General features: G+C 43.6%; 1 protein-coding gene across 1 annotated transcript; it reads right to left on the bottom strand.

Annotated features, from left to right (window-relative positions):
- Nucleotides 1–37,454: 37,454 nt before the first annotated feature.
- On the bottom strand, nt 37,455–98,345 carry LOC135506976 (vascular endothelial growth factor C-like). Its single transcript, XM_064926418.1, has 7 exons — nt 97,744–98,345; nt 73,128–73,347; nt 72,639–72,829; nt 60,643–60,782; nt 51,668–51,780; nt 41,953–42,343; nt 37,455–38,766 (listed from the first exon to the last, which is right to left on the bottom strand). The coding sequence occupies exons 1-7, from the start codon at nt 97,870–97,872 to the stop codon at nt 38,655–38,657; spliced, it is 1,296 nt and encodes a 431-aa protein (XP_064782490.1). The 5' UTR covers nt 97,873–98,345; the 3' UTR covers nt 37,455–38,654.
- Between the last annotated feature and the right edge of the window lie 13,937 nt (nt 98,346–112,282).

Below are 112,282 nucleotides of genomic sequence, written 5' to 3'. Positions count from 1 at the left end.
GAAAAACATCCATTGTATGACACAATAGGAACAGAAAAGCCCAAGGTTGTTGACACAGCAGCCACAAGTTGAAGGGGAAATGTAATTATAGCTAGCAAGATATTTGTATTCAAGAGACTGATTTGAATCTTGGAAAATAACTTGGAAAATAACAAATTCATATGAGTTGTTCTTAGACCATATGTGATATGTAGGGTAACCAAACAAGAGTTGGGGAAATTCAGCTGCGTATAGCAGAGCGCCCTGCTATTTAGACGAAGGGTGTTTAGTGAAGAGTTGTACAGGTTATTAAACCCAAAGTGACTTACACTTTAAGACAAGAGGAAAGCTCACCAGGGTAGCAGGGAATGTCCTAAACTAAGGCCTAGGTTCAATCAGATCATGCGTTAACAAGCGATAGCTGATGTTTAGGCAGTGTTGGAGGTGGAACTGGGTTGGAGCTGTCAAATTGGTGAGCAGCCTCTTGTGCAGTGTCACGAAGCCACACCCGCCCCACGAGAGTTAGAAGTTCAGAACGAGAAAGTGTAGGCTATATAGAAATAATTACGCTCAAAATGAAAAATGATTAAACGAAATGAGAATTTATATAATTCTAATCGAGGTGTAGGTCACATTCCAGTGTTCGAATTTGTAAACAAGGCTGCATGGGATTTATGTTAATGCGACTGTGCAGCCAATGGATATGTCTGCTTTCGGTATAATGCCACGAGCTGCTGGTGGATTTGACAGCCTTAAGGAACAGTTCAAACCTCCAAAACGGGAGGGTTGTGTTTAAAAAAAAAAATGGCCACGTGTTCAAATCAAATGTATTTGTCACATACACATGGTTAGCAGATGTTAATGCAAGTGTAGCGAAATGCTTGTGCTTCTAGTTCCGACCATGCAGTAATATCTAACAAGTAATATAACCTAACAATTTCACAACAACTACCTTATACACACAAGTGTAAAGGAACGAATACGAATATGTACATACAAATATATAAATGAGTGATGGCCGAACGGCATAGGCAAGATGAAGTAGATGGTACATCCTTCCTGTTTGGCCCTATTCGGTGTCCTGTGTGAATCTAAGTGCATTCTCTAATTCTCTCCTCTCTCTCGGAGGACCTGAGCCCTATGACCATGCACCAGGACTACCTGACATGATGACTCCTTGCTGTCCCCAGTCCACCTGGCCGTGCTGCTGCTCCAGTTTCAACTGTTCTGCCTTATTATTATTCGACCATGCTGGTCATTTATGAACATTTGAACATCTTGGCCATGTTCTGTTATAATCTCCACCCGGCACAGCCAGAAGAGGACTGGCCACCCCACATAGCCTGGTTCCTCTCTAGGTTTCTTCCTAGGTTTTGGCCTTTCTAGCGAGTTTTTCCTAACCACCGTGCTTCTACACCTGCATTGCTTGCTGTTTGGGGTTTTAGGCTGGGTTTCTGTACAGCACTTTGAGATATCAGCTGATGTACGAAGGGCTATATAAATAAATTTGATTTGTATAGAGTACAGTATATACATATGAGATGAGTAATGTAGGGTATGAGAACATTATATAAAGTGGCATTGTTTAAAGTGGCTAGTGATACATTTAATTACATCAAGATGGCAAGTACAGTAGATGGTATAGCATACAGTATATACATATGAGATGAGTAATGTAGGGTAAGAAAACATTATATAATATAAAGTGACTAGTGATAAATTGATTACATCAATTTTTCCATTATTAAAGTGGCTGGAGTTGAGTCAGTATGTTGGCAGCAGCCACTCAATGTTAGTGATGGCTGTTTAACAGTCTGATGGCCTTGAGATAGAATTTGTTTTTCAGTCTCTCGGTCCCCGCTTTGATGCACCTGTACTGACCTCGCCTTCTGGATGTTAGCGGGGTGAAAAGGCAATGGCTCGGGTGGTTGTTGTCCTTGATGATCTTTGTGGCCTTCCTGTGACATCGGGTGGTGTAGGTGTCCTGGAGGGCAGGTAGTTTGCACCCGGTGATGCGTTGTGCAGAACTTACTACCCTCTGGAGAGCCTTCCGGTTATGGACGGAGCAGCTGCCGTACCAGGCGGTGAAACAGCCCGACAGGATGCTCTCGATTGTGCATCTGTAAAAGAGTGTTTTTGGTGATAAGCCGAATTTCTTCAGACTCCTGAGGTTGAAGAGGCGCTGCTGCGCCTTCTTCACCATGCTGTCTGTATGAGTGGACCATTTCAGTTTGTCCGTGATGTGTACACCGAGGAACTTAAAACTGTCCACCCTCTCCACTACTGTCCCGTCAATGTAGATAGGGGGGTGCTCCCTCTGCTGTTTCCTGAAGTACACGATCATCTCCTTTGTCTTGTTGACATTGAGTGTGAGGTTATTTTCCTGACACCACACTCCGAGGGCCCTCACCTCCCTGTAGGCCGTCTCGTCGTTGTTGGTAATCAAGCCTACCACTCTAGTGTCGTCTGCAAACTTGATGATTGAGTTGGAGGCATGCATGGCCACGCAGTCATGGGTGAACAGGGAGTACAGGAGAGGGCTGAGAACGCACCCTTGTGGGTACTCAGTGTTGAGGATCAGCCGGCTGGAGATGTTGTTACCTACCCTCACCACCTGGGGCGGCCCGGCAGGAAGTCCAGGACCCATTTGCACAGGGCGGGTTTAAGACCCAGGTTCTCGAGCTTAATGACGAGTTTGGAGGGTACTATCATGTTAAATGCTGAGCTGTAATCGATGAACAGCATTCTTACATATGTATTCCTCTTGTCCAGATGGATAAGGCAGTGTGATGACGATTGCGTTGTCTGTGGACCTATTAGGGCGGTAAGCAAATTGGAGAGGGTCTAGGGTGTCAGGTAGGGTGGTGGTGATATGGTCCTTAACTAGTCTCTCAAAGCACTTCATGATGACGGAAGTGAGTGCTACAGGGCGGTAGTCATTTAGCTCAGTTACCTTAGCTTTCTTAGGAACAGGAACAATGGTGGCCCTTTTGAAGCATGTGGGGACAACAGACTGGGATAAGGATTGATTGAATATGTCTGTAAACACACCAGCAAGCTGGTCTGCGCATGCTCTGAGGACGCGGCTGGGGATGCCGTCTGGGCCTGCAGCCTTGCGAGGGTTAACACGTTTAAATGTTTTACTCACGTTGGCGACAGTGAAGTAGAGCCCACAGGTTTTGGTAGCGGGCCGTGTCAGTGGCACTGTATTGTCCTCAAAGCGAGGAAAAAAGTATTTCTGGGAGCAAGGCATCGGAACTGCGACGGGGCTGGTTTTTCTTTTGTAGTCCATGATTTACTGTAGACCCTGCCACATACCTCTCGTGTCTGAGCCGTTGAATTGCAACTCCACTTTGTCTCTGTACTGACCTCTAGCTTGTCTGATTGCCTTGCGGAGGGATAGCTACACTGTTTGTATTCGGTCATGTTTCCGGTCACCTTGTCCTGATTAAAAGCAGTGGTTCGCAAGTTCAGTTTTGCGTGAATGCTGCCATCAATCCACGGTTTCTGGTTGGGGAATGTTTTAATAGACGCTGTGGGTACAACATCACCGATGCACTTGTTAATAAACTTGCACACCAAATCAGCGTATTCCTCAATGTTGTTGTTTGCCGCAATGCGGAACACATCCCAGTCCACGTGATCGAAGCAATCTTGAAGCGTGGAATCCGATTGGTCGGACCAGCATTGGTCCGGGAGGTTCTTGTTTTAGTTTCTGTCTGGCTGGGAGCAACAAAATGGAGTCGTGGTCAGCTTTTCCGAAGGGAGGGCGGGGGAGTGCCTAATATGTGTCGCTGGAGTTAGAATAACAGTGGTCTAGGGTTTTTCCAGCCTTGGTAGCACAATTGATATGCTGATAGAATTTGGGGAGCCTTGTTTTCAGATTAGCCTTGTTAAAATCCCCGGCTACAATAAATGCAGCCTCAGGATGTGGTTTCCAGTTTACAGAGTCCAATGAAGTTCTTTCAGGGCCGTCAATGTGTCTGCTTGGGGGGGGGGGGGGAATATACACGACTGTGATTATAATCGAAGAGAATTCTCTTGGTAGAAAATGCAGTCGGCATTTGATTGTAAGGAATTCTAAGTCAGGTGAACAAAAGGACTTGAGTTCCTGTATGTTGTTATGATCACACCACGTCTTGTTAATCATAAGGCATACACCTCCGCCCGTCTTCTTACCAGAGAGATGCTTGTTTCTGTCGGCGCGATGTGTGAAGAAACCAGGTGGCTGTACTGACTCAGATAACTTGTCTCGAGTGAGCCATGTTTCCGTGAAACAAAGAACGTTACAGTCTCGGATGTCTCTCTGGAATGCTACCCTTGCTCGGATTTCGTCAACCTTGTTGTCAAGAGACTGAACAATGGTGAGTAGTATGCTCGGGAGTGGTGCGCGATGTGCCCGTCTACGGAGCCTGACCAGAAGAACGCTCCGTCTGCCCCTTCTTCTACGGCGTCGTTGTTTTGGGTCACCGGCTGGGATCCGATCCATTGTCCTGGGTGGTAGGCCAAACAGAGGATCTGCTTCGGGAAAGTCGTATTCCTGGTTGTAATGTTGGTGAGTTGACGTTGCTCTTATATCCACTTGTTCCTCCCGACTGTATGTAATAAAACCTACGATTACCTGAGTTAACAATGTAAGAAATAACACATAAAAAAATAAAAAAATACTGCATAGCTTCCTAGGAACGCGAAGCGAGGCGGCCATCTCTGTCGGCGCCAGAAGTACAAGAACATGGGAGGGTTGTGCATTTTTTTCATGGTTTACATTGGCTCTTTTGCAGGTTTTACTATATAATTTCATCCATCCTAGCCACATTTCCTCATCTGCTTGCATGCGCCTCCACTATATCAAGAGGTTTTTGTACTTCCCTTATGCACTATGCTTTTCCACAAGCTAACTTTTACTAAGAGGGCAGAAGAAAACCTATTCCCCCTCAGGAGATTTGGCATGAGTCCTCAGATCCTCAAAAGGTTCTACAGCTGCACCATTGAGAGCATCCTGACTGGGTGCATCACTGCCTGGTATGGCAACTGCTTGGGCCTCCAACCGCAAGGCACTGCAGAGGGTAATGTGAACGGCCCAGTGCATCACTGGGGCCGAGTTTCCTGCCATCCAGGACCTCTATACCAGGTGGTGTCAGAGGAAGGCACTGAAAATTGTCACAGACTCCAGCCACCCTAGTCATAGACTGTTCTCTCTGCTATCGCACGGCAAGCGGTACCAGAGCACCAAGTCTAGGTCCAAGAGGCTTCTAAACAACTTCTACCCCAAAGCCATAAGACTCCTGAACAACTAATCAAATGGCTACTCAGATTATTTGCATTGCCCCTCTCCCCCTCTTTTACACTGCTGCTACTCTGTTATTATCATCTATGCATAGTCACTTTAATATCTCTACCTTCATGTACATATTACCTCAACTAACCGATGCCCCTGCACATTGACTCTGTACCGTTACCCCCTGTACAGTTGACATCGGAAGTTTACATACACTTAGGTTGGAGTCATTAAAACTCGTTTTTCAACCACTCGACAAATGTCTTGTTTGCAAACTATAGTTTTTGCAAGTTGGTTAGGACATCTACTTTGTGCCTGACACAAGTCATTTTTCCAACAACTGTTTACAGACAGATTATTTCACTTATAATTCACTGTATCACAATTCCAATGGGTCAGAAGTTTACATACACAAAGTTGACTGTGCCTTTAAACAGCTTGGAAAATTCCAGAAAATGATGTCATGGCTTTAGAAGCTTCTGATAGGCTAATTGACATAATTTGAGTCAATTTGAGGTGTACCTGTGGATGTATTTCAAGGCCTACCTTCACACTCAGTGCCTCTTTGCTTGACATCATGGGAAAATAAAAATAAATCATTCAAGACCTCAGAAAAAAATTGTAGACCTCCACAAGTCTGGTTCATCCTTGGGAGCAATTTTCAAATGACTGAAGATACCACGTTCATCTGTACAAACAATAGTACACAACTATAAACACCATGGTACCACACAGCCGTCATACAGCTCTGGAAGGAGACATGTTCTGTCTCCTAGAGATTAGCGTACTTTGGTGCGAAAACTGCAAATCAATCCCAGAACAACAGCAAAGGACCTTGTGAAGATGCTGGAGGAAACAGGTACAAAAGTATCTATATCCACAGTAAAAACAAGTCCTATATCGACATAACCTGAAAGGCAACTCAGCAAGGAAGAAGCCACTGCTCCAAAACCGTCATAAAAAAGCCAGACTATGGTTTGCAACTGCACATGGGGACAAAGATCGTATTTTCTGGTCTGATGAAACAAAAATAGAACTGTTTGGCCATAATGACCATCGTTATATTTGGAGGAAAAAGGGGGAGGCTTGCAAGCCGAAGAACACCATCCCAACCGTGAAGCATGGGGGTGGCATCAAGTTGTGGGGGTGCTTTGCTGCAGGAGGGACTCGTGCACTTCACAAAATAGATGGCATCATGAGGGGAAAAAATTATGTGGATATATTGAAGCAACATCTCAAGACATCAGTCAGGAAGGTAAAGCTTGGTCGCAAATGGGTCCAAATGGACAATGACCCCAAGCATACTTCCAAAGTTGTGGCAAAATGGCTTAAGGACACCAAAGTCAAGGTATTGGAGTGGCCATCACAAAGCCCTGACGTCAATCCTGTAGAAAATGTGTGGGCAGAACTGGAAAAGCATGTGCGAGCAAAGAGGCCTACAAACCTGATTCAGTTACACCAGCTCTGTCAGGAGGAATGGGACAAAATTCCCCCAACTTATTGTGGGAAGCTTGTGGAAGGCTCCCCGAAATGTTTCACCCAAGTTAAACAATTTAAGGCAATGCTACCAAATTCAAATGGAGTGTATGTAAACGTCTGACCCACTGGGAATGTGATGAAAAAAATAACAGCTGAAATAAATCATTTGCTCTACTATTATTCTGACATTTCACATTTTTTAAATAAAGTGGTAATCCTAACTGACCTAAGACAGGGAATTTTTACTAGGATTAAATGTCAGGAATTGTGAAAAACTGAGTTCAAATGTATTTGGCTAAGGTGTATGTAAACTTCCGACTTCAACTGTATATAGTCTCGCTATTGTTATTTTACTGCTGCTCTTTAATTACTTGTTACTTTTATTTCTTATTCTTATTCTTCCGTATTTTTAAAAACTCCATTGTTGGTTAGGGGCTGGTAAGTAAGCATTCACCTGTGTATTCAGCATTTCACTGTATTCGGCGCATGTGACTAAGATAATTTTATTTTGATTATATCCTTGTTTTGTCTGTATGTCTGTATTGGTATCTACTATGTCATTGTATAGGTATTTATGTAAAAAATAAATAAATAGGGACCAGAATGGAAATAAGTCCATGATTTTATTGTGCAATCCCGATCACTTTGAAAAATCTTTGTACTGTGCGTATATACAATGTCTTTGGAAAGTTTTCGATCCCCTGACCTTTCCCACATATGTTATGTTTCATTCTTTCTTCCTCCCATCAACCTACACACAACACCCAATAATGAAAAAGCAAAATCAGGTTCACATTAGTTTTGCTGAAATATCACATTTACAGTACCAGTCTAAAGTTTGGACACACCTACTCATTCAAGGGTTTTTCTTTATTTTTACTATCTTCTTACATTGCAGAATAATAGTGAAGACATCAAAACTATGAAATAACACATATGGAATCATGTAGTAAAAGAAAAGTGTTAAACAAATCAAAATATGTTTTATATTTGAAATTCTTCAAAGTAGCCAGCCTTTGCCTTGATGACAGCTTTTGCACACTTGGCATTCTCTCAACCAGTTTATGAGGTAGTCACCTGGAATGCATTTCAACTAACAGGTGTGCCTTGTTCAACGTTAATTTGTGGAATTTCTTTCCATCTTAATGCATTTGAGACAATCAGTTGTGTTGTGACAAGGTAGGGGTGGTATACAGAAGATAGCCATAATTGGTAAAAGATCAAGTCCATATTATGGCAAGAACAGCTCAAATAAGCGAAGAGAAACGACAGTCCATCATTACATTACTTTTGACTGGTACTGTACATAAGTATTCAGACCCTTTCCTCAGTACTTTGTTGAAGCACCTTTGGCAGTGATTACAGCCTTGAGTCTTCTTTGGTATGACACTACAAGCTTGGCACTCCTGTATTTGGGGAGTTTCTCCCATTCTTCTCTGCAGATCCTCTCAAGCTCTGTTTTGGGGAGCGTCGCTGTAAAGCTATTTCATGTCTCTCCAGAGATGTTCGACTGGGTTCAAGTCTGGCTGGCCACTCAAGGACATTCAGAGACTTGTCCCAAAGCCACTTCTGTGTTGTCTTGGCTGTGTGCTTAGGGTTGTTGTCCTGTTGGAAGGTGAGCCTTTGCACAAGTCTTAGGTCCTGGGTGCTCTGGAGCAGGTTTTCATCAAGGATCTCTCTGTACTTTGCTCTGTTCATCTTTCCCTCGATCCTGACTAGTCTCCCAGTCCCTGCCACTGAAAAACATCCCCACACCATGATGCTGCCACCATCATGCTTCACCGTAGGTACAGTGCCAGGTTTCCTCCAGACATGACGTTTGGCATTTAGGCCAAAGAGTTCAATCTTGGTTTCATCAGACCAAATAATCTTGTTTCTCATTGTCTGAGAGTCATTTAACTGCTTTTTTGGCAAACTCCAAGTGGGCTGTCACGTGCCTTTTACCGAGGAGTGGCTTTAGTCTGGCCACTCTACCATAAAGGTCTGATTTATGGAGTGCTGCAGAGATGGTTGTCCTTCTCTACAGAGGAACTCTGGAGCTCTGTCAGAGTGGCCATCGGGTTCTTGGTCACTTCCCTGACCAAACCCTTTTCCACTGATCTCTCAGTTTGGCCAGGTGGCCAGCTCTTAGGTAGAGTCTTGGGGGTTCCAAACTTCCCCATTCCCATTTAAGAATGATGGAGGCCACTGTGTTCTTGGGAACCTTCAATGCTGTATCCATCCCCAGATCTGTGCCTCCACAGAATCCTGTCTCGGAGCTCGACAGTTCCTTCAACCTCTTGGCTTGGTTTTTGCTCTGACATGCACTGTCAAATCAAATCAAATCAAATTGTATTTGTCACATGCACCGAATACACAGGTGTAGACCTTACTGTGAAATGCTTACTTACAATCCCTTATTCAACAATGCAGTTCAATAAATAAAGTTAATAAAATATTTACTAAATAAACTGAAGTTAAAAAAATGTAATAAATGCAAAAGTAACACAATAAATGTATATAACAATAACGAGGCTATATACAGGGGTTACTGAGTCAATGTGTAGGGGTACAGGTTAATCGAGGTCATTTGTAAAGTGACTATGCATATATAATTAGCAGCGAGTTGCAGCTCTGTGAAAACAAAAAGGTGGTGGGTGTGGGGTTTCAATGTAAATAGTCCCGTTGGTCGTTTGATTAGTTTAGTTATTCAGCAGTCTTATGGGTTGGGGGTAGAAGCTGTTAAGGTGTCTTTTGGTCCTAGACTTGATGCTTCGGTACCTCTTGCTGTGCGATAGCAGAGAGAACAGTCTATGACTTGGGTGAATGGAGTCTTTGCCAATTTCTTTGGGCCTTCCTCTGACACCGCCTAGTATATAGGTCCTGGATGTCAGGAAGCTTGGTCCCAGTGATGTACTGGGCCGTACACACTACCCTCTGTAGCACCTTCTGGTCAGATGCCGAGTAGGTGTTGCAGCTGTAAAACCTTTTGAGGATCTAGGGACCTATGCCAAATCTTTTCAGTCTCCTGAGGGGGAAAGGTGTTGTCGTGCCCTCTTCACAATTGTCTTGCTGTGCTTAGACCATGATAGTTTGTTGGTGGACACCAAGGAACTTGAAACTCTCTACCCGCTCCACTTCAAATCAAATCAAATGTATTTATATAGCCCTTCGTACATAAGCTGATATCTCAAAGTGCTGTACAGAAACCCAGCCTAAAACCCCAAACAGCAAGCAATGCAAGTGTAGAAGCACGGTGGCTAGGGAAAACTCCCTGGAAAGGTCAAAACCTAGGAAGAAACCTAGAGAGGAACCAGGCTATGTGGGGTGGCCAGTCCTCTTCTGGCTGTGCCGGGTGGAGATTATAACAGAACATGGCCAAGATGTTCAAATGTTCATAAATGACCAGCATGGTCCAATAATGATAAGGCAGAACAGTTGAAACTGGAGCAGCAGCACGGCCAGGTGGACTGGGGACAGCAAGGAGTCATTATGTCAGGTAGTCCTGAGGCATAGTTCTATGGCTCAGGTCCTCCGAGAGAGAGAAAGAAAGAGAGAAAGAGAGAATTAGAGAGAGCACACGTAAATTCACTCAGGACACCAAATAGGACAGGAGAAGTACTCCAGATATAACAAACTGACCCTAGCCCCCCGACACATAAACAACTGCAGCATAAATACTGGAGGCTGAGACAGGAGGGGTCAGGAGACACTGTGGCCCCATCCGAGGACACCCCCGTACAGGGCCAAACAGGAATGATATAACCCCACTCACTTTGCCAAACACAGCCCCCGCACAACTAGAGGGATATCTTCAACCACCAACTTACCATCCTGAGACAAGGCCGAGTATAGCCCACAAAGATCTCCGCCACGGCACAACCCAAGGGGGGGGGGCGCCAACCCAGACAGGAAGATCACATCAGTGACTCAACCCACTCAAGTGACGCACCCCTCTCAGGGACGGCATGAAAGAGCCCCAGTAAGCCAGTGACTCAGCCCCTGTAATAGGGTTAGAGGCAGAGAATCCCAGTGGAAAGAGGGGAACCGGCCAGGCAGAGACAGCAAGGGCGGTTCGTTGCTCCAGAGCCTTTCCGTTTACCTTCCCACTCCTGGGCCAGACTACACTCAATCATATGACCCACTGAAGAGATTAGTCTTCAGTAAAGACTTAAAGGTTGAGACCGAGTTTGCGTCTCTTACATGGGTAGGCAGACCGTTCCATAAAAATGAAGCTCTATAGGAGAAAGCCCTGCCTCCAGCTGTTTGCTTAGAAATTCTAGGGACAATTAGGAGGCCTGCGTCTTGTGACCGTAGCGTACATGTAGGTATGTACGGCAGGACCAAATCAGAGAGATAGGTAGGAGCAAGCCCATGTAATGCTTTGTAGGTTAGCAGTAAAACCTTGAAATCAGCCCTTACCTTGACAGGAATCCAGTGTAGGGAGGCTAGCACTGGAGTAATATGATCTCATTTTTTGGTTCTAGTCAGGATTCTAGCAGCCGTATGTAGCACTAACTGTCACACCCTGACCATAGTTTATTTGTATGTTTCTATGTTTTGGTTGATCAGGGTGTGATCTGAGTGGGCATTCTATGTTGGATGTCTTGTTTGTCTATTTCTATGTCTGGCCTGATATGGTTCTCAATCAGAGGCAGGTGTTAGTCATTGTCTCTGATTGGGAACCATATTTAGGTAGCCTGGGTTTCAGTGTGTGTTTGTGGGTGATTGTTCCTGTCTCTGTGTTTGTTGCACCAGATAGGGCTGTTTCGGTTTTCCACGTTTGTTGTTTTGTATTGTTCGTGTTTCATCTTCATTAAAGATGTATCTAACTAACCACACTGCATTTTGGTCCGATCCTTGTTCCACCTCTTCATCAGAGGAGGAGTTAGAAGAAACCCGTTACAGAATCACCCACCACAACAGGACCAAGCGGCGTGGTAACAGGCAACAGCGGCAGCAGGAGCAACAAAGAGAGGAAAGGACATGGGAACAGAATCTGGACTACACTACGTGGGAAGAAATAGACAGGTGGGCGGCCGACCCAGGAGGAGTGCCCGAGCCCGCCTGGGATTCGCTGGAGCAGTGCGAAGAGGGGTATAGAAAAATTGAGTTGTTGAAGCAAGCACAGCGGCGCGATAGGAAGCCCGGGAGTCAGCCCCAAAAATTTCTTGGGGGGAGGCTCACAGGGAGTTTGGCGACGCTAGGTAGGAGACCTACGCCAACTTCCTGTGGTTACCGGAGGGCTAGAGAGACCGGGCAGGCACCGTGTTATGCTGTGGTGCGCACGGTGTCTCCAGTGCGGGTGCATAGCCCGGTGCGTTCTATTCCAGCACCGCGTATCGGCTGGGCTAGATTGAGCGTCGAGCCAAATGACATGAAGCCGGCTCTACGCATCTGGTCCCCAGTGCGTCTCCTTGGGCCAGCTTACATGGCACCAGCCTTACGCTCGGGATCCCCGTTTCGCCTGCATAGCCCAGTGCGGGCTATTCCACCATGCCGCACTGGCAGAGCAACCGGGAGTATTCAACCAGGCAAGGTTGGGCAGGCTCGGTGCTCAAGAGCTCCCGTGCGCCTGCACGGTCCGGTCCACCCAGTACCACCTCCACACCCCAGCCCTCCGGTGGCAGCTCCCCGCACCAGGCTTCCTGTGCGTGTCCTCGGCTCAGTACCACCAGTGCCAGCACGACGCATCAGGCCTACTGTGCGCCTCGCCTCTCCAGCGCTGCCGGAGCCTTCCGCCTCTACAGCGTTGCCGGAGTCTCCTGCCCGTTTAGCGCAGCCAGAGCTGCCAGTCTGCATGGAGCAGCCAGAGCTATCAGTCTGCATAGAGCAGCCAGAGCTGTCAGTCTGCATGGAGCAGCCAGAGCTGTCAGTCTGCATGGAGCAGCCGGAGTTGTCAGTCTGCATGGAGCTGCCAGTCTGCATGGAGCTGTCAGTCTGCATGGAGCTGCCAGTCTGCATGGAGCTGCCAGTCTGCATGGAGCTGCCAGTCTGCATGGAGCTGCCAGTCTGCAAGGAGCTGTCAGTCTGCAAGGAGCTGTCAGTCTGCAAGGAGCTGTCAGTCCGCAAGGAGCTGCCAGTCTGCAAGGAGCTGCCAGAGCTGCTAGTCTGCATGGAGCAGCCAGAGCTGCCAGTCTGCAAGAAGCCGCCAGAGCTGCCAGTCAGCATGGAGCAGCCAGATCCACCAGTCAGCCAGACTCTTCCAGATCTGCCAGTCAGCCAGACTCTTCCAGATCTGCCAGTCAGCCAGACTCTTCCAGATCTGCCAGTCAACCAGTCTCTTCCAGATCCGCCAGTCAACCAGACTCTTCCAGATCCGCCAGTCAGCCAGGATCTGCCAGAACCGCCAGCCAGCCAGGATCTGCCGGATCCAACTACCTGCCTGAGCTTCCTCAGTGCTGAGCTTCCTCTCAGTGCTGGGCTTCCTCTCAGTCCCGAGCTTCCTCTCAGTCCCGAGCTTCCTCTCAGTCCCGAGCTTCCCCTCAGTCCCGAGCTACTCCTCAGTCCCGAGCTGCCTCAGTCACGAGCTGCCCCTCAGTTCAGTGGGGCTCTGGGTGAGGACTACTAGGCCATGGTCGGCGGCGAGGGTGGACTATCATAGGACGCGAGGAGGAGGGATTAAGACATTAATAGAGTGGGGTCCACGTCCCGCGCCGGAGCCGCCACCATGGACAGACGCCCACCCGGACCCTCCCCTATTGTTTTGATGTGCGTCCGGGAGTCCGCACCTTAGGGGGGGGGTTCTGTCACACCCTGGTCGTAATATATTGTGTTTGTCTTCATTTATTTGGACAGGCCAGGGTGTGACATGGGTTTTTTGTGGTGTGTTTTGTCTTGGGGGTGTCTAGCATAGTCTATGGCTGCCTGACGCGGTTGATGATTATCGTTATCTCTGATTGGGAACCATATTTTGGCAGCCATATTCTTTGAGTATTTCGTGGGTGATTGTTCCTGTCCCTGTGTTTGTGTTCACCAGATAGGCTGTATTTATTTTCGTGTTCCGTTTGTTGTTTTTGTATTGTTCGTTTTTTCGTCGTCATTAAACATTTTGGTCCGCTTCTCCTTCGACAGACGAGGACCGTTACACCTGCATGCTGTAACAGTCAGGGAGAGTGAGCTCGACCGTGGTCGCTGGTGAACCCTCAACCATCTGGCCCATAGCCCTGCATGCAGTAACATGCAGGTAGAGTGAGTTCGACCGTGGTCGCTGGCGAACCATCAACCATCTGGCCCACAGCCCTGCATGCTGTAACAGGGAGAGTGAGCTCGACTGTGGTCGCTGGTGAACCCTCAACCATCTGGCCCATAGCTCTGCATGCTGTAACAGGTAGAGTGAGTTCGACCGTGGTCGCTGGCGAACCCTCAACCCTCTGGCCCATAGCTCTGCATGCTGTAACAGGTAGAGTGAGTTCGACCGTGGTCGCTGGCGAACCCTCAACCATTTGGCCCATAGCCCTGCATGCTATAACAGGGAGAGTGAGCTCGACCGTGGTCGCTGGTGAACCCTCAACCATCTGGCCCATAGCCCTGCATGCTATAACAGGGAGAGTGAGCTCGACCGTGGTCGCTGGTGAACCCTCAACCATCTGGCCCATAGCCCTGCATGCTATAACAGGGAGAGTGAGCTCGACCGTGGTCGCTGGTGAACCTTCAAACATCTGGCCCATAGCCCTGCATGCTGAAGTGGCAAAGGCAATATCCAGTAGCTACAGTTATTGTTATTTGTGGTCGTAAACATTATTTAGAGATAATGAGGAGGGAGGGTGTGATTTTTTTTTTACAGTACAAGGGGGGAATCTTGTGAAAATATTTTATACGTTGTCGAGGGGGCAGGTACATTTTTATAATGACACCTTGAGTTTGACCAATCCATTTCGAACTCTCTCTAAAAGAGTCCCACCTCTAACACCGCCAAAACAACCTTTATGCAGATGTCAGCTAAAGCGGATCTGATTGAATAGAACCCCATGTGTTTATTTAGGACAGAAGTAGAAACACGAATGGGTAAAATAATTTAGGCGATAACTCTCACATTAGCAGAATGCGTCTTCACTGTGTGTGATGAGAAAACCGTTCAGCAGCTTTTAATTTATACGGGAAGTCACTGATAACCTTTTCACACTATTTTGCCGAACTGGACTGTGCTGATTTTTTAAAACATTATCCTATCTACCATCTATAGTGAATACTTTAACTGTACAGCTCAGTAGTGTGAGAAGAGTACATAAAAGGTATCTCTGTCATGTTGTGACACAGAGCAGAAGTACCAGAGTGGATCCACTTCACACAACCTCTTTCTTCAGAAGCACCGCACAGGGGCTTCTGTAATCACTCAAGGGCAAACCTAAGGCACGATCAGCATGTATTAAGTAACCCTGGGAACTCCCCCTGTCAGAGACACAGAGCGCGGGAGAGCGACGTTATCCACCTGTCTGGCAAACAGGGAGGGAACCTGTTTTAGAGGGAGAAAGATGTGTGTATCAGGAGCGTGTGTGTGTGTGTGTGTATCAGGAGCGTGTGTGTGTGTGTGTGTGTGTGTGTGTGTGTGTGTGTATCAGGAGCGTGTGTGTGTGTGTGTGTGTATATCAGGAGCGTGTGTGTGTGTGTGTGTGTGTATCAGGAGCGTGTGTGTGTGTGTGTGTGTGTGTATCAGGAGCGTGTGTGTGTGTGTGTGTGTATCAGGAGCGCGTGTGTGTGTGTGTGTGTGTGTGTGTGTGTGTGTGTGTGTGTGTGTGTATCAGGAGAGTTTGTGAGTGTGTATGCACGCATCACTGTAAGTCGCTTAGGATAAAAGCGTCTGCTAAACGGCATATATTATTATTATTATTATGTCATTTTTATATTATATTATTGTGTCAGGAGTGTGTGTGTGTCGGGAGTGTGTGTGTAAGCTAAGGCCTGAGAGATACCCTGGAGCCTTGAAGTCACAGTCACACCCCACCAAGTAGAGGCCAGTTGTGTTGTGGCCATGGGCTATCTCATCCAAAATCTGCATGTTTCAGTAATAGTGGGACACCCTTCTGGTTACACACCAGTAAACAAAGAAAATAGGCGGACAGTTCAGGGTTGTCCTTTTCCAAAATTACAACGAGAGCTTGGATCATAGAAGTGTGATGTTGCTGACAGGGCATAGCCAAATAGGAGAACACAGTCATGCATAGTAGTATGAAAGAAGAATAGTGAAGGAATTAGGATCTTCTAGACTCTTGCCCTGGATCCACACGTTAACAACATTGTCGAATCTTAATGTGACAGGTCAAATAAGGGTTAGATAGACATTGATGAATGGACTTTTTAAAGACATTTCAAAAGACAAAGAGATTGATTACGAGCAGGTTTGTATTTTCGACAAAGTTTCTGGAAAGTTTTAACAGCAGAGCCTCATGATAATTTAAATTCACCCTCCCCCTCACAAACTTCCAGGAAGAAAAACAACATTCATCTTATTCCCAAGCCTTAAATCTCTGAGAGAGAGAGAGCAGAGAGAGAGAAAGGGAGAGAGAGAAAGGGAGAGAGAGAGGGAAAGAGAGAAAGGGAGAGAAAGAGAGAGAGAATCACACTAGGTCATCAGGCAGATGGTCACAATTACATGGCACCTTCATGGCATCCATATCACAATGCACACGAGACATGGGAGGTCAAAGTTCAGCCTGCCTGCTGCTATTATTGTACCTTTCAAGTGTAGTGTTGCTAATGCTTTGTGTGAGGCACAACTCCCAGTCGCTGCACGATAGCCCAATGAGATTTTCCAGAGTCTGGGTAGGGGAAGGTTGAAAGAGCTGCTACATTGGAATATTCAAGATTTGGAAAGGAAATGGGTCTTTCAGAGGCATGTGGGGGAGATAAAAATGATTCAGGTGGGACGATGGTTTGGTGTGCCAGTGACTAACAGGTTACTATAATTCCCTTAGTGTGGAGTGAGCTAATGAGCCAACAAGCAAAGTGAATTCATACACATTGCAACCACCACATGACCAAAATCAAATTGAATTTCCTCTCCTGTTAAATAAAATATGCTTGTGAGAGCATTCAGATGTTGTTCATTGGAAATTCAATCCCTGTGGAAATACAATCCCCTTTAAGAAAAAACGACTTCACGGGGAATATGCTGATCCTACTGGGAAAAAACCCTTACTGTAATTCCCCTTTGTCATACCTGATATCATGTGATGCCTTGTTTAGCTACTTTTCAGTCAGGTTTGAAGAATGCAGGGGGTAATTCTGAGGCAGACAGATTCTCCTAGCTACCCCCTCATTCACCTGTGGCGAGCGCTGTTCCTCTCTGGCAGCCTCTGTATCTTTGGCCCTAGTTATGATGACATTCTGGCTCTTCTCCTAGTGTCTGGGAGGCACAGCCCACATAGACTCAGCCTCCTTGGTGAATTATTTCTCCTGTCAGGGTCGGGGGTCAATTCCATTTAATTTCCAGTCAATTCAGGGAGCATACTGAAATTGCAATTCCAATTCTCTTTTACGCAATTCAAAGACGAACATTTAGAATTAGAATTGGAATTTGGTTTACTTTCTGAATTGACTGCAACTGAAATGGAATTGGCCCCCAACGCTGACTTATCTGCCCCAACCCCGTAGAAACATAATATTGTTATGAATGGAAGTTGTTTAGGGCATAGGTCGACATTCCCTCTACACTTACTCTACACACATCACAACCCTGGAAGGCAGCAGCAACTGGGCCAGGTGAGTGATAAGCAGGTGATTGCTCACAGGTAATCATTGTGGACAGGTGGATTTAAGTAGCCTTCCTGCGGTTGTTTGCTACATTTTTTGCGATAGTATGCATTTTTCACGTCTTTCCATTGTTAGTTTGTGTCATTATCCTCAACATTAATGATCTGCTTGGGTTGGCTGACGACCGAGTCAAGACAGAGCTCGCCCTGGATCCTGGTAAGAATGCTGTCACCTCGGCATGTGTATCTAACAGAATGAGTGACAGTGAGAGAGGAACACTGTGTGCTAATGTGTGTATGAATATAGAAACCAAGATATTATAGTTTAGTTTAGTTTATTAGGATCGCCGTTAGCTATTGTACACGCAGCAGCTACTCTTCCTGGGGTCCTCATAAAACGTACAAATACACGATAATGTACAGAACAATAATAGACTAGAACAACATAAGGTATTACATTCAATTCCAAATAAACACATTTTTACTCCAAGAGTCAACAAAAATACTATTTATACACTATTCATACAGTGCCTTGCGAAAGTATTCGGCCCCTTGAACTTTGCGACCTTTTGCCACATTTCAGGCTTTAAACATAAAGATATACAACTGTATTTTTTTGTGAAGAATCAACAACAAGTGGGACACAATCATGAAGTGGAACGACATTTATTGGATATTTCAAACTTTTTTAACAAATCAAAAACTGAAAAACTGGGCATGCAAAATTATTCAGCCCCCTTAAGTTAATACTTTGTAGCGCCACCTTTTGCTGCGATTACAGCTGTAAGTCGCTTGGGGTATGTCTCTATCAGTTTTGCACATCGAGAGACTGAAATTTTTTCCCATTCCTCCTTGCAAAACAGCTCGAGCTCAGTGAGGTTGGATGGAGAGCATTTGTGAACAGCAGTTTTCAGTTCTTTCCACAGATTCTCGATTGGATTCAGGTCTGGACTTTGACTTGGCCATTCTAACACCTGGATATGTTTATTTTTGAACCATTCCATTGTAGATTTTGCTTTATGTTTTGGACCATTGTCTTGTTGGAAGACAAATCTCCGTCCCAGTCTCAGGTCTTTTGCAGACTCCATCAGGTTTTCTTCCATAATGGTCCTGTATTTGGCTCCATCCATCTTCCCATCAATTTTAACCATCTTCCCTGTCCCTGCTGAAGAAAAGCAGGCCCAAACCATGATGCTGCCACCACCATGTTTGACAGTGGGTATGGTGTGTTCAGGGTGATGAGCTGTGTTGCTTTTACGCCAAACATAACGTTTTGCATTGTTGCCAAAAAGTTCAATTTTGGTTTCATCTGACCAGAGCACCTTCTTCCACATGTTTGGTGTGTCTCCGAGGTGGCTTGTGGCAAACTTTAAACGACACTTTTTATGGATATCTTTAAGAAATGGCTTTCTTCTTGCCACTCTTTCATAAAGGACAGATTTGTGCAATATACGACTGATTGTTGTTCTATGGACAGTCTCCCACCTCAGCTGTAGATCTCTGCAGTTCATCCAGAGTGATCATGGGCCTCTTGGCTGCATCTCTGATCAGTCTTCTCCTTGTATGAGCTGAAAGTTTAGAGGGACGGCCAGGTCTTGGTAGATTTGCAGTGGTCTGATACTCCTTCCATTTCAATATTATCGCTTGCACAGTGCTCCTTGGGATGTTTAAAGCTTGGGAAATCTTTTTGTATCCAAATCCGGCTTTAAACTTCTTCACAACAGTATCTCGGACCTGCCTGGTGTGTTCCTTGTTCTTCATGATGTTCTCTGCGCTTTTAACGGACCTCTGAGACTATCACAGTGCACAGTGCAGGTGCATTTATACGGAGACTTGATTACACACAGGTGGATTGTATTTATCATCATTAGTCATTTAGGTCAACATTGGATCATTCAGAGATCCTCACTGAACTTCTGGAGAGAGTTTGCTGCACTGAAAGTAAAGGGGCTGAATAATTTTGCACGCCCAATTTTTCAGTTTTTGATTTGTTAAAAAAGTTTGAAATATCCAATAAATGTCGTTCCACTTCATGATTGTGTCCCACTTGTTGTTGATTCTTCACAAAAAAATACAGTTTTATATCTTTATGTTTGAAGCCTGACATGTGGCAAAAGGTCGCAAAGTTCAAGGGGGCCGAATACTTTCGCAAGGCACTGTATATACATATTTGTATTCCTATATAAAACACAGTAAAATTAGATATTTGTAAAGAGGAGAGGCGCTGTGATACACAATGTTTTTTATCCCAGAAAATGCTTGACTGAGTAACCTCTGGTGGCAGATTATTCCACGAGGACATGGCTGTATACGTAACTTAGCAACGCATTGTCTGTCTTTGGTTTGGGTACCATGAAGAAACCCATAGTGGTGTGTCTGGTGGGGTATGTATGTCTGTTTGAAGTGTACGCAAATAGATGATACAAGTGGTTAGGCATTTTCAACACAAATGTTTCTTGTTAAAACATACTATAAGATTAGTCCATTTCTCCTCAACCCTCAACCATAAAATAATATTTTGTATTTACATTTGAGTCATTTAGCCGACACTCTTATCCAGAGCTACTTACAGTTACTGCATGCATCTTAAGATACTGTAGCTAGGTGGGACAACCACATATCACAGACTATCATGTTGTTAGGTCTGTGTGTGTTAGTCATAATGCTCCATTGTTCTTGTCCTGATCCAATGCCACCCAGAGCCCAGGGTGGCACAGTTGGCATTCCAAGCACAAAGCCAAGACATATTTTGCCAATGGTTGGCAGTGACCAGTACCTCCAGAATGCTACAGCATTGTATGATCCGATCCCCAAAGTCCAAACACAAAGAATAACCCTGGTGATAAAATGTGTAATTCCAAATAGGCTGTGAGGCCACTGCTATTGTACCTACTGTAAATCCCCTAGCATTGAAGTAAGAACTGCTGGAAAACAAAGCCACAGGAGTTGTTGCTGTTGTTTTGCTCTTACCACCAGTCCCTGTGCATTCTCCTGGAAATAACCCCAATGCCACTCATTGTGTCATTGTGTCATTGTGTCATGTGTGACTCTTTGTGGATGACGTCATTCTAGAGTCATTTCTAGAATTCATCTCTTTTTTCACTCTCTCAGATATTTCCTCATTCTGTCTTCCCTGTCGCCAAAATGTAACACACACCTACATGGCTGTATACGTAACTTAGCAACGCATTGTCTGTTTTTGGTTTGGGTACCGTGCAGAAACCCATAGTGGTGTGTCTGGTGGGGTATGTATGTCTGTTTGAAGTGTACGCAAATAGATTAAACAAGTGGTTAGGCATTTTCAACACAAATGTTTCTTGTTAAAAAATACTATAAGATTAGTCCATTTCTCCTCAACCCTCAACCATAAAATAATATTTGTATTTACATTTGAGTCATTTAGCCGACGCTCTTATCCAGAGCTACTTACAGTTACTGCATTCATCTTAAGATACTGTAGCTAGGTTGGTTGAATGACTGTCTGACTGACTGACTGACTGACTGACTGGCTGACTGGCTGGCCGACTGGTTGACTAACTGACATGCATGACAGACAGTATGTGGACTGTCAACAGCAACAACTCCTGTGGCTTTGTTTTCCAGCAGTTATTACTTCAATAGAGTCAATACAGTCAGTCAGTCAGTCAATCCCTAGGTCTGTTCCGTGGACTGAATGGAGGCATAGGTGGCTGACGTAGACCACAGGAGATTGGTGGCTCCTTAACTGGGGAGGACGGGCTCGTGGTAATGGCTGGAGCGGAATCAGTGGAACGGTATCAAATACATCAAACACATGGTTTCCATGTGCTTTATGCCAGTCCATTTGCTCTGTTCCACCCATTATTATGAGCCGTCCTCCCCTTATCAGCCTCCACTGTTTGTGGACATCAAAGCACTTAGAGTAGGAATACCAGAGTAAAACCATTTGTCACATGGCATTTAGAATTTGTTTTCTGCATTCCTTGCGCAGCAACACATTTCATACTGCACCACACGTTCACATTAAAGCCATACATGTAGGCCTATCCACACATTGTGAATTATGTTATCTCTTCAATATGAGTGATTGAATGAGCTTTGCATTTGTTCCCCTCAAATCAAACACATGTAAATGCACACGTTCTCCCCAGTCCACATCCTGTCTGTCATGTATGTCTCTTTCTCTCTCCTCCACTCCTTGTTTTGTTACCAGTGTTTTTCCTTATCAGTTGACCTCTGTTGTGTGGTACCAGGAACCCAGACATCCAGTTGTAGGCGTTGGGATTCATTTGCGTCCTGGCAGCTGCCCTCTATTTCTGTTCTGTTACATGGAGATGTTAATTATCTAGCACAACAATGGACCAGGTTCATTTCCAGCAAGTCAGCCGGCCAGCCTACCAGTCAGTCAGTCAGTCAGTCAGTCAGTCAGTCAGTCAACCATTCAGCCATTCAGCCAGTCAGTCAACCGGCCAGCCAGTCAGTCAGTAATTCAACTAGCCAGACAGCCATTCAGCCAGTCAATCAGTCAGCCAGTCAGTCAGTCAGTCAGTCAACCAGCAAGTCAGCCTGCCAGCCTACCAGTCAGTCAGTCAGTCAGTCAGTCAACCATTCAGCCATTCAGCCAGTCAGCCAGCCAGCCAGTCAGTCAGTAATTCAACTAGCCAGCCAGCCATTCAGCCAGTCAATCAGTCAGCCAGTCAGTCAGTCAACCAGCCAGCCAGCCAGCCAGTCAGTCAGTCAATTAGCTTGCCAGCATCAAATTCAGTCAGTCAGTCAATCAGCCAGCCAGCATTAAAGGCAGGCAGCACTGAGATTGTTTCCCCCTCCACCCACCTGAAGACACCCACCATAGTGGGGTAGTGGTGTGAGGAGGGTATCCTTGGCTTGAGTTTTACAGCCAACTTTACTCAGTAAAGTGAAGTAGACCAGGAACCCAGACATCCAGTTGTAGGCGTTGGGACTCATTTCCGTCTTGGCAGCCGCCCCATGTTTCTGTTCTGTTACATGGATATGTTAATAACCTAACACAACAATGGGCCAAGTTCATTTCCAGCAAGTTAGTCAGTCAGTCGGCCATTCAGCCAGTCAATCAGTCAGTTCTTCAGCCAGTCAGCCAGTCAACCAGCCAGCCAGCCAGCCAGCCAGTCAGTCATTCAACCAACCAACCAACCAGCCAGACAGCCAGCCAGCCAGCCAGCCAGCCAGCCATTCAGCCAGTCAGCTGGTCAATCAGTCAGCCAGTCAGTCAGTCAGTCAACCAGCCAGTCAGCCCATCAGTCTGTCAGTCAATCAACTGGCTTGCCAGCTTCAAATTCAGTCACATTCAGCCAGCCAGCCAGCATTAAAGGCAGGCAGCACTGAGATTGTTTCCCCCTCCACCCACCTGAAGACACCCACCATAGTGGGGTAGTGGTGTGAGGAGGGTATCCTTGGCTTGAGTTTTACAGCCAACTTTACTCAGTAATGTGAAGTAGACCCCTTGCGTGTTATTAAACCACCACAAAGGTTAACAGGAAATTAGGCCGGATGTACAAAGTGGTATGATGGGCCGGTGCTCACATTGTAAAGTCCTGATGGAGATATCAGGTTAAGTAGAGAGCAGTAGACCCACATGCCATCTCTGTATTAGCAAGGCTTATATTGACGACCCCTTTTCTTAGTTAGTAGACTACCTGCGCGAGGCCTCTGTCTGGAACCTGTGTGATGTTTATTAACAATGGCACAGAGGAATGTTTTTAAATCATTATTAAATCAGTATTTCATTTAGAACAATTAAAATACATGGTTTTCCATTTCAAGCTTATACTACATCGTTTTTTCAAGGATTGTGTTTTCCCCACCTCCAGTCCATTAGACAGACTGTGCCAAAATAACTTTAGTGCCAGCAACATTCACAAACCTGGGCTACATTCCAAATTGCACCCTATTCCCTATATAATGCACTACGTTTGACCAGGTCTCAAAGGGCTTCTGGTCAAAAGTAGTGAACTATGTAGGGAAAGGGGTTCCATTTGGCAGGGTTCTCTTGTCCAATTTTAATATCTTCCTGTTAAGGGCTTCTAAAAGCACTTTAAATATCCAGTATCAAATGAATTTGTACCATTATGACTGTGATATTTACACAAATGATTGAATTATGATGTGAACATAATTGAAACCTCTATCTTTAAGTGTGTTTCATATAAAACAATATTTCTCAAACACAATTGTATTTACTTTGTATTATATCTCATTCAGCTTTTGATGATTTTCTTGGCGTTTCTGCTGTGGACACGGGTAACAAACCGTAGTTTGTTTTGGCGAGGCGACAAATAGTTCTAGTTTTGAACCGACAGGTTTGAGTTTGTATTCCTCAGTCACTCAGTACTTTATGGAGCTACAAGTAACTGAAATAACATAAAAACAAGTCAACATTTGCTTGTTTAACACACTAAACAGATGCATGCAGGGCAACGACTGGCTTCTGAACGCAAAGGCTTTGTGAGGTCTGTGAATGTATACCCCTCCACCCTTACACCCACCCTCTCCATTGTTGTCCACTGAGTCAAAGACACACCCCGTTCCTAGCACAGAGACACACACCTATAATGGGAATCTACACCCCCCACACCCCCACCCCTTCACAGAGGTCATAAGTCATCCACAATTTCAATAGCAGGAAGAGCGCATCATAGTAAATAATGGGCACAATGATGTAATATACGGTGTAAACGCTTCGACTGTGCCATGAACACTTATCTGACCATCAGTAAGACCAAGGCAGTTGACACGGTTTCCTTCCCTTGGCGGAGGATATTGATCATCGTTTTAAGAACCTTTTTCAGTGGTTGAGGCGTTTGTTGTTGTCAAACCGTATCCAAGGGGACAACCCAGACAACAACCTATATTCCAAAGACATCCTGTGAAGTTAGATGTATTCATTGGTTTCAGGATGTGGGTTGGTTATTTGCAATGGTGGTTATCTCACGTTTGAAAAGATTTGCTTTGTTTTATATATTATCATTTTAATTTGAGACTGGTGTATTTTTCTTCAGGACCTCTGTGTAACCTACAAGGTGCTTGCAAAATATTGAAGTTGAGAATTTAAATGAAAAGCAAAACATCTGGATTGGCCAAACTTCATTTTCAGCAAATTATACAAATCATCAAATATATTATTTTTGGTGATGCAGACTAATTTTGCAACTCTTCTGTGGCAAAGGTCTTACTGTCAAACAGCGAAACTAAGAATGCTGGTTTTACAATTATGGACAATAAGGTTTGATGCTGTACTGCCCTTTCTAGTTTGAAATTCAATGCTGCGACAAAAGTTTGAATAGCACTGAAAAACAAACTGCAGGCTTTACTGGTAACTAAGAGGACTTGGAGACTTGTCTCTAAACTCAATGTCTCATGGGATTTGTATTTGTGTTCCATAGAGAAAGTAGGACGTCTGTCTCTTGGCTGTAGAGAGAGAGACCTGTGAAACATAAAGGAACATGGATGATTTGTATAACAAACCTGTCACAATTTCCTCCAAAACGCTGACAAAGCTTGGGCGGTGTGTTCCCCTTGATTAGAATGGATGGCCCTCTTCTGCAGTGTGGAAAGGAGCAAAGTGAGGAAAATATGAAGAGGAAGCACAGATGTAGCATCTTAATTAGAGAACTTTCCTACAATGAAGGAAATGTAAAACTTGTAGTATATTTGAGGTTTAAATTGGCTTCTGAAGTTTATAATTCTCACTTTGAAATGTCAGACTTGATTTTACCTTACAAAGGTCAAATCAACCCCTACCAAAAAATGTCCATGAATAATAATCCACATAAATAATTCACATTTCCTGTTGCTGCAGGATAACTTTCCTGCTATATAGCAAACTGGCTCAAATTAAGGTCCTCCATCCGTATGGAAGCTTAGACCAAGGTGTGTGTTAGGATTTAGACTAGGAATGGAAATCCGACCTATGCCTGTGGCATACACAAAGTAGTCAAAGGTAACTCAGTTAGATAGTTGGAGCCAGTTAGCCGCACCAAGCTTGTGCCAAGCTAGTCTTCGTCTCTTGAGCTGGAAGTTCAAATTCTCACACAGCCCAGCAGTATTTTTTTGGGTGTTGCAGTTTGCGGCCGTGATGAACACATAAACGCGTGTGTGTCTCCCCGTGGCGATATTGGCACGCCGAGGCCGACTCAGGCTTTCATGGTTTGCAGAAGGAGTGTGAGAATTACATTTTAAACGCTGTAGCGAATCAGTCTTCAACATAGTGGACATCTCCACAATTCCCAACGAAAATACATTGACACCCTTGCCTGTAACTTAATAGGGTGCTCATGAACCTCTTATAAATTCACCATTGCTTAAGCTTACCATGAACCTTAGAAGGAGAGACATAGTACAACTCATGTTTGTTTAAAAAAAGCAAGTTAAAGGATTTTGTCCTTTTCAAAAACAGCATACCAACAAGTGTCTGTGACAATTAAGCAATTCTAAAACGTGAGAAAATCCATCAAACACAAAAGCCTTTCCTTTCTAGGTAGCATTCCGTGTTTATGGCTTAAATTGTACTTACTAGTTAATGGGGGGATTGCCATTGATTCTGTTTGAATTTCATTCCAAGTGTAAAAAAGATCATCCTTGATGGGGTACAGAGAGGGCCAAAAAAGGAGCGTCAGTGTTGTGGACAGATGGAAGCTATCAGATTGATGTGGAAACGCTGGGTCATAACTCAGCTAGAGAGGACTACGATGCACCCCTACGTCTACAAGCGCTTGAGTTATGGAATGAGTAGAAAACAAAGGGAAAATATTCACTTTTTTTTTTTTACTTTGAGAACTTTTTTTTCGTCCTAATATGGGTGCCAGTGAATTTTGTATGCATGTAGTTGAAATAAAATGATTGGAGGACATGTTTATCTGGGACTGTGGGTGGCAATTACGGTTCAAATCAAGCGCAACTGATACACGGAGCTAAGCCCCAATCTCTAGACGTTACTGATATAATGGAAGAACTATACTGTCACGACTTCTGCCGAAGTCGGTTCCTCTCCTTGTTCAGGCGGTGTTCGGCGGTCGCCGTCACCGGCCTTCTAGCCATCACAGATCGATTTTTCATGTTCCATTTGTTTTGTCTTGTTTTCACACTCACCTGGTTTCAATTCCCTAATTACATGTTGTATATTTTCCCTCTGTTTTCCCACATGTCCATGTCGGGAATTGTTCATTGTATGTATGGGTGCCAAGTATGTTATGGTGTGCGACAGCTTTTTACCCACTTTCTTTATTTCGTGTTGGTTTTCGGAGTTTGTAAGCATTCATTAAATAACCGTTTATACCAATTTATACCAATTTCGATCTCCTGCGCCTGAATTCTCTGCCACCAGCACACACCCCATTACATATACAATAGAACCTACTACTATATAGGCTTTCTTTATGGATAGGATTAGGATTCATATATTCTAATTGGTGCCCATTCTTTGGATGAATTGTTGCTATATCAGAGGTTTTTTTTTCTCAGTCTTAGTAGTAGTATTGGAAAAAGCTGGATCCTCACTAGTTCCTCACTGTAGTCAGGCAGGCACACTGCTGGAGTTGACCTAGAGGTCAGGGGTCAGGGATCCATTGCTGAGAAGGTCATCTCAGTTAGCATCACCAGTGTGTGGCCTATGAGAACGTAGAGCTACAAACCACCCATAAACACAGGGGAGTCTGTTGGGTATAACTCTGTCTGCATGATCTATTGACCACTTGAGAATATGGTCAGATGGCTTTACACCTTGAGAGGAAGTAATCATAGCTGAGTGGACAGAATCATAGCTGAGTGGACAGAAGATTTTTGGATTTGATGAAAGATGTATGTTTTGGAAGAAAACTGAACGTTTGCTGTGATTATCTAGCCGTGCCACAAATACACTTTCTAGTCATCTTTTTTAAGTGCCCTGTGCTGTTTCTCTCCCCTATGAAAGCAATAGTTGATTAAATTCATAACCACAATTGTTTTACACTGACACAAACGAGAATTGCAAGTGAAAATAAAAACATGTTCAGTTCCAACTTTGTCTGCTTAACTTGTGTTACTTACATTATACCAACATGGGTCTCCAGTGACTTTAGTGCCTGTGAGAAACAGTAGTGCCTGTGTCTCAGTAGTAAGGCTGGAACAGAATAACGTCTCTGTCTCTATTCTCTTCTAGTTGGTCTAAACAATCAGTGGTTTTCCTCAGCTGTCTCTTGGAGCCATTTACGTTGAGGAGCAACATTTAAATGGACAGAAACTCTGAGAAAACGGTTTGCCTGTAGTGCAACCGAGGTTCTGCCTCCTCCCCCCGGAAGTCTTGTTTAAAAAGCTATCCATGGTGTAAAATACTAAACAGATGTAGTGTATTGTTTCTATGGTGGAAACGTAGCAGTACACACAGTGAATATTGGACCAGTAACGATGCATTTCAATACTCATCCTTTACCCCGCTACTAATTGCTAAGCAGTGACAAGACATCTTTTTGATTCCACTTATGCTTTCCAATGAAAAATGTCTGTTTTTCAGTTTACAAAGCAATAGCGAGATCGAATGTATTTAAGTGACGGGTATTCCAAGAAGATGAAGAAAGTCTCATTTGAAAAATGTCCAAAATATATTATATTGTTATCATGAAAAGCTCCAAGTCTATAAAAGAAAAATGTATAAGATTAAAACAACCAATTACAGCCAAATCAAACAATCCAACAGTTGGGAAAAACATGTCAAGACAGGGCAGAAGAACTACTGTTACACAAAATTAGATTAATATTCCGTTTACTTTTTCTTTTACTTGTTTCAACAGTGTTCTTTGTGCCTTGTGGGTTGAATTTGGTGCTGCCCCTCTTCGTCTTGATGTGACTAGTGTTTTTGTTTGCTTTGTAACCCGACTATTGGCTCAAGCTTGGCGTGGACCATCAACTCTCTGTCTCTGTCCATTCCTCACATGCTGGACCTTTCCTTCTCAGCATAACAACACATCCCTGTGGGTTTTAGAGAGACTAGCATGACTAGTCCGTTACTCAGTCAACCAGTCACCCAAACAGTGTCCCTAATCAAGGTCCTTGAATACCCCTCTGTTGGTTTTACTAGCCATCTCTGATTTGGTTTCTCTGTCTCGACTCTGTTTCTGAGGGACTCACGTCTGGCATCAATCACTGTTATTAGTCTATAATACTACTAAATTAACAGTAATTATCCATTTCAGACAGCGGATTCTAGAGATAGATGGAGCAAAAAACAGCGCACCAACTGTCGGTCAAGGGTCTAAATTGTCAGGGCGAATTGTGCAGTTTCAGTTTCTGGTAAGTCTTTTCACAGTGAAACTGTGAGTCATAATTTACTGCAGGTTTTAAATGTCATAATCACATGACCGAGTTACCAAAGGAAACTGTGCCTCTGAGATTTTAACAACCAAGTTGACCTGAAGATAAGGCAAACGTCAAGCAAATTGAGAATTCTGCATATGACACATACAGCATACAGCATACAACATACAACATCCAGATTCACCAGGCACATCCTGTAGGAATGGACCCCGAGCGGTACACTTTCTGAGGTCCGGTAATCCGAGAATGTGTGCTGGTGGGAGGGAGTGTGTTGCAATTATTGACTTCTTCTCTTTGCAGGTGGACGTATGGACGTTTTCATTGCAGAGAGAAAAACACACCCAGTCTCCCACTTGGTAATTTCCACATCCTCCCTTTCTTGCCTTTAGATCCATTTTTCATTAATACTTAATGGTTTCCCTTTCCCACAGCCTAAATAAACACTAACCATTAGAAAAACCTTATGTTCACCCTAGCTGGCCTCAACACACACACACACACACACACACACACACACACACACACACACACACACACACACACACACACACACACACACACACACACACACACACACACACACACACCCTCTGATCGGGCTCAAGGTACTCTGACTCTCAGGGCGTTGGAACTCTCCCACAAGGTTCTCTCTTCATTTGATTTGACTTGTACCTGTTGGCGTTCAACATATATCTTTTTTCTCAATTGATTTCAATCCAAGTTATTTCATTACTGTCAGATATATGGTATTGTAAAAAGGCAGGGGATGGGAGAATATGTTGTTTTTGTTATGAGGTGTGTGAGAAAAAAGGATGGGGGTTGAAGTTCTACAGCAGTATGTCCATGCGGTCATAGCTTTCTTTCGCCTGGGAACCTCTTGGTAGGCGATTGTAGCTGGTATAGACTGGTACATTTCTCCTGTTGATTGTTGAGCGGGTGTAGAAGAAAAGGACTGTGGTCAGAGTACTAAGGCAGGAAGAGGGTGAGGTGCAGAGACATATGTAGTCAGACCAATGGGGGGTGGAGGAAATTTTGGCCTGACCTAGGATCAGATCGAGATCATAATAAATAAGATTATATGGAAAGCAAGGACCTGATCCTAAATCAGCACTCCTACGCTATTAGAATAGAGGCCCTGGACTATTCAACAGAGGAGAGAAAGAGGAGAAGTGAGGGCCGGGCATTGTTCCTCATAACGTACAATTCATTTCAATTCCAAACTCTTTCTATAAGATCCCTGTGGATATTGCTGACTAATTGTGGTAGGCCCAGATCCACATGAAATGTACCCTTTCATACAATAATAACACAAAAGTCCCATTCTGATCCAAATTCCAAACACTATCAGCTTGAGAGAGATCAATATTACAGCAACCTTATGAGTCGTTTATGTCACTCATTTTCTAAAGGAAGAACGTGAACCATAAAACAATAGCAGAGCTACACATCCCAGCCAGATCCATAAACCTACGGAGAGACAGAGGATACGTCCCAAAGGGAATTCTATTTCCTAGGTAGTGCACTATGCGCCCTGGTCAAAAGTAGTGCACTATATAGGAAATAGGGTGCTATTTGGTACGCACCCATAGAGAACAATGGTCTTTTCCAACACGTCACATAACAGCCAAACACTAACATGATTTATGAGTTCTGAGAAGACAGAAAGACACAGAGTCTGTTTCCCATACCTGTCACTCAGTCTATATCTGATTCCAAGTACATGTCACTGGGATACACGTTCACACCAGCGCATTGTAGTGGACAATACCAAATGGCAGGATTGTTGTTGTAACTGGAATGCAGTCAATGTGGCTAATGTTTTGTGTGTGTGTGTGTGTGTGTGTGTGTGTGTGTGTGTGTGTGTGTGTGTGTGTGTGTGTGTGTGTGTGTGTGTGTGTGTGTGTGTGTGTGTGTGTGTGTGTGTGTGTGTGTGTGTGTGTTGTAGACATTAGGATAATCCTACAGAAAAAGAAAATATAAGGAGAGACCACAGAGTTTGGACTGAGGTGAAAGCCAGACCTCTCTGGTGGGCTGAGGGGGAGGTGTGTTCCCTAATCAGATGTGAAAATAAGCTTCACCTCAACAGCTGTTTTAAAGGCAAACAGTACAGACAACAGACCCCTCAGATGCCATAATAACTCCATAACCATAATCCAGTTTGTGTTTAACGGTAATCTGAGAATGAGTTACTTAAGAAGTAAATCATCATGGATATATGTGTGAACATCAACTCTCGTACAGTATGTTACTGGCTACGGGCCGTACAGTTTTGACAGTGTTCCATTTGGCCTCAGTAATGCACCAGAGGTTAGTTATCAGTGCGTTACAAAGATGAATAATCGTTTTTAGGATCATTTCTAGTTGATTGTCGAATTAAAATGAATTTTGAGGAACACATCCCCTTATGACCAAAAGTCTTTTTGGTTGAATTATTTGCTGGCTATCGATGTAGCCTGTAACTATTGGCAGACTAACATTACATTCTGAAACCTTAGACAGGTGGAAGATCTGCCAGTGACTGATAGAAGTGGGAACAGAAGAAGTACAAGGTGTAAGACCCATAAGGTAGACTTAACCTTACCTAAAGCTCAGCAGTTCCTCTGTCCGTACCTTCCTGTGAAAGAGGGAACCACTATTCCAGTAGCCCCTCGAGTTAAAACCTTCTACAAGGTTCTGTTGCTATATAACAAACGACAATTTGGTAGTATTACACCACACCTGACCAACATGACGTACAGTTGAAGTTTACATACACTTAGGTTGGAGTCATTAAAACTCGTTTTTCCAACCACTCCACACAATTCTTGTGAACAAACTATAGTTTTGGCAAGTCGGTTAGGACATCTACTTTGTGCATAACACAATCACATTTTCCAACAATTGTTTACAGACAGATTATTTCACTTATAATTCACAGTATCACAATTCCAGTGGGTCAGAAGTTTACATACACTAAGTTGACTGTGCCTTTAAACAGCTTGGAAAATTTCAGAAAATTATGTAATGACTTTAGAAGCTTCTGATAGGCTAATTGACATAATTTGAGTCAAAAGGAGGTGTACCTGTGGATGTATTTCAAGGCATACCTTCAAACTCAGTGCCTCTTTGCTTAACATCATGATAAAATCAAAAGAAATCAGCAAAGACCTCACCAAAAAATTGTAGACCTCCACAAGTCTGGTTCATCCTTGGGAGCAATTTCCAAACGCCTGACAGTACCACGTTCATCTGTACAAACAATACTTTTGGGAGAAATGTCCTCTGGTCTGATGAAACAAAAATAGAACAAAAAAATCCCTGACTTCAATCCCATTGAAAATGTGTGGGCAGAACTGAAAAAGTGTGTGCGAGCAAGGAGGCCTACAAACCTGACTCAGTTACACCAGCTCTGTCAGGAGGAATGGGCCAAAAATCACCCAACTTATTGTGGGAAGCTTGTGGAAGGCTACCTGAAACGTTTGACCCAAGTTAAACAATTTAAAGGCAATGCTACCAAATACTAATTGAGTGTATGTAAACTTCTTACCCACTGGGAATGTGATGAAAGAAATAAAAGCTGAAATAAATCATTCTCTCTACTATTATTCTCACATTTCACATTCTTAAAATAAAGTGGTGATCCTAACTGACCTAAGACGGAATTTTTACTCGGATTAAATGTCAGGAATTGTGAAAAACTGAGTTTAAATGTATTTGGCAAAGGTGTATGTAAACTTCTGACTTCAACTGTATATAGTATTAAAAACTGCGTGGTTCGAGCCCTGAGCGCTGATTGGCTGACAGCCGTGGTATATCAGACCGCATACTACGGGTATGACAAAACATGTATTTTTACTGCTCTAATTACGTTGGTAACCAGTTTATAATAGCAATAAGGCACCTCAAGGGTTTGTGGTATATGGCCAATATACCACGGCTATGGGCTGTATCCAGACACTCCTCGTTGCGTCGCACATAAAACAGCCCTTAGCCGTGGTATATTGGCCATATATCACAAACTCTGAGGTGCCCTATTGCTATTATAAACTGTTTACCAACATAAACCGAGCAGTAAAAATGTATGTTTTGTCATACTGTGGTGTACGGTCTGATATACTACGGCTGTCAGCCAATCAGCATTCAGGGCTGGAACCACACCGTTTATGTATAGTAGTGCACCACAGTGCACCACACCTGACAGCCATGTACCATACATTACACTGGATTAGTGAGAGTGGCTAAATAGAGCAACAATAAATAACATGACGAACACAGGCCTTGTTCACCACAGGAGTCCTGGCCCTGGGACTAACAGCAGACAGACACAGAACACATAACTCAACCCAGATGTAGCCAGGTCACTCAGGTATCTTATAACTACTATGCAGCCTGACAATGAGACTGGAATTGTTTCATAATGATTTTAGGCCATGAGCACTGCACTCAGACCACACTCCACACAGACCACACACAGAGAGAGACCTCGATGTAGACGGTGTCACATATCGCATGCTTGTATAAATGTTATTTGTTTTTTAGACTACCCCGAGATTTTTTATTCTCAATGTAATCTAATTCATATCAATGTATGTTTCCTATACGATTATAGAAAAAAATATATATATATTTTTACCACAGTCTTAGTAAATGTTATACCTAAACACACCGTGTTCAATGTCTGGAACTGTAGAACAAATTGACTAAACAAGACCCTGGTTTGTTTAGACGGCTGTCTGTTCCATTCTGCAAAGTGTTTTTGTTTCCCGCTCGGCGGAACACACCAATACCAAACAAAGGCCTGATCCCGTTCCCGTGGCGACCCACTTTAATACAGTGGAATGTAAACTTTAATCGTTGACCTCAAAAGTCAAAGAAGGGTTAAATCAGTGAGACAATGTTTTCTTTCTTTCCTCTGTTGATGCGATGGCTGTTTCTGGTTTTCTGTCTGTTTCACGGTCCACAGTCACACATGTTCTGTCCGACACCTTCTGAGGTGAACCAATGGGAAAACCATTTGGACGGAATTCAGTGACAGAGCGTGTTCTACCATGTCATTGGAAAGCCCTGTTTCTGGAAAAGAAGGAACTTACTTTGAACATACAGACATACTTTGAACAGACATACATACAGTACCAGTCAAACGTTTGGACACACCTCCTCATTCGAGGGTTTTTCTTTATTTTCTATTTTCTACATTGTAGAATACTAGTGAAGACATCAAAACTATGAAATAACACATATGAAATCATATAGTAAACAAAAAAGTGTTAAACACATAACATTCTGATTTCATATTTTTCAAAGGAGCCACCCTTTGCCTTGATCACAGCTTTGCATACTCTTGGCATTCTCTCAACCAGCATCTGGATTAAGATAACAAGTCCGGATAAAGATAGAGTCTTGATTAATATAAAGACTTTGGATACAGATACAAAGTCTGGGTGGAAGATAAAGAGTTTGGATAGAAGTTAAAGAGTCTGGATAAATATAAAGTCTGGGTGGAAGATAAAGAGTCTGGATAAAGATAAAGTCTGGGTGGAAGATAAAGAGTTTGGATAGAAGTTAAAGAGTCTGGATAATATAAAAAGTCTGGATAAAGATAATGAGTCTGGATGGAAGATAACGAGTCTGGTTGGAAGATAAAGAGTCTGGATAAAGATAAAGTCTGGGTGGAAGATAAAGAGTCTGGTTGGAAGATAAAGAGTCTGGATAAAGATAAAGTCTGGGTGGAAGACAAAGAGTCTGGGTGGAAGATAAAGAGTCTGGATAAAGATAACGTCTGGGTGGAAGACAAAGAGTCTGGGTGGAAGATAAAGAGTCTGGCTGGAAGATAAAGAGTCTAGTTGGACGATAAAGAGTCTGGTTGGAAGACAAAGAGTCTGGGTGGAAGACAAAGAGTCTGGATGGAAGATAAAGAGTCTGGCTGGAAGATAAAGAGTCTGGGTGGAAGATAAAGAGTCTGGTTGGAAGATAAAAAGTCGGGATAAAGATAAAGTCTGGGTGGAAGATAAAGAGTTTGGATAGACATTAAAGAGTCTGGATAAATATAAAAAGTCTGGATAAAGATAATGAGTCTGGATGGAAGATAACGAGTCTGGATAAAGATAAAGTCTGGGTGGAAGATAAAGAGTCTGGTTGGAAGATAAAAAGTCGGGATAAAGATAAAGTCTGGGTGGAAGATAAAGAGTTTGGATAGACATTAAAGAGTCTGGATAAATATAAAAAGTCTGGATAAAGATAATGAGTCTGGATGGAAGATAACGAGTCTGGATAAAGATAAAGTCTGGGTGGAAGACAAAGAGTCTGGGTGGAAGATAAAGAGTCTGGATAAAGATAAAGTCTGGGTGGAAGACAAAGAGTCTGGCTGGAAGATAAAGAGTCTGGTTGGAAGATAAAAAGTCGGGATAAAGATAAAGTCTGGGTGGAAGTTAAAGTCTGGGTGGAAGTTAAAGAGTTTGGATAGAAATTAAAGAGTCTGGATAAATATAAAAAGTCTGGGTGGAAGATAAAGAGTCTGGATAAAGATAAAGTCTGGGTGGAAGTTAAAGTCTGGGTGGAAGTTAAAGAGTTTGGATAGAAATTAAAGAGTCTGGATAAATATAAAAAGTCTGGATAAAGATAATGAGTCTGGATGGAAGATAACGAGTCAGGATAAAGATAAAGTCTGGGTGGAAGACAAAGAGTCTGGGTGGAAGATAAAGAGTCTGGGTGGAGGATAAAGAGTCTGGGTGGAAGATAAAGAGTCTGGATAAATATAAAGTCTGGGTGGAAGACAAAGAGTCTGGGTGGAAGATAAAGAGTCTGGATAAATATAAAGTCTGGGTGGAAGACAAAGAGTCTGGCTGGAAGATAAAGAGTCTGGTTGGAAGATAAAGAGTCTGGTTGGAAGATAAAGAGTCTGGCTGGAGGATAAAGAGTCTGGTTGGAAGATTAAGAGTCTGGTTGGAAGATAAAGAGTCTGGGTGGAAGACAAAGAGTCTGGATGGAAGATAAAGAGTCGGGATAAAGATAAAGTCTGGGTGGAAGATAAAGAGTCTGGCTGGAAGATAAAGAGTCTGGGTGGAAGATAAAGAGTCTGGATAAAGATAAAGTCTGGGTGGAAGATAAAGAGTCTGGGTGGAAAATAAAGAGTCTGGCTGGAAGATAAAGAGTCTGGGTGGAAGATAAAGAGTCTGGATAAAGATAAAGTCTGGGTGGAAGATAAAGGGTTTGGATAGAAGTTAAAGAGTCTGGATAAATATAAAAAGTCTGGATAAAGATAATGAGTCTGGATGGAAGATAACAAGTCTGGATAAAGATAAAGTCTGGGTGGAAGATAAAGAGTCTGGGTGGAAGATAAAGAGTCTGGATAAAGATAAAGTCTTGGTGGATGATAAAGGGTTTGGATAGAAGTTAAAGAGTCTGGAGAAATATAAAAAGTCTGGATAAAGATAATGAGTCTGGATGGAAGATAACAAGTCTGGATAAAGATAAAGTCTGGGTGGAAGATAAAGAGTCTGGGTGGAAAATAAAGAGTCTGGCTGGAAGATAAAGAGTCTGGGTGGAAGATAAAGAGTCTGGGTGGAAGATAAAGAGTCTGGGTGGAAGATAAAGAGTCTGGGTGGAAGATAAAGAGTCTGGGTGGAAGATAAAGAGTCTGGGTGGAAGGTAGAGAGTCTGGATTAGGATAAAGAGTCTGAATTACGATAAAGACTCTGGGTGGAAGATAAAGAGTTTGGGTGGAAGATAAAGAGTCTGGATTAAGATAAAGTCTGGCTGGAAGATAAAGAGTCTGCGTGGAAGATAAAGAGTCTGGGTGGAAAATAAAGAGTCTGGATGGAAGATAAAGAGTCTGGGTGGAAGGTAGAGAGTATGGATAAAGTGTAACAGGGAGTGAATAGTTGGAGGTAATGGAGGTAAAGTGCTCCAGATGTTTTACACTGGTGAAGTGAACAATGGTGAGGGTTGGGGGTTCAAGAGGACAAGGGCCCACCTGGTGTGTAAATAAGAAAGAGGTGGAGCTCTGTTTAACTGGGGAGACCAGCAGTAAGCCCCATTCTACCTCTCACCCCTCCCCTCCCAATGGAACTATGAATGTATGGCATTATTGGGGGGCTATGTATTTTGAAATACTTTATAACTTAATTAGCGGTACCTCTAGTAGTGAGGCAGGCCCAAAAGGGAATGTCAAGGAATATGGCATGCACACGCACATGCACACACACACACACACACACACACACACACACACACACACACACACACACACACACACACACACACACACACACACACACACACACACACACACACACACACACACACACACACACACACACACACAGGAACAGACGCACAGCAACAAAAAAACATACACGTCACACTAACACTGAAACATTGGCGTGGGACAAGAGCAGCAAATGATTTACTATATTTACAGTGCTCAGATGAAAAGTGTGCGTGAATATCAGGTGGACCCAGGCCAGTTCCAAAGCTCATAAATACACATTTATTAAGTGCCATCTGTGGTCTTTCACGTACCAACCCGGTGGCTAGCTTGCATATCCATGTCAAGATTAAAGCGTTCCAACTCTCCAGTTGAAATAAGCCAAAACCCACAGTCCATCTATCTTGCCTTCTTTCATTGCCCTTCCGCCCAAACACTTTTCTGCATCCAATTCTAGTTTCTCTGCACACAAGACAAAAGACAGGACAAGTAAAAAGGAAGTATTTGCTTCCACATAATCTTTCAACAGTCAGTTACATCAGTCCAAACACTGAACTCAGAATAGCTGTGCGTCTTGCGAAATTGGTGATTTATTTTCCAGTAGAAAAACATAGGAACAATACAAATGCAGTTGACGTAGAAAATGACCATGACATACTTCAACACTATAACAAGAACTCGACCTGCTCTTGTTTAAACCCATACGGAGTGAGCACCTTAGAAACATCTTAGTAACCAATTGTCCTTAGACCGTTGTCTCTTTCATGGTAGACTTTGAAACATTCATTCACTTGTCCAATGAGTTTTGGTCAGACGATTAGGAGCATTCTCATACTGGTCTTCATACTGCTGTACTGTAGATTGGATAAACTTGTCCATTTGGCTGATTAGGGTTTTCTATAGTAGTTGTATTCATTCATCGACAAGGCAGGATACATGTATTAGTTCACCGTATCCCTTCCTTGGAGGTCTCCTACTGGTGACTTACATTCATAGGATATCCTCATCATGTCATAAAATGGGCCAAACCTGGGAAAACTTGTGGCCCCATCATCATGATCCTAGAACTGAGAGTCCAATGTTAGTATTGCTGGTGAGGTGGTTTGACCAAAGATAAAAGTGATATATAGTATATTTTCAAGTATCTAACATAAATGTGTATGCTGTGGATGGCAGTTCAGAAATGACATGCTATTTTGCGTTAATTCATAATGGAAATTCATATGAAGTTTTCTGTTGTGTAAATATAGCCTGCCTTATGATCATAATTGTAAGATACGTGTGTACATTAGTTATTTACAATCAGTAACTCCAATTCAATATGATAAACTAGATTAGAAATAAGTTAACAATATACAACTTTAATTTTAAAGAGGCATCGCATGATACACACATATTGATCACAGTGTATTTTCTTGGAAAGATTGAAATGGCAATAAACAAAGAGGTGGCAAACATTTAGTGGCAATAAATTATATCATCAATATCTGACATACGAATAACAAACAAATACAAAATTGCTCCCCATCCTTCAGTCTTTTCATTAGATCCTCTCATGATATTTGGGGTTCACATCAATATGTCCATAATATGTCCCAAGTGCCACTTTATAATTCCAAAGTAGCCCACAAACTCGGTGTCCTTTCAACCATTTCCCGACCTAGGTCCAGGCTAGGTACTTCTCCACACGATTGCGGCTAGCATAATAGATTCTAATCGTTATAATCGGTTAGCAGGTCAGCTGCAGAATGTGAACTCAAAGTTAATCCTGTCTTCTCCAGTATGTTGGTACGCACCGGCAGACCTCCTCACTGAAGTCAAAACCTGATGCACAACGCCGATTCCTCCGCACGTCACAAGGTGGTCCGTAGCAACTACAGTAGGGGAAGACAAAGACCATTCATGTTAAAGGAACATTTTAAAACAATTCATCATCTCCAGCACCACCCCAACATCAACATCAATTCCCCAACCTATGGGAAAATGTTGTGTTTCTATGTTTTGTAGTAAAAAAAGGAAGATGTGTTTCCAATGACATCATCGTCCAATTAGATGACTATTAGTAGACAATTAGTTGGCAAATAGTAGGCAATGCTGATAGTTGGTTAAAAATCACATGATGCACACCGAAGATGTCATTGAAAACACTTACGTCCCTCTATATTTTTTACTACAAAACACAGAAATGCGCCATTTTCAGACATGTTAATGTTGGAGTGGTGCTGGAGAGGATGAATATGAATTTGCATTTTTTGTAAATTTCCCTTTAAATCATGTAATGTGCAGGAGTTTTAACAATATGTATAAAGATACATTTTAATGACTCAATTCTGGCATACTCTGTCTTTTAATAACATAAGTCCCTCAGGTGTCTGACAAAAACTCCCTCAGTTGGGGTCGAAATCAATAACACACAGTTTCTTCGGGAAATTCACCTTTTCTAGTAAGTTTGGTATCAAATAAAAACAGGAATAAACAAAAACGGATTCTCTTCTATCGGCCGTGTTCCCGACATTGGATCCTTATTGCAGATGGATAGTCATAAATCATATTAACGTGGGGCTACAAGGGGTCACCGTAGTTGGTTGTGGGTTGTTCCTTCGGGCAGGGGGAACTAGCAGTTAACTTACAGCAGTGAGGCAGTGAAACCTTTTATTTGCCAGTGAAATATGTTGTACTGTAACCGATGAACACCAAGCCCTTAACGAGGGCTCATATTGACTAACTGGGTATAGTTTATCACCCTGGCACTGGTTTAAGACCACAGGAGCAGAACTGGCAGCGTAACCTGAGTGAGATCACTGGTAAATGGGCAGCCCTTATTCCAGTGTTTTTATCGCAGTGTAATGTGCAGGACTGCAAGTTCATTTACAACCCTGGGCGGATTTGTATTCACAGGACTTCTCTCAATGCAGACTTCTAAAAATAATACAGTTGTCAGCTTTGAAATTAAAATGATTTATGTCCAATTTGTGTGTGAGGGCATCTGGAAAATGAACATGTATGACTACCAGTCATGCAATGTCATGTCACCAACATATATACACTAAATTGCCAAAGGTATGTGGACACTTGCTCATCGAACATCTCATTTCAAAGTCATGGGCATTAATATGGAGTTGATCCTCCCTTTGCTGCTATAACAGCCTCCACTCTTCTGGGAAGGCTTTCCACAAGATGTTGGACCATTGCGTGGACTTGCTTCCATTCAGCCACAAGAGCATTAGTGAGGTCGGGCACTGATGTTGGGCCTGGTTAAGTCTGGTTCACAGTCGTCGTTCCAATACATCCAAAAGGTCTTCGATGGGGTTGAGGTCAGGGCTCTGTGTAGGCCAGTCAAGTTCTTCCACACTGATCTCAACAAACCATTTCTGTATGGACCTCGCTTTATGCACTGGGGCATTGTCATGCTGAAACAGTAAAGGGCCTTCCCAAAACTGTTGCCACAAAGTTGGAGGCACAGAATTGTCTAGAAAGTCATTGTATGCTGTAGCGTTAAGATTTCCCTTCACCGAAACAAAAGGGCCTAGCCCAAATCATGAAAAACAGCCCCAGACCATTATTCCTCCTCCACCAAACTTTACAGTTGGCACTATTCCATTCGGACAGGCAGCCTTTTCCTGGAATCCACCAAACCCAGATTCATCCGTAGGACTGCTAGATGGTGAAGTGTGATTCATCACTCCAGAGAACACGTTTCCAGTCCTCCATAGGCGGCGAGTCTTACACCACTCCAGCCGAAGCCTGGCATGGTGATCTTAGGCTTGTGTGCAGCTGCTCGGACATTGAAACACATTTCATGAAGCTCCCGACGAACAGTTCTTGTGCTGACATTGCTTCCAGAGGCAGTTTTGAACTCGGTAGTGAGGGTTGCAACCAGGGACAGATGATTTTTACTCGGTAAACGCTTCACCACTTATACGGTCCTGTTCTGTGAGCTTATGTGGCCTACCACTTTGCTTCTAGATGTTTCCATTGCACAATAACAGCACTTACAGTTGACCGGGGCAGAAATTTGACGAACTGACTTGTTGGAAAGGTGGCATCCTATGACGGTGCCACGTTGAAGGTCACTGAGCTCTTAAGTACGGGCCATTCTACTGACAATGTTTGTCTATGGAGATTACATGGCTGTGTGTTAAATTTTATACACATGCCAGCAACAAGTGTGGCTGAGATAGCCGAATCCACAAATTTGAAGGGGCGTCCACATACTTTTGGCCATGTAGTCTATATAGTATAGCAGTTCATATGAGTTTCCCTGTGTGCAAATAGACATGTTTTTGAGTCCTCAATTGTAGTCATCAGTTAACATAATTCATATATTCCAGTGGTTTGCTGACATAATAACTCTTCACGTTCTATTTGAGCCCGTCATTCTAGTTTTGTTGGCGTCAGTGATAGAACACGCCACAGCTCTAGATGTGCGGCCGCATACATTCTCTCCGTTACCCAGAGTCTGGAAGCATGGCTCTGCTACACACCAGCTGGAGAGGGTTAGTCTTACACAGGCCATGTCATTTTAGGGTTTGGCAAACACAGCTGTGGTACAGCCTTGTGGCTTCGCGGCATGGATCTAATAGGACTTCTACCTAGGCTTCGTCCCAAATGGCACCCTGTTCCCTATTTAGTGCACTACTTTGGCCAAGAGCCCTATGCCCTAGTCTCGTCTCCAGTAGAGTACTGGGTTCAACTGGAACTGGAATGCCATTAATAAGTCAGGAACGCTCCAAACCACACTCTCCTCTAAGTCACTTAGTCTCTTCTTTCCACATTGCTCAACGGAGGAGATGTTCCATCCCCCCCCTTCAGTCCTTCGTCTTGACTGGCTACCTGAATTACCAATGACTATGCTAATGTATATGGTCTGCTATGGAAATATGCTCTGAAAAGACCAGAAAAGGCTGTCCCGGTAGCAATTTGGAATGTCATCATCACCCCTATCCTCCATTCTTTACCTTTCCCCATGTCGTCCTCCTCCTCCTTTTCAACAATCCTTCTCATCCATCCTTAATCCATCATCACCATCACCATCACCATCATCATCAAGCTGTATTTACCTGCAGGTGGCCTGGTGGAACCTTTTGCCTTTCAGGAAGCACCTGTTGGGTGACTCGTTGCACTCGCAGGCACACTTGGTGCGGTTGAGTGGCTGGTGCTTGGGGCACGTCCTGGCGCAGGAGCACTGGCACGTGTCTTTATTGAAAAGCTGGTGCGGCCTACAGGACGATGGGAGCTTCTTACACACACACTGGCACGTGTCTTTATTGAAAAGCTGGTGTGGCCCACAGGACGATGGGAGCGTCTTACACACACACTGGCACGTGTTCTTATCCAGGTAGCGGTGGATTCCGCATGCGCCCGAGGCCCGGAGCTGTCGCCTGCAAACACACTGGCACGTCTCCTCGTCCAACTCCTTATCTGACCCGCAGACATCCGCTTCAAACGAGTCTAGAGAGATACAGGGGAGGAGATTAGATTGGAATTATACTGAACAAAAATATAAACACAACATGCAACCATTTCAAAGATTTTACTGAGTTACTGTTCATAGGAAATTAGTCAACTGAAATGAATTCATTAGGCCCTGATCTATGGATATCAGGTGACTGTTGGTCACAGACCTTTAAAAAAAAGGTGTGGATCAGAAAACCAGTCAGTATCTGGTGTGACCACCGTTTGCCTCATGCAGAGCAAACCATCTCCTTCACATAGAGTTGATCAGGCTGTTGATTGTGGCCTGTGGAATGTTGTCCCATTCCTCTCCAATGGCTGTGAGAAGTTGCTGGTAATTCGGCGGGAACTGGAACACGCTGTCGTACACGTCGATCCACAGCATCTCAAACATGCTCAATGGGTGACATGTCCGGTGAGTAGACACATTTTCAGCTTCCAGGAATTGTGTACAGATCAGGCTGAAACATGAGGTGATGGCGGTGGATGAATGGAATGACAATGGGCCTCAGGAAATCATCACGGTATCTCTGTGCATTCAAATTGCCATTGATAAAATGCAATTGCGTTCGTTGTCCGTAGCTTATGCCTGCCCATACCATAACCCAACAGAGTGCCCCAATGCCATAGGGCACTCTGTTCACAACGTTGACATGAGCAACGACATCATACACGTGGTCTGCGGTTGTGAGGTCGGTTGGATGTACTGCCAAATTCTCTAAAACGACATTGGAGGTGGCTTATTGTAGAGAAATGAACATTCAATTATCTGGCAACAGCTCTAGTTTACATTCCTGCAGTCAGAACCTGAGACATCTATGGCATTGTGTTGTGTGACAAAACTGCACATTTTAGAGTGACCTTCTACAGCTTGTTGACATGCCACACCTGTCAAGTGGATGGATTATCTTGGCAATGAGAAATACTCACTAACATGGAAATAAACAAATTTGTGCAAAGAAATATGAGAGAAATAAGCTTTTTATGCATAATATTATGGAACATTTTTGGGATCTTTTATTTCAGCTCATGAATCATGGGACATGTTGCACTTATATTTTTGTTCAGTGTACATTACAAAACGTTATTGCCCATTTGGTTTGCACAAAATATAAAATTGGCTTTGGCACTCTTGGCATTGAAAGGATAAAAACAGACATAAAAACATACATTAAAAGCATAAAAACATACATATTACACACATTTAGCATTTCCATGTCAGTTCACCATATTCTTATTGAGAGACCAAGGTTAGTTATATTTCCATTCAGTCAATTCAGGAGGCGCTTCCTGAATCGGAATGGAATTGACCCCAACCCAGGAAGAGGCAGGATGTGATCTGATCTGAACACATGTAGGTGTTCTAAAAACAGATGTGTATTATATCCCTGGTTGCTATCATTTGTGAGTTGTCAGCACTTGTTAACAGATTGTGAAATGTTCTATTTTCGGCTAGTCGTCTGTGTGGAGACGTTAATGTTGTAACCCCCTGGATCGGATGGTATGGAACACTTTTCTCAAGAGCTTACAGATGTAGGATCTTAATTTGATCATCCTCTTGTTGCAGGAAATTTCCTGTACAGCAGGAAATGCAAACTCGTAATGTATTCAAGGTTTTAAAAGCTTCTAAAGTTTGTAATTCCCACTTAAAAATGTCCGACTTGATTTGCCCTAACTAAAAATGTATCAACCTCTATATTTGCTGTTGCTGCAGGATTATTTTCCTGCTGTGAGAAACTGGTCAAATTTAGATCCTGTATCTGTACATAAGAAGAACATACCAGTATTCTGCAGACTTGAAAGCTAGAGATGTTGTTTGACATCACAGCAGCAAACTATTGGAGATAGATTGAATAGAATGAGCATTCCTGCCCTAAATTCCTCACAATATATTTTCCCCCCAGTGGAGCAAACAGATGTTTTCTTTACAACACGGGCGAATAAACGAATGGGATATTTTCCAGAGAGAGAGAGAGATTTGGCCGCAGTCAGGAACTAAATTCCTATCGTTTCTGTGTTTATGTGTTTGCTGATGAACAGACCCAGATTGCGATGGCAACGCGTGGAGTTGTTTACCACAGCGAGGTTTTCTAACCCTAACACATTAATGGACTGTTTGCTTGCATATGGGGCTGTTGTGGTGCTTCAGACAAAGAGAAAAATACATTTCCACTTTGAACAAACTATCAATTCATAATTCATGAGCCTTTAGTGATTGATGCTATTCAATAACACATCCGATAATTGGTTAAGTATCCCTTATGGGGTATGCTTGAATATGCATAATGTTGCACTGTGGTTTATCATGAATCATGAATCAATGTCAGTTGTCAATTATTGAGTTGCATTTACAGTAAATCATTCATCAAGTTTGGCTTGATTTGGAACGGTCCCACAACTTCGCAATCTGAAAATAATCACATTTTCAGTGGCATCCAAGTCAACTTTTTTCTTTTAACAGTTTTTCACAGAAGATTGACACTGTGCCCGCTGACGTCGACCGCAATTAACGATGTGTCGACGGTGTCTCTGTGATCGTCAGGGAGGTAGTGTACTGTAGTTAATGGAGCTAGAAAGGTCTCTCACGGATCTCCAGCTCCTCTGTCTTGTGTAGAGATCATTATAAGCCAATGTTCTGCTTATCTGAAGAGATAAGACAGAGAGACAGGAGGGAGTAAGGATCTAGCTGCCATCCAAACTCTGGTTGATTTGCAGAGGGAGTCACCCATAACTACCATTACTTATGTGACTTATGAGATCACCACAAACCTTGAGACGTGGTAGAAAAAAAATAAAACGTTCATTACCTCTTCGGACACGCTCTCTCTTCTCTTTCTTTCTCTCGCTCTACCTTACTCTCACTCTCATTTTCTCTCACTCTCATTCAATCACTCACTCTCTTTATGCAAGAGGATGTAACCGCAGAGAAATAGGAGAGAAAGCCCTATATTAGTCATTAGTGACAACCCTGATGCAGTCGAACCAATGAAAAACAAAACCCAGGTCTTACTACCTCACCTCCCTCTGTGAATGATACCGAATGATGGTTAAATCCGGACGGACATTAACCACGGCACAATGACGTATCTGTCTCCCTTAAATCAAAGTCCTAATCTCCAATAGGAGTAATGACCCCAACTGTATATTAAACATGCGCTATAACTGTCCAGCTCTAGGGTTTTGATGTCTGTTCCTCTGAAGACTTCAGTTGGTGTTTCATACTGACCTGGGGAGTCTCTGACTGCATAGCGGAGGCATTCTATTCCATGGTTGAGTCTCAAATGTGGCCATTTAGGATAAACCGTCCCTGTGAGCGGAGTAGAGCAGAGCACGCACCTCTAAGCTTCTAGATCTACCTCTGATTGGGCCTGTCGAAGTTGGTTAGTGTGAAGAGGAAACACAAATCAGCTCTGCTGCTCTCATATGACTATTGCTATCAAGTCCTCCCGTTGAATTATTCGTCTGTAATGTGGAAGATATAGGCCTAGCTAAATGTTTCTTTGGGTTCCATCAAATTGTAGAACATGGCAATTGGGTTGAATGATATTCAATGAGAAATTCAATGAATTGTCAGCCAGTAAATGTCATCGTATGACTGGACAATAAACCTACAGATGATCCATACCTTCTTTAATCTGGTAACTGCATGAGAAAGCTATGCTTTGATCATAAAGTCAATATCAGCTGATGAAAAAGGGTGATCCCCATTAAACCAAATCTTGATGGCTTGATGTTCCCAAATTACCCAGACACTTTTTAATATGAGTAAGTAAACTTTGAAGCCAAGGTCTGTTAAGAGAGATTAACTTTCATGCAACAACAGAGTTGTTTGATTGGCTTCCTGCTTTCAGTGCTTCATAAACATTTTGTGGCTGGGGTAGAGTGGCGCGAGCTATGGGTTTCGTCCCAAAGGGCACCCTATTCCCTACATAGTCCACTATGGGTCCTAGTCAAAAGTAGTGCACTATAAAGGGAATAGGGTTGCATTTGGGACAAAGCCATGGAATCCAGAGCTCTGGGATTCTTTCTGAATTCTTCTGTCTCTCATTTGTTCTCTCTACTGCGTAGCCACGTCTACTGAAAAACAACTGGCATGTTGTGTTTTCATAGTGACAACTCACTGGGCGCTTTCAACATCTGCCTTAGAGAAAAAGTGGACTCGGGTTGTAAATAGTGTATGGGGATCACGGGTACGTTCTCGCGTCACATTGAGTGGAGTGGAATGAGTTGTTCTCTTGTTGGTGAGTTGTTGAAGAGACTCAAGTGCTGGTCTGTGTCTCTGTGAGGATTTTGAGGGCTGTTGTAAAAAACCAAGAGCACATTGTCCTTCTCTGTGTCCGTTTTTGTTTCTTTATGATACTCTAGCATGTCGCTTCACTCTGTCACAGTCTTGTAAGAGGCCATTAAAAGACAGTTCAATCATGCACAACACATTCTCTTGACTCCACATTTCAATCCATACCACAACTAGGACACCCTCAGAACAGCATAAGCATATCTTAGTAATATTGAACTCAAAGAGAAACATAATTCACCACATTAAGAGGTAATTCAGTCTAATAAGCAGTAATTCAGACAAATAAGCAGTAGCTAATTCAGTCTAATAAGCAGTAGCTAATTCAGTCTAATACGCAGTAATTCAGCCTAATAAGCAGTAGCTAATTCAGTCTAATAAGCAGTAGCTAATTCAGTCTAATAAGCAGTAATTCAGCCTAATAAGCAGTAGCTAATTCAGCCTAATAAGCGGTAATTCAGTCTTATACGCAGTAGCTAATTCAGTCTGATAAGCAGTAATTCAGCCTAATAAGCAGTAGCTAATTCAGTCTAATAAGCAGTAGCTAATTCAGTCTAATACGCAGTAGCTAATTTAGTCTAATACGCAGTAGCTAATTTAGTCTAATAAGCAGTAATTCAGCCTAATAAGCAGTAGCTAATTCAGTCTAATAAGAGGTAATTCAGTCTCATAAGAGGTAATTCAGTCTTTATTTATTTATTTTTTATTTCACCTTTATTTAACCAGGTAGGCAAGTTGAGAACAAGTTCTCATTTACAACTGCGACCTGGCCAGGATAAAGCAAAGCAATGACACAGAGTTACACATGGAGTAAAACAAACATACAGTCAATAATACAGTATAAACAAGTCTATATACGATGTGAGCAAATGAGGTGAGATAAGGGAGGTAAAGGCAAAAAAGGCCATGGTGGCAAAGTAAATACAATATAGCAAGTAAAACACTGGAATGGTAGATTTGCAATGGAAGAATGTGCAAAGTAGAAATAAAAATAATGGGGTGCAAAGGAGCAAAATAAATAAATAAATTAAATACAGTAGGGAAAGAGGTAGTTATTTGGGCTAAAATATAGGTGGGCTATGTACAGGTGCAGTAATCTGTGAGCTGCTCTGACAGTTGGTGATTAAAGCTAGTGAGGGAGATAAGTGTTTCCAGTTTCAGAGATTTTTGTAGTTTGTTCCAGTCATTGGCAGCAGAGAACTGGAAGGAGAGGCGGCCAAAGAAAGAATTGGTTTTGGGGGTGACTAGAGACATATACCTGCTGGAGCGTGTGTTACAGTCCAATACGCAGTAGCTAATTCAGTCTGATAAACGCTAATTCAGTCTAATAAGCAGTAGCTAATTCAGTCTAATAAGAGGTATTTCAGTCTAATACGCAGTAGCTAATTCAGTCTGATAAGAGGTATTTCAGTCTAATAAGCAGTAGCTAATTCAGTCTAATACGCAGTAGCTAATTCAGTCTAATAAGAGGTAATTCAGTCTCATAAGCAGTAGCTAATTCAGTCTAATAAGAGGTAATTCAGTCTCATAAGCAGTAGCTAATTCAGTCTAATAAGAGGTAATTCAGTCTAATACGCAGTAGCTAATTCAGTCTGATAAGAGGTAATTCAGTCTAATAAGCAGTAGCTAATTCAGTCTAATAAGCAGTAGCTAATTCAGTCTAATAAGAGGTATTTCAGTCTAATAAGCAGTAGCTAATTCAGTCTAATAAGCAGTAGCTAATTCAGTCTGATAAGAGGTATTTCAGTCTAATAAGCAGTAGCTAATTCAGTCTAATAAGCAGTAGCTAATTCAGTCTAATAAGAGGTATTTCAGTCTAATATGCAGTAGCTAATTCAGTCTAATAAGCAGTAGCTAATTCAGTCTGATAAACGGTAATTCAGTCTCATAAGCAGTAGCTAATTCAGTCTAATAAGAGGTATTTCAGTCTAATAAGCAGTAGCTAATTCAGTCTGATAAGAGGTATTTCAGTCTAATAAGCAGTAGCTAATTCAGTCTAATAAGCAGTAGCTAATTCAGTCTAATAAGAGGTATTTCAGTCTAATAAGCAGTAGCTAATTCAGTCTAATAAGCAGTAGCTAATTCAGTCTGATAAGAGGTATTTCAGTCTAATAAGCAGTAGCTAATTCAGTCTAATAAGCAGTAGCTAATTCAGTCTAATAAGAGGTATTTCAGTCTAATATGCAGTAGCTAATTCAGTCTAATAAGCAGTAGCTAATTCAGTCTAATAAGAGGTATTTCAGTCTCATAAGCAGTAGCTAATTCAGTCTAATAAGAGGTAATTCAGTCTCATAAGCAGTAGCTAATTCAGTCTGATAAGAGGTAATTCAGTCTCATAAGCAGTAGCTAATTCAGTCTGATAAGAGGTAATTCAGTCTCATAAGCAGTAGCTAATTCAGTCTGATAAGAGGTATTTCAGTCTAATAAGCAGTAGCTAATTCAGTCTAATACGCAGTAGCTAATTCAGTCTAATAAGAGGTAATTCAGTCTCATAAGCAGTAGCTAATTCAGTCTAATAAGAGGTAATTCAGTCTCATAAGCAGTAGCTAATTCAGTCTAATAAGAGGTAATTCAGTCTAATACGCAGTAGCTAATTCAGTCTGATAAGAGGTAATTCAGTCTAATACGCAGTAGCTAATTCAGTCTGATAAGAGGTATTTCAGTCTAATAAGCAGTAGCTAATTCAGTCTAATAAGCAGTAGCTAATTCAGTCTAATAAGAGGTATTTCAGTCTAATACGCAGTAGCTAATTCAGTCTGATAAGAGGTATTTCAGTCTAATACGCAGTAGCTATTTCAGTCTGATAAACGGTATTTCAGTCTAATAAGCAGTAGCTAATTCAGTCTAATAACCAGTAGCTAATTCAGTCTGATAAGAGGTATTTCAGTCTAATACGCAGTAGCTAATTCAGTCTGATAAGAGGTATTTCAGTCTAATACGCAGTAGCTAATTCAGTCTGATAAGAGGTATTTCAGTCTAATACGCAGTAGCTAATTCAGTCTGATAAGAGGTATTTCAGTCTAATACGCAGTAGCTATTTCAGTCTGATAAACGGTATTTCAGTCTAATAAGCAGTAGCTAATTCAGTCTGATAAGAGGTATTTCAGTCTAATACGCAGTAGCTAATTCAGTCTGATAAGAGGTATTTCAGTCTAATACGCAGTAGCTAATTCAGTCTGATAAGAGGTATTTCAGTCTAATACGCAGTAGCTAATTCAGTCTGATAAGAGGTATTTCAGTCTAATACGCAGTAGCTAATTCAGTCTGATAAGAGGTAATTCAGTCTAATACGCAGTAGCTAATTCAGTCTGATAAGAGGTATTTCAGTCTTTATTTATTTATTTTTTATTTCACCTTTATTTAACCAGGTAGGCAAGTTGAGAACAAGTTCTCATTTACAACTGCGACCTGGCCAGGATAAAGCAAAGCAATGACACAGAGTTACACATGGAGTAAAACAAACATACAGTCAATAATACAGTATTAACAAGTCTATATACGATGTGAGCAAATGAGGTGAGATAAGGGAGGTAAAGGCAAAAAAGGCCATGGTGGCAAAGTAAATACAATATAGCAAGTAAAACACTGGAATGGTAGATTTGCAATGGAAGAATGTGCAAAGTAGAAATAAAAATAATGGGGTGCAAAGGAGCAAAATAAATAAATTAATTAAATACAGTAGGGAAAGAGGTAGTTATTTGGGCTAAAATATAGGTGGGCTATGTACAGGTGCAGTAATCTGTGAGCTGCTCTGACAGTTGGTGCTTAAAGCTAGTGAGGGAGATAAGTGTTTCCAGTTTCAGAGATTTTTGCAGTTTGTTCCAGTCATTGGCAGCAGAGAACTGGAAGGAGAGGCGGCCAAAGAAAGAATTGGTTTTGGGGGTGACTAGAGACATATACCTGCTGGAGCGTGTGTTACAGTCCAATACGCAGTAGCTAATTCAGTCTGATAAACGCTAATTCAGTCTAATAAGCAGTAGCTAATTCAGTCTAATAAGAGGTATTTCAGTCTAATACGCAGTAGCTAATTCAGTCTGATAAGAGGTATTTCAGTCTAATACGCAGTAGCTAATTCAGTCTGATAAGAGGTATTTCAGTCTAATAAGCAGTAGCTATTTCAGTCTGATAAACGGTAATTCAGTCTAATACGCAGTAGCTAATTCAGTCTAATAAGAGGTAATTCAGTCTAATAAGCAGTAGCTAATTCAGTCTAATAAGAGGTAATTCAGTCTAATAAGCAGTAGCTAATTCAGTCTAATAAGAGGTAATTCAGTCTAATAAGCAGTAGCTAATTCAGTCTAATAAGAGGTAATTCAGTCTAATAAGCAGTGGCTAATTCAGTCTGATAAACGATATTTCAGTCTAATAAGTGGTAGTTAATTCAGTCTAATAAGAGGTAATTCAGTCTAATAAGCAGTAGCTAATTCAGTCTAATAAGAGGTAATTCAGTCTAATAAGCAGTAGCTAATTCAGTCTAATAAGAGGTAATTCAGTCTAATAAGCAGTGGCTAATTCAGTCTGATAAACGATATTTCAGTCTAATAAGTGGTAGTTAATTCAGTCTGATAAGCGATATTTCAGTCTAATAAGAGGTAATTCAGTCTAATAACCAGTAGCTCATTCAGTCTAATAAGCTGTATTTCAGACTAATAAACTGTAATTCAGTCTAATAACAGGTAATTCAGTCTAATAAGCAGTAGCTAATTCAGTCTAATAAGCAGCAATTCAGTCTAATAAATGGTAGCTAATTCAGTCAAAAAAGCGATAATTCAGTCTAATAAGCGGTAATTCAGTCTAATTAGCTGTAGTTCAGTCTAATAAGCGGTAGCTAATTCAGTCTAATAAGCAGTAATTCAGTTTAATTAGCTGTAATTCAGTCTAATAAGCGGTAGCTAATTCAGTCTAATAAGTGGTAATTCAGTCTAATAAGCAGTAATTCAGTCTAATAAGTGGTAATTCAGTCTAATAAGCGGTAATTCAGTTGTGCAACAAGTGCAGTATCAGCATCAGTACGAGGGCCTACTCACCCGAGTGTTGTATCTGGGGCGGGGGAGGGGTGTCACGTTGCACCGCCATACATCTGCACAACCGGTTGCTCCAGCTGTGGTTCTTTGGGCAGGTTTTATTGGCTACCAGACATCTGTAAGGGGAAAACAGTTATTAGCATTAGAAGAGGAGGAAACCGACAGACAGAGGTTGTTGACCAGAGCCATATGGGCCCTGGTCAAAAGTAGTGCACTATATAGGAAATAGGGTGCCATTTGGGTGCCAGTAGCTGGAGAGGGATTTCCTCACTTCATCGACATTCATTAACCTGGCCCAAACGACACTAAGCTATGTAGCATTTGATGTTGTTTTGGTTGTTGGATGAAATGTGACAGGGCTGGACTGATAGGGCTGTTTAAGGGTTTTCAGCACATCTATCTTAGAGTGAGAGTGAGTAAGCCAATTGGGTCTGATGAAATGAAACATTTCTTCCCCCTTAAAGATAAGAGGGATGCTGATTGGCTGAGTTTAGACAAACAACCATCAAAGAGAGAGGACTCTCGGGAAGACATCAATGGACAGCAATGGAAAAAAAGTCAGAAGAATATATTTGGTAGCCTAGTAAACATTGGTTAGCATTGGTAAGACCCTTCACTTTAGCTTAGAGCTGTATTCATCTCTTCTTGAGCTTCCTTCCACTCCACATAGTAATACTTTAGAACGTAGCACTTCAATCGCCCTTGGATCTGTCAACGAGGATGATCATTTAGGGGGAGGAAAGTGAAAAGGATCAAAACCGGAGACACTGTCTGTCGCTCTAACTCGAAGCACATGGTGAGGCTGGCACACACACCACATGGTTCTGACTCTCTCTCTCTCTCTCTCTCTCCATACTCACACACTTTCCATTGGCTTTCCATTGACAAAACACATTCGACAAATGCCTGACCATCGTGGACAGCGTGTTTCACACGCACATCTGACACTTGCCAGACCAATATGGGTCTATTTCGTTTTTGACATTTCTGATATCATCCACTTAGGAGCCCAGTGCTTTGCTTTTTCTCATACTGTTACACATTAGGCTAGACCACTGCTGAGAATCCAGTTGAAATCACATACTGGCAACCAACCCACACGGACTTTATCAGAGCCAGTGTCATGCTGCATCCATCTGCCTTGTTGCTCTGAGACAAACGCGCGGCTCGTGCTACAGTGCAACCGCTGGCCAGTGGAAGCACGGCCGCATTCCAAGGTAAACTTGATTCTGGCTGCTTTAACTGCTGTGAAAGAAAAAGGACAGCTCTCAGCAGGGTGGAGTTGTGGAGTGAAATGTTTGCACTATCGAAGATGCATTTAAAACACGTCAACTCTATATAAGCTTCATGTGGAGAAGGACTGTTGTTATGCGACATCTAATCCACATGAATGCAACAGCAGTAGAATTGCAAGAGCTTGGACACAAAAATAAAATGGCAGTATATCCAGTTAAAATGTATTGAAGTGAATTGGTATTTACACTGAACATACTGAGGAGTAGTTCTGTCTGTTTTACAGCCCTTTTGTGGGGAAAAACTCATTCTGATTGGCTGCACCCATGGCTGCGCCCCTGCCCCGTCATGTGAAATCCATAGATTACGGACGAATGCATTTATTTCAATTGATTAATTTACTTATAGGAACTGCATTGCAAAGAGAACAACATTAGTTCCATTCGGCCTCTGAAGAGAGAGCCAACAAATAGCACTTAGCGCCTCTGTGAGGGATCGTTGTTGTCATCCTTTCAAGAGGGTGGAGAATATGAATGGAGCAGGTGGGAACGGTAAAGAAAACAAGTGTATCAAACGAATGATTGCGTTTACTTTCCGGTGTGCTACACACAAGGGTGGGTGCTGTGCTAGAGCTGAGGTTTCCGCAGTAGCTCCTGGAACTCACACTTGAAGCTTCATGTGTTTAGGTGCAAAAAATGCTAACAAACTCTACTACCCTCAGCATGGAACATTCCTAAACAGTTTGATAAAGCTGCGTTCGACGCACACTTGCGTAACTAGCCACTGTACTGTGAGTGCATGCAGGTCTAAGGCTTCATTCGGCGTGCAGTACAACTGTGTAAAGTGTCACGGTGCATTCAGCTGATCAGTGCAGTTGAAAAGGCATCCGTAAGGGCAAACCCACTGTTAAAAAACTGGCCCCTGGTTCAGTAATATATCCTTTTTTTATAACTCTGTCCTGAGGAAATGCCAACCATACACAAGCTGTGCGAGAGGCAAACTAACGGCTTGACAGTGGAACTTAAACGTTTTTTCTCCATGAAAATGTAGACCATTTGTTTCTTCATGGAAGTGAAAAAGCAGGTCTTACCCTTCTCTGGTAGTGATTTATGACTCTCCCCTCCATCTCAACCTCCGTCTCCCCCTCAGTCTCTACATCCGTTTCCCCCTCCGTCTCCCCCTCTGCTCTGGCAGTTTGATTTAAATGATCCAGTCATGGCAGGCAGCTCAACGAACGACCAGGGCATCACCCCCAATATCACCCAAATATCAGACCTGATCTGTAAAATATCACCCCAAAATCAAACCTGATCTCTAATATATCACCCCAATATCAGATCTGATCTCAAATATACTGTTACACCCCAATATCAGACCTGATCTCTAATATATCACCCCAATATCAGCCCCAGCAGGCAGGGGTGCAGGGGTTCAGCCTCAAGCTGACTGAGTCCACTATAAGGGACAGGAGGACCCAGACCCATGCCCCGCTCCAAGCCGCCAATCCCTGCCCCGAGAAGCACCCCCTCACCTTTGCACCGAGCCCCACTGAGAAAGTGGACATGTGTTACTGCTAAGGAGGGCATTGGGGTGAGTAAGCGGGATGGGCGGGCAATTTTATTATGGAAATCCCCACAATAGCAACATTTGTCAGGCCTTTTTTAGGTCAGAACCTCTGAAACTCCAAAAACATATCTGAGACAATCCACAATTGGTGTGCTAATCACAGTAAGCATCCATATGCTTGAAAGCAGGGGCACTACTTTCGTTTTAGAAGTGGGGGGGACATAATTCATTACATTTTTTTTATCCAGTCAGACAAAAACTCCAAACAGCTTACCCGACCGTTCGGTGGCATCCGCATGGCCCTAAAGCACACAGTTGCCTTGTTTTGTATCACATTCCAATGATAAAACTGTGGGGGACAAAAATGCAATTTCAGAACATGTCCCCCTGTCCCCCGTCCCCAGTGAAAGTTGTGCCCCTGCTTGAAAGTGAAGAGTGAGCTGAGTCGACCTGATAATAAATTACAGTTAGTGGTTAGAGCACTTCAGAAAAAATAAACTGTTTTGAATTCACAAAAGCATTCGTTTCAAATGCAACAATGGAAACAGATGTTGGCTAAATTAAAGTTTTGTGTTGATTATCTACGGAAAACAACAACATATCCTTTTGACTATTTATTTGAAATAAAAGCTGCCATGAAACGGCTCAGTGGCAGCTCTACACGTTTGAGGGACTGTCAATGTGCTTCTGATTACCATACACGCAGTGGCTTAAGCAGACACCACATTCCAAAGGGCTGAAAACATAACGAAAATCACCCTCCTGACATGTTTGTGGCTTTGTGGGAAGACATGTAATCCGATTAACAACACGTGCACTGTGCACCTTTCGTAACACACAACAGACGTGTCCGTTTCGACAGCCAAGGTGTCACCCCCCTTGATAATACATAGGTTGGGGTAATCCCAGGAACATGTTAGTTCTACTTCAGCCGGGAAACTTTGCTGCATGTGATTTGATTAATATAGTACAACTACTGTCTATAATTCATATCAAGATGGGATTTGTATGTGGTATGTGCAGACCTCTGGTATGTGTTGTTTTGATTCATATAGCAAATCAAATACTGTCTATATTTCCTATGAGAAATGGATTGGTGTGTTCAGGGCCTCCTCTGGAATGTGATGAATTTGAAATGAATAATAACTGTGTGCATACAATAGAAGGTAGACTATGTGTTGGCGGGCTATCAACCTGATTTAGTAGCTTTTCTTATGTTAAATTGATCTGGTGATATAGAGCATCACTGTACATGATGTGATATTTTATAGTTCTGCAGTCTTGGCGGTACCTGCTGCATTGTCCTTTCCTGCTCCAATTTATGGCACAGGTCTACCGAGTACGTACATCAGCATTCCATATGCCAAACGTCCTCTTCTTGAATAGGTTCCCCATGAAATGTCCATCTGTAAAACTAGCTACGCATCTGTTGCAAAAAGCCTTAATCTTTCAGAGTAGAAAGACTAGCTTCACTCAACATTTTACCCACACAAACTGTACAAGCTCAAGCAAAGATATGCATCTTTTAAAATTGGAGGAACGACTCTTCAGCAGCACATCTGTGTTGCGTCTCTTGACATCAAGCGTTTTATTGGCACTGAGTTTTTTCCCCCACTGACTGACGGACAGCCGCACGCCAGGATCAACATCATCTTAGATAACGGATGGGATGCCCTTTGAGCGCCTCCTCGCTCCTCTCGCTCGGGTAACGGCTAACTGTTTATCCTGCGGTATCCCAGAGAGAGATTTTATTTTCATTACGCCTGTGGGTAACTCCCAAATTCTCCATCCCAAATAACAAGCAAGTGAGCGTGAAACTCTTAGCCAACTTTTCGTAATTAATTACCAGTTTTTTCACCTCACACACACTCTATTATTTGACATTTGAGGAATTGGGATGACCTTACACTCTCAAGTTGAAAGCATTTCTCTTCATTCTGAAGAGTAGCTCATAGCTCTAATGGTTTATTATGTCCAGTATGTGTGAGGGCAGAGAGCTCCTTCTTTGGCACTTAGCCCTGGGTCTTGATAAGTAACATTAGACCACAGACAACTATATGATCACGAGATGATGCCATTCAGACAACAGCATTCTCCGTAGGTTTTGATACGTGTCTATTTATATGACGACAGAACTGGACGACCATTCCGTAGCATCTCCTCGTGATTGTTCTACTGATATCAATAGGTGAGATCCTTACACATGTTGAGAGACCTGTGCTTGTAATGGTCTGTGTGTCCTGAGCATTCACAACAGTTAAGAGTAAAGGTAAATGGAAAAGAACCGCAGAGAAACAGACCAGAGAAAGATCAGAGCTCTACTACTGGACTACTAATCTCTACTAATCCGCAGACCAAACTAATCAATTATTATATGCCCTCACAGCTTAATTTGGTCCTATTTCTGTGATCCAGAATAATTCTGGGGATGGATTGGTCTAGACTAGACTCCATTAGGTCACTTTTAGATGTTGTATACAGCTTTAATGCCTCTATATCCGCAATCATAACATAAAATGTTGCTGCTATGTAACCATACCCCCACTAGAGCTACAGGCAGAAAGGAATGGTGGACAGAGACACCCCTTAGTGTCAAGGCAAAGAAGAAAAACACAAGGGATTTGTCCCAAATGGCACCCTATTCCCTATATAGGGCACTACTTTTGATTAGAGCCAAATGGGCCCTGGTCAAAAGTAGTGCACTATAAAGGAAAAGGGTGCATACTAGCAGAACAAAGTTCTGCTCGCCTTAGGAACGTATCTGCTTTTTCTTACGCGAAGCGCTGAGCGAAGCCTGGCTATGTATGAGAGAGAGAGAGAGCAGTTTACTCGCCGAGGGATGATGCGTTTTCCCCTTCCCCTCCTGTAAAATATCACATAATAATAAACTGGTCTGCTGACTCTCTCTGGAAGGATAGTTCTGACAACTCCAGGACCAACTCAGGGTCTTAGGGGACGAACACTGATCATTTGTCAACTTCATTCCCTCTGAAATAAGACCTTTATTCCATCATTTGATATGTGGTGATGTCACAGCCAGATAAGTCATAACATCATAGGCATCCTGAATATGGACTCTCAGCCTTATTTGACTTAATCCTTATTTTACCAGGTAAATTGACTGAGAACACATTCTTATTTACAGCAATGACATAAAGAGGACCAGGCATTTCAATTAGTCACGTCAGGTAGGATTCGTCAGGTAATGCAATCCTGCTACATCAGGTAATGCTATCCATTAATCACACATGAATAAACTTTTCCATACCAAAAACACCTACATTGTAATTCATTGTGCTTCAACCTATCCTATTGATTGGCCCCAATGACACGGCTTGTGCAAAACAGCCTTGTCGCATGGCTCATATCCTGCCATAGATCTTTCAGCCAGGTAGTCACGACCTGGACCTCTGGTCTCCATCCCAAATTGCACCCTATTCCATATGGGCCCTGGTCAAAAGTAGAGCACTATAAAAGGAATAGGGTACCATTTGTAAAGCAGCCCTGGATCTGTCTGTAGCAGGTCTCTCATCTGGGATCGATCTGCAGCTCTCGCTTGGCAATACTGTCCTCCCTGGTCGGTCACAACAACACCACAGCTTTAGGACATGGAGAATATTAGGGCTTACAGATCAATGGTGTTCCAATTGCCATTGCATTGCTAGAAGAGAGTTTTTCACCTTGGGGAATGAGTCATTTCTCGGCATGCCGGCGCATGTCAAGAATGGACGAAAGGCTAATCCTTCAGTCTGTGGGGTTGACACAAGGGCAATAAACATTTACACTATTCGCACTGTAACAGCGCAATGCCGAGCAGAAATAGAGAGCAAGATCCCTTGTTAGTATACAAAGCGCATGTATGAGACTTACAGAGATTTACAATTGATCTAAACATTGTGTCATATTAGAGACTATGAATTGACAGTACATGACATGACAAGGCCAGTGAACACGTCGGTTGGTGTTGAGTTTCTTATTTCGGTTTGAAATGAGCCATTCAATTTTGGGGCGAGGAGTTATTCCTGAACACGTAAACTGAAACAGGTCAAACTCTGGGCCCTTGTTGAGTATACCTAGGCTCCAGAGTTATACATTGGGCCTGAGTTTTTAGCTATGAGCTCATTGTCTATAGTATATTCTAAGTGTTTATGGAGTGTTGCTCTTAAGCCTGTTTGCTTGCCTTGTGCAGCCCTGGTCTTGCTCTCCTCTCCCTGGGGTGTTGACAGGCCGTCCCCACCCTGCTGCTCCTTATATCACCACTGTTACTGCTACTGTAAGTGCTACTGCTACTGTTAGTGCTACTGCTACTACTAGTACTACAGCTACTACTACTGCTACTGCTTCCACTACTACTACTGCTATTACTACTGCTACTACTACTGCTACTGCTACTGCTACTGCTACTACTACTACTACTACTGCTATTACTACTGCTACTAGTAGTGCTACTGCTACTAGTAGTGCTACTGCTAGGGCTACTGCTACTAATACTGCTACTGCTTCTACTACTGTTACTCCTACTGCTACTGCTATTACTACTGATATTACTAGTGCTACTGCTACTACTAGTGCTACTGCTAGTGTTACTGCTACTGCTACTACTACTGCTACTACTACTACTAGTGATACTGCTAATACTAATGCTACTGCTACTACTGCTACTACTACTACTGCTACTACTACTACTACTACTACTACTACTGCTACGACTACTACTGCTACTACTACTGCTACTACTACTGCTACTACTACTACTACTACTGCTACTACTACTGATACTACAACTGATACTACTAGTGCTACTGCTACAACTACTGCTACTGCTATTACTACTGATAATACTAGTGCTACTGCTACTGTTACTGCTATTGTTTCTACTACTGCTACTGCTACTACTGCTGCTACTGCTACTGCTACTGCTACTGCTACTACTACTACTACTGCTACTACTACTGCTACTACTACTACTACTACTGCTACTACTGCTACTACTACTTCTACTACTGCTACTACTGCTACTACTACTACTACTGCTACTACTACTACTACTGCTACTACTACTACAGCTACTACTACTACTCCTACTACTACTATTGCTACTACTACTGCTACTACTACTACTACTACTGCTACTACTACTACTATTGCTACTGCTTGGTGGGTGGAAAACCTCTAGATACATGTACCCTACTGTAGAAGAAGGACTGCTCTAAGTCTGGTGGAGGCTCTGGAAACAATATTGTCTCCCGACTTGTTCTGATTTAGCCTGATTTACTGCAGGAGTAGCAGCATCTCATCTTTACATCAACCAAGTGGGTGCTGCACAGGTGTGTGTATGATGGAGGAAATGACACTAACTCTAATTATGTAAAAGTGATTTCAGGTCTGGTGACAGAAACGCAATCCTTTAAACTGTCCTCATTCCACGTAGTGACTATGGACTCAGTCCATAATGCTCCACAGTGCACTGCCCTGCCTAAATGGAAAGTTAATCACGGTTCACTGCTGGGATTTCCTGTAGTAGCACCTCTTATATCAACACACTGACAGGAAGCCTTCACAGCACAGGAACAATAGGTGTCCACACTAAATTGGCCAATATGAACCTCTATATCCGTTCAAGGGAAAATACTGATGCTGTACAACATAAGGCAACCTCCCACTGTATCCAAAACACACACAACCCTTTCACCACATATTCTCCCAATAAAGAGAACCAGAATCCAGGAACTGACTGGAAAAACTGAGCGAGTTTGTTGGAACTGGGGACTTTTGGTTAGCATGCTGACAGCGGAGACGCTAAGTTTCTTGGTGCGGGAACGAGCTCTTTGCAGGCTTAAATACATCCGCAACATCTTGCAAACTGTTCTTGAAGTGTATTTCCTGTCCTGTGGTGGACAATGCCTCCTTCTCACTTTCTGGGCATTTGGAAAAGTACCTGTGACAGATATCTGCTAGAACGCTTTTAGCAGTTAATTCAACGGACCCAATGTACTGGATCTAAAAACACAAGGCATAGACTGGATTAGGAATCCAGAAAAAGGCACTAGAAGAGGCCTATATAAGAAGATACTTTACAGAACTACTCCTACTATCACTATTACCCCTAACTCCTACTGGGGTAGGAGCAGATCAACATAGCTATGTTAGAGGACTGGATTAAGAAAAGGAACACTTACTCTGGTAGAGATCGTCGTATGATGGAGTGTACTTGTCTGTAGGCATCCAGTTTGGACAGACAATTGCACACGGTGTGGTTGGCAAAGCTGATAGTCACTAGGTTGTTATTTGTACTGCTGGAAACTGTGATTTCAAACAGCTAGGAGAAACAGAGAGAGAAAATGAGTCAAGTAACAGATAGTAGGACTTTTAGACAGTTTTCTGTAGTCAACATAATGGTGAAACCGACAATGAATAGTGGTTTTTAGACATTTATGAGAGAAAAAAACAACAATTATCAAGCAACTGACATAGATAACCGTACTTTGTAGGACCTGTATTTGTCTAGTTGATGTCACGGCGCAACCAAAGTTGATGATCAACCTTTTGCCACAGTTTCTTTGCAGCATTCTAGTCAGAACCATTTGAGGGTTGAAGATTAAATCTAAAAACAACCAGATAAGTGAGGCTAAGAATGGGGCATGTTGTGCAACTCTAAATTTGCAGACCCCTGACACACAACCACACTGTGTATAAACTCTCTAATCACAACTACAGACAACATTGAAGTGGACGGGATAGCAGCCATGAAAGAGGGAATGAGGCAAGGGAGCTTGTTGTTATTAGTGTTGGCAGGAGCTTTCTGTATCACGCCTTGATCAATTGAACACTATTCATTGAGGTTACTCAATGTCCTATGTCCTAGTCCTAGGGCCGCATAGGGAGGAATGGAGTAGACTCAAGCAGTGATTGAGAGAGTGAGTCTCTGAATGACCATTGGCCCCCAAAGCATGAATAGCAAACAAACGTCTCTGTGACTTGAATCCAGACTTTTCTTCCCTTCAACGTTTCAAGTCAGTCCACATTCACTCAAAAAAAATAACAGGCCACTCAATGAGGACTATAGTCCTTTAGGATGATTAAAACTGACCTAAGTAATCACCCCGATCCTCCACCTGGCAGACATGTTACCAACGCAGCCCAGTCTGATTAGTTTCAGCACCTTGGCATGGGCTTTGGCGGAGCCTTTAAGAAAGCGGTAAAACCTGACAAATGCCCCCGCAATAAACACTGCAACCCTTATCCCAATACATTGATGAGATTGGGAATGGTTTATACGTGAGGGGAATACCCGGGAATACCAAAAATACTGTAATAACGGGATGATCTGACCCCCATGCCCTAACATCGCCCCAGAAAGTCCTCCCTGGTGACAGGGAGGGGTGCTTCCTTACCTTCCCCTACCCGTCCTTCCTTCACATCCACACCCGGCTCCTTACAGCCGTGCATACGCACTTACACTGCATCACACATCCCCCCCACCATTCAAAAGACAACACACGAACCCCTCGTTAGGCTGGCAATGTACATGAGAGAAATTCCTTAAGGCGTCTTGATGTACTGTACCTAACAATGGGCTCTACTCACATCTGGGGAAAGGAAGTGAGCACTACCAAAGAGCTGTCTTAAAGAACACTCCCACTGTACCCACTGAATAGTTAATTGAGGGCAGAGGAAAGAAATGCTTAAAATCAACTATCCGTAAAATCAACTAGCGATGCTCAAATGAAATAAAATAAAATGTTATTGGTCACTTGGTTAGCAGATGTTAATGCGAGTGTAGCGAACTGCTTTGTTTCCAGTACCTACCGTGCAGTAATATCTAACAAGTAATCTAACACATTTCACAAAGACTACCTTATACACACAAATGTAAAGGGATGAATGAGAATATGTACACTTGAAGTCGGAAGTTTACATACACCTTAGCCAAATACATTTAAACTCAGTTTTTCACAATTCCTGACATTTAATCCTAGTAAAAATGTCCCTGTCTTGGGTCAGTTAGGATCACCACTTTATTTTAAGAGTGTGAAATGTCAGAATAAGAGTAGAGAGAATGATTTATTTCAGGTTTAATTTCTTTCATCACATTCCCAGTTGGTCAGAAATGTACATACACTCAATTAGTATTTGGTAGCATTGCCTTTAAATTGTTAAACTTGGGTCAAACGTTTCAGGTAGCCTTCACACAAGCTTCCCACAATAAGTTGGGTGAATTTTGGCCCAATCCTCCTGACAGAGCTGGTGTAACTGACTCAGGTTTGTAGGCCTCCTTGCTCGCACACGCTTTTAAAGTTTTGACCAACAAATTTTCTATAGGAAGGGTGTCAGGGCTTTGTGATGGCCACTCCAATACTTTAACTTTGTTGTCCTTAAGCCATTTTGTCACAACTTTGGGTCTATGCTTCGGGTCATTGTCCATTTGGAAGAGCCATTTGTGACCAAGCTTTAACTTCCTGACTGATGTCCTGAGATGTTGCTTCAGTATATCCACATAATTGTTCTTCTTCTCATGATGCTATCTATTTGTGAAGTGCACCAGTCCCTCCTGCAGCAAAGCACCCCCCCATCATGATGCTGCCACCCCCGTACTTCACAGTTGGGATGGTGTTCTTCAGCTTGCAAGCCTCCCCCTTTTTCCTCCAAACATAACGATGATCATTATGGCCAAACAGTTCTATTTTTGTTTCATCAGACCAGAGGACATTTCTCCAAAAAGTACGATCTTTGTCCCCATGTGCAGTTGCAAACCGTAGTCTGGCTTTTTTATGGCGGTTTTGGAGCAGTGGCTTCTTCCTCGCTGAGTTGCCTTTCAGGTTATGTCGATATAGGACTTGTTTTACTGTGGATGTAGATACTTTTGTACCTGTTTCATCCAGCATCTTCACAAGGTCCTTTGCTGTTGTTCTGGGATTGATTTGCACTTTTCACACCAAAGTACGTTCATCTCTAAGAGACAGAACGTGTCTCCTTCCTGAGCGGTATGATGGCTGCGTGGTCCCATGGTGTTTACACTTGCATACTATTGTTTGTACAGGTGAACGTGGTACCTTCAGGCGTTTGGAAATTGCTCCCAAGGATGAACCAGACTTGTGGACGTCTACAATTGTTTTCTGAGGTCTTGAATGATTTCTTTTGATTTTTCCATGATGTCAAGCAAAGAGGCACTGAGTTTGAAGCTAGGCCTTGAAATACATCCACAGGTACACCTCCAATGGACTCAAATTATGTCAATTAGCCTATCAGAAGCTTATAAAGCCATGACATAATTTTCTGGAATTTTCCAAGCTGTTTGAAGGCACAGTCAACTTAGTGTATGTAAACTTCTGACCCACTGGAATTATGATGCAGTGAATTATAAGTGAAATAATCTGTCTGTAATCAATTGTTGGAAAAAGTACTTGTGTCATGCACAAAGTAGATTTCCTAACCGACTTGCCAAAACTATAGAAATTTGTGGAGTGTTTGAAAAATAAGTTTTTATGACTCCAACCTAAGTGTATGTAAACCTCCAACTGTACATATAAATATATAGAGGAGTAATGACCTTGCAGCATAGGCAAGATACAGTAGATGTTATAGAATACAGTATATACAGTGCCTTGCGAAAGTATTCGGCCCCCTTGAACTTTGCAACCTTTTGCCACATTTCAGGCTTCAAACATAAAGATATAAAACTGTATTTTTTTGTGAAGAATCAACAACAAGTGGGACACAATCATGAAGTGGAACGACATTTATTGGATATTTCAAACTTTTTTAACAAATCAAAAACTGAAAAATTGGGCGTGCAAAATTATTCAGCCCCTTTACTTTCAGTGCAGCAAACTGTCTCCAGAAGTTCAGTGAGGATCTCTGAATGATCCAATGTTGACCTAAATGACTAATGATGATAAATACAATCCACCTGTGTGTAATCAAGTCTCCGTATAAATGCACCTGCACTGTGATAGTCTCAGAGGTCCATTAAAAGTGCAGAGAGCATCATGAAGAACAAGGAACACACCAGGCAGGTCCGAGATACTGTTGTGATCAAATTGTCCTGAGTCTGCACAACTCTGCCTGGACCTAGGATCAAGAGAGACGCTCAAGTGTTTTAGTACTATATCTCTTGACACAATGATGAAAATAATCATGGCCTCTAAACCTTCAAGCTGCATACTGGACCCTATTCCAACTAAACTACTGAAAGAGCTGCTTCCTGTGCTTGGCCCTCCTATGTTGAACATAATAAATGGATCTCTATCCACCGGATGTGTACCAAACTCACTAAAAGTGGCAGTAATAAAGCCTCTCTTGAAAAAGCCAAACCTTGACCCAGAAAATATAAAAAAACTATCGGCCTATATTGAATCTTCCATTCCTCTCAAAAATCTTAGAAAAGGCTGTTGCGCAGCAACTCACTGCCTTCCTGAAGACGAACAATGTATACAAAATGCTTCAGTCTGGTTTTAGACCCCATCATAGCACTGAGACGGCACTTGTGAAGGTGGTAATGACATTTTAATGGCATCGGACCGAGGCTCTGCATCTGTCCTCGTGCTCCTAGACCTTAGTGCTGCTTTTGATACCATCGATCACCACATTCTTTTGGAGAGATTGGAAACCCAAATTGGTCTACACGGACAAGTTCTGGCCTGGTTTAGATCTTATCTGTCGGAAAGATATCAGTTTGTCTCTGTGAATGGTTTGTCCTCTGACAAATCAACTGTAAATTTCGGTGTTCCTCAAGGTTCCGTTTTAGGACCACTATTGTTTTCACTATATATTTTACCTCTTGGGGATGTTATTCGAAAACATAATGTTAATTTTCACTGCTATGCGGATGACACACAGCTGTACATTTCAATGAAACATGGTGAAGCCCCAAAATTGCCCTTGCTAGAAGCATGTGTTTCAGACATAAGGAAGTGGATGGCTGCAAACGTTCTACTTTTAAACTCGGACAAATCAGAGATGCTTGTTCTAGGTCCCAAGAAACAAAGAGATCTTCTGTTGAATCTGACAATTAATCTTAATGGTTGTACAGTCGTCTCAAATAAAACTGTGAAGGACCTCGGCGTTACTCTGGACCCTGATCTCTCTTTTGAAGAACATATCAAGACCATTTCAAGGACAGCTTTTTTCCATCTACGTAACATTGCAAAAATCAGAAACTTTTTGTCCAAAAATGATGCAGAAAAATTTATCCATGCTTTTGTCACTTCTAGGTTAGACTACTGCAATGCTCTACTTTCCGGCAACCCAGATAAAGCACTAAATAAACTTCTAGAATCCTGACTAGAACCAAAAAAATTGATCATATTACTCCAGTGCTAGCCTCCCTACACTGGCTTCCTGTCAAAGCAAGGGCTGATTTCAAGGTTTTACTGCTAACCTACAAAGCATTACATGGGCTTGCTCCTACCTATCTCTCTGATTTGGTCCTGCCGTACATACCTACACGTACGCTACGGTCACAAGACGCAGGCCTCCTAATTGTCCCTAGAATTTCTAAGCAAACAGCTGGAGGCAGGGCTTTCTCCTATAGAGCTCCATTTTTATGGAACGGTCTGCCTACCCATGTCAGAGACGCAAACTCGGTCTCAACATTTAAGTCTTTACTGAAGACTCATCTCTTCAGTGGGTCATATGATTGAGTGTAGTCTGGCCCAGGAGTGGGAAGGTGAACGGAAAGGCTCTGGAGCAACGAACCACCCTTGCTGTCTCTGCCTGGCCGGTTCCCCTCTTTCCACTGGGATCCTCTGCCTCTAACCCTATTACAGGGGCTGAGTCACTGGCTTACTGGGGCTCTCTCATGCCGTCCCTGGAGGGGGTGTGTCACCTGAGTGGGTTGATTCACTGATGTGGTCATCCTGTCTGGGTTGGCACCCCCCCTTGGGTTGTGCCATGGCGGAGATCTTTGCGGGCTATACTCAGCTTTGTCTCAGGATGGTAAGTAGGTGGTTGAAGATATCCCTCTAGTGGTGTGGGGGCTGTGCTTTGGCAAAGTGGGTGGGGTTATATCCTTCCTGTTTGGCCCTGTCTGGGGGTGTCCTCGGATGGGGCCACAGTGTCTCCTGACCCCTCCTGTCTCAGCCTCCAGTATTTATGCTGCAGTAGTTTATGTGTCGGGGGGCTGGGGTCAGTTTGTTATATCTGGAGTACTTCTCCTGTCCAATTCGGTGTCCTGTGTGAATCTAAGTGTGCGTTCTCTAATTCTCTCCTTCTCTCTCTCGGAGGACCTGAGCCCTAGGACCATGCCCCAGGACTACCTGACATGATGACTCCTTGCTGTCCCCAGTCCACCTGGCCGTGCTGCTGCTCCAGTTTCAACTGTTCTACCTTATTATTATTCGACCATGATGGTCATTTATGAACATTTGAACATCTTGGCCATGTTCTGTTATAATCTCCACCCGGCACAGCCGGAAGAGGACTGGCCACCCCACATATGCTCTCTCTAATTCTCTTTCTTTCTCTCTCTCGGAGGACCTGAGCCCTAGGACCATGCCCCAGGGGACTACCTGACATGATGACTTCTTGCTGTCCCCAGTCCACCTGGCCGTGCTGCTGCTCCAGTTTCAACTGTTCTGCCTTATTATTATTCGACCATGCTGGTCATTTATGAACATTTGAACATCTTGGCCATGTTCTGTTATAATCTCTACCCGGCACAGCCAGAAGAGGACTGGCCACCCTACATAGCCTGGTTCCTCTCTAGGTTTCTTCCTAGGTTTTGGCCTTTCTAGGGAGTTTTTCCTAACCACCGTGCTTCTACACCTGCATTGCTTGCTGTTTGGGGTTTTAGGCTGGGTTTCTGTACAGCACTTTGAGATATCAGCTGATGTACGAAGGGCTATATAAATAAATTTGATTTGATTTGATTTGTGAAGAAGTTTAAAGCCGGATTTGGATACAAAAAGATTTCCCAAGCTTTAAACATCCCAATGAGCACTGTGCAAGAGATAATATTGAAATGGAAGGAGTATCAGACCACTGCAAATCTACCAAGACCTGGCCGTCCCTCTAAACTTTCAGCTCATACAAAGAGAAGACTGATCAGAGATGCAGCCAAGAGGCCCATGATCACTCTGGATGAACTGCAGAGATCTACAGCTGAGGTGGGAGACTCTGTCCATAGGACAACAATCAGTCGTATATTGCACAAATCTGGCCTTTATGGAAGAGTGGCAAGAAGAAAGCCATTTCTTAAAGATATCCATAAAAAGTGTTGTTTAAAGTTTGCCACAAGCCACCTGGGAGACACACCAAACATGTGGAAGAAGGTGCTCTGGTCAGATGAAACCAAAATTGAACTTTTTGGCAACAATGCAAAACGTTATGTTTGGCGTAAAAGCAACACAGTTCATCACCCTGAACACACCATCCCCACTGTCAAACATGGTGGTGGCAGCATCATGGTTTGGGCCTGCTTTTCTTCAGCAGAGACAGGGAAGATGGTTAGAATTGATGGGAAGATGGATGGAGCCAAATACAGGACCATTCTGGAAGAAAACCTGATGGAGTCTGCAAAAGACCTGAGACTGGGATGGAGATTTGTCTTCCAACAAGACAATGATCCAAAACATAAAGCAAAATCTACAATGGAATGGTTCAAACATAAACATATCCAGGTGTTAGAATGGCCAAGTCAAAGTCCAGACCTGAATCCAATCAAGAATCTGTGGAAAGAACTGAAAACTGCTGTTCACAAATGCTCTCCATCCAACCTCACTGAGCTCGAGCTGTTTTGCAAGGAGGAATGGGAAAAAATTTCAGTCTCTCGATGTGCAAAACTAATAGAGACATACCCCAAGCGACTTACAGCTGTAATCGCAGCAAAAGGTGGCGCTACAAAGTATTAACTTAAGGGAGCTGAATCATTTTGCACGCCCAATTTTTCAGTTTTTGATTTGTTAAAAAAGTTTGAAATATCCAATAAATGTCGTTCCACTTCATGATTGTGTCCCACTTGTTGTTGATTCTTCACAAAAAAATAGTTTTATATCTTTATGTTTGAAGCCTGAAATGTGGCAAAAGGTCGCAAAGTTCAAGGGGGGCGAATACTTTCGCAAGGCACTGTACATATGAGATGGATAATGTAGGATATATAGACAATATTAAAGTGCCGTTGTTTAAAGTGACTAGTGATACATTTATTAAATCAATTAATTACATTTATAAAAGTGGCAAGAGATTTGAGTCTGTATGTTGGCAGCAGCCACTCTATGTTAGTGATGGCTGTTTAACAGTCTGATGGCCTTGGGATCGAAGCTGTTTTTCAGTCCCAGCTTTGATGCACCTGTACTGACCTCGCCTTCTGGATGACAGCGGGGTGAGCAGGCAGTGGCTCGGGTGGTTGTTGTCATTGATGATCTTTTTGGCCTTTCTGTGACATCGGGTGCTGTAGGTGTCCTGGAGGGCAGGTAGTTTGCCCTCGGTGATGCGTTGTGCAGACCGCACTACCCTCTGGAGAGCCTTGCGGTTGTGGGCGGAGCAGTTGCCATACCAGGAGGTGATACAGCCCGACAGGACAGGATGCTATCGATTGTACATCTGTAAAAGTTTGTGAGTGTTTTCGATGACAAGCCAAATTTATTCAGCCTCCTGAGGTTGAAGGGCGCTGTTGCACCTTCTTCACCACACTGTCTGTATGGGTGGACCATTTCAGTTTATCTGTGACGTGTACACTGAGGAACTTGAAACTTTCCACCTTCTCTACTACTGTCCTGTCAATGTGGATGGGGGGGTGCTGCCTCTGCTGTTTCCTGAAGTCCACGATCATCTCCTTTGTTTTGTTAACGTTGAGTGAGAGGTTATTTTCCTGACATCACACTACAAGGGCCCTCACCTCTTCCTGTAGGCCGTCTCGTCGTTGTTTGTAATCAAGCCTACCACTGTAGTGTCGTCTGCAAACTTGATGATTGAGTTGGAAGCGTGCATGGCTACGCAGTCATGGGTGAACAGGGAGTACAGGAGAGGGCTGAGCATGCATCGTTGTGGGGCCCCAGTGTTGAGGATTAGCAGGCTGGCGATGTTGTTTCCTACCCTCACCATCTGGGGGTGGCTCGTCAGAAAGTCCAGGACCCAGTTGCACATGGCGGGGTCGAGACCCAGGGTCTCGAGCTTAATGATGAGTTTGGAGGGTACTATGGTGTTAAATGCTGAGCTGTCGTCAATGAACAGCATTCTTACATACAGTAGGTATTCCTCTTGTCCAGATGGGATAAGGCAGTGTGCAGTCTGATGGCGATTGTGTCGTCTGTGGAACTATTGGGGCGGTAAGTAATTTGGAGTGGATCTAGGGTATCAGGTATGGTGGAGGTGATATGATCCTTGACTAGTCTCTCAAAGCACTTCATGATGACAGAAGTGAGTGCTTCAGGGCGATAGTCATTTAGTTCAGTTACCTTAGCTTTCTTGGGAACAGGAACAGGTGGCCATCTTGGAGCATGTGGGCACAGCAGACTGGGATAGGGATTGATTGTATATGTCCGTAAACACACCAGCTAGCTGGTCTGAGGGTGCGGCTATGGATGCCGTCTGGGTCGGCAGCTTTGCGAGGGTTAACACGTTTAAATGTTTTACTCACGTCGGCCACGGTGAAGGAGAGCCCACAGGCTTTGATAGTGGGCCATGTCAGTGGCACTGTATTGTCCTCAAAGCGAGCAAAGAAGTTGTTTAATTTGTCTGGGAGCAAGACGTCGATGTCCGCGACGAGGCTGGTTTTCTTTTTGTAATCCGTGATTGACTGTAGACCCTGCCACATACGTCTCGTGTCTGAGCCGTTGAATTGCGACTACTTTGTTTCTATACTGACGCTTTGCTTGTTTGATTGCCTTGCAGAGGGAATAGCTACACTGTTTGTATTTGATCACGTTTCAAGTCGCCTTGCCATGATTTAATGCGGTGGTTCGCGCTTTCAGTTTTTTTCCGAATGCTGCCATCAATCCACGGTTTCTGGTTAGAGAAGGTTTTAATAGTCACAGTGGGTACAACATCACGCTTGAGATTTTCTGGGCTAACAATGTAAGAAATAATACATTAAAAAACTATTTACTGCATAGTTTCCTAAGGACCTGAAGCAAGGAGACCATCTCTGTCGGCGCCATGATACTGCAGGTCACGTAAAGTAAAAGTCAGGTAAACTGTTTATTAATTAAGTTAATCTTAACTATTCAGCGAGTTCATCTGTCTGACTGCCGGACCTGTCAAACACATGAGTTGGTGGGCATAAAATAAGGTGGGCATAAAATAAGGTGGGCATAAAATTTGAGGTATCTAGAGAGACCTTTGATTGGCCATTAGTTCTGGTAGTGGAAATCAATCAAACAGTAGGCCTACAGACCAACCCACCTGTCCACAGACAAATCCGCCTGGCTACAGACAAACCCGCCTGGATACAGACTAACCCGCCTGGCCACAGACCAACCCGCCTGGCCACAGACCAGCCTGCCTGGCTACAGACCGACAGATAATCCAAAGGTTGAGGGTGATGTCAGGGGGAGTAGACACAACAAGCTAGCCTTTCTCTGGGGATACCCAGTAGTAACATGAGTCAGTGGTTTAAGATATGAGTCTCCAAGTAAGCCTATCAAAGAGTCATGGGAGCTGTAGTTGGGCTTGAAATCAATCAAATCTGTATGGACAGAATAGCATGGAAAATACATGCTTCAAATTTCAATCTGAATCCAATCAAACTTAGTTTGTATCCAACCGCCAATGTTTAACAAGTAGTTACGTTACCAAACACATGTCGGCTATATTACTTAGCTGTGTTATTGAACTGCAGGTTTCAATTTCATTCTTGGTGCCCTGCATCTTGCTAATGAGAGCTATGTAGAAATATAGAACCCTTTGGATGGAGAACATATGTTTTATCTGCATAGATCAGTGCACACCAGCACTCAACTGAATTGTACAGACGGGTCCTAATCTAACATCTATGCTCCCCCAGTGTCTCCTTGAATGTTGACACATACTTATTCTCTGACGCAAACACAGCATAAACAGAGACATCAGTTACTGTACCACACAGAGCAGAACCCCCCCCCCCCCTCCCCACAGCAGATCACATCTCAGGGTCTTATGAGTGTAGTTCACTGGCCATAAAAAAACACTACACTGTTGATTTGCACGGAAACAATTGCTCAACTATTACGGTATTTTTTTCTGAACCCCTAAAATAGAGAATCAAATATATTGATGGTCCATGTTAATACTATACAAACAAAATGTGTTAGGGCAGAAAATATTATAGGAAATGCCCTTAGGTTCCCAGGGGTGACCAGGATTAAGTCACGTAGGTCATTGAGCTACACTTACAGAGGCTGTGGTAAGTCTCCATAGCAACCTTAGCAGTCTAACAACAGTTGAAATGTTATGGCCTTGACCAGGAGGACTCAGACTCAAACCCCTGACTGTGAGCGTGTCGTGCTTTAAATCACACAGACTCAGAACAGCCAGGCTGGGATCAGCCCACCCAAAATAAGTGGACAATTAAAAGAGGCCTAGCCGCTAATAACTCCAACACACACAACCTCGCGGAAGACACCCTGCCTGCCGTTTACCCCCTGAATCAAGGTGAGACACTGAGAATGAACTCCTTACTGCCCTCAGTCTAGTAGAGAAAAACTAAGCGCAGGCTTTAAAGAAGCTATAAGCACATCAGAGTACATCCAATACGTCATTGGAATTTCCACAGATCACACTCAGTAAAAACAATGCGTTGTTTTGGCATTTTCATGCAAATCAACTAAACCATTTCTAAATCATATGAAGCAAGGCTTTAACCCAACTCCAGTCCTCAGGGGCCTGTGTGTCTAACAGTTTTCAGGTCTTGCCATTCAACGAGTAAAATGATGATCTGTGAGTGATCTGTGGTCAATTAATGACTTTGATTGATTGATTAAGCCCCTGGGGACAAAGCAAACCTGATGATACTGTGGCCTGTGAGGACTGGATTTGAGTACCGCCGCTGTTTTAAGAACCCCACTCCAACATACTAGCCAACAGACACACGCACACTCGCACACACACACACACACACACACACACACACACACACACACACACACACACACACACACACACACACACACACACACACACACACACCCACACCCACACCCACACCCATACCACAGTCCACCCCTCCCTCTTGCGGTCCCCCAGGCTGTGTGTAACTCACCGTCTTGCTGATGTAGGAGGTGCTGATGTTCAAACACTGATGCGCCTCGCTGTTGCAGCAGCCCCCACATCTGTAGACAGACACGCAGGGTGGTTTATAGAAGGTGTTTGTAGCCGCCCCAAACTCTTTCCCCACATCTAAACAAACTTCTCGTGGCATGCACTGGGTCTTTTTCCACTCTGACTCAATACCTGTTGGATGCACGTTGAGAGAATCAGACAGGAAGACCAGAGCATTAAAATGACATCATCATTCGACAAACCATGTATTGTATTGCACTTCCTGTATTGACGTCAGTCAAGGTAAATGGCCAATCAAATGTCTTTTCTTTTTTAGGTGATATAAATTTGTTTGCTAAAACTTAGCACTGATCTAATTGTTTGTTATAGTCAAGTGCTACTATCCTACAAGGTCAGTTGGTCAACACCCAACAAATCTAGACAGGCCAAACAGTGACAGAAACAGCCTCTCCTGAAAACAGACACTTACTTTTCAGTGTGTCAGGGTTGAAGGGAGCACCAGCGTAGGCCGGCAGTTCGCTGCGCGACCGCGTTTCCGTGGCTGTGTGTTCCCCTCTCAGGGGGAAGCGTGCGCCCCGCTTCGACCGACAACTGAGCACTCTGTAGTAGTTAGGGTACACTATCCTCATCAGTTCCTCAACACTGGCCACGGAGCGCAGCTGCTGCTCAAGGTCTGGCTCCGACGGCTCCTGGATGGAAAGAACAGAGAGACCCTATAAGGACTGATGTACTGGTACCGTTATCACACATTAAGGACTGGGGAGAAGACATGAAGGTTTTTTGGTTCGAGGAGACCTTCCACAATAGTGTGGTGAATGATACAGACAGGGCTCACGAGGAACTGTATTACCAGAGTCAACTCATTCCGAGACAATACTATGATTCTGATGAATTGACTTAGATCTTATTGTTATTTGGAGGAGGAAGAGTGTTTAGAAAGGAATCTCATGGTGATGGTTTTGGCTCACGGACATAGACATGTCACTAACCCGCTAGAAAGTGCAATACATGCTTGTTTAGCCATATTGAGCCTTTTCATTGGTTGATATAGTTTGGGTTCTGCAGTGTGCTGGTCTTTTGGATTAAACCATTTCAATTGCATTGGTAAAGCATTTCCTGTTGGCCAATAAAGATGCAGTGGAATCAGGTGATATGCATTTTACATACAGTAACAGAGTGACTTACTGGAGCAGCTAGGGTTAAGAACCTTTCTAAAGGGCACATCGACAGATGCTTCACCTAATTGGCTCAGGGATTCGAACCAGCAACGTTTCAGGTACTGGCCCAATGCTCTTAACCGCTAGGCTACCTGCCACACCGTATGTAAGCTCTTTGAACAATCAGCCACTCATTCATTCACGGACTCATTCATTCACGGACTGCCTTTGTAGGCTCCTGTACTTGTTGATCTGCCATGAATCAGTTCAATCGACGAACTGTGTTAGTTTTACTATTCATTCCAAAACATAATTCTCATTCAATGCTGAGAATCCCTTTGTATTGCGCCGCCTTTATCAGTTGTATCAAACCACAGACCAGTATTGAAATGAAAAAATAAATAAAAATGATAACCGCAAATAGGTGCGATGAAAAAATCCTTTTACGTACGGGCTAAGACAATTATTAAAATACACCAACACATATCGGTTACGCCTTCGGGGTGTCTACACAGTGGAGAGGCAGGCCAATACTGTCTGAACGGGTAGGGAGGCGCTACTATAGCTAATGACCTGTTCTCCTTCAACACTACAACCAACCCCTGGAAGACATCTGTATCCGAATCGTCTAGGACACCTTCAGCACCCGGTCGTCCCTCACCGGCCAAACCATTGACAGGCTGCTTACTCAGTAAGCCGATCAGGGTGTTAAACGCGGCCCGGGAGTTGAGATCTTGAGCTGAAGCAGCGTCCGCAGCGAGAATGTTTCATCGTGCAGCCGTGCCTCCCCCTCTCACGTAACCCTCCCTCCACCCCCCACTCCTTGGGGGATACGAGTTTGCAAAGTGTGAAAACATGAGCACGGTCTAACAGAGTGTACAGGAGTCGCAGATGAAAAGTGATACTGCTGCCTGGAACATTCCAGGAAACATGCCCAGTGACCCTCATGAGTCATGACTGATCACCCCCGATGATAACCGAAAAAGAGAGAGAAATAAAGAGAAAACCTCCCTCCCTCACATTCGTCTCCCTTCAAGGTGTCAAAAAGCGAAAGTAAAAAAAAAAAAGGGGAGGATAAATGTTTTTTAAATTTCGGACAGACTCTATCTGGGTAATTCATCATAGTTTATTATCAAAGACCGAGCTGGGATTATTAAATAGACATTACATTTTATTCTGTGCTGACAACCATGGATATGTAAGGTTCTTGACTCTATTTTTTATTTTTTAGCTTTATTTTACTAGGCAAGTCAGTTAAGAACAAATTCTTATTTTCAATGATGTCCTAGGAACAGTGGGTTAACTGCCTGTTCAGGGGCAGAATGACAGATTTGTACCTTGTCAGCTCGGGGATTTCGGTTACTAGTCCAACGCTCTAACCACTAGGCTACCCTGCCGCCCTGGCAGAACATGTCTCTTAAATGCTTGGCTTGGAGAACATGATAAATTATAAATACACATGACTATGTTTGCCCTAAAGCTTGTGGGATGTTGAGTGTTTTAAAACAAGTTGACAGGGTAGGCAAATTCAACAAAGACATGAACCATTATGTTTTCCCTAGTTGAGTTGTTTCCAGAGAAGGTTACTTAATAATATGTTGATTTGTCTAGTTCATCTTGTCTTCGAAGATGAGCCATGCGCTGTTTGCAAACATTTCACCCAAACGATAAGGAAGGGGGTTGAACTGAAAGGGGACGTGCTTTGCAGTTCGCAGACAATTGACAGATTATAAACATACTGGTTGTATTATTCAGTCCAGGGAATGCTTGTTGGACTCTGATACCCTCCAAGGACACTGGTTCAAGCCTTTGCTTTGACATCAAATGTCATGACTTAATAAACAAGGCAGAGCAGATAACGGGATGGAACAGCAGTTCCCATCTTTTACTCCTGTATCGCCAACAGTTAACTGACAATACGACCTCAGCTTGACCTTTCTATCAGGTTAAAGTGGAACCTTAGAGTCATTCATATATTGGAATCTATAGTGCACCGCCTGTACAGCAGGAGGTGCTCAACTCTGGTCCTCTAGACATGGACCATCTCTCTCCCGAGCACTGCGTCCTCAACAAAGTATCAGTTGAAGAGGTAGAATTCAATTCCTTGTACGAAGCGGCCATTTTCCCCTTGATTTATTCAGGAAACTCAAACACCAGAGAAAGCCTGAACAAGACTATTGTATTAGACTCCTTTCATGTGTTAGTTGACAATGGTTCTAGAGATAACACGCAATGGTCTGTATCCTACCAGAAACAATAGACACTGTGTGTGTGTGTGTGTGTGTGTGTGTGTGTGTGTGTGTGTGTGTGTGTGTGTGTGTGTGTGTGTGTGTGTGTGTGTGTGTGTGTGTGTGTGTGTGTGTGTGTGTGTTTGTGTGTGTGTGTGTGTGTGTGTGTGTGTGTGTGTGTGTGTGTGTGTGTGTGTGTGTGTGTGTGTGTGTGTGTGTGTGTGTGTGTGTGTGTGTGTGTGTGCGTGTGCGTGTGTGTTTGTAAGCTTATTCACACCTTGGTCCACCCTCACGTTCTTTCGCTAGGGAAAGAGGCATCTGACGTCTTAAATCAATTTTAAGTAAGACAAAGGCAAACAATGAACAAACGCATCTCCAACTAAACATTCCGTTTAACTAGAAATATAACCTATTGTTGTTTTACTATTGACTTGCGAGCACAGAGTACAGAAGACCAATATGGAAACACAGAGTAAGGATCCACAGTGGAATGCATCCACCAGGCAGTAGACACTTGACAGTATAGTATAGCAGAAAGGCAGAACATCCGATAGGTAGCCCTTTCCTGCAGTCAAATGACTTAGTGGCCTCATGGGTGGACTGTTATTATTATTTTTCATAATTAATACACTTTTGTTTTTAAATCACGCCAATAATTCCGGTGTTTCTATGTCAAACAGTTGTGTTATATTTCAGTCTATTTTGATGTATATAAAGTATATTATTGTGATGCAAACTCAAAATGTAATACGTTTCAAGTCTATATCTGACATGGTACAGGTGTCTTCTTTTTCTAAGCCCATAACCAATGTGTGTGAGGTGTATAATTTTGTTTCAAAGTAGATTTGTTTAAGACGACCAAGAAACACTGTGTGACCTTGATTTAGCCCACTGCAGTAAAAAGCTTAAAATGAATCATGTCCACCACTTTCATTTGTTCCATGCAGTTTAGAACTCTGCCAAGCAATCCCACTGATGACACTTACATTAACTACTTCTGACTAGGGTTCATGCGGTGAAAGTTGGAAGTCACAGGATATGAATGACCGCGCGGACAGACATACAGTCCAGATAAAAGAATGTTCAAAATGTAACACATAAAACCTCAGCCAAAGTTCATTTTTTGTCAGTCCTGGTCTTCATCCAAAATGGCACAGTATACCCTTCATAGTGCAGTAAAGTAGTGCACTACATAGGGAATAGGGTGCCATTTTGGACAAATCTCTGCTGTTAGTGGAATGCACTGCCACGGGCACAGGAAGGTGAATGTATGACTGAGGGATGGTCATGGAACAGTATTGCCACACTACAAGCAGGCACAGGAAATCCTCCTGACCACTATGACAGTAATAACATGCCAGTGTGGTTTAATCATCAGCATGTGTGGTTCCAATTACCAAGCAAACATAAAAGCTGTTGTCTTTGCACTTGAATGGCCTCTTAACAGTATTGCAAATTGAACTGACTTTCAATTGTTCAATTGACACCATTAGGAGGGAGTGGCGAGGGCCAGGGGTTTTCCCTGACCATGTGATCTGACCAGGAAAAACTCCAGTCCCTGGTTGCATAGATTACAACCAGGGCTGTGAGATTCCCCTAGTCAGGGAAAATGGACAATTAAACAATGTCAAGATGGAATCATATGCGTGGGAGTTACTTTCTGTAACGAACAGGAGAAACCTGTGGCCGAAGTGATGGCCTCAGTACTGAGTTACTGGAAGGCTGCTACATCCTATACTGTACAGTACGGCTCTAGGTATTTCCTATGATGACAGGTATAAACCACAACCTGAGCCTGGGCTGGACGGTGAAGGAGCAGTGTGTGTGCTTCCTCTGACTAAGCAGAGCAGAGCAGGTTTATGGGTACCAGGCAAGCCCCCGTCCCCCCTCCCCTCTAAGATCCAAGATCCAGCAGCCCAAAACGATCATCTCAATCTGAGCCTGGAATTCCTCTCTTCCCTTCACCTGCAGGGCCAGGGATTAATCAGTGTTGCCAGGAATCAACTAGAATCTACCTCTTCAAATATATTCCCATGAATGTATTGCCATGGGGAGTATATGATACTGTATGGTCCATTTGTATCTGTTTTACACTGCCTAAAGACGGAGCCTGATGTCATGTTCTGCATTAGAGTGACATTTAGTGAGCAAACCGCCTGACAAGATTTTTCCATTCCCAAAAGTGATGTCATAATCAATAAAAACAGTCAAAATATTGCCAAAGTCAGACAGTGACTCATCGATATTGCAAAAAATAGTGAATTACAGATTTCCTAATATGTCCAAACCGGATAATCTAATGATATGAGTCATATGGAAAGTAAAATAACCGATTGAAAATGGTTCCCTTAAGAACAAACAAGCATCCTGGTTTGGAAAAGAAATGCTATAGTGACAATAGGTAATAGGTCTGATAGTTACTCAACAAATTATTCTGTAATTTTTTTAAATGTAACCTAAATTTAGCTAGGCAAATCAGTTAAGAACAAATGCTTATTTACAATGATGTATTTGATGTCAACGGAGTGACAGGAAAACCTCAAACTATTCCTGTCCTTAACTTGTGATAGTAACTTACTCTGTTAATTAACTCCATCCAACAATTTAAAACTGAATAGTTTTCGACTTCCCAAATAAAAGTATTTTTATTTGAAACCAAACAAAAAAAATTGTATTCCCTGTTGTACATCAGGACAAAACTCACGAAACAGATCCTTTAAAACCAAGGCATATCCTCTTTGGGTCAAGTCAGATCCAACATTCAGTCATCTGTAGTTTGATCTGACGACATTATGTTATAGCCCCAGATGTGAAACCACTAAATATTCAAACCAAAACAGATCCATGACGAACCATAATATCTCTGATGTCTACATATCATCCACGGTCTGTACATGAGGAGGAACCATTACTGCTAAATGGGGATAAGAGATTATGGAATGGCATGTAGCCAGAGGCAAGGTGGAACAGAAGGCTGCTAAAGCAGGATATGGTCTTTTTCTCCATAGCCTGATCCCACTACTAGCTACCTGCACAAACACAGGAATTACACGTGTAGCATCTGTTACAGCCATTACTTTGATCCATATTTATTAGACCCTCAGGACCAGGCATAGAGACAGAGAACAGGTTGTAATGGACCTAGAACAGGCCTAGCTACAGTAGGACAGGACAGGCTTAGAGACATAGAACAGGTTGTAATGGACCTAGAACAGGCCTAGCTACAGTAGGACAGGACAGGCTTAGAGACAGAGAACAGGATGTAATGGACTTAGAACAGGCCTAGCTACAGTAGGACAGGACAGGCATAGAGACAAAGAACAGGTTGTAATGGACCTAGAACAGGCCTAGCTACAGTAGGACAGGACAGGCTTAGAGACATAGAACAGGTTGTAATGGACCTAGAACAGGCCTAGCTACAGTAGGACAGGACAGGCTTAGAGACAAAGAACAGGTTGTAATGGACCTAGAACAGGCCTAGCTACAGTAGGACAGGACAGGCATAGAGACAAAGAACAGGTTGTAATGGACCTAGAACAGGCCTAGCTACAGTAGGACAGGACAGGCTTAGAGACATAGAACAGGTTGTAATGAACCTAGAACAGGCCTAGCTACAGTAGGACAGGACAGGCTTAGAGACAGAGAACAGGTTGTAATGGACCTAGAACAGGCCTAGCTACAGTAGGACAGGACAGGCTTAGAGACAAAGAACAGGTTGTAATGGACCTAGAACAGGCCTAGCTACAGTAGGACAGGACAGGCTTAGAGACAGAGAACAGGATGTAATGGACCTAGAACAGGCCTAGCTAGTGTAGGACAGGACAGGCTTAGAGACAGAGAACAGGTTGTAATGGACCTAGAACAGGCCTAGCTACAGTAGGACAGGACAGGCTTAGAGACAGAGAACAGGATATAATGGACCTAGAACAGGCCTAGATAGTGTAGGACAGGACAGGCTTAGAGACAAAGAACAGGTTGTAATGGACCTAGATCAGGCCTAGCTACAGTAGGACAGGACAGGCATAGAGACAAAGAACAGGTTGTAATGGACCTAGAACAGGCCTAGCTACAGTAGGACAGGACAGGCTTAGAGACCAAGAACAGGTTGTTTTTTAAATTTATTTTAATTTCACCTTTATTTAACCTGGTAGGCTAGTTGAGAACAAGTTCTCATTTGCAACTGCGACCTGGCCAAGATAAAGCATAGCAGTGTGAACAGACAACACAGAGTTACACATTGAGTAAACAATAAACAAGTCAATAACACAGTAGAAAAAAAGGGTCTATATACATTGTGTGCAAAAGGCATGAGGAGGTAGGCGAATAATTACAATTTTGCAGATTAACACTGGAGTGATAAATGATCAGATGGTCATGTACAGGTAGAGATATTGATGTGCAAAAGAGCAGAAAAGTAAATAAATAAAAACAGTATGGAGATGAGGTAGGTATAATTGGGTGGGCTATTTACCGATAAGACTATGTACAGCTGCAGCGATCGGTTAGCTGCTCAGATAGCAGATGTTTGAAGTTGGTGAGGGAGATAAAAGTCTAAAACTTCAGCAATTTCTGCAATTCGTTCCAGTCACAGGCAGCAGAAAACTGGAACGAAAGGCGGCCAAATGAGGTGTTGGCTTTAGGGATGATCAGTGAGATACACCTGCTGGAGCGCGTGCTACGGGTGGGTGTTGCCATCGTGACCAGGGAACTGAGAAAAGGCGGAGCTTTACCTAGCATGGACTTGTAGATGACCTGGAACCAGTGGGTCTGGCGACGAATATGGAGCGAGGGCCAGCCGACTAGAGCATACAAGTCGCAGTGGTGGGTGGTATAAGGTGCTTTAGTGACAAAGCGGATGGCACTGTGATAAACTGCATCCAGTTTGCTGAGTAGAGTGTTGGAAGCTATTTTGTAGATGACGTCGCCGAAGTCGAGGATCGGTAGGATAGTCAGTTTTACTAGGGTAAGTTTGGCGGCATGAGTGAAGGAGGCTTTGTTGCGGAATAGAAAGCCGATTCTGGATTTGATTTTCGATTGGAGATGTTTGACATGAGTCTGGAAGGAGAGTTTACAGTCAAGCCAGACACCTAGGTACTTGTAATGGACCTAGAACAGGCCTAGCTAGTGTAGGACAGGACAGGCTTAGAGACAAAGAACAGGTTGTAATGGACCTAGAACAGGCCTAGCTACCGTAGGACAGGACAGGCTTAGAGACAAAGAACAGGTTGTAATGGACTTAGAACAGGCCTAGCTAGTGTAGGACAGGACAGGCATAGAGACCAAGAACAGGTTGTAATGGACCTAGAACAAGCCTAGCTAGTGTAGGACAGGATAAGCTTAGAGACAGAGAACAGGTTGTAATGGACCTAGAACAGGCCTAGCTAGTGTAGGACAGGACAGGCTTAGAGACAAAGAACAGGTTGTAATGGACCTAGAACAGGCCTAGCTACAGTAGGACAGGACAGGCTTAGAGACAAAGAACAGGTTGTAATGGACTTAGAACAGGCCAAGCTAGTGTAGGACAGGACAGGCTTAGAGAACACTGTACTGAGGAAACGGACCGAGCCAGAACCATATTCATATATCTGCATATACAGTTGAAGTTGGAAGTTTACATACACTTAGGTTGGAGTCTTTAAAACTTGTTTTTCAACGACTCCACAAATTTCTTGTTAACAAACTATAGTCTTGGCAAGTCGGTTAGGACATCTACTTTGTGCATAACACAAAATAAGTAATTTTTCCAAAAATTGTTTACAGACAGATTATTTCATTTATAATTAACTGCATCACAATTCCAGTGGGTCAGAGGTTTACATACACTAAGTTGACTGTGCCTTTAAACAGCTTGGAAAATTCCAGAAAAAATATGTCATGGCGTTAGAAGCTTCTGATAGGCTAATTGACATAATTTGAGTCCACTGGAGGTGTACCTGTGGATGTATTTCAAGGCCTACCTTCAAAACCAGTGCCTCATTGCATGACATCATGAGAAAATACAAATAAATCAACCTCAGAAAAACAATTGTAGACCTCCACAAGTCTGGTACATCCTTCGGGAGCAGTTTCCAAACGCCTGAAGGTACCACGTTCATCTGTACAAACAATAGTATGCAAGTATAAACACCATGGGACCAAGCAGCCATCATACCACTCAGGAAGGAGACGCGTTCTGTCTCCTTGAGATAAACATACTTTGGTGTGAAAAGTGCAAATCAATCCCAGAACAACAGCAAAGGACCTTGTGAAGATGCTGGAGGAAACAGGTACAAAAGTATCTGTATTCACAGTAAAACGAGTCCCTTATTGACATAAATTGAAAGGCCGCTCAGCAAGGAAGAAGCCACAGCACCAAAACCACCATAGAAAAAGCCGTACTACGGTTTGCAACTGACAGGCCTACAAACCTGAGTCAGTTACACCAGCTATGTCAGGAGGAATGGGCCAAAATTCACCCAACTTATTGTGAGAAGCTTTTGGTAGGCTACCCAAAACGTTTGAACCAAGTTAAAAAAAAATGTAAAGGCAATGCTACCAAATACTAATTGAGTGTTCGTAAACTTCTAACCCACTGGGAATGTGATGAAAGAAATAAAAGCTAAAATAAATAATTCTTTCTACTATTATTCTGACATTTCACATTCTTAAAATAAAGTAGTGATCCTACCTGACCTAAGACAGGGCATTTTTATTGAGATTAAATGTCAGGAATTGTGAAAAAAACGGGAGTTTAAATGTATTTGGCTAAGGTGTATGTAAACTTCCGACTTCAACTGTATACCACTCCGGATGTACCTACAGTAAGACAGGACAGGTTTAGAGAGCACTACACTGGGGGAGCTGACCTAGCTACAGTAAGACAGGACAAACACTAGACTCCACTGATGTAGCTACAGTAAGACAGGACAGGTTTAGAGCACTGCACTGGGGGAGCTGATCTAGCTACAATAAGACAGGACAGGTTTAGAGAGCACTGCACTGGGGGAGCTGATCTAGCTACAATAAGACAAGACAGGTTTAGAGAGCACTGCACTGGGGGAGCTGATCTAGCTACAGTAAGACAGGACAGTTTTAGAGAACACTGCACTGGGGGAGCTGATCTAGCTACAATAAGACAAGACAGGTTTAGAGAGCACTGCACTGGGGGAGCTGATGTAGCTACAGTAAGACAGGACAGTTTTAGAGAACACTGCACTGGGGGAGCTGATCTAGCTACAATAAGACAAGACAGGTTTAGAGAGCACTGCACTGGGGGAGCTGACTTACTGTAGCAACTCCACTGACCTTGCTATACAGCACAAACACCAGACTCCACTGACCTAGCTATAGTAAGACAGGACAAACACCAGACTCCACTGACCTAGCTATAGTAAGACAGGACAAACACCAGACTCCACTGACCTAGCTATAGTAAGACAGGACAAACACCAGACTCCACTGACCTAGCTATAGTAAGACAGGACAAACACCAGACTCCACTGACCTAGCTATAGTAAGACAGGACAAACACCAGACTCCACTGACCTAGCTATAGTAAGACAGGACAAACACCAGACTCCACTGACCTAGCTATAGTAAGACAGGACAAACACCAGACTCAACTGACCTAGCTATAGTAAGACAGGACAAACACCAGACTCCACTGACCTAGCTATAGTAAGACAGGACAAACACCAGACTCCACTGACCTAGCTATAGTAAGACAGGACAAACACCAGACTCCACTGACCTAGCTATAGTAAGTCTGGACAAACACCAGACTCCACTGAACTAGCTACAGTAAGACAGGACAAACACCAGACTCTACTGACCTAGGTACACAGCACAAACACCAGACTCCACTGACCTAGCTACAGTAAGACAGGACAAACACCAGACTCTACTGACCTAGGTACACAGCACAAACACCAGACTCCACTGAACTAGCTATAGTAAGACAGGACAAACACCAGACTCTACTGACCTTGCTACACAGCACAAACACCAGACTCCACTGAACTAGCTATAGTAAGACAGGACAAACACCAGACTCCACTGACCTAGCTACACAGCACAAACACCAGACTCCACTGAACTAGCTATAGTAAGACAGGACAAACACCAGACTCCACTGACCTAGCTACACAGCACAAACAGCAGACTCCACTGACCTAGCTATAGTAAGACAGGACAAACACCAGACTCTACTGACCTTGCTACACAGCACAAACACCAGACTCCACTGACCTAGCTATAGTAAGACAGGACAAACACCAGACTCCACTGACCTCGCTACACAGCACAAACACCAGACTCTACTGACCTAGCTACACAGCACAAACAGCAGACTCCACTGACCTAGCTACACAGCACAAACACCAGACTCCACTGACCTAGCTATAGTAAGACAGGACAAACACCAGACTCTACTGACCTTGCTACACAGCACAAACACCAGACTCCACTGACCTAGCTACACAGCACAAACACCAGACTCCACTGAACTAGCTATAGTAAGACAGGACAAACACCAGACTCTACTGACCTTGCTACACAGCACAAACACCAGACTCCACTGACCTAGCTATAGTAAGACAGGACAAACACCAGACTCCACTGACCTCGCTACACAGCACAAACACCAGACTCTACTGACCTAGCTACACAGCACAAACAGCAGACTCCACTGACCTAGCTACACAGCACAAACACCAGACTCCACTGACCTAGCTATAGTAAGACAGGACAAACACCAGACTCCACTGACCTAGCTACACAGCACAAACACCAGACTCTACTGACCTAGCTATAGTAAGACAGGACAAACACCAGACTCCACTGACCTAGCTACACAGCACAAACACCAGACTCCACTGACCTAGCTATAGTAAGACAGGACAAACACCAGACTCCACTGACCTAGCTATAGTAAGACAGGACAAACACCAGACTCCACTGACCTAGCTATAGTAAGACAGGACAAACACCAGACTCCACTGACCTTGCTATAGTAAGACAGGACAAACACCAGACTCCACTGACCTTGCTATAGTAAGACAGGACAAACACCAGACTCCACTGACCTAGCTATAGTAAGACAGGACAAACACCAGACTACACTGACCTAGCTATAGTAAGACAGGACAAACACCAGACTCCACTGACCTAGCTATAGTAAGACAGGACAAACACCAGACTCCACTGACCTAGCTATAGTAAGACAGGACAAACACCAGACTCCACTGACCTTGCTATAGTAAGACAGGACAAACACCAGACTCCACTGACCTAGCTATAGATAGACAGGACAAACACCAGACTACACTGACCTAGCTATAGTAAGACAGGACAAACACCAGACTCCACTGACCTAGCTATAGTAAGACAGGACAAACACCAGACTCCACTGACCTAGCTACACAGCACAAACACCAGCTCTGGATGGCTGAGCAGACTCCCACAACAATATAGATGGAAGGAGTTGGAAGGGGAAGAGAGGGCCCCATGCACCGCCATGCCTCTATCCATCTGGTATGCAGGGTAAGCCACTTTCAGGGATATCTGTCCTATTCTACTGATATGGACCCGAAATGAACTGAGATACAAATCATCATGTAGGGACCGCTCAGCAGACCAGAACCCAGACAGACCGCAGGTTTCATTTGAATAATGCTATTCATCACTAATCATTTCCTGGGCTGCTTCTCAAACGGCACCTACTCCCTTTTTAGTGCACTACTTTTGACCAGAGCCTTATGGGAACTCTGTCATCCCTGGGTGATAGGGTGCCATTTGGGATGCAGACCTGGCGTGATTGAAATGTCTCCCGGTAGGTAGGAAGACTCCAACAATTCCTCATGTACATCACGCTACAGCTCATCCCAAGGCCAGCATCATTCCACCCTCCTTCTTCCACTCTCTCTCACCCACTTGCCTTCTTCCTTGGGGGAATGGCTTTGCCATTCCTAGCGCTAGAGCTGCTATAGTCATTAGATGTAAAACTGGCACTGTGCAAAGTCTGAGCAAATCAAATATCATAGTCAGTGTTAATGTACATAGTATAGGATTAGCCTTGAAAACCCCAATAAACTATTATTGAGTAATTGCCCAGATACAATCAGCTTTGCAAAAGAACTTGGAGGAAAAGGGATTTTGAACACTGATCTTGTAATCCTCAACTGGCTTCCATTTTGTCACCCTCCCTCTTTGACAGATTCGTTTCGCAGATATCTGACAGACATGAGGGATGTGTTTTTAGTGGGATTAGACATGTTTATCTTTGAATGGCAGCTTGCTTTAGGGTTTCTGCGGAGCAATAAAGCAATCAGCTCAGCCTATTTATCTGGCTCTATAGGACCACCGGGAACTAGAGCCTGATGTAGCATAGCCCACCTTCTGAGCTCCCCTTCCAGGGTGTTCTGCCTGGACGACTTTACATCCCCACACATCAGCCTCCAGCCTCCACTGGGTTAGCTAGCCTGCACTGGGTTAGCTAGCCTGCACTGGGTTAGCAAGCCTCCACTGGGTTAGCCAGCCTGCACTGGGTTAGCTAGCCTCCACTGGGTTAGCTAGCCTGCACTGGGTTAGCTAGCCTGCACTGGGTTAGCTAGCCTCCACTGGGTTAGCTAGCCTGCACTGGGTTAGCTAGCCTGCACTGGGTTAGCTAGCCTCCACTGGGTTAGCTAGCCTGCACTGGGTTAGCTAGCCTGCACTGGGTTAGCTGAAATGCACAAAAAACTACTTTTGATGTACATTTGACAAAAGCTAGATCCATTCAAGCCATGAGCCCAACACTGGTCTACCAATGCATGCTGAGTCTTTCCAATTTAATCTCAACTTTCAAATACTGCAGCAGGTTGAAGGGCGAGGGAAAACCTCAAAGTATAGGACAGGAGAAAACGTGTATCTTACATGCTGTTCTATGCTAATTGTCCTCGTTGGAGTCTGAGAGTTAACCTGTTGGTTTCTCTTGAAAGGGCAGGTCCTGTATGTGCAAATCCTTGAGATACACTTGAATAACTTGAATTTCGTGTATTGTCAAGAGAGAATTGTGTGAAAATTTGAACTACACTCACAGATGTCTAATTGTAATTGTTTTCACAGAGCAGTTGGAAGCGCTAAGCTGATACAGTACAGAGGGAGCCCGCTCCCCAGAGCTCATCGCTTTTAGCGGTATTGGCCGCGAGGGCATTACATCACGACTTGTTGTTTTAGCGCTTGGAGTGCTGCGGTTGCACGCTGGCAGTCGTGGTGTAAGCTGACTTAGGAGCGCAGAGCCGTGTGTGTGTTGTTGTGTGTGTGCTTGCGTTTATGTGTGTGCGCTCATTTGTGAGTACGGGTGTGTCACTGTCGTAACTTCAGACCAGGCATGCAGCTCACACTCCTCTTCTAAACAAACGTCTTGCCTCAGTGAGTTCTCGATTAATCAAAGACTTCTAAGCTAACCTGTTGTCTCCAAACCAGTTTACAGATAGTCTATATGCACACTCTGCTACTCCTGATGAGGAGACCACCTATCTAGCCCTCTTGTTTAGTCACGGTGTCAGTGCATTCAGAGTTACTGGGGCCCCTAAACATGTACCCATGACAAACAGGGAAGCTTGTGAGGACCCTTTGCTTTCTGAGTGGTATGACAAACAGAACAATAGAGATTAGTCAAACAGAACAGTTGATTGTGAAACTTGTAACAAAAGTCAATCAAATTGGTGTACCCACTGAAATTATCACTATGGAGGACTTCGTATGTCACATGTACCATGACAGGCTTAGGTTATAAGGCAGTAGACAGAGAAATTATTGGTTGAATTCCATTTCGAAAGTAATACTGCCACAATCAAGAGATACTATCTAATATGACCCTGGGTCTTCTCCAGTCGACCGGTAAAGCTTTTCCCTCTGACTGCTCCGTTCCTCTGTTTGAGGTCCAGGACATTTGAAATGAACCCTTTCTTTAAGCCGGCAGAGCTTAAAGGAAACCAGGCTAAGAATGAATGGGGGATTTCTCCTCTCTCTGCACCTCTACCACCTTTGTGCACTTCCAAATGGCAAGTCCTTATGTTGGCGATATGAATAAAACTGCCAATCACCTCGGTTCTGTAGGGCTGCATTTAACGCAGAGAGGCCAAGAGTTTAGTAGGAGAGGCTGGGAGGTTAATGTCCACATCTCCTCCACATCTCATTCTCCTTCCCTCTCTAGGCTCTCTCTTTTCTAATTAAACTTCAGCTGATGGATGCTCTTCTATGCTACTGTTTGAGAAGTGGTAAAACACATGTAGGGGATTAGATGTACTTCCATATGTGAACAGAACAGGCTGAACAGGGAAGAGAAGAAAAGGAGACGGACTGAAAACTGGTGCAGTTATGAAAGGCAGATCTCGTCACCTGCTATTGATGTTTTCCGGGACCATTGTGGTCTCTGTAGTCTAGTGTGGTCTCTGTAGACTATTGTGGTCTCTGTAGTCTAGTGTGGTCTCTGTAGACTATTGTGGTCTCTGTAGTCTAGTGTGGTCTCTGTAGACTATTGTGGTCTCTGTAGTCTAGTGTGGTCTCTGTAGACTATTGTGGTCTCTGTAGTCTAGCGTGGTCTCTGTAGACTAGCATGGTCTCTGTACACTAGCGTTGTCTCTCATCTTAGCTGTTGTGATTCTGTTAGAATTCGTCTCCCATATGAAATTGGTCCCATTTGTCCAGCTTTGAAATGCTGCATAATATGTAATATCTCGTTCCAGAAGATATTCTCAAAAACTAAGATGTTATCATAGCAACATTTCTTGAAATCAAGGACCATGACCATGTCTAGCACACATTTCTGACTACAGAGAGTTGGATCTGATTATCTAATCACCACAGAAAAACAAACTGGGCACCTTTCACGTTCTCTTTAATCTGCTTTCATTTTCCTAGTCAGAAAAGACCTGTTGTAGAGAGCCAGGATCAGCATAACAATGAGAAACAGGTTAAATGTTAACACCTGAAGAGTTCAGGAGCACCGCTTTATACAATGTCTGCTACCAACAAGTAGCCTGAACTGAGCCTGGTCATGATGTATTCTAACCTCACTGACCCCCATTCAATCTGCCCACTGCACAAAATGGGAGTTGGGAGTTTTGTATGTCCTTTGTGAGTCTAATCCAACTCTTTACTCTTCAGTCTGAAGATGTTAGGTATACTAGGAACGTCAAGCGTTCAGCCTGCTGCACTGACTCTACGGACGCTCCAGTCTACAGCACCTGGTTCAATTGTGCTTAGGAACATTTTTAAAATTATCTCTAAATGGTTCAGCTCGTGATAAATATTTGGAATTATTGTAAAAATCTGTGTTTGCTTCATTTACTATAATACATTTCCTATTTTGCCATATCAAATTAATCATTATTAAGAGTCTATTGACACACCCCTACATCAATCTAGGTAACATAATACAGAAATCCCCATCAAAATGTGTCTTTTTAAGCTACAGGCTCAATTCACTGAATGTAAAAAGAATGAAGAACACCTGCTGTTTCCATGAGATAGACTGACAAGGTGAATCCCTATTTGATGTCACTTGTTAAATCCACTTCAATCAGTGTAGATGTAGGGGAGGAGACCTGTTAAAGAAGGATTTTTACTTTCCCTTGAGACAATTGAGACATGGATTGTGTATGTGTGCCATTCAGAGGATGAATGGGCAAGACAAAAGATTTAAGTGCCTTTGAACAGGGTATGGTATTAGGTGCCAGGTGTACCGGTTTGTGTTAAGAACTGCAACGCTGCTGTTTTTTTCCCTCTCAACTGTTTCCTGTGTGTATCAAGAATGGTCCACCACCCAAAGGACATCCAGCCAACTTGACACAACTGTGGGAAGCATTGGAGTCAACATGGGCCAGCATCCCTACAGAACGCTTTCGACACCTTGTAGAGTCCATGCAACTCAATAATAGGAAGGTGTTCTTAATGTTTTGTACATTCAGTATGTATATATTTAATATTTATTTGACCTTTATTTAACTGGGCAAGTATAGCTTCTATTGCTGTGTTACTTTTTCTGTATTTCTCGTGTGTTTTCTTACTTTTTCATTCCGACTTGTATTATTTCCTTGACATGATTTTCACTCCCCTTGATATTGATTTGCTGTGAAGTAGCTCGCAAGTAACCATTTCAGTGTGCCGTTTTACACCTGCTGTCTCCTGTGCACGTGACAAATAAACGCTGAAGCTTTGTAGTGGCAGGCGGTGTAGTATTGTGGTAGGTGATACCGTGCTACAAGGTCCATATTTATACTGACACTCTCTCGCCCGGGTTTGTTGTTTTTGTGTTCTGAGAGATTTTGCGTTTATTCGTTGAAGCATTCATCCAAATAGGTTGTGAAAAGAATGGAACGGACCTTGGCGGTTCAGTACCTCCATTATTATGGGATGTTCTGGTCTTTGTCAAACACGGTACAGGAAGCGTGGGGGAAGAGGCAGATTAGTGAATTACTGTTTGCCCTGATAGGATTACACCTGTACGCAGTGACAGCCCCTGTCAGTAACCCCACGAAGGCAGATGTTCGATGTTAGGAAGAAATGAGACGTGCATAACATCACTGCTAGCTGGTGCTAACATCAAACAGCAAACACAAAGCAATTTGCTGTTTTTTTGTTGTTGCACCAATTAGGCACCATATTTTTAGGGGGCACTTCAAGAGAAAATGCTATCAGCCTTCATTAAATCATGAAACACTTGTTGCATCATCTTAACAATATGAATTAAGCATTGTTTGGTCACATTACACCCTAAGCACCTGGCACTGCGGCTACCGTTCATTTCCAGCTCACGTGAGCTGAACTAAAGAGTCTCCACTGCAGATAGATGTGTTTTGAAAACGTCCAGAACTTCTTCTGAGGACCGTGAACTCATTTGACCTCTTCTTGACTGCACTGTTTCCAGGAAGTTGGTGAGGCGAGGGCAAGAGAGTGTCAGAGAGGCACCATTAGTTGTCCTGGAGGACCATGGGAATACATTCTTCTCTCTGTTCTCAGCTTTACATTAACCAGACAGAGTTAGCACACAGCTATACATCTGACAGTGATGTTGATCCTAGCTTACGGTATGTCAGCTCTAGTTTTGTTATGAGCTACCACCTGCTGGCTGCTGTGTGAGGGAGCTGGAGGGTTCAGTAGCAGACATGCATACAGTACTGGTAGTCAAAGGCTTCCCACTGTGCTACTGTCACAGACATATGGACACACTGAGGATTCAACTGAGGATCATTGACTGCTTGTTGTTCATAAGGTTCACCATACGGCCTGGGTTTACGAGGGGGTCGTTAGTGGCACTTTAGTAGCACTGACTGAATGAAGAAGAAAGAGAGAGAGAAGAGAGAGGCGGAAAGATGGCATGAGAAGCAACTGAGAGAGAGAGAGAGAGAGAGAGAGAGAGAGAGAGAGAGAGAGAGAGAGAGAGAGAGAGAGAGAGAGAGGCGGAAAGATGGCATGAGAAGCAACAGAGAGAGAGAGAGAGAGAGAGAGAGAGAGAGAGAGAGAGAAAGAGAGAGAGAGAGAGAGAGAGAGAGAGAGTAACGTGTTTGTGTGGGAGAGACATGGAGAGAGTGAGAGCATTGTACTCCTGGGTGGGTACAGGCATGTATACATTAAGGCGTCTAAGCATTAACTCAATTGTTAAAGCAACATCAACATCCTCTAAAGAGAAATGCCTTGTATATACTGTATGTGTTTATATGTTTGTCCTCTTATTGTATTCCAGTGCTTGGGACTCCTATATACTCCACTGAACCTTTGACATGGTTTTTCCCTCTTCATTTTGGCAGGCACTCAAATACTTGCCATTGTAGACAATTCATAACCACATTGAAATGGCTAGTTTGTCCATAAAAGTGACAGCTCTCTTGTAATACTGACTTCAATTGCAACAGTGTCCTAACTCAAAGGACGGCTGAACTTTGACCCTCTCTCCCTTTGCCTAAGCCACATACAAACCCTACAACCATATGTCACCGACTCATCGAGCTCCTATTTGATACTCTGACCCGGTTTTCTTTCTTGGTGAAAACGGATAAAGTGCTGAAAGTGATATCCAGTCGTAAGACCAGGAGTTGGGACAGGTGGGGTGTGTAACAGAGATAACCTAGAGATAACGTCGAGCTGAGGAAAGCAGCTGTGAGGTAATCTCTTCCACCTGGGTTCTAACTGTTGGGCTTACGAGAACAACGGATTACTTCACACACTACACTGACTGTCATGGAGAAGACAGGAAACAGCCTTTAACCCCTACTCCCTACCTAGTCTCTTCACATAGTATACTGACTGTGCTGGAGAAGACAGGAAACAGCCTTTAACCCCTACTCCCTACCTAGTCTCTTCACATAGTATACTGACTGTCATGGAGAAGACAGGAAACAGCCTTTAACCCCTACTCCCTACCTAGTCTCTTCACATAGTATACTGACTGTCATGGAGAAGACAGGAAACAGCCTTTAACCCCTACTCCCTACCTAGTCTCTTCACATAGTACACTGACTGTCATGGAGAAGACAGGAAACAGCCTTTAACCCCTACTCCCTACCTAGTCTCTTCACACACTACACCGACTGTCATGGAGAAGACAGGAAACAGCCTTTAACCCCTACTCCCTACCTAGTCTCTTCACATAGTACACTGACTGTCCTGGAGAAGACAGGAAACAGCCTTTAACCCCTACTCCCTACCTAGTCTCTTCACATAGTACACTGACTGTCCTGGAGAAGACAGGAAACAGCCTTTAACCCCTACTCCCTACCTAGTCTCTTCACACACTACACCGACTGTCATGGAGAAGACAGGAAACACTCCTTAACTGGAGAAGACAGGAAACAGCCTTTAACCCCTACTCCCTACCTAGTCTCTTCACCCACTCCCTACCTAGTCTCTTCACATAGTATACTGACTGTCATGGAGAAGACAGGAAACAGCCTTTAACCCCTACTCCCTACCTAGTCTCTTCACATAGTACACTGACTGAAACAGCCTTTAACCCCTACTCCCTACCTAGTCTCTTCACATAGTACACATGACTGTAGAGACATGGAGAAGACAGGAAACAGCCTTTAACCCCTACTCCCTACCTAGTCTCTTCACATAGTACACTGACTGTCATGGAGAAGACAGGAAACAGCCTTTAACCCCTACTCCCTACCTAGTCTCTTCACATAGTATACTGACTGTCATGGAGAAGACAGGAAACAGCCTTTAACCCCTACTCCCTACCTAGTCTCTTGAGTGTATCTGGGAGGACTGGCTAGTGGTCTTGTAGTTCAGTTGGTAGAGCATGGTGTTTGTAACGCCAGGGTAGTGGGTTCGACACCCCGTACCACCCAAACATGAAATGTATGCAAACAAGTTGCTTCGGATAAAATTGTCTGCTACATGCCATATTATAGGTGTAAGAAATATGGTTAAAATCACATCTACCCTACTAGAAGATGAGGTGGAGCTACAACCATATTGATTGCACGTATAGCCCCTTCTGCCACATCTACATGAAGTGCTCTAGAGGGTAAAGGTTGGGTTAGGGGTTGTCTCTACAGGGGCTACTGGCCTAGGGGGTAAAGGTTGGGTTAGGGGTTGTCTCTATACAGGGGGTACTGGGGGGTTGGGTTAGGGGTTGTCTCTATACTAGAGCTAGGGGGGTACTGGCCTAGGGGGTAAACTGGCCTAGGGGGTAAAGGTTGGGTTAGGGGTTGTCTCTATACAGGGGGTACTGGCCTAGGGGGTAAAGGTTGGGCTAGGAGCTAGGGGATGTCTCTATACAGGGGGTACTGGCCTAGTGGGTAAATGTTGGGCTAGGAGCTAGGGGATATCTCTATACAGGGGGTACTGGCCTAGGGGGTAAAGGTTGGGCTAGGAGCTAGGGGATGTCTCTATACAGGGGGTACTGGCCTAGGGGGTAAATGTTGGGCTAGGAGCTAGGGGATATCTCTATACAGGGGGTACTGGCCTAGGGGGTAAAGGTTGGGCTAGGAGCTAGGGGATGTCTCTATACAGGGGCCCTATCTTACAATGCCCAGAGGGATTCCCCTTAACAACACAGTGGGAAGCTAGGCTAAGTGCTATGTCCAGGTCAGGTCCATTGTCTTAGGGAGCAGTAGGTAATGGACCCTGTCCCACAGCCACTCTCTGACACTCCAGGTCCGTATGCTTCTTCCCCTCAGGGGGTTCTCACCCTGCATTCTTCACCAACTGTAACACAAACACCCAGGCCTCCTGTACTTACACTACCAAGAGCCCCCCTTACAGAGGTGTGTGTGTGTGCGTGTGTGTGTGTGTGTGTGTGTGTGTGTGTGCGTGCGTGCGTGCGTGCGTGCGTGTGTGTGTGTGATAAAGCAAACAGTCACAGAGCAATCAACGTTTCAACATGAAATAGCTCCAGACCAATTATCCAGACCAGACTATTGAGACAGACCCACCGGCATGCACAAAGGTCTACACTACGGTTGGGTTGAGGTCTGATCCAAACCTCAAGGTGACCACAAATTACAGCCGCCCCTCTTATCCCTAACAGCACCTACCCTACTCCTATTCACCCCCCATGGGCGTACCCCCTCTCAACCCTCTCAACCCAGCCCTGTTCTACTCTCCAGACCCATTAGAACAGCCATTCATCCTCAGTACTCTTTCGAAGTGGATGTCTCACTTTGACGTGTGTGTGTGTGTGTGTGTGTGTGTGTGTGTGTGTGTGTGTGTGTGTGTGTGTGTGTGTGTGTGTGTGTGTGTGTGTGTGTGTGTGTGTGTGTGTGTGTGTGTGTGTGAACCCAACACTGATTGATGCATCCAAATGACCTCTAGTTGTAGGTGAGTTATAGTGTAGTTACAGTACTGACGAGGTAGACACACTGAAACTGCACAGGATGTGTTTCTTACTATAAAATCACACATGGTCTGGGTTCCAGTGTAGTTATTGGACAAATATTCACCGCTGTATCCTAACCATAGTCATCGTAGGATAAATACCTCCCCCTTGCATTTAAAAAAAGTAAGGTTGAACATGTTGTCCTTGAATTGCGATAAAATTTATCTTAATTACTTTTAATTTAATAACGACTCCAGGGGGTTAACATAACTGTGATCACACACACACACACACACACACACACACACACACACACACACACACACACACACACACACACACACACACACACACACACACACACACACACACACACACACTCAGACCAATCACACCAGTCCCTATGGGAGGTGTTTAATGTTTTCATTAGATTTTCTAAATGTATGGCATATGAGGTCATTTATTTACACAGTGAATTTCATAAGCCATTATGATACTACTTGATATCAGAGGTAGGTACTGGAAGTGAAACTATCCAGACAGGAAATCTTGTTTTTTCAGGTCATACTGTAAATAACCTTCATGAGCCAATGGGAGTACATAACAAGATCATTACTGAATACACACACACACACACACACACACACACACACACACACACACACACACACACACACACACACACACACACACACACACACACACACACACACACACACACACACACACACACACACACACACACACACACACACACACACACACATACACAGAGCGGCAGGGTAGCCTAGTGGTTAGCGCGTTGGACTAGTAACCGGAAGGTTGCAAGTTCAAACCCCCAAGCTGACAAGGTACAAATCTGTCGTTCTGCCCCTGAACATGCAGTTAACCCACTGTTCCTAGGCCATCATTGAAAATAAGAATTTGTTCTTAACTGACTTGCATAGTTAAATAAAGATAATAATAATAATTTTTAAAAAAGAGAGAAAGGAGAAGAGAGTTTAAGAATGAGAACCTGTGTTTTCAGTGCATCATCTACAGCTACATGCTCATTTGAGACACTAAAAGTCAACTAGTAGCAGTGTTAATCCCTCCAACTAAGTGTCATATTATAGGATCAAATAGCCACGTGTTTAAGATTATCCCTATCTCCTACTGCTACTGAGGGACACACACACACACTGAGACACTGAGGAACACACACACATACACACACTGAGGGACACACACACACACACACAGAGAGAGAGAGAAAGGAGAAGAGAGTTTAAGAATGAGAACCTATGTTTTCAGTGCATCATCTACAGCTACAGGCTCATTTGAGACATTAAAATTCAACTAGTAGCAGTGTTAATCCCTCCAACTAAGTGTCATATTATAGGATCAAATAGCCACGTGTTTAAGATTATCCCTATCTCCTACTGCTACTGAGGAACACACACACATACACACACTGAGGAACACACACACATACACACACTGAGGGACACACACCAAGGCACACACATATACACACACACACTGAGGAACACACACCGAGACACACACACACACACACAGTCCCAGACACACACTGAGGCACACACTGAGACACACACACACTGAGGAACACACACACATACACACACTGAGGGACACACACACACACACACACACACACACACACACACACACACACACACACACACACACACACACACACACACACACACACACACACACACACACACACACACACACACACACACACACACACACACACACACACACAGAGAGAGAGAAAGGAGAAGAGAGTTTAAGAATGAGAACCTGTGTTTTCAGTGCATCATCTACAGCTACAGGCTAATTTGAGACACTAAAAGTCAACTAGTAGCAGTGTTAATCCCTCCAACTAAGTGTCATATTATACGATCAAACAGCCACGTGTTTAAGATTATCCCTGTCTCCTTATCTCCTACTGCTACTGAGGAACACACACACACTGAGGAACACACACATACACACACTGAGGGACACACACCAAGGCACACACATACACACACGCACTGAGGAACACACACACATACACACACTGAGGAACACGTACACATACACACACTGAGGAACACACACATGTACACACACTGAGGGACACACACCAAGGCACACACATATACACACACACACAAACACACACACACACACACACGCACATGCACACGCACACGCACACACACACACACACACTGAGGCACACACACTGAGGCTCACACACACACTGAGGCACACACGGAGGCACACACACAAACACTGAGGCACACACACACACACAGTGACACCTGCCTCCACCCCCCTTTCTTCTGCTAATTTGAAAGTGCTCTTCTTGAATCTCCTTTTCATCCTTTCACTGTGAGGAATTGTCACTGCTCTCTCGCTCCCTCTCATCCATGATACCCCTCCCCTCCCCCTCAGCTGTGAGAGGGAGACATACTAGGGATAAATATTATCCTGTCTATGATTTCATTCATTGAAAAGGTATATAGGTATATAATATATGTATTTCGAGCCTTTTCCCCATTTCCCCATTAAAAGTTCAGATTAAAGGACCTCCTGTTGATGTGCCCCCTTGTTTCAGTGATGTCTATGTTCACTACATGCTGTACGGTAGTGAATGTTCAGTAACTTACATCATCACCAACTTATTATGACTTGCATTATGGTTTGACTTAATATGTCAAATTTTATGACTTGCATTATGGCTTGACTTATTATGTCAAATATTGACTTGCCTACCCTCCACTCCTTCCCACATTCCCCAATATAATGTTAAAGTGTGTTTGAATATCAATTGAATAATTTACAATGCATAATAGTAATGCATAAAGTAATGTAAATAGCACTCGTTAAATAGAACACTTGTATCCAAATACGTACCGGTGCATCCCTTTGATCCTGATCATAATCATAATAGTCATGACTGAATTCATGACTCGATTCACTGGCTAGATTTGCGTAGAGAATCGCTGAATTGGCAAGGAGAACAGATATTCCAAATAAGTGCATTTTAGATGTCTTTATCCGGAGCAAAAAAAACCGTACTCCTTATTTATTGACCTATTTTGGTCAAGCGCTCTTTCTCGAGTTCTTTTTCCCCAAAATAAAATTAATAGCGCATCAGATGTCCGAATGTTCGTGAGACCACTGTCATAGAAATGATGGTGAGATGGTGACAGGTAAATAAGCCCGTTATTTTCTCCGTGAAACGAAAGCAGCTGGAGAGCTTTCTGCGTCAAACTTCTGTGTCGGCGGCGGCATCCATCCAGCGAGCAGATGAGAGTTTGGGGAGCATGAACGTCCTCGGAGCAGAGAATGGCATGTTTAATGCAATTTCACGGTGTCACTAGATTTTCCTCCTCCCCCTGCATGCGTTTTTTCTTTCCAGCAGCTCAGTCTGTTTCTCCACCGAATAGCTGCAATTTACTACTAGAAATATGAGTTGGGACACGCGCACCTTCTCTTGGAGACGAATCCCTTGTGGACTCAACATGCAGAGTGAAATGTCCTTGCTGTATTTCTGACTGTACTGCATATTTATATAGCAGAACTATGCTAAAAATCGCCATGAGTCAACACTTTTACCAATTATCAAACCCCAAGGATACGATTAATTTCCCTGTATTGCCATTATTACAAACTTTTGCAAGGTGCATTCTGTGGCCGCTACTAAAGATTTACAGATTTTATTTAACCCATAACAATCAATTTCATAATGCAAGTGGGGTTTTATAATCTCAAGCCTGACATATGAAGTATGTAATATATTTACGAGTTATTTATGTAACCCACGCCACGGGACACTGCCATATGTCTTAAGGTTTATACTTCATTTAACTTCCTGACACCTCAGGATGCTGGTAAATATGCCACATTCCCCACACTAGGATGAGGAGTATATCTATGTGCCATATCCACCAACAGCTGAACCATGCTGAGGTGGATAAACAGATTTTCTCCCCAAACCCTGTAGGCTGAACCATTGCGCCTTGAGTCCTAAACCCTAAGTCCTGTTATGAATGGCCCATGACTACAGAGGTTGCTGGTATTGCTGGGAGTGACTCATGTCACGGGTAACATCAATTGTGTTACTACCACAAGCTGAAAGATTGTAGATAAAAGACTCAGCCACTAATTGTTAATCTGATATAGGATCTTGCTTTGGTTTTTGTGTGTACCAAGAATTTGTAGGATGTAATGTAAAGTAAACCCGCATGTATTTGCAAATAGTGTTTCATGTGTTGATTTCCCCTTTGGGATAGCTGTCAATATGGAGTCTATTCGCAGACATATCCAATGCCAGACTATTTCACAATCACTGTTTGGTTGAATGGTAGCACTGCTGCTGTGTACGTTAATACACGTTACCAGGCAACCATGCAGCTCTACTGTTCTTATACCTGATCAGTAAAGGCCAGAAATACGGTGTCCATATTAGGACAGCCTCAGGTAGAAGACGTTGGTGTCAGATACATGTGTATGTTCCTACCGATTCACGGTTGTCTGTATGACTCGCAAAGTCAAAGTATTTGTCCCTCTGTAACCTTCCTGCATACTAAAGGTACCAGAAGTCTGTTTTAAGCTGTCACCTGAAGGAAGTCATTAGCACTTATCGTGTTTTTGTGACTTCCTTATTGTTTGACGTACTCTGATAAACTGGGGGCCTCCTTATTACATTTGGCATCTCCTTTCTGTTTTGGGCCTGTGTGTTTATTTTCTTTGAAATAGCCAATCACATCCACCACGTCAACCATGGCAGTGGCCATCGTAGCGCCCATCGCTGTCGCAGAGTTCAGAGGTTAAATGCCTAGAAGGCATGGAGAGCTGGGAAATTCTCACTGACCTATAATGGCGGACCTCTAAGCTCAGTGTCATTTAAAGAGGTGGCACCGGATCAACTTCCTGTCAGAATATCTGAACAGCAACACAAAAAGATGTCAACATGGATTAAACTGAGCAGCAAACTCAATTTAAATCTGAAAGGGGTTTATAAATGATTTGAAGTCAAATCCGTCCTCTCCAACAATGTTCTCGCTCCGTCTGGCTTTGTCGCAGCAGTTTGACAATAATTGCCTGCTTCTGACAATGTAGGCTGCTACTCTTTCCACTCGTTACTTAGACAACCTGCTGTGAACCACTGTTTTAGTGTGTGTTGGTTGAGCGTCATATTTACCACTTCGACAAGTCAATGCATGTAGATGTGGAACTCTCAGTGTGTAGATTTGTCCGCCATTACCCATTTAAAACCCTTTGTTGACATTGTTAATTGTCCATCTTGATTTTCTCACACGTGGTAAAAGTTCCCCTCTTAGCTAAACATTACAATGGACACATCTCTCATCCATGAAGACTTGTCTTCCTTTTCTTCGCCCTCTCCTCTGATTGGTCTATACTGACAGGGAGCGTCGCAGTCGCACCTTTTGACACACGAAACCACCGTGAGGGATGGCACTTTGACCTTTCACGTGTCGTTAAACATAAGCACTCCATAAGACCTCCCCCCCCATATAGGAAGCCATGGTGGCCACGCAGGAATTTATATGAGGGGGCTACTTCTCTACTAGGAGCATCCCATGGCTGAGTGAAGCCTGACCACCCATCTGTTCAGCCCACTGGTCTGCTCATGTGTGTACAGCTAGTTCCCACAATGGGAATGACTGCTGGGTAGAACTGGGGAACAATGGAAGGGGACCATATGACTGTAGCCTCTGCTTTGGGAACTGGTGGCCCCAAAAAGTGGGATTTGCAGCGTGTGTGTGTGTGCGTGTGTGTGTCCACACGACCCTGCCATCCGCTCCCTCTTTGGCTAAGAAAACCTCCCCAGGTTCAGCCGTGTCTGGGCGGCGATCAGTTTGGATGACGGGATGGGAGAAGAGGGGTGGTGGGGTGGTGGGGTGGTAGAAAAGACGGCTAATCTTGTTCAGTCCCACAATCCTCTGCTTTCTCTCTGTCCTTCATTTTCTTAACTTTTTCACGGGAGAGAGGCCCTCTTAAATCTGTGACTTAATTATTTCAATAAGGAGAAATGAAATGCTTGAAGAGAGTTTAGAACTCTCTAGAAGTAATCATATTCAGTTTCAAGTTTCAAGACTTACCCCATACATGTGGGTAAGGCAGCATACTCTATCTGAGGGAGGAAATTGAGCCGGGATTACAAATGATTACATTGTCTTTTAGCCTTCGTTGCCTAGCTCAGAACTACCAGCTTAATCAGCTTGAGACTACTAGGGGCCAGTAGGGGCCACAGCGCATGGTAATCTATGGAGGGAAAACATGTAGGGAGCAAGATAAGAGTTCTTTGTTGGGAATGTTGACTCCGAACACAATTAATTACCCTGAAAGAAGAAGGGAAACGTGGAAATACCCGGTGTGTGCGGGCTGGCTGGGTTTCTGTGTTGGAGGGAAATGTTTCATGTTCTTTCCAATGAGTTTCTAAGACTGAAATTACCTCCCTTTGCAAGGAACGTGGGTAATATTTCATGAGAAGAAGTTGGATATGTGTTGAGCGATTCTTCTCTACTTTTTAACTCATTACAGCAACTTTCTTTCAGTGCCTAATCCATTTTTGACTGAAACCTTGCAAAATATTCAGGGTTGAAATTGTGTAATCTTGGGGTTTCAGCTTAATCTACATAGAGCTCTGACTGATTGTGTTATGATCTCATAAACATGCCTTGTGTGAGACTCAGCTATTACACTTGTTAAAGATCTCTGGTGTCTCTGGTGTTTCCAATGATCTGTCCCAAATGGCACCGTATTCCCTAAATAGTGCACTACTTTTGACCAGGGCCCATAGGACTTTGGTCAAAAATAGTGCACTATGTAGGGAATATGGTGCCATTTGGAACGTTACCTCAGTCTATCTCCATGACTCGGTGATGTACACACACAGATAATGGTGCAAATCCCCCTAAATTCTCCCCTGAATCCAACCTTAAACAACATTCTGTCAATGGAATTTCAGCCAAGTCAAAATATACACTACCGTTCAGTAGTTTGGGGTCACTTAAAAATGTCCTTGTTTTTGATATAAAAGCAAATTTCTTGTCCATTAAAATGACATCAAATTGATCAGAAATGCAGTGTAGACATTGTTCATTTTATTTTTTATTTCACCTTTATTTAACAAGGTAGGCCATTTGAGAACAAGTTCACATTTACAGCTGCGACCTGGCCAAGATAAAGCCTAGCAGTTCGACACATACAACAACACAGAGTTACACATAAACAAACGTACAATCACTAACACAAAAGAAAAGTAGAAAAATGTTAATGTTGTAAATGACAATTGTAGCTGGAAATGGCAGATTTTTTATGGAATACAGTGGGGAGAACAAGTATTTGATACACTGTAGATTTTGCAGGTTTTCCTACTTACAAAGCATGTAGAGGTCTGTAATTTTTATCATAGGTACACTTCAACTGTGAGAGATGGAATCGAAAACAAAAATCCAGAAAATCTCATTGTATGATTTTTAAGTAATTAATTTGCATTTCCACTGTATCTACATAGGCGTACAGGCCCATTATCAGCAACCATCACTCCTGTGTTCCAATGGCACGTTGTGTTAGCTAATCCAAGTTTATCATTTTAGAAGGCTAATTGATCATTAGAAAGCACCTTTACAATTATGTTAGCATAGCTGAAAATTGTTATGCTGATTAAAGAAGCAATAAAACTGGCCTTCTTTAGACTAGTTGAGTATCTGGAGCATCAGCATTTGTGGGTTTGATTACTGTCACGTCCTGACTTTAGTTCCTTTTTTATGTCTCTATTTTAGTTTGGTCAGGGCGTGAGTTGGGGTGGGCATTCTATGTTTTTGATCTATGTTTTGGCTGTCTCTCCATCTCCTCCCGCCTGTCCGGCGCTTCCAGAGTCTCCCTCCTGTCCGGAGCTGCCGGAGCCGCCCTCCTGTCCGGAGCTGCCGGAGCCGCCCTCCTGTCCGGAGCTGCCGGAGCTCCCAGTCCGTCAGGAGCTGCCGGAGCCGCCCGTCAGTCAGGAGCTGCCGGAGCCGCCAGTCCGTCAGGAGCTGCCGGAGTCTCCCGTCAGTCAGGAGCTGCCGGGGCCGCCAGTCCCCAGTCCCAGTCAGGAGCTGCCGGAGCCGCCCGTCAGTCAGGAGCTGCCGGAGCCGCCAGTCCGTCAGGAGCTGCCGGAGTCTCCCGTCAGTCAGGAGCTGCCGGGGTCGCCCGTCAGTCAGGAGCTGCCGGAGTCGCCCTTCACTCCGGAGCTGCCGGAGTCCGCACCTTTGGGGGGGTTACTGTCCCGTCCTGACCTTAGTTCCTTTTTTATGTCTCTATTTTAGTTTGGTCAGGGCGTGAGTTGGGGTGGGCATTCTATGTTTTTGTTCTATGTTTTGTATTTCTGGTTTTGGCCTGGTATGGTTCCCAATCAGAGGCAGCTGTCAATCGTTGTCTGTGATTGAGAACCATACTTAGGCAGCCTGTTTTCCCATGATATGATTTGTGGGTAGTTGTTTTCTGTCTTTGTATTAGTTCTCAGACAGAACTGTTTCGGTTGTTCTTTTTGTTTACTTTGTATTGTAGTGTTCAGTTCAGTTTAATAAAATGACGAACACTTACCACGCTGCATATTGGTCCGATCCTTCCTACTCCTCATCAGAAGAGGATGAAAACCGTTACAATTACAGGCTCAAAATGGCCAGAAACAAATAACTTTTCTAAGTGACCCCATACTTTTGAACGGTAGTGTGTATCGACCAAGGCAATGATTGAATAACAAGAAAAACATCCTCATTGCTCTCCCAAAGTTCATCCCAAATAGCACCGAATTCCTTACATCGTGCACTACTTTTGACCTTGGCTCATAGTACACTATATAGAGAATAGGCTGCCATTTGGGATGATATACTCCAAATCTCACAGTTCAGCACCATCCATTAACATCCAGGGCTCCCGCTCCCATTCCTCTCCCCCCCCCCCTCCTCTCCCCTCCTCCCCCCTTCCTCTTCCCCCAACCCTCCTCTCCCCTACCCTACCCTTCTCTCCCCTTCCTCTTCCCCCAACCCTTCTCTCCCCTTCCTCTTCCCCCTACCCTCCTCTCCCCTTCCTCTTCCTCTTCCCCCTACCCTACCCTCCTCTCCCCTTCCTCTTCCCCCTACCCTCCCCTCCTCTGCCCTAAACTCCTCTCCCCTTCCTCTTCCCCTACCGTCCTCTCACCTTCCTCTTTCCCCAACCCTCCTCGCTCCTTTCTCTTCCCCATCCCTCCTCTCCCCTTTCTCTTCCCCCTACCCTCCTCTCCCCTTCCTCTTCCCCATACCTTCCTCTCCCCTTCCTCTTCCCCTGCCCTCTTCTCCTCTTCCCCCTACCGTCCTCTCACCTTCCTCTTTCCCCAACCCTCCTCGCTCCTTTCTCTTCCCCCATCCCTCCTCTCCCCTTTCTCTTCCCCCTACCATCCTCTCCCCTTCCTCTTCCCCATACCTTCCTCTCCCCTTCCTCTTTCCCCTTCCCCTTCCCCATACCCCCCTCTCCCCTTCCTCTTCCCCCTACCCTCCTCTCCCCTTCCTCTTTCCCTACCTTCCTCTCCCCTTCCTCTTCCCCCTGCCCTCTCCTCCCCTTCCCCATACCCCCTCTCCCCTTCCTCTTCCCCCTACCCTCCTCTCCCCTTCCTCTTTCCCCTGCCCTCTCCTCCCCTTCCCCATACCCCCTCTCCCCTTCCTCTTCTCCCTACCCTCCTCTTCCCTTCTTCTTTCCCCTACCCCCTCTTCCTGCTCTCCTCTCCGCTTTCCTCTTTCCCCTCCTCTCCCCTTCCTCTTTCTCCTCCCGTCCTCTCATCTCCCCTACTCTCCTTTCCCCTTCCTCTTTCTCCCTACCCTCCTCTTCCCTTCCTCTTCCCCCTACCCTCCTCTCCGCTTTCCTCTTTCCCCTCCTCTCCCCTTCCTCTTTCCCCTGCCCTCCTACCCCCTTTCCTGAAGGACTTTGGGAAGCATACATGCATCTGTGAGGAAGCCTTTTATCATTTGACGTTCTAGTGCCCCACAACAAAAGCGTCAAAACAGTAATTTACCAGGTCGCCATTTGACCTTGCACGGCCATTGACATATTTGCCCAGCAAATTCCTCCCAGGCCAGTGAGCAACCCACCTCCAAAGGCAGACTGGGAAGCTTTGACCTGACCCACGGAGGGCCGTGCTGCAACACCACAACACAAGGCCCCTACAGATCCCCTTCTATCCCAACCTCTGGCCCTGCTGGCATTCGTATGGAAATCAGTCATCCTGGGAAGTTTATGTTTAAGACCTCTGAATGGGGATTAGCCTGGCTCCCAGTTCACTAAACACTGCATTTAATGAGCATACTTCTCCCTCACGCCGGCCGACTGGCCCTGATTAAATATGGCCCGCGCGTGTGTTAGCGATAAAAACCCCACGCTCCAAATATACATTTACTTCACACAGATATGTAGGATTATTCCATGTGTTTTTATTACATGTAGCCGTTTCCTCCTATGAGAAAGTCTAAACACGTGTGGGGTTCTGCTTTCCGCAAGTGGTTGTTATAGCGACGAGTTTGATGTCCAAATGCTGAGGGAAACTTTCAATGACCAAGTAAAGGCAGAATAGTTGATATAATCCCCTCATACAGATGCCACAAATAGAACAGCTCTCCATACATAGAACGATTCAAGTATTCCATTAAACAGCCTGACTGGGAGTTTATGGCCTAAAGTCTTAGGATTTTCAGGTCAGTCTTGAAAACATCTGAATGTCTCAGGCTTAAGGACCTTGACCAGGCAGCCTGCTTCCCCCAGAGGGTTGTGGGTAATTACCAGACCTTAAAGAGGCCATTACCCAGTAGAACAGGCCAGAGGATTTGTTACTGTTGTTTATGTAGCTTGGGTCACCCCATCATGATCAGGCAGGCTCAGAGAGAGAGACGTGCACACACACACTGACCAGAATACACTCACGCTCCCTCTCTCTCTCACTTGCCCCCCCCCCTCTTACAAACGTTAGCTGTGATGATAATAACCGTAATGTGTGACTCAGCTATTTAGATGTGATTCATGTGATTTTTCCTCTAAATAATAAAGGTGTGTACAAAAGGTAATTATTCAATGGATTCTGAAATAGTGCAAAACAGACTACAAAGTCCTGGAACGAGTCTGGTTTGGCAGATCTAATGGCTTATTGCTCATGTAGCAGTTCCCTCCCTGGCTGTGTTGAGTACTGCTTTCTGCAATGAGCTGTGGGTGAAAAGTTCAACGCACCACAGGGCATCCCAAATGATGCACTATCCCCTATATTGTGACTACTAGAGCACTATGGACCTCGGTCAAAAGCAGTGCAGTCTATAGGGAACAGAGAGCCATTTGGGGTGCAGACTGTCCACTCATTAGATGACTGTCAGACTATTTGATGGAAGGAGCAAATTACCTAAAGTACAATTAGATATGTTTCCCAAATAGAACCCTATTTCCTATGAAGTGCACTACTTTTGACCAGAGTCCTATGAGTCCTATGGGCTTACACGTGGGCACTACATAGGGAATAGGATGCCATTGGGACACCGAATTATTCACTCTCAGTTCTCCATTTTGCTTTGTCTCTGTAATAGCATGACAGTGTACAACCGCGTGTGTGATTTTGATCTGTCAGTGTGACACAGCTTAATTAATGCTAGCATATTAGCCCTGTTCCACTCTTCAAATGAAGCTCAATCAATCGCTCTTTGGCATTTCCCAACCTTTGACCTACAGTATGTAGTTGTGTGTGGCTCCCCAAACGTCCTATCGTAACCTCGCAATGGAGGACGAAGCACTCAAGGTTGTGGAAAAACAAATTAAACCGTGACGCATTCCTTTCATTAGGCACAAACCGGCCCGGCAGGACCTGGAATTTATGGCTCTTTCGGTCAAAAGCTGTTGAAAGTATGTGTCTCCATAACACAGGAAATCAAACAGCACAAGGCCTTGGCTTCTTCCCAAATGGCACCCTATTCCCTATTTAATGCACTGCTTTTGACCAGGGCCCTATAGGGAATAGGGTGGTGTTTGGGACACAGTTCATATGTGAAGGGTAGATGCCGATTACGAAAGACTTAGCGTTGTAGCGATAACTTAGTTGACTTAGCTGATAGCCTCTCGCACACGACCAATCTTGCAGTGTCACTGGCTTCCCTCATCAGAGGTTCCCTCCGGAACAGTCACTTGGAATGTGAATTTGGGGTATTTTTCAGTTGGAAGACAGACAGAGTGACGCTTTCTGAATATTCTCATGACTGACTGAAACCTGGCGACATACTACAACATCCCATTAAGCTTTTATGGGTAGAAGAAAAAGCATTTTATAGTCTAGAAAACTACATAAATCAACCAAGTGGGATGCAGGCTCATGAACTGATTTGGAGAGAGGTGTGTGTGAAGACATAGAACAGTACGTGTGTGTGTACGCGCGTGCACATGAGTGTGTACGAGTGTGTGTTTGCATGTATCTGTATATCCGTGTCTCTGTGACTGCACAGGGGTTGGCCGGTGGACAAACGTTGGACTAGCGGAGCCCTGCTTAAAGAAAGATGTCCTCCTCACCCCACGCAAACGTTGAGCTACTGGAATGTAGAAATATACGAAATGAGCATTGAAATGTGAAATTACGAAAGGTACGCTGCCAAAGAAAATGTTGTAATGTTGGAAAGAGAAAAGGCACTGCTGGATACCGATGAAACCCCAGACTTGACACTTTTGGCCTCTTGGTTCTCGTCTGTTGATACTCTTGATATTATTCTGCTACATTATAGTATGTGGTTATACCCCCCCACCCTTTTACAATACAACAGACTTGAAAGATGGGCACTAAAACCACAGCTGTGTCAGCCCCTCTGTTCGCTGGGTGGCTGAGTGACGGCTCCCTGTGGCGTCAGCCGCTATGGACACCTTCATCACCCTTCATCTCCTTCCCCTGCCTGAAGCCATCAGAGAGGCCCCTATAATCGTAAGGAACATCAACCTTCATCTCCTTCCCCTGCCTGAAGCCACCAGAGAGGCCCCTATAATAGTAAGGAACATCAACCTTCATCTCCTTCCCCTGCCTGAAGCCACCAGAGAGGCCCCTATAATAGTAAGGAACATCACCCTTCATCTCCTTCCCCTGCCTGAAGCCACCAGAGAGGCCCCTATAATAGTAAGGCACATCACCCTTCATCTCCTTCCCCTGCCTGAAGCCACCAGAGAGGCCCCTATAATAGTAAGGCACATCACCCTTCTGAGAAGTGGAGGGAAAATACAGTGGGGCAAAAAAATATTTAGTCAGCCACCAATTGTGCAAGTTCTCCCACTTAAAAAGATGAGAGGCCTGTAATTTTCATCATAGGTACACTTCAACTATGACGGACAAAATGAGAAAAATCACATTGTTGTCATGCATAGGTGTAATAGGTGGCAGGGAAGTCAGGCGCAGGAGAGTCAAATGGAGTGTAAAATTGAGTCTTTTAACCTCTTACACTTATGGTGGCGCTATTTCATTTTTGGAAGAAAACCGTTCCCGTTTTAAACAAGATATTTTGTCACAAAAAGATGCTCGACTATGCATATAATTGCTACTGTTCGAAAGAAAACACTCTGACGTGTCCAGAAATACAAATATCTTCTCTGTGCGTGCCCTTTAACGTGAGCTTCAGGCAAAACCAAGATGACTTGGCATCCAGGAAATGACAAGGATTTTTGAGGCTCTGTCTTTCATGATCTCCTTATATGGCTGTGAACGCAAGAGGAATGAGTCTGCCCTTTCTGTCGTTTCCCCAAGGTGTCTGCAGCATTGTGACGTATTTGTAGGCAGATCGTTGGAAGATTGACCATAAGAGACCACATTTACCACGTGTCCGCCCGGTGTCCTGCGCCGAAATTGGTATCCCAGCTTTGGATGCAAGCGCACTGCGCAAAAGTCACCTGCCAGTATTTTTCCATGGGGCACAGAGAGAGAAGCAAGCTTCCACGAACTGCATGTCAATGAAGAGATATGTGAAAAAACACCTTGAGGATTGATTCCAAACAACGTTTGCCATGTTTCAATTTTGTGAAAAAAACGTCGATATTATGTAGTTAATCCGGAAAAGTTTCACGTTGTAGGTGACTGCATTTTCGGTTCGTTTCGGTAGCCAGGCGCAATGTAGAAAACGGAACGATTTCTCCTACACACAGACGCTTTCAGGAAACACTGCGCATTTGGTATGTGGCTGGGAGTCTCCTCATTGAAAACATCAGAAGCTCTTCAAAGGTAAATGATTTTATTTATTTGGTTATCTGGCTTTTGTGAAAATGTTGCGTGCTACATGCTACATGCTACACAAAATGCTATGCTAGCTTTGCATACTCTTACACAAATTAGTCAATTTCTATGGTTCAAAAGCATATTTTGAAAATCTGAGATGACAGTGTTGTTAAGAAAAGGCTAAGCTTGAGAGCAAACGCATTATTTTAATTTTATTTGCGATTTTCAGAAATCGTTAACGTTGCGTTATGCTAATGAGCCTGAGGCTTAGTCACAATCCCGGATCCGGGATGGGGAGTTTCAAGAGGTTATTAATAAAGTCCACGGAGTATGCTCCATAACACTAAATGTACATAACAAACAAACATGGGTACAAGGACCCGACGCGCACCTATACAACAAACACACTACACTGACAATAAAACAATCTCTGACAAAGACATGAGGGGAAACAGAGGGTTATATACACAACAGGTAATGAATGGGATTGAAAACAGGTGTGTGGGAAGACAAGACAAAACCAATGGAAAATGAAAAAAGGATCAATGATGGCTAGAAGACCGGTGACGTCGAACGCCGAGCACCGCCCGAACAAGGAGAGGCAACAACTTCGGCAGAAGTCGTGACAATTGTAGGATTTTTAATGAATTTATTTGCAAATTATGGTGGAAAATAAGTATTTGGTCAATAACAAAAGTTTATCTTAATACTTTGTTATATACCCTTTGTTGGCAATGACAGATGTCAAACGTTTTCTGTAAGTCTTCACAAGGTTTTCACACACTGTTGCTGGTTTTTTGGCCCATTCCTCCATGCAGATCTCCTCTAGAGCAGTGATGTGTTGGGGCTGTTGCTGGGCAACACGGACTTTCAACTCCCTCCAAAGATTTTCTATGGGGTTGAGATCTGGAGACTGGCTAGGCCACTCCAGGACCTTGAAATGCTTCTTACGAAGCCACTCCTTCATTGCCCAGGCGGTGTGTTTGGGATCATTGTCATGCTGAAAGACCCAGCCACGTTTCATCTTCAATGCCCTTGCTGATGGAAGGAGGTTTTCACTCAAAATCTCAAGATACATGGCCCCATTCATTCTTTTCTTTACACGGATCAGTCGTCCTGGTCCCTTTGCAGAAAAACAGCCCCAAAGCATGATGTTTCCACCACCATGCTTCACAGTAAGTATGGTGTTCTTTGGATGCAACTCAGCATTCTTTGTCCTCCAAACACGACGAGTTGAGTTTTTACCAAAAAGTTCTATTTTGGTTTCATCTGACCATATGATATTCTCCCAATCTTCTTCTGGATCATCCAAATGCTCTCTAGCAAACTTCAGACGGGCCTGGACATGTACTGGCTTAAGCAGGGGGACACGTCTGGCACTGCAGGATTTGAGTCCCTGGCGGCGTAGTGTGTTACTGATGGTAGGCTTTGTTACTTTGGCCCCAGCTTTCTGCAGGTCATTCAGTAAGTCCCTCCGTGTGGTTCTGGGATTTTTGCTCACCGTTCTTGTGATCATTTTGACCCCACAGGGTGAGATCTTGCGTGGAGCCCCAGATCGAGGAAGATTATCAGTGGTCTTGTATGTCTTCCATTTCCTAATAATTGCTCCCACAGTTGATTTCTTCAAACCAAGCTGCTTACCTATTGCAGATTCAGTCTTCCCAGCCTGTTGCAGGTCTACAAGTTTGTTTCTGGTGTCCTTTGACAGCTCTTTGGTCTTGGCCATAGTGGAGTTTGGAGTGTGACTGTTTGAGGTTGTGGACAGGTGTCTTTTATACAGATAACAAGTTCAAACAGGTGCCATTAATACAGGTAACGAGTGGAGGACAGACGAGCCTCTTAAAGAAGTTACAGGTTTGTGAGAGCCAGAAATCTTGCTTGTTTGTAGGTGACCAAATACTTATTTTCCACCATAATTTGCAAATAAATTCATAAAAAATCCTACAATGTGATGTTCGTGATTTTTTCTCTCATTTTGTCTGTCATAGTTGAAGTGTACATATGATGAAAATTACAGGCCTCTCTCATCTTTTTAAGTGGGAGAACTTGCACAATTGGTGGCTGACTAAATACTTTTTTTGCCCCACTGTACCTGTACTGAGACCCAAATGGCATCCATGGCTCTGGTCTAAAGTAGTGTTCAAACACTTGGATCTGAGGAAATGTCTTGATTTATTATTTTATATTGCAACCTTGTGGATAAATACTCCATCATATATAACCAGGATATTGTTTTGAACATTGAAACATGCTAATTCTTCACGCCTCCTTCAAGAGGATCGTAAAGTGTGTTGGAGGGAAACTGGGTAAAAAATGAGAACGTGCTAAGAAGCGGATTGGAGAGACTCGACCGGGGAGGGGAGTAGGGAGGTATTCAGGTCATTTCCCAGAAACGTTTGCCAGGTTCTGTCAAGGATAATCCCGTAGGAGAAACAAACCCACTGTTTCAAAGCACTTCTGCTTAAGTAATGAGAACATTCCTCCCGGCTGCCTTTCTCCAGTCTTTAATGGGATCAAATGAGGCTTTTGTTTTTTTTGGGGGGGGGAGACAGATACTGCTGTTATGCGTCTCGTTTACTTCTTATCTCATCTACTTGACCTCTTTTAAAGTCAGCAAGGTGGGCCAATCATCGTGTGATTGTTTCAGAGCAGTTGGCATGAGTGTCAGATGAGTGCATAACAAAGGAATTCAAACCAATGGGGCAAAGTATGTTGTTGGATGCAAACCAAGCAAGGACTTAGCCCATAGTCTTACTGTCTTTCTGGCCTGCGTCGATGTCGTTAGGAAATTGCTTGTAACTGCTTTCACTCTGACACTTTTGTTAGCTAATGAGTATGTTTTCTCATGGTACGGTCTTGAGGCTTTTCCCTAGGGCACTTACTTTTCAATTCGATACCATTTGGGATGCACTTTGGGAGAGCGACAATGATGTCTTTTCTTGTTATTGCTTTGGTCGATATATATTTTGACTTGGCTGGAATTCCATTGACAGAATGTTGTTTAAGGTTGGATTCAAGGGAGAATTTCAGGGGATTTGCTCCGTTATCAGTGTGTACGTCATCGAGTCATGGAGTTAGACTGGTGCTATGTTCCAAATGGCACTGTATTCCCTACATAGTGCACTACTTTTTAGCAGGGCCCATAGTGCTCTGGTTAAAAGTAGTGCACTAAATAGGTAATAGGGAGCCATTTGGGAA

This window comes from Oncorhynchus masou, chromosome 20 (assembly GCF_036934945.1).
Source record: "Oncorhynchus masou masou isolate Uvic2021 chromosome 20, UVic_Omas_1.1, whole genome shotgun sequence".
Lineage (NCBI taxonomy): Eukaryota > Metazoa > Chordata > Actinopteri > Salmoniformes > Salmonidae > Oncorhynchus > Oncorhynchus masou.
Note: the sequence above shows the minus strand (reverse complement) of the source record. Positions and strands in the feature narration are given on the sequence as shown.

Coding starts and splice junctions, on each gene's coding strand:
- LOC135506976 (XM_064926418.1), bottom strand. CDS start 97,872: ATGCACTTATTTGGAATATCTGTTCTCCTTGCCAATTCAGCGATTCTC. Junction 60,783..72,638: donor CCTCCTACATCAGCAAGACG/GTGAGTTACACA, acceptor TGTTTCTCCTAG/CTGTTTGAAATCACAGTTTC. Junction 38,767..41,952: donor TTCCACCAGGCCACCTGCAG/GTAAATACAGCT, acceptor CCCCTACTGTAG/TTGCTACGGACCACCTTGTG.